This window comes from Anabrus simplex, chromosome 11 (genome assembly GCF_040414725.1).
Source record: "Anabrus simplex isolate iqAnaSimp1 chromosome 11, ASM4041472v1, whole genome shotgun sequence".
NCBI lineage: Eukaryota > Metazoa > Arthropoda > Insecta > Orthoptera > Tettigoniidae > Anabrus > Anabrus simplex.
Window position 1 is genome coordinate 29,174,740 of NC_090275.1, and position 144,179 is coordinate 29,318,918.

The following is a 144,179-nucleotide window of genomic DNA, read 5'->3' on the forward strand; positions in this document are numbered from 1 at the left end:
GGTGTATTTAACTGGTTTTAGGGTATATTTAGCTAGTTTTAGGGCATATACAGCTGGTTTTAAGGCATATTTAACTGGTTTTTAGCGCATATTTACTATTTTAGAGCATATTTATCTAGCTTTTAGGGCATATTTATCTAGCTTTTAGGGCATATCGAAGTAGTTTTTAGGACATAGCTAGTTTTTAGGGCATATTTAACTAGTTTTAGGACAACTTTAATCAGTTTATAGGGCATATTTATCTAGTTTTAAGGCATAATTAACTAGTTTTTAGGGCATATAAGCTAGTTTTTAGGATATATTTAACTAGTTCTAGGGCATATTTAGCAAGTTTTAAGGCATACCGTATTTAGCTAGTTTTAGGACATATTTAGCTAGTTTTAGGGCATATTCAATCAGTTTTTAGGGCATATTTAGCAAGTTTTAAGGCATATATAACTAGTTTAAGGGCATATTTAGCTAGTTATTAGGACATATTTAACTAGTTATAGGGCATATTTAGCAAGTTTTAAGGTGTATTTAACTGGTTTTAGGGCATATTTAGCTAGCTTTTTAGGGCATATACAACTGGTTTTAGGACATATTTAGCTAGCTTTTTAGGGCATATACTTCTGGTTTTAGGGCATATTTATCTAGCTTTTAGGGCATATTGAACTAGTTTTTAGGACATAGCTAGCTTTTAGGGCATAATTGACTTGTTTTAGGGCATATTTAACTGGTTTTAGGGCATAATTGCCTGCATATTTTGTACTTCTTTAGGTCATAACTCTACTAATTACTTAGCAAGGATGCAGAGCTACGTACCAAAAATTGCGAAGACTTTGAATTTTTGAAGTACTTTTCAAAGTTCGATAATTGTTTTTTAATAATCTAGTTGTATCTTCCATAGGATCTCCAGCTGGCAGAACACTCACCTTTGTCCCTTAACATCCTTGAAAGGCAAGAACGGCATGCGACTTTTGTCTTCTAGCGGCAGGTTGTTGGTAGTCGGGCCTTGGCCGCTAACTTTCCGCTAATTTGTTTTCCACAATAAACTTGCACACAGGTATGTTAAAAATCTCGCTTGCGCTAAAGAGGACTAACTTAAAAGACCTGCGTACTGCTTTAATTTCTAGGATACAATAGCGTGCTGCAAATTAATCCGGTCGAGATGCAAAAAAGTGTTCTCTTAACAAAAAGTCGTAAAAACTTCTGAAAATCAGTTCTTCAATTAATCAGTGTTGTATTTATATTTTTTCTTTTAGTGCAACATGCCCAATAATAATAGGTTATTCGTGGTTCATGTCCACTCTTGGTAGCTTCTTCTTACATCTTGTTTCGTTTCCTGACCGTAACACACGTGGGGCTGGATCAAGTTGTGCAATAGAAGCTCCAACCAACACAATGGATAAACATTAGTCCATTAGCACGTTAAGTAATATATTTCTCTTGGTTGACACGATCTCATCCATGGCTCTGAAGAATCGTTCCAATGCTGCTGTAGAGAATGGTAGTGTATCCTCTGTACTCATTAACATTTTCAGGCCATCTGTTTGCGAGCTGGTTTCCACAAATTCCCTAAAGCCATCTATCAATTTGCGTTTCTCTTGCAAGAACTCGTAAAGTCTGCTTGCACTTTTATCACCAAACGAAAGTTATGTCTCCTCTGGCGATCTTCAAATAAATTTGGGAATTAAAAAACCCTGCCTATTTCTTTTGAGATTTTAATCAAATAACTAACATAATTTGTTACTGGAACGGTAATATTGAACAACGGCATTCCCTTGTGTTCTCCCCTCGATTACCGTAATATTTGCTCTTAATGTCCCATAGAGCCGAAAGGGCATGGTACACTTCGATATACTCCAAAATAAACTTTTTCTCCTCCTGTTTGTTTGCCATCACGACACGTTCTCCCCCATTTGTTGATACCAACTGGCGGGAGGACGGGCTATTGCACAATATTGACAACACACGGCACAGTATTTTGCGATTTGTGCAATATATTTCGAACTTTTTTGATTTCATACAATATATTGCACAACCCTTCAATATTAATTATTTTGGCATTAATATCAATTATATTGCAAAACCCCGATATTGCGCAATAATATTGCACGTCTATGGGCCCCTTTAGACTAGCAGTGGGATACATTCTTAAAAAGAACAGAATCACGCAATAAACGATCATTTATATGGTAAAACTATTAACATGGTCATCTTCAACATAAGTTTTGCAATGTATTTACTACCATAACATAATTTGCAGAGGTTACGTTATGTTGCATACATGAATTGAATAACAATGATAACAATGTAACGGAAATTCATACCTTAATGCATAATAAGAATAAGAATAAGAATAAGAATAAGAATAAGAATAAGAATAAGAATAAGAATAAGAATAAGAATCGTATGGCCTCAGCTACCGTGTGCAGACATTTCAATTTGACGCCATCTAGCTGTCTGCTCGTCAATCTCGAAGTTCCGTTTTACTCTAGGCCTACTAGATGGCAGACCGAGTAAACCGAAACTCTCTTGGGCGTCTATGGCTGATATTTAATTAATTTTGTCGGGTAAACACCAAATGTGTCACCAGAGATCTTTTACATGCCGACATCGTACGACATGGAGTGTGGAATGGACTTTTTCCGCCCTTCAAAAATCCGACTACCTCTGCCGGGTTTGAACCCGCTATCTTGGGATCTGGAGGCCGACACTCTACCACAGAGGCAGCTACCTTAATACATGAAAACTTATTAAGAATTCCATAATAATATGCGAAGATCGTCATAAATCGATTATTGCTGACAATGTTTATTTATAAGTTACAGGACGGTAATAAACATAAAAGCTGCATCAAATAAAAGATGCATCAGATTGGAAAGCGCCTACCACCTATGTAACCTATGTAAGAGAGTGTACAAATACAGATTCCTCTCCCTCAACCTGAAAATGAGGTATTATAGAACTGTAGTGATTCCGTCAGTACTATACGCATCAGAATGCTTAAACATGGCAAGAAAAAAGGGCAACTCAGAAAACTGGAGCCGAAGGAAAGTAAGATCCTGAGAACAATCATGGGCCCTATTGAAGAAGAAGGCAAGTACAGAATCATGTACAATATTGACTTGTACCAACATTTAGAGAGCATTACAACATGTATGAGGAAGAGGAGATTGAACTTCTATGGTCATGAGAATGGACAATCAGAGGCTCACCTCCAGAATCTTCCACACCATCTCTAGAAGGAAAGCGGCCAATGCCAAGTGGGTAAGACTAGTCAGAAAAGATCTTCAAGAATTGGACATTGCTCCCAGTGAAATCTATGACAGGAATAGATACAGGACGTTGATCAAAACATCAAACTCTCTCCAGTCACTACCAGAACAAACAGTGCGTCCGGGAGAAGGTGTGAAATGGACTCAGGAGCGGAAAGACATTCACAGTATAAGAATGAAAGAGTACTGGTATAAGAAGAAAGCTGCTAGAGATAAGAACCACGTGGTCCAAAGCAGGCCCAAACGGATCTTAAAAAGAAGCTGACCACTTTATTGAGATGTTTCTCTTACAATCTCATACGCTACTGTTTTATCAATTTTACTATGGTACTCTATGGAGTCCACTGAATATAGACAGGGATGTTCCTTAGTAATTAATTATACACACACACACGCGCGCGCGCGCGCGCGGTCATGCGGGCGAAGCCATTTTCGTTGTTTTGATTCCCGTGCCGGCAATCCCAGCATGCCTAGCGGCCTAGCGCGCACCGTATATGGTCAATTCTATCATTATATTTATTAAACACACTATCTACAGGGTATTAATTAATTAAACGAAATTAGCATCATTTGTATAGTGTGACAAAGTCAAAGTCCTATCTTTGCACTCAATATAAGTGTTGCATGGTCCTCCACATATGGTGCATTGACATCTGTCGGTGTGGCTGTGGTATCCCTTTGTTGAACGTATTCAGTGATGTAGTCCGTAGGCTGCCACTCTCGTATATAAATGGCGCAGTTGGTAGTTGGCCTTTTTTTCCATTGCTTGTCGTCGCTGGGGTGGTGAGGAGTCCGGGATTGATGTCCCTCGCTTTCTGTCGCCTGTCTTCTAGGAATCTGGTGCTTTGTGCTGTTGGTATCACATTATGAGCTTTCATCAGGTATTCTATAAAGAAGGTTGTGTCTGCTAGGATATACGTTACTCTGTTTTGCATGTATTTTGAGACGCAGAGCATTCTTTTCAGGTAGGTTTTAATTCCCTCTAATCGCTTCAGATTTGAGTATGTGAGGTGGTTCCATATAAGCTGTGTGCCGTATGAGGAAATGTGAGCAATATTTATGTTGCATAGTCTCAGGGCTATTGTGATGGATAGTAGATTCAGTTTCTTTATCTCAAAAGTAGCATTTATTGCTCTTACAGCTCTGTCTTAAATGCGTTTGGAAAAGGCATGTCCTGTCATTGCAGTGTGAGTCCTAGGTATTTGTAGTTTTTGACTATTTCTAGTACTTCTTCCCGCAAGTGAATCTATCGGTGTTCGCCAGGTTTCCTCCTTTTCTGAATTTCATTATGTTTGTCTTTTCCCTATTTATAACTTGGTCATTTTCTTGGGACCACTCTTCCAATTTGTTTATGGCTTCTTGCGCGGGCTCTCTTCTTTCTGAGAGCAGGATCATGTGTCGTCGGCGTACAACCACATTCTCTATCAAAGACTTGGCAATTCTTCGGTCGATTAGAACACGTTATAATTCGTTTTCAAGACTTTTGAAGACTTCTCAAGTATTGCAAGCGATTTGACTCGTGAAGTATTGAACATTCTTGTGAAGTCTTTTGAAGTCTTAAATATGAAAAAGAAAAAAAAAAAAGATCGTATAAAACAGGCTTTATAAATGCACGGCTACTGTACATTTGAGTCATTGATGTGGCAGAAAGACATTTGGCAACAACGCTTGTCTTGAATACGTCCACCTATAAATCAGCCACAGGGTAGGGAATGATTTGGTTTCAAAAACCTTTCGTTCGCTTGAATGTCAGCTGAGGATCCAATAGACGTAGTAACTATATACGAACTTATCTCCATGACACTTTGCGACTGCTAATACAGTGTGTAATTATATCAGTACTTTGTGTTCTAGATTCTAGGAGTACTTTTGGAAACATGGTACCTGACCAATTTGTTTTCAAGAGAACCTGCGAAAAAAGAGGAACCTTCGAAAGAAGACGAAGGAAGAAAAAGAGTACTTGTGGATGAGGAGGAAGAAGAACAATACGAAGAAAAATTTGCGGGAGAAGAACGAAGACAAAAACCATTGAGAAGAGAGAAAGGAGAAGAAGATAAAAAAGATAAGGAGGAAAAAGAAAAAAAGGAAAAAGAAGATCAAGGTAAGTACAAAACAGATGCAAAGTTTTTGAATCCCCCGATCGAGATATTCTTGATGACCTAAACGAATTGTACACAAGATAATACAGGGAGTATATTTTAAGACTTCATCGCGGAGTACCGAGGCATAGGAGCACAGAGAAGCTTTTCTTTCTTTTGCTAGGGGCTTTACGTCGCACCGACACAGATAGATTTTATGACGACAATGGGATAGGAAGGGCCTAGGAGTTGGAAGGAAGCGGCCGTGGCCTTAATTAAGGTACAACCCCAGCATTTGCCTGGTGTGAAAATTGGAAACCACGGAAAACCATTTTCAGGGCTGCCGATAGTGGGATTCGAACCTACTATCTCCCGGATGCGCGCCTCTACACGCACGGCGAACTTGCCCGGTGCACAGAGAAGCGGTGACATCTAGCGGACGTAATCGTTTCAAATAAGGGGCATGATTTCGCTTATAGAAACTAAACGGAATTGAACTCACCAGCTATATACAGTACATGCTCAGGATAAATAAATGAGATTAACTAGTAAATGAAATTGAGTTCATCAGTATTTACAGAAGATGTTGAAAGGGATCTCCCTGAGCTGCGATGCAAGCTATACATCTTGTAACGAGATATCGAAACACACTTCGCAGTTCATGGACGCTGATGGAAGGCACAGTGTTCCTAATTTTTGTTTTTAATTTCTTGCAGTTCGAAGATTATTTCTGTAAACTTTTCCTTTGAGATTTACCTGTAGATAAAAGTCATAGGTGCTTAAATCAGGCGAAGGAAGGACTCATAAGCCTTTACTGATGATCCGATCGTGTCGTGCCATTTCGTCCAGGTGCCATTTCATCCAAGTGCCATTTCGTCCAAATTCTACGAACAGAGGCAGGTAGTTAACTCTGTACCGGACCACTAGTGCTATTTCGTCCAAACATCTATGACTGACAGTTTGACAGGTCTACAATAACTGTTTCATTTCATTGCGTTCCTTGTTAGAACGCTCGTTTGCCACCAGTCAACTATATTTTACAATGAACTGCTTATAATGTAAACAACATAGTGAGAATAAAAACAAATATTTTCAGAAATCAGTAAGTAAGTAAGGGTTATTCTGCTCGAAGGCAGGTCCGAACCTCCGCAGAGGTGTTCCTGAGCCGGAGTTCACGTGCAGTAGGGTGGCCAGTTCCTTTCCGCTGCTCCATTCCCTTACCCCCCACCAACAGCGCGTGGCAACCCATCCAACTCCTTACCACGCCCAATGTTGCTTAACTTCGGAGATCTCACGGGATCCGGTGTTTCAACACGGCTACGGCCGTTGGCTTTCACAAATCAGGTGATAATTAAAATATATCCAAAGTTGCATTACTAAAACATCTGTTTAAATAAATATCTTATCCTATATCAACCAGGAATATTTGTTTATTTCATTATAATTACATAGGGACTTTGAAGGGCTTTTAGGAGGGAGCCGTAAGGGAATTTAGGAAAATCATGTCATTTTGAAACATCTAGGGAAAGTTCCCTTTATTTTGACACCTCAAACATCAAAATCGGACTTATAATAAAAAAGTAGTTCACTGGACAAAAAATTCCTAAGGGAATTAAATATAAGTGGTGTAGTGGTTAGTGTGATAAGCTGCCACCCCCGGAGGCCCGGGTTCAATTCCCGGCTCTGCCACGAAATTTGAAAAGTGGTACAAGGGATAGAACGGGGTCCGCTCAGCCTCGGGACGTCAACTGAGTAGAGGTGGATTCGATTCCCACCTCAACCATCCTGGAAGTGGTTTTCCGTGGTTTGCCACTTCTCCTCCAGGCAAATGACGGAATGGTACCTAACATAAGGCCACGGCCGCTTCCTTCCCTCTTCCAAGTCTAACCCTTCCAATCTTCCCATCCCCCCGCAAGGCCCCTGTTCTGCGTAACAGGTGAGGCCGCCTGGGCGAGGTATTGGTCATCCTCCCCAGTTGTATCCCCAGGCCCAGAGTCGGAAGTTCCAGGACACTGCCCTTTGAGGCGGTAGAGGTGGGATCCCTCGCTGAGTCCGAGGGAAAAACCGACCCTGGAGGGTAAACAGATTAAGAAGAAAACATTAAATACAAGATAAGTTAATATAGTCACTATTAACTGCGTTCCTCGAGACTGCTATGAAGTCACGTTCAGTCAATTTTCACATTACTACAAAGGTTTGATTAAAAACACAAACCAAATCTGGCAATGGAAGAAGCGACCATTCAGCCTTGTCAAGTTTTGTGTCTATTTAGAAATATATACAGTATGTACAATGTATGCAGCAGTTAATGCGTTGTCCGATGACGCAAATCAGTGACTTTTTTGTTCCTCTTAATCCATTTTAATTATGCAGGAGACGTTCCTCAAAAACTTTTAAATGTTTCGTGACTTCTCCAATTTTTCAATTGCTCTTTCTATTCTGTTGTCCATTACAATGTACTTGTTTCTCCTCTTTAGACCTTCTAGATTTAGGTAAATCCTGATGATTTTCGTGTCAGAATAATCTGCTTCTTTCTTTAGTGCCATAATTAGGTGTTTTATAAATTCAGCACACTTCTTCTCATTCTTAACCGTATACCGATACCCGTTAAGTAATAAACTAGGTTGACCCCTTGTGGTGGTTGAAAACTCCATAATTCATAGAGATCATTCGAACGAATGAAGTCTCTGTTCATAAACAAATGTGGGGGGTGGGGGTGGGGAGAGGAATGGAATTTCACAGCAGGGCTGAGTGAGAAATCCCACAACCTGTGGTTGTGCACGTAAGCGTTAACTTGCACTGCCTCAACCCTTGTCAACATTTCGTCTGGACGAGGTGGCACTCATTAAGTTGTGTAATAATTTGTAAAACCGAGCTGGACGAAATGGCACGTTTTTCAAGGAAATTTGTTGCTGGACGAAATGGCAGTAAACCGATCTGATCATCATCGAACACTTCCTGCAACCGTCGCAAAGAACTACGCGCCGTATGTCGCGTTGCACCATCCTGCTGGAAATAGCCGTACCTCTTTTCTTCTTGAATCAGTACAGCAAAAAATGGTTCGAGAATGTAGTGAATATAACGGTAGGTCCTGAAACATATAGGACCGATACATTCGTCGGGCACTAATAGCGTGCTATACAACCACTTTCACGTCGCGCAGAGGTCTTGGGTGTAAAATGTGCGGGTTCTCTGTATCCCACATCCTCTTGTTCTGTGAAGTGACATTCACTCAAAGGAAACCATGCTTCGTCACTCATAAAAGGAAAGTTCGGATCCACGATACCATCGTTGACACCATTCATTAGCCAACTGCAAAATCTTATTCTTGCAACGAAATCTGTAGACTGTATGTTATGGACTGAATGAGTCCCGAAACGTAAATATTGTGTTGCATTACCTGTTGGTGAAAGTGAAATTCCCATTTCCTGAGCTAATCTCCGAAGCGACTTATATGGATTGATTTGCAGTTTTCCTTATATATTTTCTAACCTCTCTTGTATGAGAACTGTTCTCTTCTCTGTTTTTCTTATTAGTTATGGAATCGGTACTACGCCACTTGTGAACGAGTTGATGCACGTAACGTCTTGATGGTATTGTACTATCGGGAAACTATCTACGGAATTTTCGAAGGCCCCTTTTAACTGGTTTCTTCTTTTTGTGCAAATACCACTCGATCAAAAATTCTCTCTGCGCTGTATTGTACTTCACTATCGCAATAATAACCTTACAACACACCTTGTTGTTACTAGCGAACTGAGTGACAAAGCTAAACATCCCGCTACTTCAGCTATCGACACTTGTTATCACGCCAGGCTTGACATAATCCATATGGCATCCGCTGGGGGATTCCCACGGCCTGTGAACAGAAGGGGGAAGTCTTAAGCTATACTCCCTGTATCGGAGTGTAAATGATTAGTGTGGCTATATAAATTGTCTGATTTTTGCACCGGCTGAAAGAACAACTGTAAAAGTTTATTTTGTACTCACCAATTATTTTCCATCCAGTTGATAGAGAGCACCTCATTTAAGGTCATTATTATTATTGTTCTTATTATCTATATAAATAAAGTTGTAGGGGGTTCCGCTGTCTGTAATTTCGTTTGTTTTGCCAATTTTCCAAATATTTATTACTGCTGCGTCCCGAGTAAAATATTGGCGGAAAGTAGCCGGGGAGTCAGAATACTTTGCACAATCTACAGTATAAGATTGTCCCGTCAGCGACGGGAACTGCAGCTAGTTTGTCATAAATTATGTCCGCTATTGAGCAGAAACAAAGAAAGAAGCCTAATATCACTTTACAAAAGAGTGAATTGTTCTTGAATTTGGTAGCAGGAAGCATTAACATCATAGAGAGTGGGTGTATTCTGCCGGAAGGCAGGTCCGAACCTCCTCAGAGGTGTGCCTGGAGTTTACGTACGGTAGAGTGGCCAGTTCCTTTTCGCTCCTCCATTCCCTTACCCCCACCAACAGCGCGTGGCAACCCATCCAAATCTTGACGACGCCCAATGTTGCGTAACTTCGGAGATCTCACGGGATCCGGTGTTTCAACACTGCTACGGCCGTTGGCCGTAGAGAGCAAGAAAACAAATTATAGCCTACACCAGGGGCATAGCCAGGGGGGAGGGGTTACTGGGGGTTAGAATCCCCCCCCCCTACCGATGGAAATTTTACAAGAAGAAAATGAACAGAAACTGACAATAAACATGCAGACATAATTGTAGAACCAAGAGTTCTGTAATTTACTTGTGTCAGTGTCCTTAAAATGACAAGTCATGCATGCACCTTCATTGTACAGTCAACTATAAAATCCCCACCCCCTATCGGCCAATCCTGGCTACGCTACTGGCCTACACCTAGTATGTTTCACTCAAGAAATAAGGCATTATTCCTTAATTCTTCATTTAAAAGTCACCCAGTCGTGCACCGTACAAGATATACAGTAATCGAGAATTCATCTTAGGCCTACCTATGTGTTGAGAATTCTAGGTTATGTTCTTCCACGGATGACACTGTCAGTGTCGAAGCTTTAGATAACCTAAGGTGCGTTTCAAAATCAGTGTACCTCAGTGGGTGGGGGACGCAAACGAAGAATACACCCACGGCATCCCCTGCCTGTCGTAAGAGGCGACCAAGGGATGATTGTATTAGAACCATGAAACTACTTGTGATTAGTACCATCACACGAGGGACACCATGGGTTGCCTTTCCTTGCGAGTAGTACCACTATGTTAGGTACTCAATAGTCTTGTGATTAGTAGCAACAGAAGGGGAGTCTGTATGGGTCTTCCAGTGCCCGTGATAGGTACCATTGTGAGAAGCACCACGGGTCTGGGCGTTGTCTGTGATTAGTACCCATTATGTGAGGAACATCACGGGAATACTGGCGCCCGTGATTAGTACACCTAGGTGAGGAACACCATGGGTTTGCGGTGCCTATGAGTAGCGCCACTATTTGACAAACACCATAGGTTTGCGTTACCTGTGCGAAGTACAATACTTGTGATTAGTACCATAATGTGTGAAACACCGTGAGTCTACGCTACTCTTGATTAGTACCGCAACATAACAAATACCATGGTTCTATTTACTAGCGACCGAGCTCGATAGCTGCAGTCGCTTAAGTGCGGCCAGTATCCAGTAAACGGGAGATAGTGGGTTCGAGCCCCACTGTCGGCAGCCCTGAAGATGGTTTTCCGTGGTTTCCCATTTTCACACCAGGCAAATGCCGGGGCTGTACCATAATTAAGGCCACGGCCGCTTCCTTCCACTTTCCTATCCCATCGTCGCCATAAGACATGTATGTGTCGGTGCGACGTAAAAAAATATTACTAGCGCTAAGTACCATTATGAGGGGCCGTTGACCTGGATTTTTGACCCCTTTAGACAAGAAGCATCCTCGATTCAGGATTGTGCTTTAGAAGCAGTCCCTTGGTCAGGAATACTATTGTTTATCATAGTTTCAGGGTCGGATCCACTGAATGTTTTAAATTCATGTGTATCCATTCATTCTTGATCATCGAGTTTTTTTATTCTGGTCAGTGGATGATTTTGAATTTTTGAATTTTCATTACATTTGGTCTCATTTCGTTCCATTAGGAGCCGATGACCTAGATGTTAGGCCCCTTTAAACAACAAGCATCATCATCATCATCATCATCAAATCAGTGTCATCGTAGTCTTCAAAGTATGTAGCGTGTTCTTTTTCCTCACCTAGGATGTTTTATTGCATGATCTTGGTTATATTCCTCGTCGTTGTAATTTTCTTTTTCAGTTAAATATTCTAGCCGTCTATGAGCTGCCATCTTGGAAGGTTATTGTCTTAGATTTCCCATTGTACCGGTCACCCAATCTCTGGTAACATTTTTAAACGAGATAATTCTCGTTATCCGAGATAATGTTGTTGGTGAATACAAATGTAACTGTTATCTTGGTTTTCGTAACTTTTAACCAAGGCAAAAGCTTTTACTCGTGTTGGGGAATACGGCCCAAAGTGACAGTACGCTACTCCAGGCTACTCTACGTAAGTCAGTGGGGGGCCGTCTTTCGTCGTAACGCTTCCCCTCAACGGACACCTTCCTACTTTTAGGCCACTGTAATTCCTAGTTTTTTTAAAAGATTCCATTACCACCGGGCGAGTTGGCCATGTGGTTTGTGCGCGAGCTGTGAGTTTGCATTCGGAAGATAGTGGGTTCGAACCCCTCTGTCGGCAGCCCTGAAGATGGTTTTCCGTGATTTTCCATTTTCACACCAGGTAAATGCTGGAGCTGCACCTTAATTATGACCACGACATCTTTCTTCCCGCTCCTCGGCATTTCCTATCCCATCGTCGCCTGTCTGTGTCAGTGCGACGTAAAGCAAAATTGAAAAGAAAAACAAAATAAGATTCTGTTACTTAGCAAGTGGCTGCGCGGTTTGGGTTATGCAGCTATCAGCTTGCATTCGGGAAGATAGTGGGTTCGAGTCGCACTGTCGGCAGCCCTGAAGATGGTTTTCTGTGGTTTTCCCATTTTTACGCTAGGCTGCATTTTAATCAAAGCCAGGGTCGATTCTCTCCCACGCCTAGCCTTTTCCTGTCCCATCGTCGCCATGAGACCTGTCTTTGTTGGGGCGACGTAAAGCCAAAAAAAAAAAAAAAAAATGAAAAAGATTATCTCCATCATTGCATAACTAAGAGTTGCATATCTCTGTTTGCAGGTTGTGTGAGGCAGGGACGCAGACATTTGGCCTATGGAGTGACGTACATCTTCTTAGGCATACTGATCATAGTAGGAGTCAAGGAGGTAGGTAGCTACATACACCGGTGTCTGAAAATAAATGATCGAAATTTTAAGAGTACGTAAAGCTTTGACCCGGAAATCGACCTCCTGCATTTTCAGTTCCTCCGAGCGAATGACATACAAATACGCTTTTCAGTATGTCGTAACAATAAGCACACTATAACACGCCTCAGAAACTTTTTAAGTTCTATTATCTGTGTTGACACTGGGAAAAAATTGGCTTCCTTCTTAACAAGTCCGAACGGAAGCTCACCGGAAAGTCAACCAAGAGATGAAAGTTCAATTGTGAGAAACTTGTGCATCTCCCTGTACAGCGTGTGGCCGGCCGAGTTGTCTTGCTTGGTAACATTGGGCGGTGCGCTGCCGTAGCACACTGACATGTTGCTCGCTCGCATGTGACATTGCCAGCAGAGGCAGGCCTCATGAGGTGGCACCATCAGTGTAATAAAGAAAGAATATGAGTTTGTTTTCCTATTTTTATATTGCACATACATTTCAAGAAATTGTGTGCATATGTATTCTGCGCCAACGGCCGTAGCCGTGTTGAAACACTGGATCCCGTAGGATCTCCGAAGTTAAGCAACATTGGGCGTGGTCAGGAGTTGGATGGGTTGCCACGCGCTGTTGGTGGGGGTAAGGGAATGGAGGAGCGGAAAGGAACTGGCCACCCTACCGCACGTAAACTCCGGCTCAGGAACACCTCTGCGGAGGTTCGGACCTGCCTTCGGGCAGAATAATCCTTACCATGTATTCTGCCTTCATTTCAACGAGCACGCAAACTGACATGTCCTCTGGCGGCGGTTGTCTGAGTATGTGAGCCAGATTTCATGGGCACCACCTACGAACAGACACCGTACAAAAGACTGATTGGCTTGGGTTTGTGGGTTTTATATGTGTTGTTAAGGTATGCATGCCTTTGCTGGCGGGACCTAGTGGTTACAGTGCACTATGTCTTCTGGTATGGGCTAGAGTATTTTTGTTACTTTCATTGATCTGTCTCAGCTTTATCCTTGGCTTTGACAAAATGAAAGTGACTGAGGTATGAGTGATGCTAGTAATGCCATTCCTTCTGCAGCCAGTCCCTGCTATGAATGGTGTGAAGATATTGCTCATAGGGTTGGTTGGTGCATGCATTTCAGTGGGCTTGGCAGACTGATATGTAATAGCAGCTTCTGGCACGGTGAGGAAAGCAACGGGAAACTACCTCACTCCTCATTTCCCTAGTACGCCTCTTCAGTGATGCCTAGGCCATCTATGACAGCTGATGGCAGAGCTGTTGAGGATCCAACCAGCCTTCGGGCTGAGGACTAAACATACGTTAAGGTATGCGAGTGTGCTAGTGTCCGCGTAACGCAACGTTGCAGTAGAGTGCAGCATCTAACAAACACTACAAGACTCCTTTATATTTCAACCACTAGGTAACTATGGTCGTAATACTGAAAGATGCAATCTGACATTTCTTAGAGAAAGGGCTGTTTACTGCCTGCCTGGGTGGGAAGAGGGAGTAGGAGATATGGTTGCCATAGAAACGTGAACGGGACTACTGCGGTTGCCATGAAGATAAGCCTGCTGGTTGGTTCGTGTTGCTTGGAGTTGCCAGAACTTCTCACTTCTGAACGGTCTGAACAAACGAACAAGTGATATAGAAGCGAGACGAAGGAGAAATGAATGCAGGAATATGGAAACAACGTGCAGTGGCATAAGCGATGCTTCTCCCTCCAGCCCTAGCTGCCAGAATGCTTTTTTTCAATATTACGGGTATAGAGAGCAGCATATGGCAAGTGCACCGTAGGTAAAACCCAATGTAACCAATGAGGCGATTTTTTTCGTTGTATCTAATGGCTAATATATCTTTTAACGACAAGATTTAACTCGTTGTCTCGTAGTAAAAGAGACACCTAGCGAGTTATTTTTAAAATTTGTATTAGAGACAGGAGCCTCCGTAGCTCAGGCGAAAGCGTGCCGGCCTTTCACCTCTGGGTTCCATGGTTCAAATCCCGGTCACTCCATGTGAGATTCGTGCTGAAAAAAGTGGAGGCGAGACAGGTTTTTCTTCGGGTACTCCTTGTCATCTTTCATTCCAGGAACACTCTCCAATATCATTTCATCTATCAATCATTAAGTCATGAGCTTGGTATTATTCGATAGGTAGTGGGGATTATTGTTTTAAGAGGAAGTACAACTAGGAAACCATCCCCTATTACCACTAATTGGGGAGAGAAAACGGAAGGGATCCGACACTTCGAAAAATGAAGGTATTAGCCAAAGAAAGACAACCGCCACGAAGGGGGTGAAAGTGAAAGACTTCCTAGGCCTCGGGAACCTAATATCATCGGGGTCGGAAAAGAACAAGAGTTGACCAAAGTAGGTTGGATAGGATAGATCAAAGTGAGGGGCCTCGCATAAGCAAGTGGAAGCAATGCCAGGACTCCGCTCAGGGCCCCGTGATTGCCTACCCACAATCAGTAGGCTATATGCCGACATGGGATTTCATCGTCTCTCTACCTCATCATCTCACACTCGAACGCGCAGGTTGCCCATGGGAGTCAGAACAGGAGGATGCTCCCGGCACTAAAATCCATACACTAAATACACTGTCTGACAAAAAAAATGAATTACCCTGACATAAAACTTCACGTGTTGTGTGGGTATGTGATGTATTTCAGTGATTACAAAATCGAGTCAATTTTACAAGGAACTTGACGTTGCACCCCATCTAGCTTGAATAATTGCACTAAAATGATTGCGAAGGGTGTCATAAAGCCGTTGTATCCTCTCCTGAGGAAGGCTGGACCACAAATGTAAATACTGGTCCTTGATATTCTGGATACTGACACTGGGACGGTGTTGACGTCCGAGCTGGTCCCACACATCTTCTATCGAGGACAGATCTGGGGATCTTGCTGTCCACGGGAGTACCTCATCATCACGCAAACGGTTCATAGAGACACTTGCCGTGTGTCTACTAGCATCGTTCTGTTGAAAAACGGCACCACGATATTGTCGCATGAGAGTTCCCTTAATCACTACCAGCTGTGACCTGATGGCTGCCTACACCGTGATCCAAAGCATTGGAAGAATGGGGCATCAGGACCTCTCCGCTTTACTCGCAGACGGTGGTCATCCGGGATAGTGCAGAACCGCGATTCATCGCTGAACACAATGCGACGCCATTCATCAGCAGTCCATACTTCTTGGTCATAGCACCACCCTAAACGCAGCCGTTTATGTTGTGGTGTTCACGGCAGCCTAGTCCTGCTGCTGCTTGTCTCCGATTAATGGTGCGGAATGACTAAGAATGTTGCAGAGAGTCCATTACTTGTTCTCGGGTGGCAGGCGAAGATGTGATCCTCCCTTGTGGTGGTCAGACGTAGACGACCGGAACCTTTGACGATGGGTATGCCTGCCCTCACATTCCCATACAATCCAACATCGGACCACTGCCAGACCTTTTCAAATTCTGTCATGTGGTGAAAACGCTGTCTCACACGAGTACGCGGCGTCTCCGTGTTCTTCACAGTGATCACTCAACATCTGATGTTTTTCGTTGGGGGGCGGGGAGAAGCCCACTACTCCCGCGTGGCAATGAGCGAAATCTACATTGCCTCCGACATGCTATTAATTTCTAAGAAGAAAAGAGATAGCAGGGAAGAGCGGGAAGTGATACAAGGAGTACGTGCCGGTTTCCGAGTTAGACTCGCTACCACGGCGAGAGCTTGTGTTGGTAAGATGGTGTTAAGGTGTGGTATTTAGGGTCAGGGAAAACCACACAGGCAGACAAGAGATAGAGCCTACATGTAAAACCTGACAAATTTTGATAGCACATGCAAGGATCATCATCATCATCATCATCATTATCTAAAGGCTTCGCCTTGTCGCTGCAACCATTGATCTCTTCTCTCTGCGATCCTTTTCATCTCTCCATAACCTTGGCATCCCATCATCTCAACTACCTCTTCAATGATCTTCTTCCGTGGTTTCCCTCTGTCTTTCTTTCCCATCACCTTGCCTTCGAACAAGTTCTTTATGAAGTTATTATGCCGGAGAATGTGACCGAAAACTGACGCTTTTCTCCTTTTTATCGTTGTTATTAAATGTATCTGGGTGTTTATTTCCAGAGGTTACGTTAGTTAGGAATATGTGTCATGCAATCATAACTATGTCCTTGCCATTGTCAGTTATTATGGGGATCAGTCCTTCTTGTCACTGCCGGATCGGCTCGGGTCCACTAGCGTCTGGGCTTTGGGCCACAGGTTCGTCCCATTGTTCAGCAGCCAGTGGTCCCTGGTGCCAAGTCCCCGTTTGGATAAGGGGATTATGAACCAAGCCTTACGTGGTGTAAAGGGGCTATATGAACATCTGGCGCTGTTCACGCCCTTTATATAGCCCACCCTCCCAGGTCTGGTAACAACACTAAAGAAGAACAACACTAGTGCACTCTGGTGGCTGTTCTACCTGTCACAGAGAATTGCAACTCTAATAATTTAAATACCGGGGCCGATGACCTTAGATGTTAGGCCCCTTTAAACAACAATCATCATCATTATTTTCATACCCGCCGATCGTAAGTACGTGTACGAAGTTACATTGACATTCGACCATTCCTTCTGGGTTCTTCAATTTTTTTTCCAGTCAGTGTATGTGCTTATTTAAAAGCCCGAATGTCGAATGTTGTGAAAAGTAATAGGCGTGGAGGTTCACATGTTTATTGGAGTAAAAGACAATAGAATTAGTTTAATTTTGGTTAAGACATTCCGTGCTGAAGCTGTTTGTGATCAACTACGATAGGGATGCATCCACCTGAAGTGTACAGATAGATTTTCAGGATAAGCAAAAGGAGGGGAAAACAACTACCAGCACACAGAAGATTACGCCATACTATTAAAATGTCTCTGGCTTGGTTCTAAAAGGGCCAGTGTTACTCTTTAAAATCAAAATTGAGACAGTAACAGATACAAACACGTTTTATCGTGGACTGCAACATAAGGTCACCGGACAAAATATTAGTCAACCTAGTGCGCAGGCACAGATATCGTTAAGCCTGTGCAGATGGCGCAGGGACGGAGTCCCATGGTAAACCACATGCGTACTGCCTTTCCGCGAGCATGATACAGCAGCTATCAGCAAATACAGTAGAGACAATACGCGACACTAAGCGAGATATCGAGGGACAGCTATTGGAGCTCACTCTAGCGGATAGACCTGAACGGTACTGATTCTGTCATAAGAGCACGTGTATTTTTGTGTGAATTTTTTGGTGTTATTTATGCGTTTTCAGTGAGTTGGCATAATTAAATAGTAGCGTGTGTCATTCCTTGATATCTCCTCTCAACATGAGGGGAAAGGTATGTGCTGTGTTTGGCTGCAGTAATTACGAAGTAGAGAAAAATGCGCGGTCGTTCTTCAGGTTCCCTCGTGACAAGAACATGTAAGTAATATTGTGTTTGCATATATATTCTTCCAGTGACAGAGATGTTTATAGTACTTCATAATCTTCTGACCTGCTCGACCCATGTTTTAACGGGCTTAAAATATAATACGCATATTTTATTGTATAGTGCAGCAGTTAAGCTTCAATACCGATGTGTTGTTGTAGGTGTGATCTGTGGGTTTTGAAATGTCACAGAAGCGATTTGGATAAAGTGTACAAGAAAGAAGGGACGTTACGCTTGTATAGGAATTATAAGATCTGTTCAGATCATTTCCAGGCCAGCGACTTTAAAAATCCTCGACTATACAGCCAAGGGTATGTTACATTTTTACTCTAATTGTACGTAAATATTCCTCAAAGCATCACTATCGACAACATTTTCAAACTTTTCTTTCTTTTATCCCTCCTCTCAGATTAAAGCCGGGATTTTATAGATTTTCTTTCTGTTAGTAGGCTTCATGTTAAGAGAAAAATTGTCCAGCTATTAAATGTTAATTCATTGCATCATATGTGTAAGGAATGTGCCGATATTTTTATTGACAAATGTCTTAATGTGATGATACAATGTTTTTAAATGAGGAAAAAAGACAAATCCAACCGTAAGATTTCAGGCAGGTATGCTAAAGCTAAAAAAGTAATGCATAAATGAAAAATCAAGCCATTTCACAGCAGTCCATTTCACACCTTGTTTATATGTCTAATCTCAGTCTTTGAATAATAACCTTTTAAAAAATTCTTCATTCATTTATCCAGAATTGCTTTAGCAACTTCGAAGTTAATATCTCAATACCACTTTCTTTCTAGACGCAATTTATTTATCCATTTCCGTATATATTTGATATTGATATTGATTTGATATTGATATTTGAATTTAGCGCGACTTGTTCAGGTCAAGTCACTAGGAGCGCCACCGTCGAATTGTCTCCCATTTTAGCAAGGCGAAATCCGTAAGTGTCGTGTATTGACTCTACTGTATTTGCTATCAGTGAGACTTCGGTGTTTCAAGCGGACATTGTACGTCAACGAGGGTAGACGTTAGGATGTGACAGAGTGGCAAAAAGGGGCAATCGTGTTTGGCTGTGCCCATGATCACACAGTGCGTGAAGTTTCTGGATTTGTTGGTGTTTCGTAGTGGACTGTTCAGCGTATCTACAAGTAGTGATGTACTACATTTGGCCATGAAACACGACGTCAGAATTGTGATCGGAAAAGATCCTGACTGAGGACTGGAGACGCGTTTCACGACTTGTGAATCAAAAGGAAATTGTTGCAGTCAGTGAATGAAGGTAGCGAGAGAACATTGTTACGGGAATTGCATGCAATAAACATTTGGAGTCGGTCACCTCGGAAAAGGCCATTGCTCACAGAGGCACATAAAGATGCGCGTCTTCAATGTGCTAGAAATCATCGAACGTGGACAGTAGCTGGCTGACGGAACGTAACGTGGTCTGAAGAATCACATTTTTGCCTGTATTCCAATGACGCACGTCGTCGAGTGCACCGAAGGCGAAATGAAACATTTCATCCTGGATGTGTGCAAGGTCAGGTTCAAGCTAGAGGTGGGTCTGTGATATTTTGGGGCTGTTTTTCGTATCATGGACTGGGTCCGCTCACTGATGTGACTACTAACATGAACCAGCAGGTTTATTTAAACATTCTGGATGATCAGGTGTTGCCTTTCGGTCAACATATCCATAATGAGTGTACTAGTGATATCCCGATTTCTTTTTAATGACACCAGCAAAGTTCACCGGATTGGACGCGTATGTGACTGGCTTTATGAACACTCCACCACCCTATACATGTCGACTGGCCTGCAAAATCACTTGACTTGAACTCCATTGAAAATCTGTGGGACATGTTGGAACAGCGGGTAAAACGCCGACATGAGCATCCCCGCAATTTGGTGGAACTGGGCGATCAAATCCTCAGAGAGTGGCTTAACCTGGATGCGACGCACAACCTTATGGACTCGCTTCCCAACCAAATCCAGGCGGTTATTAAGTCCAGAGGCGGAGTTGCACGGCACTAAAGGATGCTTGTTATGATTTCTCTAGGGGTGAATCATTTTTTTGTCCGGTGAACTTATTAAAAGGCTCATCGTCTCTGAGGGCACGTTTAATTAAATAAGCCCTTCTGATAATGTTAAATTACTGTTAGATTAGAGAGCTGGAAGTTTAAGATAAGTAGTATAGAAACATTGAATATTTAATCAGTTGATTTCAACGGAGAGAGTGTAAACTTATTCAAAATTATTTGCTGAAAAACTTTTGTAAATTTATAAGCAAAATTTCAAATGTTCATAGCTTCAAAACAGCTTTTTTCTCATGGGCACTTTTAGAACGAAACCGCAGATTTATGTTTAAAATAAAAGCGTGTGGGCTCCATAGAGGCCAGGTGCAGTTCTTTCGAGTTGACGTCTTGTAAGCGACCTGGGCGTCTGTGAGGATTGGGGCCTACCAAAGGTGAATCCTAATGCTGAAGACGACAAAAACACCCGGCCCCCGAGCCAGAGGACTTAACGAATGAAAGTTAAAATCCCTGACTCAGCTGGGAATCGAACTCGGAACCCCTTGGGTGTACTAACCATTTAGCCTTGGAGTCGGACTATGTGAGTATGTATGTATGTTCAGTGCTCAGCACGGAGGCTGGTTTGGACTTCAACAGCTCTGCCGTTAGGTGGCCGAGGGTCACTGAAGCTGCGTACTAGGGAAATGAAGAGTGAGGTAGTTTCCCGTAGCTTTCCTCACGGAGCCAGAAATTTCTATTACATCTCAGTCTGCCAAGCCCAAGGAAATACCCGCAACAACGGACTCTATGAGCAACATTTTCAGACCACTCATAACAAGGACTAGCTACATAAGCAATGGGATTACTATTATCACTCACTGTCATACTGTCAAAGCCAGGGATAAGACAGAGACAGATCAATGAAAGTCAAAAAAGTGTTCTAGTCTACATCACAAGACACTGTAAACACGGCTTTGGTTAAATATATGAACTTAGAAAAGAAAAAGATAACACGTTTGCGAGTAAATTCGAAGAAACTAGACCTGTGAATGTACCAGCTAGGGATATTTGAATGGATGCACGCAAAAACGAGCTAACCATCAAATTTGTGTACATTGAGTTAGATGCTGCCACCTATTGTTAATAATATGAACAACATTTTGCTGAAATGGGCCGTCATCACGGAATTACCTGTAAAAACAAAAAGGTTGGAAGTTATTGGGATATCTAAATCATCTTGACAGAATTTATTGCAGATTGATGATTGCACCGCAGTATCGACAGGGTAGCAAACATTGCGGAATTTGGTAGTTCATGAAACATGTCCGTTTTGGTACGATTTTAATTCAAAATGGAATAAAAAATGCAGATATTATGTTCATTTTTATATTGCATTGCTTAGAAGAGTATTCAATGCAATAAATTTTAAGGTAAATTATGAAGTGTTATACGGACATTTATTGTCTGGTTATAAACCAAGTAAAGATGGCTTCTGCTTTTCAAGGTGGTGATGATTTATGTGAACAAAATCAGAACTGTACCAGTGGAGGCTACAGAAAACGTAAAAGGAATGTCGGAAACTGCGAAAGGGAAATGTTTGGTGGTGATTCTTATATTGCATACAGAGATGAACTGAGGGAAACGAAAGGTTTGGGCGGAGACAGTAAATGTGCTCGAAAGTTAATACTGTCGCTGAAAAAAGGTAAACACTTTTTGGGTTTTCGAATTCTGGTCCAGTATTTTGTGTTCCATTCACCTCCAAGGCTGAGCGTCTTTTCTCCTCTGTACAAGAGTACTGAGGAGCTGCGACGTTCGAATATCCTGCGTTCGAATCCCTGCGCTGAGTGTGGTTTTACGCTGGGTTTTTACGCATTCCCTCCAGACAAATGGCGGGGTAGTACCTTATTTCAAGTGCTCCGACACCTACTCCATATCGACAACCAGCTATCATTTCAGGGATCTTTTTTCAATGGGCTGGATTATGATTAAGTGACTGCATCTGAACATAATTTGTCCCACCATTCTTTTTAAAGTGATTTGCCAATGTTAAAAATAAAGCTATTTCTTTTGGATGAAACAACAACTACGAAGGTCGATCAAATATAAACGGGATTTTTGTTCCTGAACATCAACAGTTGGTAGGACTGGCCCCGCGCTTCTGCTGTGCTTAGGCGGGGCCATTATGAATGGGGAGAGCGTGCTGTTATATATTTCCCGCAGTTTTCTCAGGAACGCTCACGATGTCAGAGTAACAGGTGCACCCCTCCTCTACGCAACGCATAATTATAAAATGTCTTGCTCGTGAATGGGTTACAGCGGCGGAAATTTGCCAGAATGACTGCACTATTCGGTGATCAAACATTGTCAAGGATGCGTTTGTGTAAGGAGTGGCGGAGGAAAGGGGAGGCAGCACTAGTGAAAGCCAAGACTCGACTGTCAGCTGGCAAGGTTCTTACAAACGTTTCTTTCGATCGGCGAGGCATTTTGCAGATTGATTTTTTGCATGAGCGACGCACATTCAATGTTGCTTACTACTGCAAGCTGTTGAACATGGCGAGGGTTGCATATCACAGCAAAAGACGAAACCAACCGATTCGACAATGCGCGGCCCCACACTGCAACTTTAACTGTCTCCAAGCTACAGGAAATCGACTGGACTTCACTTGATCGTCCTCCTTACAGCCCGGACTTATCACCCTGCGATTTCCATTTGTTCGGACCGCTTAGAAAAACTCTAAGAGGGCAACGATTTGAAGATGACGAGAGTGTGTGCAACTGGCTGGTGACACGACCCTGTACTTTTTACGATGAGGGCATCAAAAAGTTGCCCATACGCTGGGACAAATGCATTTCCCAAGCAGGAAACTATGTGAAAAATAAATTGTAATTGCCTTGTGTTTTTCAATAAATTAATTTAAATAAAAAATAAAATCCCGTTTTATTTGATCCCCCATCGTATGTTAATTTTAACTTCAAAAAATTTACTTTTTCCATCATTGAGAAAGTATCTTTCTCTCCAATTTAAGAAGAGATGATTTTGCGTGCATCCATTCATTTGTTCTTAGCTACATCATACCATTTTGGCATCCTGGGAATCGGAGTGGCTACTATCCGAAACCCCAATAAGCTGAGAGTAAATAAGAAGAGAGATACCGTATGACGGTCCTCTTTCCAGCCTTCTCTGAGAGAGGCCTTAGTTTTGTGTAGGCCGAGGATAGGTCATGGAAGATGTGCGCATTCTTACCTCCTAAAGAGTGTGTTCTTGTGGTGCCGACTTCTCTGGCCTAAGACGGAATCTCGGGCTGCAGAAAACACACTCGAACTCCCCGATGGCGCGAATACAGCTGATTTCATCCTTCGCTATATGTGTTAGAGTGGATTCATTACTGGCAAATAAATTATCACGTGTTCAAGAAGAGATGATTAGCCCAAAAGCCTATACAGTATCAAGTCTCTTAAGTACGGGCCGTGAAAGCATTAATGACAATATCAAGTGTTCTGTTACTCAGGGAACTTGGGTTCCTTTTGATGCGTTTGTGACATTTTCGGCTTAATACAGTAATGGAGTGCCGTCGAACAAAGTCAGGTGATACAGGAAATGTTAGATAAGGAAATGAAGTGTTAAAAGAAGTAAATGAATATTGTTACTTGAGTAGCAAAATAACTAACGATGGCAGAAGTAAGGAGGACATAAAATGCAGACTAGCACAAGCAAGGAAGACCTTTCTTAAGACAAGAAATCTGTTCACCCAGAACATTGATATAGGAATGAGAAAGATGTGTTTCAAGACCTTCGTATGGAGCGTGGCATTGTATGGAAGTGAAACATGGACGATAACTAGCTCAGAAAGAAAGAGAATAGAAGCTCTTTGAAATGCGGTCCTGCAGAAGAATATTGAAGGTGAGATGAGATGAAGAGATACTGAATCGAATGAATGAGAAGAGATCGATTCGGCTGAATTTGTCGAGAAGAAGAGATGGAATGATAGGACACATCTTGAGATACGGTAGGGGTAGACCAAAGTACGAATATAACATGCAGATTAGAGCAGATGTCGGGCGTAGTAGTAATATAGAAATGAAAAATTAGCACAGGATACGGTGTTATGGAGAGCTGCATCAAACCAGGCTATGGACTGATGACTCAAGAAACAACAATAATTTTTGTTTTATTTTTGAAATTCATTTTTATAATCGTCCGTTGAATATATACATTTACTTTATTTTAATTTTTATCTGCATTTAATTTGTTCTGTGAGGATGATTACTTAGTTGTACCTTCTCTTAAACATTAATCACTGGGCGAGTTGGCCGTGCGGTTAGGATCGCGCAGCTGTGTGCTTGCATCCGGGAGATAGTAGGTTCGAATCCCACTGTCGGCAGCCCTGAAGATGGTTTTCCGTGGTTTCCCATTTTCACACCAGGCAAATGCGGAGGCTGTGTCTTTATTAAGGCCACGGACGTTTCCTCCCACTCCTAGGTCTTTCCTATCCCATCGTCGCTGTAAGACCTTTCTGTGTCGGTGTGACGTAAAGTAAATAGCAAAAAAAAAAAAAAAAAAACCACCACCACCACCACTTCTTCTTGCTCGCTCAGTGTTATGTTTGTTCCGCAGGAAGCACACTGGATGATCCTGATGTTCACGTGGATAGTCCTCAGCCTCGGCATCTTCATCTTCAGTGTGAGCCTCTCCTACTTGTTCAAGGATGCCTCCTGTGCAGGAATAACAGATATCTTTTGGGGCATCGTCGCCTTAGGTACGTACTAAAGTTGATACGGTAGATGATTTCTTTTAAGTGGCAAAGTTAGAAACAGGTGTCCTTATCTTACACTTAACCAGTGAATATTATTATGCCTTTATTTATGAGGGTCATTCAAAGAGAAAAGAGCCGGAGGCTATAAAATGAAAACCCGTACCGTTATTTTATGAGTATTGCCCAGCACTGTTGAGGCACTTGTCCTACTGTGGCACAAGGTGGTCAATGGCGGTCTCGTAATATTCCTGGGGCTGAGTTGTGAACCAGTACTGCTTGACGTCGTCATCCGAGTAAATCGTTTGCCTCTTAGAGCCTTCTTTAGCTCACCTTGTATTTTTTGGGTGGCGACTACCCTGCATGGTTCCACTGGAAACTTTGTCGCTTTGACTCGGGTTTGTAGTGATGACACCATCTCCCGCCTCCAGCGACCACTCGTGACGGGAACTCATTTCCTTCCTTGGCACAGCGCAGCACATGTTCAACAGAGATGTCCATTCGACATGCTTCCGGTGCTGGTTGAATAATGTGAGGCATCCATTGGGCGCACTTTTAGCGAAATTTCAGTCTATCCTTATTGATGGATGAACATTTTCGACGCTCACTCCGACCTCTGCGGCAATGGCTGCTACCGTAACTCGCCCGTCTTACATAATGAGGGCATCCACCTTCTGGACAATGGCATCTGTAATGCGGTGTGGCGTTCCAGACCGTGCATCATCGGCCAACGACATGGGTGCTTCCCTGAATCGCTTGTTCAATGCCCCGACCCTTGCAACGGACATGCAGTGTTCTCCTACACTTGTGCCATTCTTCGATGCATTTTCGTTCCCCTCACTTCTTCTTCTTCTTATTATTATTCTTCTGCTGCTGCTGCTGCCGGGAAACGCTCTACAACCCTTTGCTCCGCCTTTGAAGCCTCCATTTCATTGTTTTCAGCACGACTACAGTAGGCACAGTGGACGATCAACGCGTACGCGTGCTCCATCTGACGCCACGTGGTGTGCACCCGTATCCCTCCAGCGGCGAGTTTAGGACCTCAACGCTCTTATAGGGAGCGCAACTTCTTCCGCAGACAATTGCATTACGATCCTTTCAGCGGTTTTCATTTCATAACCTCCGGCTCATTTCTTTTTGAATGACCCTCATATGTGGCATGACTCAGGCAGTAAAGCCTGCTATTCTGCCAAACTATGTCTTGTAATGTACATACAGTTTAACATATATTCCACATAAATTATTACACACACAAACTATAATACTAAACTTTACACACACCAGGTGGATGCAAAAGTTTTTGCCAGCTTTCGTGGTAAAGAAAACACGTAATTTTCAAGGAAAATTCATTTTTTATTTGTTCAAAGTATTGGTCATCGGCTTCTACACACTTCGCCCAGCTTTGAGGTAAGTTATGAATACCATGCAAGAAAAACTGCTTGTCTTTTGCGGCAAACCGTTCGTCAAGCCATTTTCGAACTTCCTCGAAATTGCTGAAGTGCTGCTCTGCGAGCCCATTTTTGCGAAAAGGTGATGGTCAGATGGCGCCAGGTCGGGGCAGTACGGCGGGTGCGGAAGGATGTCCCATCCAAGCGATTTCAAAGTGTCTTTCACTGGCTTTGCTGTGTGAGACGGCGCATTGTCGTATAACAAAATCACTTTGCTATGTCTTCTGGGCCATTCCGGTCGTCTTTCGATCAATGCGTGATTTCAATTAATCATCTGTTGGCGATAGCGTTGAGATTGAGTTGGGTCATCATCCAGTAACGCCTGGAATTGCTCGTCTTCGCTCCTTTGTGGTCTACCAGAGCGCACTGTCTTTCACATTGAAATCACCACGTTTAAATTGCCGAAATCAGGGCTATTAAATAATGTCATGGAAGGTACTACAACCAGAGCAATGGTGAGAACAGAGACAAACAACTTTGAAACTCATGGTTGTCTAGAGGAGATTATTTCAAGAAACTGAGGAATTCAACCAGGCGATAAAGATAAAGTGATCTCAACAAAGAGTTATAGGAAACACATCCTTAAAGATCCTACTACTAAGAATGGCGAGTGCAGGAAATGCAACAGCAGCCCAGAAACCACTGAGCACATCATCAGCAACTGCAGATTACTAGCGCCAACATCGTAAACTGACGAACATAATGATGCAGCCAAAGTTATACACGCGAGGTTTCCCATTTTCACAACAGGCAACAGTCCGGTAATAAATGCTGTATATAGGAGGATGGGAACATGCCGCCATGTTTTATGAAGTCCCTTTCTTGCTAGGAGGTTCATGGCCGTAGCTGTATATAGGAGGATGGGAACACGCCGCCATGTTTTATGAAGTCCCTTTCTTGCTAGGAGGTTCATGACCGTAGCTGTATATAGGAGGATGGGAACACGCCGCCATGTTTTATGAAGTTCCTTTCTTGCTAGGAGGTTCATGACCGTGACTGTATAGAGGAGTATGGGAACATGCCGCCATGTTTTATGAAGTTCCTTTCTTGCTAGGAGGTTCATGACCGTGACTGTATAGAGGAGTATGGGAACATGCCGCCATGTTTTATGAAGTTCCTTTCTTGCTAGGAGGTTCATGACCGTGACTGTATAGAGGAGGATGGGAACACGCCGCCATGTTTTATGAAGTTCCTTTCTTGCTAGGAGGTTCATGACCGTGACTGTATATAGGAGGATGGGAACACGCCGCCATGTTTTATGAAGTACCTTTCTTGCTAGGAGGTTCATGGCCGTGGCTTATTATAGGAGGATGGGAATACGCCGCCTCAGTGTTTTATGAAGTACCTTTCCACATCTCTTAAACCACTGGAGCAATTTAAACCAAATTTCGTACATTTGTGACTTACTGGCACATGTACACGTTCTTCGCACGGGAAATGGTAATCCATTTCATTATTCCGTAAAGAATTTATGCGACGTTACATGCCTGTATTCAAACATATAATACGGATGTTAAACTGATGTGTTTGTGCGAAAGCACGTAGCAATAACGTGAAGGACGATAAAGCTGAACAAAGTAGAGACAGAATCGGGCAGATCACAGAGTTTATTGAACGGTACAGTTCCTGGTTCGAAGTTGTGCCTATTTCTTCCTGTTCCTTGGTTACATATTGTTGTTCATCTGAAAACGTCTGCTCAAGCTGGACTGTAAAACGCTCTGTTAATGATAACTCCCTTATTAATCCCCGTATCCAAACTTTGCACATGTGAAAAAAAATAAAGGTTTATAAATTGATTTCCATTAAGGCAGGTAGATTTCGCCAAATGTACAGGCAATGTGCAGACACACCGTCGTTACGATTTTATTTGTATAGACTATCTGGAGGCAAACACTGTGGAGGAAAGCCAACCCTAGCACCCCTCGGCGTAGGAGTGGGAAGGGGTGGCGTATTAAAATAATCGAAAATAGTGTAGAATCCATTTCCTTTAAATTGTTCAGAGAGGATGAATACCTATTTGTACTTCCTTTTAAACAAAAATCATCACCACTACAAAATAAAGAAATATTTAAAAATCATTTCAAAAAGTTAATACAAATCCTAAAATTAAACATCCAATGAAAGCGTCCAAGCAGAGCTGGTTACTAGAGCTGGAGTATGTTATAGTATCCACATCTGACTTACAATCGATGTGTTTTTTACTTTCAGTTTGCGGCATCGTCTTCTCAATCATATCACTCAGTTACTTCCGTGAAGTGAAGGAAGCGACCGAACACCACCTGGATGATCTCTTGCCTCCTGGAGTGCTGCCGGAGGAGGCGGAAGATTATCGCAGATCCCAACGAGAGTCTAAACGACGATCCAATGCCTGATAAACAAGTGCAGTAGCTTGTTCTGGGTCAGGTCCCAGGGTTGTCAACTTCCCTCTAAATCCGAAGGGATTTTATCATACGCTGTCGACCGAGAGAGAAAAAAGGATAATAATAATATAGCAGAAACATCTTTGCGGTGTACTTTTAAATGCGTTCCTCAGTCATGTATATGAACACGAAGCATACTACTTATTGACAATTAAATAAAATTTAACATATCTGACTTGTGAGAGAATGGTAGAAATTATTTGTAGTATATTGAGACAACCTGGAGTTTGAATTGTATTTATTTTGACAGTTTCTCAAACTGAGTTATATGGTAGTGGTATTGGAGATTAGCTCAGTCCAATCAGCACCTCCTAGAGAACAAGGCCTGGCAATACAATTCGTGACGTAACGCGACTGGGCCCAGCGCGAGTGGATAGTAGATGAAGCTAATTCCTTACGACGATTGAAAAATACGCTGGTTAACCTACATTCTACGAATATTCTTTCACGTAGGCGCGCATATCGGAAGCGAAATTAGTAATATACCGTAATAATTAGGAAGAACAATTAAAAAGACAAAAAAGAATAGAATTCTTTTTTTTTAAGAGTCTTAATACTAAACAACTGTAATAATGTGCCTATATTACACTTTCTTTCGTATATTTAACAGTCAAAAATGATTAGTTCCTTTTACAAAACTCGCCATAAGAGCTCTATGTGTCGGTGCGACTTAAAGCCACTAGCAAAAACAAACCTTCCTGATGAAAGATAAAAGATCAAACACAATATGTAAGTACAGCAAAAGCTATTAAATAAATATAACATATAAACTACCTTACTTACAGTATATTAGTAGCAGTCCAGGAAAATACAAGGTGTAATGCTCGGTGTTGTCGGTTAAGAAAACAGGTAAACTTTTTTTTTACAATAGAAATCTAACATAAATTAAGGGGGGTGATGAGCTCATAAAATTTGGCTGTTATGCAAAGGGAATGATTACAGTACATTCCAACAATAGTTTGTTCATCAAGTCATCAAAATTATATTCGCATTCCCTAGTGTATATAAATGTACTTATATGATTTTGGACCCTGATTCAAATAACCAAAACAGGGGAAAAATTTAAATTAAACTGGAAATAAAACAATTTATTAAGATATATGAACTTAAATTTGAAAAGTAGCATGCCAATTCTGATAACATTTGAACTGACCTTCACCCAGACATTTTCTGAAATTGTTTTCAATTTAACTTCACCAGGTTGCTTAAAACTGAAATGGACATGAGGTGAACATGATATAAGAAAATATAAAATGAAATCTATATGAACATTAATTGTTAAAATCCTAAGAAACCATATTAAGAACTTGCATCCCTGCCATTACATTAATAAAAACGTAGCAGAACACACATTGAACTACTCATTTCATGCTTATGAACCAGCTGCATTGTATAGATATGACATACATGATATCAATTAAGTAATTAATCCCCAATTTTTCACAGATGCATGTTACATTCATTACATGTGTTAACAAAAGTTGAAAGGAGTTTTTTCTCCAAAAGAAAATTCATAACCAAAGTGTGAATAGGCTATAATGCTGGAAGAGGAAATTCATAATTGAATTCACAATTACTCAAACAGGAATGTTTACTACTGAAGGAACTTACAGTGATTAACCCTGAATTCAGAGTTTACACATTCCCTTTCGATGGAATTCAAAGAGGTTCATCAACGCAGTAATTAATAATAGTAATGTACTAAAAAAATGAGTGTTCAGCCATAGTGCCACTCCCGGTTTCAGAGGAAATACAGTATGTAACCGAGAAGTATGGAAAATTACGCACAACTTCGCACCACGAACTGTATCGTTCAATACACTCTGTGATCTACCCCATTCTGTATGCACTTTGTTCAGCTTTATCGTGCTTCACGTTACTGCCACCTGCTTTCGTAGAAGAATATCACTTTAACATGCCGTATTAAACGTTTGAATACAGGCATGTAACTTCGCACAAATACAGTAGAGACAATACACGACACTTACGGGTTTCGCCTTGCTAAAATGGGAGACAATTCGATGGTGGCGCTCCTAGTGACTTGACCTGAACTAATCGCGCTAAATTCAAATATCAATGGAAATGTATATACGGAAATGGATAAATAAATTACGTCTAGAAAGAAAGTGGTGTTGAGATATTAACTTCGAAGTTGCTAAAGCAATTCTGGATAAATGAATGAAGAATTATTTAAAAGGTTATTATTCAAAGACTGAAATTAGACATATAAAAAAGGTGTGAAATGGACTGCTGTGAAATGGCTTGATCTTTCATTTATGCATTAATTTTTTAGCTTTAGCATACCTGCCTGAAATCTTACGGTTGGATTTATCTTTTTTCCTCATTTAAAAACATTGTATCATCACATTAAGACATTTGTCAATAAAAATATCGGCACATTCCTTACACATATGATGCAATGAATTAACATTTAATAGCTGGACAATTTTCCTCTTAACATGAAGCCTACTAACAGAAAGAAAATCTATAAAATCCCGGCTTTAATCTGAGAAGAAAGATAAAAGAAAGAAAAGTTTGAAAATGTTGTTGATAGTGATGCTTTGAGGAATATTTACGTACAATTAGAGTAAAAATGTAACATACCCTTGGCTGTATAGTCGAGGATTTTTAAAGTCGCTGGCCTGGAAATGATCTGAACAGATCTTATAATTCTTATACAAGCGTAACGTCCCTTCTTTCTTGTACACTTTATCCAAGTCGCTTCTGTGACATTTCAAAACCCACAGATCACACCTACAACAACACATCGGTATTGAAGGTTAACTGCTGCACTATACAATAAAATATGCGTATTATATTTTAAGCCCGTTAAAACATGGGTCGAGCAGGTCAGAAGATTATGAAGTACTATAAAAATTTCTGTCACTGGAAGAATATATATGCAAACACAATATTACTTACATGTTCTTGTCACGAGGGAACCTGAAGAACGACCGCGCATTTTTCTCTACTTCGTAATTACTGCAGCCAAACACAGCACATACCTTTCCCCTCATGTTGAGAGGAGATATCAAGGAATGACACACGCTACTATTTAATTATGTAAACTCACTGAAAACGCATAAATAACACCAAAAACTTCACACAAAAATACACGTGCTCTTATGACAGAATCAGTAACGTTCAGGTCTATCCGCTAGAGTGAGCTCCAATAGCTGTCCCTCGATATCTCGCTCAGTGTCGTGTATTGTCTCTACTGTATTTGCTTCGCATAAATTCATGAAGGAATCGTGAAATAGATCACCAATTCCCGTGTGAAGAACGGGTACGTATGCTAGTTAATAAATGAGGGTGGAAAATTGTCGATCTTAATTCTGTAATCCAGATATTGCGGAGCATCAAAATTTCAATGGGATGGGTCTGCCTTCATGGCGTGACGCAGTTTTCTGATGCGTCGTAGTCCAGATAAAAGTTTCAAGCGAAGCGTGGCTCCATATAAATATACAGTATTTACCTTGTTTATTTTCACATTTCAATTTTTCTTCATTTTTTTGCCTGAAGGCTGCTCGTGTACCCCACTAAAAGTCAGGGGTACGCGTGCCATAGTTTCAGAACCGCTGTTGTAATGCAAGCAATGTTAACATTGTTATTGGAAATGCTGCTTGTCCAAGAACACTTAAAAATAATTGTAAGACAGTCTTCCTGTAATTTGACTGATAAGTGTAACCGGGGCCGAATTTAACTATTGCAACGCTCCCGTTCCTTAACTTGATAAGAAAAAATTGCAATTACAATTATTTTAATATAATTAATAAAGTATTACAGTATGATGCCTCCAAGGTAAAATATCGCACATTAGTACCTTTAAGTAATAATAATAATAATAATAATAATAATAATTGTTACGGACTTATCCGTGGTAGTTAGAGGTGAAAGAAGGTGCGGGCGGGAATAAGTCTCAACTACAAAATTAAAGTTAATTTAAAACTTTAACAAAGGTTATATCTTCTTTTCAAAATCAACAAATAACAACAACAGAGAAACAGGTACCAAGTACCAGGAAAACAAGTTAATAAATTACATTTGCTGGGGTTCAAGCCCCGGGTGAATAATTAACGAGCTCCAAGCTCCACTTTACCAATATTCAACCAGACCACCTGGGGTAGAATTCCCCTGAAATCAAAGAGCACTTGCTCTCACCAAATACATTGCGGCCTTCAAGAGGCACTCAAAACCTAATTTGAAACGAGCGAACCGGCTCCCAGTTACTCACGCCCATTTAAGGCATCCTCGACTTTTACAATCGCTTGCCTGCAGGCACAACTTACAAATTTACACAGGGGTATTATGTACCCAACCTACTGGGCTTACTCAGAAAAGAAACAGGTTAATTACACGGCCCAAAATACCAAATTGACTGGAGGCGTAGTTTGCACTCCTAATACACTTTTTAAAACCTAAGTGGCTCTAGGCCGATATACAGGGGCTAATCCCAAGCTAGGGAGGTGACACGTATGAGAAAACTTTAATGCATAAGGAAGAGAAGAAACGGTTATGAAAACGTAGTCACCTCAATTTCAAAATGAAGGGGAGTTCGAGAGGGTGAAGCACTCTCTATCCCCGCTTTACAGTAAAAGAGATATGAAGTTTTTTGCATACACAGAAAGTTAATTTACATTTTAAAGGAATTGGTTACATATTAAAGGTCTCGAACTCTCCCCGAGAGTAGACTGCTGAGCTAGCAAGAAATGAAGATGTTAACAGGCCATTACCTTGTAGATGAGCTGCTGCTTGAAGAAAGAGGCGCTTCCCGCCCCCTGCTATATATTCACACACTGAGAAAGATGTTACTGAAGTGGCACCGAGACAAGAGAATCAGCAGTTTATATACCCTCGTGGAACATTCGAGACCTTTCATGAATGACAACAACCCGCCCACAAACTTTTATTGGCCGACAGCAAAAACTAATACACAAGACGATGAAGAAACACCTCATTGGTGGGAAATTAATTACAGAAATTTATGATCGGTTAATTTCAAAACTGGCGGAGGGAAAGGATTTATATTGCCAACCCAAAAACCACAGAACAAAATTTAGTAAAAATAAAACTTAGGAATACAATATTTCTTCAAGAAAGTTCACTCCATTGCACCAGGGTGTGTTACCATAGGTTTGGGTAACGACATCTGTTAGAGAATGTTCAAACTTCTTGATACGGAACAAACAAACACAAATCAAAATAGACACAGTTCAGAACGCTTCAAGATTACCAAATTTACAGTAGTGACATCTTCCGAGAAACCGTTGAGTTAATACAGTTTGTTGAAGTTCAGGCTTTCTCCTGTAGAGAGGTTTCAACTGGCGCAATATTTGAATTCGAGGCGTGGAGGTGTACCGCCCGGTACAACAATAACAATAATAATAATAATAATAATAATAATAATAATAATAATAATAATAATAATAATAATAATAGTAATAATAATAATAATAATAATAATAATAATAATAATAATAATTCAAATGAGAGAGCAGACGGCTGTCAACTCTGCACAGTTCACTCTCCTGTATTTTAAACATTAACACATAATCACGATGAGAGCTGAGCTTAATTAAGGCCACGGCCGCTTCCTTCCCACTCCTAACCCTTTCCTGTCCCATCGTCACGATAAGACCTATCTGTGTCGATCCGACATAAAGAAAATTGTATAAAAATAAATAAATCTGTTATGAAAAAGTGAAAATCCTCAGCTTGTTTCCAGTCATTCGACCAGATCAGGGGTGGAATGAATGGAGCCCCATCTAGCGGCGAGGATAGGAATTGTGCCGGCTGCCGAAGCCTGTCGCACTCCTCTTAATGATTGGCGGATGACATAAGAATATTGGAGAGTGTTACAGGAATAAAGGTGACGGGGAATACCTGAGTACCCGGAGAAAAACCCATGGCTCCGCTTTGTCCAGAACAAATCTCATATGGAGTGACCGGGATTTGAACCATTGAACCCAGCCGTGAGAGGCCGCCGCACTGCTCCTGTGTGTAAAAGAAAGGGCGATAGACATAAAGCTGAAAATTACAGACCAGTCAGTTTGAAATGCTTTGTATGTAAGTTTGGGAAAGCATTCTTTCTGATTATATTAGACATGTTTGCGAAATTGATAACTGGTTCGATAGAAGGGAGTTCGGGTTTAGGAAAGGTTATTCCACTGACGCTCAACTTGTAGGATTCCAGCAAGATATAGCAGATATCTTTGATTCAGGAGATCAAATGCACTGTATCGCGGATTGACCTATCTAAGGCATTTGATGGGGTAGATCATGGGAGACTACTGGCAATGATGAGTGCAATTGGACTAGACAAAAGAGTGACTGAATGGGTGGCTATATTTCTAGAAAATAGAACTCAGAGAATTAGAGTAAGTGAAGCTTTATCTAATCCTGTAATGCTGCATCCGGGAGATAGTAGGTTCGAACCCCACTGTCGGCAGTCATTTCCGTGTTTTCTTATTTTTACACCAGGCAAATGTTGGGGCTGTACCTTAACTAAGGCCATGGCCGCTTCCTTCACACTCCTAGGCCTTTCCGATCCCATCGTCGCTATAAGATTTATCTGTGTCGGTGCAACGTAAAGCCAATTGTTAAAAAAATAAATCTGTAATTCCTTATGCAGCCAGTCCCCCTTATGACTGGTATGAAAATGTCGCTCATAGGGCCGGTTAGTGTGAACATTTCAGTGGGCTTGGCAGACTGAGATGTAATAATAATAATAATAATAATAATAATAATAATAATAATAATAATAATAATAATAATAATAATAATAATAATAATTTCTGGCTTGGCGAAGAAAACAACGGGAAACTACATTTTCCTTGTACACCTTTCGAGAGATGCCTAGGCCATCTATGGCAGCTGATGGCGGAGCTGTTGAGGACCAAACCGACCTTCGGGTTGACTGCTCAATAGATGATCTGACAGTACAATTCAGACTAAGCTCAGACTTTGGCAATCACCGCGATACCAATGTGCTGACACTTTCCAACTGAACTAGGTCACTGAGATGCAGGCTGTCCATTGATAAACCCGACTCTCTCACGTGATAGCAGTTAGCTCTTGTGAAACAGCTGAGTTTCGCTGTCTGCTCACTCGACGTCTCGCGTCATGCCGAGCTGGGGGCTCATCGGACTACTGCTGCTGCTTTTAGTCAAGGACGCTGCATTCTCAGGTAAGACTTCACTATTGATATAATACTAGTAAGACTTTGAACTTCCGCACGATACAATTCACAGAAAAAAAAAATGTATAAATAAATAAATAAATAAATAAATAAATAAATAAATAAATAAATAAATAAATAAATAAATAAATAAATAAATAAATAAATAAATAAATAAATAAATAGCTGTGTATATGTAAAAATAAAATGACGTCTATCTCTCTATATTCCGAAACGATATCACATTGTTATTTCATTGGGGTAATCACATACTGGAAATGGGGTTGTAAATAAAGGGTACAGATCTCTGCACATAGTTACGAGGGTATTTAGGGGTTGTAGTAATGATGTAAAGGAGATGGCGTATATGTCTCTGATAAGACCCCAACTAGAGCATGGTTCCAGAGTATGGGACCCTCACCAGGATTACTTGATTCAAGAACTGGAAAAAAAAAAAAAAAAAAAAAAAATCCAAAGAAAAGCAGCTCGATTTGTTCTGGGTGATTTCCGACAAAAGAGTAGCGTTACAAATATGTTGCAAAGTTTGGGCTGGGAAGACTTGGGAGAAAGGAGACGAGCTGCTCGACTAAGTGGTATGTTCCGAGCTGTCAGTGGGGAGATGGCGTGGAATGACATTAGTAGACGAATAAGTTTGAGTGGCGTCTTTAAAAGTAGGAAAGATCACAATATGAAGATAATGTAATTCAAGAGGACAAATAGGGGCAAATATTCATTTGTAGGATGGGGAGTCAGGGATTGGAATATTTGACTGATATTTTCATGAAACCGTTACTTGTGTCTCAGTTACAAAAAATAACGATTATAAATAATAGTTAAACATAACGTCCCACCGTTCATACACTTCTTACGTTGTTGTAAGTTATATAACGAACGTTTGTTACAAGTGATAACGAAATACCTTGAACTCTGTTATAAACGTTTTATAGTAAAGTTATCAATACTGAATTGCTTTGTATTATTATTATTATTATTATTATTATTATTATTATTATTATTATTATTATTATTATTATTATTATTATTATTATTATTATTATTATTTGTTCCTCCGTTAGGGTCTTCTAGGGACCATGTGCCAATTTCAATGAATCATTGTATGTTGTTCTTTCTTCTTCCTCCAATACCCCTTCATCTTCTCACTGCGTCTCTTTTTCCTCAGACCATTTTGAGCCGGTATTCTTCCACTCGCAACCTTAGAATCCTTCCATTTAAAACGTTTTTTTAAGTCTCTCTCTCTCTCTCTCTCTCTCTCTCTCTTGCTTTTCATTCTACTAAATTGTTTATTTTCAAATATTCCTTAACTTCATGGATCCAGGTTGTTACTGACTTCTTGTTCCAAAGATATTTATTTGAAGATGTACTTGCTTAATCTGTTGTAATCCAGTCTGTAAAAATCTCCAAAGCTACCAATGGCTTCTGCTAAATTTTTCCTGTTATACTTTCTGTGTTCCAACAGATTTTGTCATTACTTCTTGGTTTATGCCTTTGCTGGCAGGACCTAGTGTTTGCAGTGCACTATGCCTTCTGCTATAGGCTAGAGCAATTTTGTTACTTTCATAGATCTTTCTCAGTCTTATCCTTGGCTTTGACAATATGAAAGTGACTGAGGTATGAGCGTTGCTAGTAATGCCAGTCCTAATGCAGCCAGTCCCTGCTATGAATGGTGTGAAAATGTTGCTCATAGGGTTAGTTGGTGTATGCATTTCAGTGGACTTGGCAGACTGATATGTAATAGCAACTGTGGCTTGGTGAGGAAAGCAACGGGAAACTACCTCACTCCTCATTTCCCTAGTACTCTTCTTCAGTGATACCTAGGCCATCTATGACAGCTGATGGCAGAGCTGTTGAGGATCCCATCAGCGTTAGTGCTGACGGACTGATCATACATATTTCTAGGTTTCAAGAATTCTGTAGCCTTAGAGGAGCGAGTAGTTTCCGTATATCTCCTTTCCAGTAGGCCTATTTCTAATTTATTCAGCTTGTAATTCAGTACTAGACATTTACTCACGTATAGGCAATCCGGTTTGACTACTGTGTTGTAGTGTTGTATTTTGAGGTTTCAAGATAAATACCTTTTGTTGTAGATATTCCTAGTTTTACCGTATGCTCTTTCCACCTTGTGCATTCTTTCTTCTATAGCAGATTTTTCTAAACCGGTTTCTTGAATTGTTCTCGCAAATCATAGATTTTTTTTTTTTTTTAACCTTCCTTCTTCGACCAACTTACGTTAATATAAATTCTCTTTCTTCTTCTTCTTTTCGGTTTACCTTCCAAGGTCGGTTTTCCCTCGGATTCAGTGAGGGATCCTACCTCTACCTCCAAGGGCAGTGTCCTGGAGCTTCAGACTCTGGGTCGGGGGATACAACTGGTGAGGATGACCAGTACCTCGCCCAGGCGGCCTCACCTGCTATGCTGAACAGGGGCCTTGCGGGAAAAGGGAATATTGGAAGGGATAGACAAGGAAGAGGGAAGGAAGCGGCCGTGGCCTTAAATTAGGTACCATTCCGGCATTTGCCTGGGGGAGAAGTGGGAAACCACGGAAAACCACTTCGGTGATGGCTGAGGTGGGAATCGAACCCACCTCTACTCAGTTGACGTCCCGAGACCTCTGCTGTTCCACAGATACCCCGGAACAATAATAATAATAATAATAATAATAATAATAATAATAATAATAATAATAATAATAATAATAATAATAATAATAATAATAATAATATCTTTTCCTAGCGCTTTTCCCCACACCTGTGGATTCGTGGGTGCAAACTGCGTCGCACATGCGGATTTGTACCTGCCCTTCTTGGCGTCAACCATACATGGAGGGATCCCTAATCAATATTGCGTGTTTCTGCGGTAGTTGGTAGTGTGGTATGTTGTTTGAATAATAATAATAATAATAATAATAATAATAATAATACTAATAATAATAATAATAATAATAATAATAATAATAATAATAATAATAATAATCGTACAGTCTTAGCTACTGTGTGCTGGATTTTGATTTGGCGTCAAGTAGGTTGTTTGCGTATCAATTTAGAAGTTCCCTTTTGCTTTACCAGATGACAGAGAAACGGATCGTTTTGGGAGATTTATAAGTAACTTTTAATTAAAATTGTTGGTTGATGTGTTATCGGACATCTTTTACATGCTGACATGTAGTGCAGGTTAGATTTTCTCAGCCCTTCGAATATCCGACTATCTCCGTTACGTTTGAACTCGCTGTCTTAGTACGTGGAGGCCGTCACCCTGCCACTGATCCACGGAAGCTATTCGTAAACAAATATTGAATGCGTTGTGTACACATGGTATTAAGTAACACTGAGGATCGCTGGTTGCTAAAGATGTTTTTCAACACAATCATTCCAACATTAAGTCGTATTGCTAAATACATTCTTCGTCAATTCTTAATGCGCTATACGCAACATAATCTGCCTTGATGTCAACAAGGCTCTAAAATGAAATCTTAAGTTAATGAACGTAGGTTTTCGTGGCTTATTGTCGTTCGTTAAAATAAAACATCCACAGTTGTAGCCCTTCAGCCAAGGAACTCAATGTTGAAAACAACCTCGGGATATGAGCTACGAATTTTAGGTAAATAACATAGAATAAAATATGAGAATATATTCTTTATTTGTTCCTAAACATTACAATTCTTTATTTAATTCTCTTTGTCCGATCGATCAGATTAGCAGTTTGCATTTTTCTATCACTACGAGCGCTAATGTGAGTCAATGCAGAGTTTCACGTAAGCCTTTATAAGTACATTCGGCGTGGACATTTTTCAACAAATCAAAAAAGCCTCAGGGTACTGACCAAGGAAAATATTATATAAATAATTATGTAAATAAGTTAATTTGGCTCGGATTTGAATAAAAAAGAAGACGAGTAAACAAACAAACAATTTTAGGCTGTTTTTCCGGAACTGCATTTAGGCCGAAAGTGATTATCGAAATTTGTTTCTTTTTTTAGTTTTATAGAGCTATCCAACACTTACAATTTGAAATCTTTCCCGTCCCTTTAGCCCTTCAAATTTCTGTACAATTGAGGAAATTGCTTAATTTTCGGTTTTTCGTAGTATGGGGACCTTTACTTCATCAGCGCAAAGCGCATGAAGGTGTGAAAGTAAAGTGGAAGTTACGACTACACCATCCTCGGCTCCCTACTAACTGTGCTATGGCACTGCTGCTCATGTATTTCTGGAGTAAAGGTCTCCATGTATTTGATATCTTGAAGCCGTCTTCCCTGTTGAAGTTATTTTACCCCCTGTGGGTGGGGGACGCAGACGAAGAATACACCCACGATATCCCCTGCCCGTCGTAAGAGGCGACTAAAAGACGCGACCAAGAGATGATGAAATTAGAACCATGAGACTACTTGTGATTATTACCATTACGTGAGGAACACCACGGATCTGCGTTACCTAGTACTAGTACCCTTATGTGAGGAACAGCATGGACCTGCGTTACCTAGTACTAGTACCCTTATGTGAGGAACAGCATGGATCTACGTTACCTAGTGCTAGTACCCTTATGTGAGGAACAGCACGGGTCTGCGTTACCTTGTACTATGTACTAGTACCCTTATGTGAGGAACAGCATGGATCTACGTTACCTAGTACTAGTACCCTTATGTGAGGAACAGCATGGATCTACGTTACCTAGTGCTAGTACCCTTATGTGAGGAACAGCATGGATCTACGTTACCTAGTGCTAGTAGCCTTATGTGAGGAACAGCATGGATCTACGTTACCTAGTGCTAGTACCCTTATGTGAGGAACAGCATGGATCTACGTTACCTAGTGCTAGTAGCCTTATGTGAGGAACAGCATGGATCTACGTTACCTAGTGCTAGTAGCCTTATGTGAGGAACAGCATGGATCTACGTTACCTAGTGCTAGTAGCCTTATGTGAGGAACAGCATGGATCTGCGTTACCTAGTGCTAGTACCCTTATGTGAGGAACAGCATGGATCTGCGTTACCTAGTGCTAGTACCCTTATGTGAGGAACAGCACGGAACTGCGCTACCTTGTACTAGTACCCTTATGTGAGGAACAGCATGGATCTGCGTTACCTAGTGCTAGTACCCTTATGTGAGGAACAGCACGGGTCTGCGTTACCTTGTACTATGTACTAGTACCCTTATGTGAGGAACAGCACGGGTCTGCGTTACCTTGTACTATGTACTAGTACCCTTATGTGAGGAACAGCACGGAACTGCGCTACCTTGTACTAGTACCCTTATGTGAGGAACAGCATGGATCTGCGTTACCTAGTGCTAGTACCCTTATGTGAGGAACAGCATGGATCTGCGTTACCTAGTGCTAGTAGCCTTATGTGAGGAACAGCATGGATCTGCGTTACCTAGTGCTAGTAGCCTTATGTGAGGAACAGCATGGATCTGCGTTACCTAGTGCTAGTACCCTTATGTGAGGAACAGCATGGATCTGCGTTACCTAGTGCTAGTACCCTTATGTGAGGAACAGTATGGATCTACGTTACCTAGTGCTAGTACCCTTATGTGAGGAACAGCATGGATCTACGTTACCTAGTGCTAGTAGCCTTATGTGAGGAACAGCATGGATCTACGTTACCTAGTGCTAGTACCCTTATGTGAGGAACAGCATGGATCTGCGTTACCTAGTGCTAGTACCCTTATGTGAGGAACAGCATGGATCTGCGTTACCTAGTGCTAGTACCCTTATGTGAGGAACAGCATGGATCTACGTTACCTAGTGCTAGTAGCCTTATGTGAGGAACAGCATGGATCTACGTTACCTAGTGCTAGTACCCTTATGTGAGGAACAGCATGGATCTGCGTTACCTAGTGCTAGTACCCTTATGTGAGGAACAGCATGGATCTGCGTTACCTAGTGCTAGTAGCCTTATGTGAGGAACAGCATGGATCTGCGTTACCTGGTGCTAGTACCCTTATGTGAGGAACAGCATGGATCTGCGTTACCTAGTGCTAGTACCCTTATGTGAGGAACAGCATGGATCTACGTTACCTAGTACTAGTAGCCTTATGTGAGGAACAGCATGGATCTACGTTACCTAGTGCTAGTAGCCTTATGTGAGGAACAGCATGGATCTACGTTACCTAGTACTAGTACCCTTATGTGAGAAACAATACGGATCTACGTTACCTAGTGCTAGTAGCCTTATGTGAGGAACAGCATGGATCTACGTTACCTAGTGCTAGTAGCCTTATGTGAGGAACAGTATGGATCTACGTTACCTAGTGCTAGTAGCCTTATGTGAGGAACAGTATGGATCTACGTTACCTAGTGCTAGTAGCCTTATGTGAGAAACAGCATGGATCTACGTTACCTAGTACTAGTACCCTTATGTGAGGAACACCACGGATCTGGGCGTTGCCTGTGGTTACTACCATCGTGTGTATCCCACCGTGGGCGGGGGTGGGAGGGTGAACTCGGTTTCGCGGACTAATATCATCATTCGTTTTATATTTTAGTCAGTGGATACATTTTGAAGTTTTAATTATCGTTTCATTTCTTTGCGCCTTTTACCATTAGGGAAGGATGACCTACCTGTTAGAGCTCTTTAAATAATAATAATAATAATAATAATAATAATAATAATAATAATAATAATAATAATAATAATAATAATAATAATAATAATAATAATAATATTTTTTGCGAGGGAGTGTGGAAAATCTTTCATAAGACGCTTGTGAGGGTCCGCACTCAACAAGTGTGTGGAGATTCTTGCCCACTAAAAACCACACTCCCTTTTTCCACGACGTTTATTTCCGCCCCGGAAACCGCTCTCGCATTACTTCAGGACGGATGTCGTGCTTAATGCATCTTGTGCTTCATCTTTCTTCTTCTGCTTTATTGTCTGTCGTAATCGTCCAGGTCCTTCTTCTTCTGACGCAGAATATTTTCTACGTAAACTGCCAGCTGGTCCCAAGATTCTTGACTTCGTAGCATTACTGACACGATCCCTCCTGGCGTCAATTCTCCCTGCATAACTTCTAAGCATCTTCTTTGTGGCAGCCAATGAACACACACAAATAAAATATGTAATACGTCTTCGATATAACCGCAGTATATGCACACCGGGCTGGTTGCTAGCCCTAGCCTATGAAGAAATTTTCGGAAATTCTCGGACAGAAGATGGATATAGACTGAGGTTACGCAGAGAGACAGAAGAGCATTCCAACATTGCAGCAGACATCCGTAAAAGACGTCTGAAATTCTATGGGTACGCCCACAGATTGCCGGCAAGTAGACTGACACACAAGATTCTCACCTACATAGAACATCTAAAAAATATCCCATGGGTACTGGAAGTGAAGAAGGATCTGGAAAAAGCCCAGATAAACCCAAATGACACCGCGGACAGAAACCTTTATAGGAAAAAAATTAATGGATGGAAAGTGCAACCAGAGAACGAAGTGAAAAAGAAGACTGGAGCAAAGTGGACAGAAGAACGAAAAAGGATCCACGGAGAAAGGATGAGAGCTGTTTGGCAACTCAGAAAACAGAATCGTTAGAGCTTTGCGTGATCCATTGGGTCCATACGCACATAGTAATAATAATAATAATAATAATAATAATAATAATAATAATAATAATAATAATAATAATAATAATAATAATAATAATTGGGCGCAGCTCTATCTCTGTGGCTTTCCTCACAAGTCAAGCATTCCACAGAAAATGGTACAAGCCAGTCTGCCATAACAGACACTTCTACAGTACAGACCATGAAATCTTCTTTGACCAGGCGAGGGTCATCGCGCCTGTAAAAGACTTCTATGCTCGACTAATGAGTGAGCTAGTCACGTGAGATGGTTGTATATGCCATTTTTGATAGTAGGGCCTATGTTTCAACTGGCTTAGCTTATACCTACTGTTAATATTTCGCCTTCCCTTGTGTGAGGTTTTTCGGACCGATTGCAGAAACGGAATTTAGACGATTAAACAATGTTTAAGTATGGCTACCGCATTGCAAAGATGTTATTTTTTTCACTTAGACACTTTCTAAAACCGATGTCCAACCGGCCATGTTTAAACTGCCGAGAACACTGTTTAACCTCAAATTTTAGGAGTAATTTTAGGAGTGAATCACAATCAGAGATTATGTACTATGAAGTTTTTGACACAAGGGACAGTCCGGTAACTATCAGTTTGGCTACAATTCTTGTCAACCAATATGTTTTATTATATTTAGGATAAGTTATCTGCAATTATAGGTCACTTGACTACATCCATATCAGAATAACTTGTCCCGATCGCCAGAGGTCTGTCACATGCATCGACGGGGAGGGATTCAGTTACATTTACTGCTAAGTAAGTACACACGGGGCGAGTTGGCCGTGCGGTTAGGAGCGCGCAGCTGTGAGTGACACTACAAAGTAGGTCGTGTGTGTTTTATTTCTCTCGGTAACTATGAGATAGGAAAAGGCAAGGACTGGGAAGGAAGAATCGTGGCCATAATAACAGCCCCAGTATTTGCCTGCTGTACAAATGGGGAGACTACGGGAACAAATCTTCAGGGCTGCCGATGGTGTGTTTCGAACTTATGATCTCCAGAATGCGAGAGACATCTATATGGTCGTACAACTCATTCGGTTACACTGTAGTATAATTTCATCTTCCCTTCGCCCTATTTACCTCACACTCACCGTAATGACACTATAATCAAAGCTACACTTTCTCGTACGGTGACGAGTCGCTTTAGTGTCGATAATAGGCCTATTATAAGTTTTCATTTGCACCGAAAGCGATATTATTATCTGTGGACAAGGCATGCTCATGCTTAAACCACTGAGCTCGATAGCTGCAGTCGCTTAAGTGCTGCCAGTATCCCGTATTCGGGAAATAGTAGGTTCGAACCCCACTGTCGGCAGTCCTGAAAATGGTTTTCCGTGGTTTCCTATTTTCACACCAGGCAAATGCTGGGGCTGTACCTTAATTAAGGCCACGGCCGCTTCCTTCCCACTCCTAGCCCTTTCCTGTCCCATCGTCGCCGTAAGACCTATCTGTGTCGGTGCAACGTAAAACAACTAGCATGCTTAGCCATATTTGAGTAATGTGTAGTAAGACGACAGCTGACTAACGTTTGACGAACTTCACTGGTTGCCACAAGCAAAGAGTTGCGTGGACGATACATACTTCTGTTTCCATTTTCGAACCAGTATTGAAACTTTAAACGACGTCTAGCTAAAAACCGACTGAACATTGTTTATGCAATGGAACATCGTACGTAACTTCGATGTTGTTTAGGTAGACGTTGTCTAAGGCTTAAAACTACTCATCGTTTCTGCAATCGGTCCGAGTCGTCTCTAGTTCTATATTTAGTACTTATTTCAACACTATTCACTACACTCTTGTAAGTTTTCTGTGTGTAAAACTATTTCATAACACTTATTTTACCAGTATTCATATTTTTTCCTTTCGCTTTGCACATTTTACTTCAACCATTGTCTTTCCATCCCTTTCCAGTCAGTTCTGGATCGTGCTGTTCTGGCCGAGTGTGGTCCTAGTGGCTGTTTGCCCATCTTCTCTTGCCTGTGTTGTCCTCTGTGCTCATCTGTCCTGATGTAGCCTCGCTATGTGCGCTGGCCATTTCCACTTTGCTCTTGCGGCCAGTTGCGTGACGTTCTCTGAAGATGTAATTTCTTGGATTCTCTTGTTTGGATTTCTGTGTCTGAATAATATGCCCACTATTCTCCTTTGGCATAATTTTATTGCTCTCTTTTTCTTGGTTATTAAGTCTGACAAGCGTAACTCAATACGGGAATGATGCATGAGTTGAGTGCCTCTAGTCTGTTTAATGATTTATGAATTTCAGCCCCCAAAAGGCCTTCCAAGCCTGAGTTATTCTTCTCTTCACTTCCTTGGTCATTTTTTGTGTTAGCGAAATCAGTTGGCCTAGATAAACGTATAAACGTGGTAGTTGAAGGTGCTCAAATACCGGCACGCAAAAGAACTTCGGCGGAACAAAATTCCGGCACCTCGGCGTCCTCGAAAACTGTAAAAGTAGTTGGTCGGATGTAAAATCAATAATATTCTTATTATTGGACAAGAAACGCGACTATGTTGAATAGTAATGTGTATCAGTGATTTAGTATTGTGTATCCTTATATCTGCCTGTATCGGGTGCATGATGGGATTTAAAAGAAAGTAAAGGACCGGATGAGTTGGCCGTGCGATTATGGCGCGCAGCTGTGAGCTTGCATCCGGGAGATAGTGGGTTTGAACCCGACTGTTGGCAGCCCTGAAGATGGTTTTCCGTTGTTTTCCATTTTCACACCAGGCAAATGCTGGGCCTGTCCGGCTCCATGGCTAAATGGTTAGCGTGCTGGCCTTCGGCCACAGGGGTTCAGGGTTCGATTCCCGGCAAGGTCGGGAATTTTAACCATCATTGGTTAATTTCACCGGCACAGAGGATGGGTGTATGTGTTGTCTTCATCATCATTTCATTCTCATCACGACGCGGGTGCCAAATCGAAAGATCTGCACCTGGCGAGCCGAACATGTCCTCGGACACTCCCGGCACTAAAATGCTGGGGCTATACCTTAATTAGGGCCACGGCCGCTTCCTTCCCACTCCTAGACCTTCCCTGTCCCATCATCGCCATACCATCTATCTGTGTCGGTGCGACATACTATAAAGCAAATTGAAAAAAAAAAAAAAAAAAAAAAGCTCAAATACATCAGCGTCATGTCGGTACATATACCGGCAAGTAAAGGAACTCCTGCGGGACATAATTCCGGCACATGGGCGTCTCCAAAAAGTCGGATGTAAAATTATTATTATTATGATTATTATTATTATTATTATTATTATTATTATTATTAGTATTATTAGTATTATTATTATTACACTGGCCGGCAAAAAATGGATCACTTTGAAAAAAAATGTTTCAATGGATATAATGTTAGTCCAGTGTCCTAAATAAATAATAATACTGATAATACTAATCAAACATTATGTTACCTTCACGTTTAACACTAAATTCACTTTCAAAATTTATCTGACATTCACTTTATTATGACATTTTATCGTTTCTGTAATTCCTGTAATTTTTACTCATTTTCGTGTCTTTCACTGTATTTAAGTTAACTCCAATTTTAACACTTTCACTGATTTACACTGTCAGAAAATGTTTTAGCAAACCACTAGAGACATTAAAATCTGGTGTTTCGGCCTCTGGCAGTGATGACCTCCTGGAGGCGTTGTGGTACACTGCGCACTAGATTCCTAATTGTTTCCTGAGGAATACTGTTCCATTCTGTCACCAATCGTGCCCTCAGTTCAGCCAGAGTCTCGATATTCTGAGACCGAAGTCTTCTCCCAATCATATCCCATACGTGCTCTATGGGATTTAGGTCAGGACTTCTTGCTGGCCAGTCTAGAGTTTGAATTCCAACTTCTTCTAGGTAACGGGTGACGATACGGGCGACGTGCGGGCGAGCATTGTCGTGCATTAAAATGAAATTGTCGCCCGTAAATTGTGCAAATTGGACAACATGATCCTGCATAACTTCTTCCACATAGCGGTGAGCAGTGAGAGAACCGCCATCAAGAATCACAAGCTCGGTACGGGATTCAAAGTTTATGCCACCCCACACCATCAGAGAGCCTTCCCCAAATGGTGTCCTTTGGGAGAGAGTTACGGGTGAGAATCGCTTTCCAGGCCTCCTCCACACTCTTTCTCATCCATCTGGAGATCTCAGACAGAAGCGGCTCTCATCTGTAAAAAGCACCATGCTCCAGTCCTGAATGATCCAGTTTCGATGCTGCATCGCGAACTCGAGTCGTCTTCTCCGATGCTGCCCCGTTAATAGTGGCCCTGTAGCGGGCCTTCTTGAAGTAAGGTTAGCCTCCTGGAGTCTCACTCACACGGACATTTCTTGTAGCCTCTAGACGATTTCTCGCCTGAACCGCTGTTGTTCTTCGGTCTCTCAAGACTTGGAGGACAAGAAATCGTTCATCCCTGGCGTTCGTAATTCGTCGACGTCCAGATCCCGGTCTCCTTTCGCATGTTCCACGTTCACGATAACGTTGCACGGCCCGTTGTACACTTCCATAAGATGCTCCTACAGCATGGGCCGCATACCGAAGGCTGCGACCGTCTTCAACCAAGGCGATTACGCGTGCAACATTTTCTCTACTTAGAGGCATCTTGACTCATCAAGGATCGAACAAAAACTGATTTGGAACTCCCCAGAGTTTTTACAAAGAACATCTTATCACTGCAAATGTTTACAGTAACTTTAACGCTTGATTAGGGGGCGAGGAACCACGTTAAAAGGGACCGTCATAAAACCATAAAAGTTAAAAGGGATCGTCATAAAAGGTAATGGCATGGAAAATTATCTCTAATAGTCGATCAATTCGGACCATATGCACCACACACTTACCAGAGAGTGCTGAAAACATTTATTTATAAAGAGGAACATCACAAAATGAAATATGTCCTTAAAAATTTGTTTTAGCGAACAGAAAATCAACATTTCCAAAGTGATCCACTTTTTTTGCCGGCCAGTGTATTATTATACACACGTCGCCACAGGAAATATGGGTAGTAACGGGGGACGGGATGCACCAAGTTCCTTACAATAATTAAAGTACTTATACATTATAACACAAATACAGGTATATACAAAACTGTAGATCACGGGATCTTCATTCTTGCCAGAGGAACGATCGCACAAAGTTGCATGTTGACAGCAGGACACAATGTTGCATAATTTTGTAGATGTTCGGTGGAAGACCCAGTTCTCGCAGACTCTTGTGAAGTGTGTGTGGAATGAGGCCGTTGACTGACAGAATCACAGGGACTGTCCGTACCAGTTTAATCTTCCAGATCCTCTTGATCTCTTCTGCAAGTACTTTGTACTTGTAGATTTTTTCATAGTACTTTCTGTCAATGTTGGTGTCATTGGGGATAGCGATGTCAATAACGAAAGTTGTCCCAGTTTTCTTGTTTACCAGTATGATGTCTGGTCTGTTATGGTTGACTGTTTTTATTATTATTATTATTATTATTATTGGACAGGAATAGCAACTATGTAGAATGGTAATGTGTATCACTGATCTGGTATTGTGTATGCTTATATCTGCCTGTATCTGGTGGATGATGGGAATTTACAAAAATAACGGATGGATTGGGAAAAGGATGTCATAAAATGCCTTCTCTATGGTGAAAATAGGGAAGAATTTCACTTACCGAGCTCGAAAGCTGCAGTCGCTTAATTGCTGCCAGTATGCAGTATTCGGAAGATAGTGGGTTCGAACCCCACTGTTGACAGCCCTCAAGATGGTTTTCCGTGGTTTCCCATTTTTACACCGGGCAAATGTTGGGACTGCACCTTAATTAAGGCCACGGCCGCTCCTTCCTCGTTCCTAGTCCTTTTCTGTCCCATCTCTATCTGTGTCGGTGCGACGTAAAGCAGAATGAAAAAAAAAAGAGAGAGAAAAAGAAAAAGAAAAGAAAGAAAAAGAAATATACACACAAGAAAACTGCAAGATTACGCATTACAGGCAGGGTGGACTTCGGCTAGATAGCTAAGTTTGAGCCATAAATATGTTATTACAAGAAATAACTGATTAATAGCGATAATTAGAATAGGCTATTGATTATTAGTATTATTGTTGTACTATCGTTATTGTTGTTATTATTGTTCCTTAATATAATTAATTGTTAAACTCCATGTGAAATTTTTAGGTTCCAATAGATGGAATGTTTCATCCTCAGCTGCTGGAGTTCCCGTAGCTGTAGACTGAGAACATTCATTCATTCATTCATTCAATAACGAATGCTCTCTCCCCATTTTATTTATTTTAGCAATGGTTAAGTTAGGGCTCGTGGCCCTCTCTTACACTTAACCATATAATTACAATATAATTTTAAAAAATCTTATAATTGAATTCGATAAGTAAACAAGATAATGTTAGAAAATACATAATAAGTAATGTTAGCACTGCGCATCAAACAATGTCTCGGAGAGTCGTGATGATTACTGTTTTAAGACTATAAGACCAATCAGAGAGAAAAAAATGGAAGGGATCCAACAGTTCGAAAAATGAAGGTATCGGCCAAAGAAAGACATAGGCCACGAAGGGCGTGCAAAATGAAAGACTCCCTAGCCCTCGGAACCTAATGGCGTCGGGGTCGGAAAAAACAAGTGTTGACCAAGGAAGGTCGTATAGGATAGATGAAGGTAGTGAGCCTGGCTCAAGTAAGTGGATATAATGCCAGGACTTGGCTAAAGGCCTCGTGGTGGCCAGCCCACGATCCCCAAGATAAGAGCTCCTGGGGCCTCTTTAGTCGCCTCTTACGAGATCAGGTGATACCGTGGCTGTCACTCTACCAACCCCACCCAAAGGGGTTTGACTGGGAGAGAAGAGTTTTTATTCATTCGTACATGCATTCATTAAATAAATAAATTCATTCATTCATAATGTCTGGTGTAACTGGAGGATAACTGTGTACAGACTTTTGACATAACTGTATCTTCCAGTAAAGTAAATTTTCTCTGTGCGAGCTTTTGTATGAGATAAAGTGAGATTTAATGCGAAGTGTTAACACATTCTTCTTCTATTCCAGATGACTGTGGAGCTCTCTGGGTCTCTCTGACAGTGTCTCCACTGGTTACTACTAATCCTCCACGGTCCCTGCATGTTTCCTGGGGTAACGCTGACCCCCTTCCTGGCGACTGGGTGGGGCTGCTTAATGACAGGTAAGCTTAGACATTGCTTTAGAACAGAGGTGCTCAGCTGGACGCCCGTTGAGGCTAGCCCAGTGCGGCCGGGCTGGTCTGACGTAAATGCGGACAGCTTACGTAGCAAGCATACCTCACAGTAAAGCGAGAGAGCGAACACGCTTTGTAAAGGAGTGGAGCAGTGGTGTCCGATTGTGACTATGAAGCTTTCCTCCACAGCTCAGCGAAATGTAGTTTGGGGTATAGTATGTTTTTCAAAAAGGCGCTATAATCACTGGAGCTAATACGCAACCATCACCACCACCGTGTAAGACGTCGATCGCTCAATCCACGAGACAGTGTGGATGGAAATTGCACGAGGTGGTTCTTTGCATCACTACCGATGACTCTAATCGGAGAGCTGCCATCATAGCCATCATCAGAAAGGTCAGTAAAGCAATGTTTCGTGCTTGCCTTACCTACCAGCAAAAACACCTATCGATCGGTGGATTATCAGAGGCGTGTTATACGGAGCAGGAGGCGCCTGCCTATTGAGACATCGACCTTACTACAAAATTTGAAAGTTGCATTCTGCGAAATAGAAAAAAATAGTAATACAGATACTGAGGGACTCTACAAATCACTCATTTTCGTCTATACCTGAGAACGTGATTACATCTTTTTAAAATTTTATAACTCCATTGAAATTGTAGCGTGAATGTATTCGGGATCTGAACGGTCACTCTCATTACAGGACGGACGATGTATTTATTTAATAAATCTCTCTATTTATTTTATACATTCAATGAAGACTGATAAGTTATATTTTTCGTGTTACAATTGACAAAGGTACAGCGTTCAAGCTTACAAGCTACGATTTACAATTACTGGGGAATGACACTAATTCCATTTAAAAAATGTAAAATTCCTGTTATTCATTCAGCGGAACATTATGTATTTACATAATTCAACAAGTTTACTGCTTGATTTTGCACAGTGTTGTAGTGTTATGTAACTTTCCCTATTCACTGAATTTCTGAAAATAGAATATACAACTTATCAGGTGTCCGATGATAATAGAGCCTCTAAATGGTGAGGGAGTTTCATTACGAGTGAGGACGTAGATATTTACTATCGAGAATTGGAGTACAACAATGTAAAAGTATCTACCAAATAGATATACAGCATGTCTCCAAATAAATGACGTAACTGATGGTATTCGCGGTAAGCGTGATTGAATTGTTGGTGAATCTATCAGATAATTTAAACCTACACAACCGCAAACTACAGCTTATCCAACTGAACTCCGTATTCTATTAGAAATATTTCTAAAGCACCTCTTAAAATACTGTAATTCATTACAGAAATATTTTAGGTTGTAGGCCTAAGTTGTAATAAGTTGATGACTACTGATAATGAAATCATGAATAAAAATATATAAATAAAATTACTCAAAAACTTAATAAAATTAATAAGCATAATTAATCGAAATGTCCGTAGTATGGGCGCCAGAGTTCACCAGAATGGATCCCTCGAATTTAGATAAGAGCATGATAGACTTTATATCCCAGGGCGTGTACATAATGCTGCGTACTGGTACATCTGCTGCAGGCCTTACCTAACCTCCTGAAAACGACTAATTAGGTAGGAACTGCACCTAGGTTTATCAATAACACTGATTCTAAATTAGCTAACTATATTCTGAACAAATTCCGTGCATGAGCACCTCATCAACATACAACATTATACATATAATACACACATAAAATATTGCTGGAAGACTCCATATTTACAACAACAACAACAACAACAATAATAATGAAAATCGTGGGAAAACGAAAGCGAGAACTAAGCTACCATTTGTAGATAGTCCGATGAACACTGTACATGTATGACGATAAATACCCTTCACTGTCTCTATATCAATTCGATTTACCGATTCTCATAATCAGCAGTTATCACATCACACAGATACTGTACCTTGTACTACTGTGTTCACATATTTTAACACTTGTTGTAAAGATAGATACACACGTCTGTCGATCCTCAACATATAAATTTATGGAAAGTCTGAGATAGCTTTCACCAACATATAATGCTAGGCCGCCACAAGTGCTACAATACTTAATGCGCAAGCACTCTCCACAATCAACCACTTTCCACAAACATAACACGACTACGCTCCACGAACGTTTGAAGTCCAGTCCATTGCAGCCATGTCAATCCAGTACCGTGTCTCAGCACCACTTCCTTCCCGTACAGTGCGTCAGTTGTAGTTGTAGTTGTAGTTATCTTCCTTCTCGTTCCTTTACAATCACCTCTACAATCACCCTTACAATGTTTCTCATACCATCTCCCATACAATGTTTCTTACAATCTCCTATACAATCATCTGGTTGCCGCCGTATGACCAACCTTTATAGACATCAACATCCCCCTCCTGTCAGATGATACGTCTGGATTGGTGCTTGCCAGCCAATCATGAGTGAACCTCAAATCAAGACCAAGCCCTGAACTACTTCTTCCTCCCAAGACAATAACAAACTCTGGGGAGTTTTCATGAATCACCAAACTTTCCCTGGTACAACAACAAGCTTATCTCATCAGGCTGGGATATATACATGAGTAAATGGAATTTCCTGACACAAGTACATCACAACAGACACTGGGGTAGCCAGATGACTCATTCAAATTACCAGAGTTATTACAGCAATGTTTTCCCACTGGTGCAAAACAAATTACTCATACCTACATATGTGGATATCTTCCAGCTTACCAATATAAATGGCAAAATATACAAATGAAATAATAATAATAATAATAATAATAATAATAATACAAATCGAATACTGACAATAATATCTCTAACTTCTACATATAATTCGGGGGTGTGATATATGTACTATCACATAACGCCCCCTTGGTGAATCGATGATATCATATATTATGATTCACCATAAAACAGAACTTCATAAATTATATAACTGAACTCTTAATTTACTGTAATAATGATATATACATTGCGTCTACTGCATTGTATTCGCACACACGAAATACAATTTGTCCAAACAATAATAATAATAATAATATGGCTATATACACACAACTCTGATTGTTTCACATACCATTGAATACAATCCCTTCTTACTACTGTACACATAACTCAAAATTGATAATATATACATCCAAGGTGCAGATCCTATCTCTATATCTACAAAGACCTTGTTGTCAGTGGTTAGGAGCCTATAAGCACACTTGCCTATTCTACTGTCCACAGTATACGGACCCTGATATAAATGAATAAAAACTATACATAAACTTAACATTGGCATCGATAAGCGAGGAATGCGTACCGCAATAAAAACTAACAACGTCTAGAATACACTCTATCTCACACACAAAGATTCGTACCATCCAGTCACACAAGAATCATACAAACTTTCATTCATAACATTCATGACAAGAAAATCCCTCTTTCTGAAATGCGCGGGAATCTCACAATATTTACTCTTCCACAAACTCATAATTAATGCAAGCAAACAGATCACATACTTTTTCACACATTCCACATCGATATCACACAGCACGTCATTCAAATCATTCACACAATTCTCAGCCTTAAATAAAACATTACGCACTCGCTTGTCAAACATACTCACTTCATTCTCACTCACGCTCACTCTATTACTGAAATTCTTACCATAATACACTTTGAAATTGCTGTCATTACTACTTAATGACCCAACAATTAATCCATCGTCACCACCTTCCATATCAGCTCCTACTTGCACCAGTTTCATGCCAACAACACTGCTACTTTCGACTCTCTTATCAGAAGTTTCATTAATCTCAAAGTCACCATTTTCACACATAATGGACCTAACTTTACTCTTCTCACGTACACTTAAATCAACAAAAACATCCTCATGATGTATACTCCGTGAACACTCTTCACTTACTAAACAACCTTCATCAACTTCACAAAAAACTTCACTTTCAATTTCAGAAACTTCCACAAGATTATCGATCGCAACACCGCTATTACCATCACCACTAGCACAAAGTAAGTCATCCGACACATCTTTCTTACCTTCATCACGCCCCCTATACACAAAATCTCCCTGATCACAAAACACATGGTCATACAATGATTCCTCTTTCACGTCTACCTCGTAACTTACCTGTTTCATCGCGTGAATAGGAATTTCGGTATCGGACTGCCTATCTGACCCAACTAAGAAGTCCGATTCCGGTTTAAATTACTTGACATGGACTGTTCACTATTATCATGTCTCGGCACTTGATCTGAAGGTCTTTGATCCGTACGCCCCCTACTTTCTGATTCCCCTTGATTAGGTCTTCTGCCATAATATTCCTGGTGATTACCTCCTTGGTTAGAGTGTCTGTTTCCCCTTCCGGAATTACCACCCTGATTCCCTTGCCTAGAATGACTGAAATTCTGATTATTCCTATCTCCCGCTACCTGATTACCTTGTCTCCCATTATCTCCGTAATTCCTACCTTCACTTTGCCTAGTCCTCCCCTGCCCTTCCAAAGCATCAAACCTCTCTAACAGCTGCTCTAATTCTTTAATCGTAACAATATTCTGCATACATGCAGCTAATCCGACCTTCTCAGGAAAATGCCTCAACATCTGGCGGACTGTATCTCTTTCCGATGCTAGACCTTCAATATTCTGGCTGATCAGAACATGCGCCAAGAAATACTCCGTCATAGATACACCTTCCTGAGGTTTATACTTGCCAAATAGCACGCGATCTCTTTCCCTTCCCTGAATAGCTTCACTCCAAAATTTAGAACTAAATTTCTCCCTAAATTCCTCCAAACTCGAAATACCCTGTCTGTAAACTTGAAACCAGGATCTCGCTTCACCAACAAATGCAATATCCAACATCTCATCAACCATACTCCAATCAATCAAACCATCGTCAAGATTCTTGGAAAACCGTTTCTCCACTGTTTTCAAGAATTCCATCGGATTAAACTGCCGACCATTAAACTTGGGTAATTCAGAGTCCTTCGTACAAGATACGTACCTATTACATATGCTGCTACCTACTTGGATTTGACTGATCTCCTGCCTTAACTTTACATGACATGCTTTAATTCCTTCTTCAACTACCATTCTGGCATTTCCTTCTACTGACTTGAGGTCTTTCTCCAATTTCTCAGTCTTTTCATCTATTCGCTTCGCTAAAACATTCTGGCTGGTTTTAATTCTATCTATTTCTTCGACTTTATCTTCCACTATTTTTATTCTTTTATCACATTCCTTGCTGTTTTCAACAAATTCCTTCCTAACTACATTAAATCGGCATTCGATTTTCTCAGTCAATTCCAAGCGTTGAGATTCTACCTTATTATTGACTTCCTGAATTTCCCTGCTTTGATGGTCAAACTTCTGGTTCAATTCATCTATTCTACCATTCACAGCACTACTTAAACTATCAATTTTACTAGACAATTCAACACTCACTAAATTTAACTCCTTACTTTGATTCTCAATCTTACTGGACAATTCCGTACTAACTGAATTTAATTCACTATTAATACTGTATATTTCATTACTTAAAAAACTCAATTCACTCTTCAACTCTTTACTCTGACTATCAATTTTACTGGACAATTCAACATTATTATTATCGATTTTACTGTTAATACTGCATATTTCATTACTTAAGGAATTCAATTCACTCTTCAACTCTTTACTCTGACTATCAAGTAGCGATTTAAGCATACTGAGCATTGAAGCCTCCCCTTGATCCCCTACATTCTGAGTTTGAGACGGGTTACTCTGTTCCTCACCCATCGTTGCCAATAGATCCTTCCCACTATCAGCCATTTTGCTACTCTTACTTAAATTAGATAAACTCAATGTGGTGGAATTCTTTTGCCTTCTCTTCTCCTGATTCTTAGTACCAGCAACTTTAAAAACCTCTCTACTTCTCAATTTTATAATACTGGGCTCGCTACAACATTTCTTCATACTCCAAAATACACATGAAACATATAAAACACTTCACTGACATAGTTTGCAGAATTCCAACCACACCTGACAAGTGCACCTACGCTTATAAGCCTAACAGATGTACCAATCATTCAGCCACACGTTGGGAAGCCAATTGTAATAAGTTGATGACTACTGATAATGAAATCATGAATAAAAATATATAAATAAAATTACTCAAAAACTTAATAAAATTAATAAGCATAATTAATCGAAATGTCCGTAGTATGGGCGCCAGAGTTCACCAGAATGGATCCCTCGAATTTAGATAAGAGCATGATAGACTTTATATCCCAGGGCGTGTACATAATGCTGCGTACTGGTACATCTGCTGCAGGCCTTACCTAACCTCCTGAAAACGACTAATTAGGTAGGAACTGCACCTAGGTTTATCAATAACACTGATTCTAAATTAGCTAACTATATTCTGAACAAATTCCGTGCATGAGCACCTCATCAACATACAACATTATACATATAATACACACATAAAATATTGCTGGAAGACTCCATATTTACAACAACAACAACAACAACAATAATAATGAAAATCGTGGGAAAACGAAAGCGAGAACTAAGCTACCATTTGTAGATAGTCCGATGAACACTGTACATGTATGACGATAAACACCCTTCACTGTCTCTATATCAATTCGATTTACCGATTCTCATAATCAGCAGTTATCACATCACACAGATACTGTACCTTGTACTACTGTGTTCACATATTTTAACACTTGTTGTAAAGATAGATACACACGTCTGTCGATCCTCAACATATAAATTTATGGAAAGTCTGAGATAGCTTTCACCAACATATAATGCTAGGCCGCCACAAGTGCTACAATACTTAATGCGCAAGCACTCTCCACAATCAACCACTTTCCACAAACATAACACGACTACGCTCCACGAACGTTTGAAGTCCAGTCCATTGCAGCCATGTCAATCCAGTACCGTGTCTCAGCACCACTTCCTTCCCGTACAGTGCGTCAGTTGTAGTTGTAGTTGTAGTTATCTTCCTTCTCGTTCCTTTACAATCACCTCTACAATCACCCTTACAATGTTTCTCATACCATCTCCCATACAATGTTTCTTACAATCTCCTATACAATCATCTGGTTGCCGCCGTATGACCAACCTTTATAGACATCAACATCCCCCTCCTGTCAGATGATACGTCTGGATTGGTGCTTGCCAGCCAATCATGAGTGAACCTCAAATCAAGACCAAGCCCTGAACTACTTCTTCCTCCCAAGACAATAACAAACTCTGGGGAGTTTTCATGAATCACCAAACTTTCCCTGGTACAACAACAAGCTTATCTCATCAGGCTGGGATATATACATGAGTAAATGGAATTTCCTGACACAAGTACATCACAACAGACACTGGGGTAGCCAGATGACTCATTCAAATTACCAGAGTTATTACAGCAATGTTTTCCCACTGGTGCAAAACAAATTACTCATACCTACATATGTGGATATCTTCCAGCTTACCAATATAAATGGCAAAATATACAAATGAAATAATAATAATAATAATAATAATAATAATACAAATCGAATACTGACAATAATATCTCTAACTTCTACATATAATTCGGGGGTGTGATATATGTACTATCACAAAGTGTTTATTGTATCCGGTCAAAATACGTAAACTGCAATGAACAAAACTAACTTATTTCTAACAACGTAAATTGAAAATCACGTGGATCTGCCCTCTTTCTTTCATTATTATCTGTCTCGGGTATCGCCACAGTGATCGAGAGTGACTGGGAGAACTTTGCCCAGTCTTCACGTCCTGTGACGTAACCACAACGTCACTGTTGCTGAATAACATGCGCTGCGCTCATCGCCTGCCGGTCCGCACGCTTACAGTACTGTGTGCCCGCGGGACGACATGCTCAGCGTGAGCACCTCTGCTTCAGAACGCGGTTGCTACCTATACTGAGAGTGGTGATGGTAATCCCCCTCTTAGCACTGACTAAAAAGAGAAGAGGAAGACGTTTGATCCTCCAGTGAATGTGTAACTTTTTGATGATAATAATAAATAAAATCATGAATAAAAATATATAAATAACATTACTCAAAAACTTAATAAAATTAATAAGCATAATTAACCGAAATGTCCGTAGTATGGGCGCCAGATTTCATAAGAATGGATCCCTCGAATTTAGATAAGAGCATGATAAACTGTATATCCCAGGGCGTGTGCATAATGCTGCGTACTGGTACATCTGCTGCAGGCCTTACCTAACCTCCTGAAAACGACTAATTAGGTAGGAACTGCACCTAGGTTCATCAATAACACTGATTCTAAAATAGCTAACTATATTCTGAACAAATTCCGTGCATGAGCACCTCATCAACATACAACATTATACATATAATACACACATAAAATATTGCTGGAAGACTCCATATTTACAACAACAACAATAATGAAAATCGTGGGAAAACGAAAGCGAGAACTAAGCTACCATTTGTAGATGGTCCGATGAACAATGTACATGTATGAAGATAAATACCCTTCACTGTCTCTATATCAATTCGACTTACCGATTCTCATAATCGGCAGTTATCACATCACTCAGATACTGTACCTTGCACTACTGTGTTCACATATTTTAACACTTGTTGTAAAGATATATACACACGTCTGTCGATCCTCAACATAAATTATGGAAAGTCTGAGATAGCTTTCACCAACATATAATGCTAGGCCGCCACAAGTGCTACAATACTTAATGCGCAAGCACTCTCCACAATCAGTCACTTTCCACGAACATAACAAGACTACGCTCCACGAACGTTTGAAGTCCAGTCCATTGCAGCCGTGCCACTCCCGTACCGTGTATCAGCACCACTTCCTTCCCGTACAGTGTCAGTTGTCGTTCCTTCATACAGTGTTACTGCTTGTAGTTGTAGTAGTTACATTACAATGTCCCTGGTTGCCGCCGTATGATCAACCTTTATAGACATCAACATCCCCCTCCTCTCAGATGATACGTCTGGATTGGTGCTTACCCGCCAATCATGAGTGATCTCTATTGGTCAATACCATGCCCTCAACTCATACTAGGTTCCAAGACAATAACAAACACTCGGGTTTATTAAATGACTCACCGAACTTCCCTAGTACAACAACATCAACAAACACATCTCATCGGACACTGGGATATTTACATGACTCATGGAATATCCCGACACAAGTACATCACAACAAACACTGGGGTAGTCACATGACTCAACCAAATTACCAGAGTTATTAAAGCAATGTTTTCTCACTCGTGCAAAACAAATTACTCATACTTACATATGTGGATATCTTCCAGCTTACCAATATAAATGGCAAAACATACAAATGAAATACAGATAATGATGATGATAATAATAATAATAATAATAAATCGAATATTGACAATAATATCTCTAACTTCTACATATAATTCGGGGGTGTGATATATGTACTATCACAAATGATGTACAGACCATACAAGAAGACTCAAGATGGATATAAAAATAATTAAAACTCTGAAGAAGAAAACAACAACTGAATATCTGTGACACCTAATGAAACTTCCTGAGAAGTTTGGACTCCTTCAGTAAATAAATTAACTAGTGGACCTGTGCTGTTCAGCAGCATTCGTTGTAAATAGGTCAGATAACTCGCCTTGATCCCTGTCGTAGTCATATTGTATTGCTTGCCCTTTTCAGTAGTTTTATGAACATTTTAAACCGGTACATAATTATTGAGTCATTCGTAATCTAGTTTATAACACTTCCTTCCGCGTGATTCGACCATTCGGGCGTATCTGGAACTTATCACTTTTAAACGATCTTGCCCGAGAACATAGATCTCAGAGAATTAGAGCAGCCGAAGCTTTATCTGACCCTGCGATAATTAAGAGGGGAATTCCTCAAGGCATTATTATTGGACCTTTATGTTTTCTTATATATAAAAATGATGTGAGTAAACAACTGGAATCAGAGGTAAGGCTTTTTGCAGATGATGTTAGTCTCTATAGTAGGGCCTCTCAGGGTGCATGCGCGTAGTGCATACACTCTGCACGGTGCAAGAGACGACTTGGCTTGGCTGAACGGAGTGCAGACCCCCCCACTCCTCGATTTGGAGCAATAGCGCTTACTCTCTCTTTCCTCACGCCTGTCTCCCTCTGCCCCACTTGCGCCGTAGCGCCCCAAATCCAGGCTGACTTGAGCCGAGCATAGGCGAGCTGAGCCGAGCTTAGCCGAGTAGCCCAGAGACGAAGCGTTGATCCGAGCCGTGCCGAGCGACAGCGATGCACAGTGCACGGAGCTCTTGCGCCTCTATCTGCACGCATGACATTTTGGGCGTTTGAGAGGCCCTGCTCTATAGAGTAATAAATAAGTTACAAGATTGTGAGCAACTGCAACGTGACCTCGATAATGTTGTGAGATGGACAGCAGGCAATGGTATGTTCATAAACGGGGTTAAAAGTCAGGTTGTGAGTTTCACAAATAGTAAAAGTCCTCTGAGTTTTAATTACTCCGTTGATGGGGTGAAAGTTCCTTTTGGGGATCATTATAAGTGCCTAGGTGTTAATATAAGGAAAGATCTTCATTGGGGTAATCACATAAATGGGATTGTAAATAAAGGACACAGATCTCTGCTCGTGGTTATAAGGGTATTTAGGGGGTGTAATAAGGATGTAAAGGAGAGGGCATTTAAGTCTCTGGTAAGACCCCATCTAGAGTATGGTTCCAGTTTATGGGACCCTCACCAGGATTACTTGATTCAAGAACTGGAAACAAATCCAAAGAAAAGCAGCTCGATTTGTTCTGGATGATTTCCGACAAAAGAGTAGCGTTACAAAAATGTTGCAAAGTTTGGGCTGGGACGACTTGGGAGAAAGGAGACGAGCTGCTCGACTAAGTGGTATGTTCCGAGCTGTCAGTGGAAAGATGACGTGGAATGACATTAGTAGACGAATAAGTTTGAGTGGTGTCTTTAAAAGTAGGAAAGATCACAATATGAAGATAAAGTTGGAATTGAAGAGGTCAAATTGGGGCAAATATTAGTTCATGGGAAGGTGAGTTAGGGATTGGAATAACTTACCAAGGGCGAAGTTAAATAAATTTCCAATTTCTTAGAAATCATTTAATAAAATGTTAGGAAAACAAGAGATAGGGAATCTGCCACCGGGGCGACTGCCCTAAATGCAGATCAGTATTGATTGATTGATTGATTGATTGATTGATTGATTGATTGATTGATTGATTGATTGATTGATTGATTGAGGTAGTGAACAGACAATTGGCCGTAACTGAATAATAGTTCGGATAAGTAGACACCCACTTTTCCAAGAGTTTTCCCCTGGGTTTTATTAATGGTCATACAGAAGGCTATCGACTTGATACCTTCCTATATCTACGTACGTCGATGTTTTCTATTAGCAGCGTGTACGTTATTTGGAAAGTTCTGGCATCTGTTGAGCATATTTAAAACCTGGGGAAGGTCAGAGAATCAACGAGTATATAGCACAGAATAATTTTCTGCCATGATCAGTGGAAGTGTGCACTCTCTGCCTTGACAGGTAGTAATCAAACATGGCTGCATGTTATGACATTACTAAGAATGAAAATCACGTATCAGAATATCAATGAAAGTGTTAGTCGCTTAGCAACCTGCTAAGTACAGAATTTATTCTGGGCTAATGAAAGCCTTCACTTCCAATTATTAGAGTGGTCATTTAGCAATTTGATTTTGGGGTTACTCAAAGTTGACTGAAGTTAGAGACCTATCAATGTCCAATAATTCACTGGCAGGTAATTTCGCAGAGAATAGTAGAATGGCCGGACGGACTGCACAAAGCTGTTTATAGTATTTTGTTTTAAGTATATAGATAGTAGCTGGCAATCGTGAGCGAGGACGACTTTGGATGATCTGGCTAAAACAGTTGGAGATTTGGTTCAATAATTCTTCGACAAAACTACTTCAAACTGCAGTCAACTGCACCGCCAACATCCGATAACGGATCTGCACAGAAAGTGGAAGAAGAAGAAGAAGAAGAAGAAGAAGAAGACAAAGTCAAAATGTTTTCGAGAAGTAAAAGTTGATTTGACCAAGTCTAGGGCGAGAAAAAAAAAAGACTAAGCGATATATATATAAATAGCAAATCAACGAGTTCAGGGGTTTCCATGAGACAGAGGAAGAGCCAGAAGAGAATAAAAGATCCTATAGTCGTAATACTGAAAGGTGCGTTCTGACAGTTCTTAGAGGGAGGTCCGTTGACTGCCTGCCTGGCTGGTGAGAAGGGAGTAGGGTGTATGGTTGCTATGAAAACATGGGCGGATCCACTGTGGTTGCCATGGAGATAAGCCTGCTGTCCGCCTGGAGTTACTTGGAGTTACCAAACCTCTCACTTCTGAGTTACTTACAACAGAACACAGCGCTGTGAACGAACGAGTAAGTGAGCCGGAAGCGAAGAGAAGGAGAAAGGAATGTGTCAACACCGTGCGATGCTCCTCCTTCCAGCACTATCTATTCTGTCAAAACATCTATTTTAATATTACGTGTATTCGCAGAAGAACAGAAGAAACAAATAGGAGAAAGGATGGAAAGATTCAGACAGAAAGTGAAGGCGGATGCTGCGAAACATAAAGACTGTTAATTGTGGTGCGTTGATGGTCTAAATTAAAGAAGAAGAAGAAGAAGAAGAAGAAGAAGAAGAAGTAGAAGAAGAAGAAGAAGAAGAAGGGGAATTGAGGCTACACGTATTGGAAATTCTAGATGTATATTTAAAACTACCATCACTCCAGAAATTCCTTGAAATATTCTCTCAACGTGTCTCTTTTCTTTTTCCTGAGCAAATTTCATTAAGCTGATTTGTCATCCGGTCTACCCATCTCAACTGATGCATTCTCTTGTAACAGCTCACTTCAGAGATATCTTAGTGTTTTTATCTGTCGTTACATGTTCATGTTTCACTTCCGCACAATTCCTCGCTCAACACAAATTTGACTTTATCTACTTTTGACATGAGTTCGTATTTCTTCTTGTTAGCGATTGTCTACGTTCTATATCCTCTTACCACGGCTTAAAAATATTAATTTCACTAATTTTTAAGCCGTGGGACTCTGAGGTATTTGCTCTTAAAAGAAATTAAAAGGAGTGAGAAAAGGAGAATGCTGGACACTATGCAAGTATTTTGACGATGTTTGCATTGAAGTAATGAAGACCAACTTATCACGTTAGTAGATACGGAACATTAACTTGGCCTGTCTTTCACATCGTCACAAGTATTCATCATGATTGTGTTGTCTGTTTTAGTGCAGTATGAATCAAGAGAGCATCATTTACTATATCTTGGTTAAGCATGCTCCTTTTTTCACTAATAAAGTTGCTCGCTGAACTGAAATTCCTTTCACTAGTCGCGTTGGAGGCTGGAATAGACAATTATTTTTTTTTCGCTAGCAGATGAGTCTTGGATATTCTGTGCTGTTATTTCTCCACTATGCAAGGGAACCGTCATCAGAACGGCGATCTTTTAATAAATAAATTCGGTTAGGGCCGCGCAGCTGTGAGCTCGCATCCGCGAGTTAGTGGATTCGAACCCCACTGTCGGCAGCCCTGAAGAGGGGTTTCCGTGTTTTCCCATTTTCAGACCAGGCAAATGCTGGTTGTCCTATCATCTCCGTAAGACCTATCTGTGTCGGTGCGACGTAAAGCAAAGAGCAAAAATAAATAAATAAATAAATAAATAAATAAATAAATAAATAAATAAATAAATAAATAAATAAATAAATAAATAAATAAATAAATAAATAAATAAATAAATAAATAAATAAATAAATTCTTATCGTAAGAATATCGGCAACGTTTATTCGTCCATAGTGTGCGCCAACACTAATTCGTTTTTTTATATAGATCTAGGAATCCATTCCCGAAACAACCGTAAATGGATGGAGATCTGTTGTACACATTTTGAAGCACTTCTGTGTGATGTTTTGTTTGATATCATGTGGTACTGTACTTGATGGCCACACTTTACACATACGTGCTTCCAAATAGTTGAAAATGAAAACCTACAATCTGTTTTCCAGTCATTGACCGGGTCAGGGATGTAATGAATGAAGCAGATACAGGCTGTTAGTACGATGGGGTCGCCGCTCCCAAAGTGATTTATTAATGAATGATAGATGCTATGAAATGGGAATGGAGACTGTTGCTGGAATGAAAGATGACAGGGAAAACCGAAGTACCCGGAGAAAAACCTGCCCCGCCTCCGCTTTGTCCAGCACCAGTCTCACATGGAGTGACGGGGATTTGAACCATGGTATCCAGCGGTGAGAGGCCGACGCACTGCCGTCTGATCCACATAGGCTCAAAGTGGTAGTTGCACACGTAAATTAGAAAGTACAACATTTACAAGGCGCATATCCTGTGTGTTGACCATTCGCAGTTCTTACTAGTAAGAAGTATGCCTACCCTTCACTCTTCATCCTTTCTTAATTTAGTAATCCTTATTGCTTCCTCTCAAGTTTTGCCGTCACGCTGTCTTAGGACTCCCGTTGCATGTTCGCAACGAATGTCTTAGTAACTGTGAATGTGGATCAGTTGGATCTAATGTGCAGACTGTCGAGCACCAAGGTCACTAACGGAGCAGGACTTAACTACAAGACTGCCTTCGTTTAATCGACCGTAAACGGAGAAACACTTGAAACACAGTTGTTTTCAAGGACTATTCAAAGACTATTTCATTCAAGATAAAGAGCTGTGTGCATTATAAATTTATTAAATCTATAACGGGCGATGAAAATGTTTCCGTTCGACGGCCGTACAGTCCTCAATCGGGATGCCAATCAGGTAAAATCGCCGCGAGCACTGAGGCATTCATCCCACCAACGCACCAGGTTGAAGATCCCTGTGTGGTAAAATATCGTGTCCTGCTGCGTGAACCGTCTGCTGCACATCCTCCTCCGACAAGAAGCGTCGTCCCTTCAAGACCTTTATTGAGGGGTCCGAAGGCGTGATAATCGAATGGGGAAGATCAGGACTCTAGCCCTCATCCGCCGCCCGCTTGTTGTTGTCCGTAATGGATGAGGATGGCCTCCAAGATCGACCGGCGCCTTGTGTCGAAACGCGACCCGCACGGAACTTGGTGCACCATAACAGAACGGTGGTTTTCGACAGATATTCTGCCCCATGAACAGTCTTCATTCTCCGATGGATGTTCATCGGTGTTTTTCCTTCGGCAGCCTAGAACAGAATAACAGCACGTTGGTCCTGTTTGGACGTCACCATAGTTCACGTGGCCGCATTTAACGCACGCACCTCAGCACGACACGACTGTTACACTAATCCATTTTCCTACATGTCCGTGCTTATACACCCGCATCGGAGTCGCGCTGCGTTGCATGCCCGCTGCAACAACGCCTTCAAACGGAAACTTTTTGATCACGCCTTATATGTTGGGTCAATTATACCTGTGAGTCGTCTCAGAAATATACAGTTCGTCCTAAATTTTAATATTGTTTTTAACTATTCATTTTCAAGTTTATCATTTAGCATATGTTGAGAATCTATTAACTGATGTCTATAAATTTCAACGGTTTCTAAGATATTATTAATTTTATTCCTTTTGGATGTGCGTGGAATATGGTGAGAGAATTTTATATATTCGAGACTTCAATGGCCTGTGTCCTGCAGATGTGTAGCAAATGCTGAGGTTTCATGCTTATGTATCCAATGTGCCTCCAGGTGTTCTTCAAAATCTGATGTCAAATTGTCTTCATGTTTGTCCAACGTAAAAAAAATTCACAAATTTTACAGGTAATTTCATATACATCGTCATCATCATCATCATCATCATCATCATCATCATCATCATCATCATCAGGGGGGACACGAGAGAAACCTCCCAGTAGGGTGTATTTGCATGTGATATTGTTATACATCCGGGTGTCTCCTGGGCAACGGACTAGGACTCTTCCTAGACGGCTGATTCTCTCACACCAGAAGCAGAACTAATCAGTCTTAGAATGTATTTTAAGAAACGGCTCTTTTCAGAGCAATCAACGAAAATAATATCCATAAATATTGAGGGCCTGTCAGCTGCCAAAGAGGAACTCTTGCAAAAACTATGCCAAGATCAGAAATGTGACGTCTTGTGCATTCAGGAAACGCATAGGGATGAACATCAGAAACGTCCAAAGATTTCAGGAATGATTTTAGTTGCAGAAAGGCCTCATGCGAAATGTGGTAGTACTGTATTTGTAAAGCCAGACCTTCAGATCAGCAGTACTCATCATACTGAAGATAACGACATCGAAATAATCACCGTGGAGCTAAGCAACATGACCATTACATCTGTGTACAAGCCTCCAAATGAAAGTTCTCTTTCTCACCACGTGCAAATTTTGGTAATCAAACAAAGTCAATAGTAATCGGTGACTTTAACAGCCGTAGTCACGTCTGGGGATATGCTCAAGAAGATGAGAGATCGTCATTGCTTGGGCTGAAACTCAAGAGCTTTCCCTTATTCACGACAGTAAGCTTCCCTCCTCCTTCGACAGTGGAAGATGCACCGAGAGTATAACCCAGATCTTCTTTTTGTGAGCAACTGCTTTGTGCAGCAATGTTCTAAAGAAATGGGTTCACCAATCCCAAGAACACAACACCGGCCACTAATATGTCACCTCTCTTCATCTATAAGACCACACGAAGTTCGGTTCAGACGGAGATATAACTTTCGAAAGGCTGACTGGAAAAGGTTTTCCAGTATGTTGGATGAGAGGATAAAAACTGCCTCTCCTATACCCCAAGATTATGACAAATTCATTGATATCGTGAAATTCTGTTCACGGGCATCAATTCCCAGAGACTGCAGGACACACTACCTTCAAGGTATAACTCGTGAAACAACTGCTCTGCTGCATGATTACTACAGGCTTCACGAAGAAGACCCATTTAGTGAGCAAACGATTCAAGCAACACAAAGTGTTCTTTGCTCTATCTCCCAGGCAAAGAAGGAGACATGAAGTTGATGTCTGAAGTCGATATGGGTAGGAGCAGTCAAGAAGCTTGGAGACTTTTAAAACGCTTGAACAATGATCCTACGCAAGGTAACACACATGCCAATGTGAGTGCAGATCAAATAGCACACCAACTTTTGCTTAATGGAAAACCAAAGCTTTCCATGAAAGTAGGGAAGAATCCTATAGTCAGACAACCAGACGAGAGCAATGAGTTATCTAAGCATTTCACACTAACTGAACTGGAATTAGCTCTCAGTAAGTGTAAGATTGGGAAGTCAGCAGGACTCGATGACCTTCGAATGGAACAAATTAAGAACTTTGGTCCTACTGCGAAGTGCTGGTTGCTAGAACTCATGAGTAACTGCGTTCAGTCTTCCATTATACCTAAAATATGGAGGAAGGCTAGGGTCATAGCCATTCTAAAACCAGGCAGAGATAAAAATGACCCTAGGAGCTACAGACCAATCTCCTTATTATGCCATTTTTTTAAGATTCTGGAGAGACTAATCCTCAATAGGTTGACTGATAAAATCGAGCCACTTCTGATTCCACAGCAGGCTGGATTCAGGAGAGGGAAAAGCTGCACATCGCAGGTGTTGAAATTAAGTCAACACATAGAAGATGGCTTTGAAAGCCGGAAAATCACAGGAGCTGCATTTATAGATCTCTCGGCAGCATATGATACTGTTAATCACCGAATTCTCCTTGGAAAGGTATACAGTATGACAAAGGACTTCCATCTGACTTGTGCCATTAGAAACCTACTTCAAAATCGAAGTTTCTTCGTTGAGTTCCAGGGAAAAGGAAGCAGGTGGAGGATACTGAAGAACGGACTACCTCAGGGAAGCTTGTTGGCACCAATGCTTTTCAATATTTACACAAATAATCAGCCTCTTCCTGCGGGGACGAATAGTTTCATCAATGCTGATGATTGTGTCATCACTTCTCAGGGGGATAACTTCAAGGCGATTGAAGAAACATTGTCCACAGCTCTAGACACTCTTGCTGGCTGTTACAAGAAGAATCAACTAACACCAAAGCCAACTAAGACGCAAACCTGTGTTTTCCATCTAAACAACAGAGAAGCTTCCCGAACTCTGAGGGTCACTTGGCAAGGCATAGCATTACAACACAATCCTACCCCGAAGTACCTCGGAGTCACTCTGGATCGTGCCTTAACCTACAGAAAACATTGTTTGAACATCAAGCAGAAAGTGGCTGATAGAAACAATATTGTGTGGAAGCTAACTGGAACATCTTGCGGAGCACAACCAGACACAGTGAGGACATCTGCCCTTTCGCTCTGCTATTCCGCAGCTGAATACGCATGCCCGGTGTGGTACAAATCTTACCATACCAAAGCAGTTGATGTAGCACTCAACGAAACCTGCCGCATTATTACTGGATGTTTGAGACCTACATCTTTGGAAAAAGTGTATTGCCTTGCAGGGATAGCACCTCCCAATATCTGCCGTGAAGTGGCAGCCAAGAAAGAAAAGAGAAAGGTGTTGACATCGGAAACCCACCCTTTGTTTGGATATGAGCCACCACGCCAGCGGCTTAAGTCTAGGAAAAGCTTCTTGAGAGTAACCGAAACACTTGCAGGAACAGCGCAGCAAGCAAGAATTCAAGAATGGCGCATCAGGAGTCAACATACGAGGATCAGTCAATGGATGACCCCAAAAGAGGAACTCCCTCCTGGCCATGTCACAGATTGGGTGAATTGGAGAGCACTGAACAGACTGCGCTATGGTGTTACGCGGTGCAGGGTAAACCAGAAGAAATGGGGTTTCGAAGTGGACGGTACCTTGTGTGTATGTGGAGAAGAGCAGACCACAGCCCATTTGCTGCAATGCAGTTCATGCCCATTCAGCTGCACAACAGAAGACCTGGTTAAAGCGAAGCCAAATGCACTAGATGTTGCAAGCTTTTGGGCTCACATAGTTTAATGTGGCTCTTCGGCATTGGAGTATTTATATTATGTTTTATGTTTTTTCCTTATCTTTAATTTTAAACTTATGTATGCTTCTGACACGATATAAATAAAATCATCATCAGTGTCTAAAGGCTCAGATCCTCGTTTCATTTCATAATAAGAACGATAATGAAGACTCTGTGCTAAGTCTTGAAGGAATTTTTTCCTCGATCATCCTCGACCTTTCTTCTCTGTGATTTTTCCTTCCATCAGATTGGTAAGAAAGGTGTTTTGTCACAAGATGTGGCCAGTGAATTTAGCTCTTCTTCTTTGTATCATTAGCATCAGTTCTCTCTTCCCTTGAATTTCTTGCAGAACGCTTTGTTTGTTCTCTTTTCAATCCATTACATCCTGAGCATTCGTCTCCAGACCCACATCTCAAACGCTTCCAGTCGTTTCCAATCCTGATCTCTGATTGTCCAAGATTCCCTGCTATACAACAGCACACTCTATACAAAAAAATCACAAATTTCTTCCTAATACCAACATCTAAATTTGCACTGATTAAAAGATTTCTCTTATTACTAAACGCCTGCTTGGTAAGTGGTACTCAACTTTTGATCTCTTTCCTGAACCTGTTGTCACTGGTGAGCAGGCTTCCTAGATAAAGGAAACTGTTGACATGTTCCACTATCTTGTCATTAAACTTAATGTTGTTGTGAATTCATTCAGGATGTTTATTCACAACTTATGTCTTGATCTTCTTGACATTAATGTTTAAGCGGGAATCTGACATTGCTGATGACAATACATTCAGCAACTTAGACAACTCTTTCTCGGAGTCTGATACAATTTCTATGTCATCTGCAAATCGAATAGATTGGATATGGTGTCCATGTACGTTTACTTCTTTGGTATTTGCCTTAAACTTCTTTATGGCTTTTTCAATGAATACATTAAAAAGGTATGGTGAGAGACAGCAGCCCTGCCTTACGCCTTTCCCGATTTTTGCTGTCTGGATTCTTCCTCCGATATGTACCATCGTGGGCTGTCCGTCATAGACTCGCAATATCAGCCTCCTGTCCTTCCAGTATAAACCTGTAGATTTAAGAATTTTGAACAGTTTGTCCCAACTCACGTTATCCAAAGCCTTTTCAATATCTATAAACGCTAGAAAGATGCTCCTATTCATCTCCAACATCCTGTTTAATATTGTTTACTTACACCAGTGTGTTTGAATTTATCTGGTGTATTGACATAGTGTGGGTAGGATCTGATCCAGTTTGTTCATGGTTGAGAATCTAACGAGTGTATTTTGCTTCATGAGAGCTCTGGGTACTGGGTACGTTCCTCTTCCAATGAATGGTATGTTCTGATAAAGCACGTCTTGTTTTTGTGCTCATTTTCTTGCATTTATTTTTCTTCTGTTTTCTTCCTGATGTTTCTAAGCATTCTATTTATCATGTTGTTGTTGTTTGAGTCATCAGTACATAAAGTGGTTTGATGCAGCTCTCCATGCCACCCTATCCTGTGCTACTACATCCTACCGTTTTCACCGCCTACATTTTCCTCAAACACCAACCAAACAAGTCGTGGGTGTCTTAATATATGTCCAATCTTTCTATCTCTTCTTCTCGTCAAATTTAGCAAAATCTATCTCCTCTCACCAATTCGAATCATTATCTCTTCATTCATGATTCGATCTACCTATCTCACCGTCAGCATTCTTCTGTGACACCGCATTTCAAAAGCTTCTATTCTATTCTTTTTTTCCGAGTTAGTTATCGTCTGTTTCACTTCTATACAATGCCACGCTCCATACAAAAATCTTCAAAAACACCTTTCTAATTCCTGTAACACTGTTTGAAGTGAGCACATTTCTTTTCTTAACACGTTCAGTACCTGCTTCTGAGCGGGACACTTGAATGCCTGGACCGGCCATTTTCATGCCCGGCCCTCTAGACGTGCATCACTTAATACAATTTACAATTACTCCTAAACTACAAATGTTAGAAAAATGATACTTTGTGCTTACCTGTAGTAAATATTTAAGGTGTGATATCTGGTGTGACAGGTTTCAAATTACGTCTAATTTTATACAGCCTATCTGTATTTTCGGCATAACGATTACTGTCACCGAAGTGAAGAAATGAAAGAATATGAAGGAAGCGTATTCGGAACATTGTTTTAGAAAATATCGTAGTATGAATAACAGGGTCTTCGGTCCAGTACATTTTTATATCAGGATTTTGGACTAATCGGTTTCCACGATTGCATGATCGAATTCATTGTGAAATGCCGGGGCGCCGCACTTATCACTTGACTCGCGTATAGATTGGTCTGCTCACACACATACTGATAAAATTCGTCATTCATGAAAATACGTACGGTAACTCAAAATATCCTGCTTATTTTCTATTTGAACGTTTATATCTGAATTCTCTGTAAATTGTGGAACGGGTGGACAATAACTAGAATGATATGTATCAGGCACTTCACTTTTCTCTATAGGCCTATAGGATTCGGGAATCGCAATTTCCTCGTCACTCTCACTTTCACTATCTGAGTCTATTTCAGGAATAAGTTCATCACCAGAATAATCATTGTGAACAATATCTATTTAATCTTCCTTAAGAAACTTTGTATTATAAGACATTATACTACATTCGGTAAGGACGACACGCACTGCACTGGAATCTCAAGTACCGACTTGACGCGCGAGGAAGTTATGAGATTTTCCAGTTAATACTGCTGAGATAAATATGAGCCCACTCAACGCGAGGGTTATCTCAAAAAGATCAACCAACTTCCTGCTACAACCAGTAACGCTGACTAAGGTGAAAGAATGCATAGATGACGAATATAAACAGCATTGCTTCGCGCGAAACATTAAACGTCTTACGCCGTCCACGGTCCGCAATGAGTTAAGAAAGACCTTCCTTGCTTGTGTAGTCTGCATTTCTTGTCTGCCTTACTCCTGCCATCATTAGTTACTTTGCTACCCAAGTAATAATATTCACGTACTTCCTTTAAGACTTCATTTCCTAATCTAATATTTCCTGCATCACCTGACCTCGTTCGACTGCAGTCTCAGACAAAATAACATATGTGGATTGTATCCGTTTTCGTGGCCATTTGCTTTATGCATTACGTTTTTTAGACATACATTTTGCAGGTAATGTTAGCTTTAATGCTCTATGAAGCAGAACTCGAAATGTCTTTTTTTTGTGAGGTTGGGTGACATGTGGAGTTTGTGCGGTTGTAGCGGTTGCTGTTGCTTTTCTGTAAACTTTGAATATGTGCTTCTCAGATTCAATCATTCATTAATAATATGTATTTAGAGCTTTCGCCCTGGAGGCCGATTGCCTATCACTTGATTACCTAGCTCTTTCCTGAACGTTACCAAGGATTTTGGAAATTTAAAAAAAATATTTCCCTCGGCGATGTATTCCAGTCCCTTTCTCATCGTCCTGTAAATGAATAGTTGTCCCAATTTGTCCTTGAATTATAACTTCACTTCATATTGTGATCTTTCCTACTTTTAAAAGTTCAGTTCAAGCTTATTCGTCTACTGATGTCATTTTACTCAATCTCTCCAATGACAGCTCGAGATATACCACTTAGTCAAGTATCTCGTCTCCTTACTCCCAAGCCTTCCCAGCCCAAAGTGTGCAACATTTTCGTAACACTCGTCCTTTGTTGGAAATCACTCAGAACAAATCGTGCTGCTTTCCTTTTGATCTTTTTCCAGTTCTCGCATCAAGTAGTCCTGGTGTGGGGTCCCCTACACTGGAACCATACTCTAGTTGGGGTCCTGGCAGAGACTTACACGCCCTTTCGTTTACATCCTTGCTACAACCCTTAAATAATGTCATAACCATGTGAAGAGATCTGCAACCTTTCTTAACAACCTTGTTAACATAATTACCCCAGTGAAGATAATTTCTTATATTAACAACTAAGTACTTAAGAGTGTTCCACATGAGGTGCTATCACCCCATCTTCTTCTTTTTATTCTTTCTTTACGACCTCTCTAGTACCATAGGCAGCTTTGTCATGGTTTGTTTTTTTTTCTTCTCCTCCCAGAACCTCTTCATCTTTTCTCTCCTTCTCTCCCGTTCTTCAGCTGATATTTTCACTATCCTTTTCTCTTGTCTTCCCTATTGGTGCTTCTCTATCCTATATCCTGTACCGTTCTCTGTTATTGAGCTCTGGCATATTGGTTCACGTATTTTTATTTCTTCAGTTCTCTGTCCCTCACTCAATCCAGACAAACCCACTTAGTTCATGTCTTTCCTCTCCTGTTACTCGTTGTCTTCCATACTCTCCATGTCCATGTCCGTCCTGATCACATGTCAAGAAAATATTATTTCTTCTGTGATCGTCCTCATGTTTGGTACAGTTCGTCCCTTGATCTTCTTGCCCACTTTTCACCTCCTCTTTTTGGTCCCAGTATCTTTCTCAGAATTTTTATTTCTTCTTTCTCCAGTTGCTCTGCCCCGTGCCTTCCTAGACATCGGATTTTTAGGCATTAATACAGGGCCTCTCAGGGTGCATGCGCGTGGTGCATGCACTGTGCACGGTGCAAAGACGACTTCGCTTGGTTGACCAGAGTGCAGACTCCTCCACTCCTCTCTCCCCACACGTGTCTCACCCGTTCGGCCTGTCTCCGCGTTCCTCACCTTCACTGCTATTTCTCCCCCACTGCGAAATGTTTACGTGTGGTGAGCGGAGACGCACAGTTGTATGGGACAAGGTTACCAGTGTTATTAAAAAATTAAAAAAGTGAATTAGAAATACACATACATGTTTGAGAGGAATGTAAACATAATTTTTAAAAATGCAGAACCCGTAACCACAATGAAAATGCTACAGTACTGGAACAAACCTCATTTGTGGATATAGAATCTTCTTCTTCAAGATGTTTCAACTTCCTTAATTCTTTCTCTCTGACGTTTCCTATGATTTCACAATAATTTTCCGAATGTAGTCTGGTGTAGTGTCTTTCAGCAGACGATTTTCTTACGCACGTAATTATCGTCCCTATCGTCCCACAGATTAAGCATTTGGCGTTATCGTCACGACAGACAAAAAAAACCGAAAGTTCCCAGTTCGATTGAAATGGACTTTCGGAAGTCTTTGCTTTCTTCGAAACAGGTTGCTCCATTATTATGTTGTTGTCGTGCGCTTATCTATTTCACTGATAAACACGTCGTCTACCACCAAACGTTTCGTCGCTCTCAGCACACTACACCATCCGAGTCAAGCCGAGTTGAGGCGAAGCGTACCGATGCACAGTGCACAGAGCCTATGCACCTCGCTCTGCACGCGTGAGAGTTTGGGCGTTTGAGAGGCCCTGCATTAATATGTTAGAATGCAAACTACTTTGGTTTGTAGGAAGTGTCGTGCAACCCGTTCTTCCATAATGTAGCAAGAGTAACATAAATTCTAGGAGTTCTATAGGTCGTACCCCTAATGTCTATGCAAATCTCATAGCATACCAGTTGTTCAGGGTAGTATAAACATGGTTATTTAAAAAATAATTCAGTCGATCAAGTTTGCCCACAGCTCGGCGCTGCAGTCACCGCTGTCCTCCACAGAGGTTGTGGAGTCTTCAGGAGTGCTGGATACTCGTCTGCAAGCCCCTGTGCTGGATTCTTCATCACTGCCATTCACTCGACAATGTCTCGGCTATTGGGCGGTTTACGTCCGGAACAACTCCACGGTTCTCAACTCCACTTGTCTCGGCACGCAGCCTACCTGGATGGAAGAGATGAAAGATGAGATTTCCTCCAAGAAAATGTGGGAGCTGTTTCTCCCTGGAACTCACGACTCAGGCTCCTACAAACTGTACAGACCCAAGGCTACCGAGACACTCGTTGTGAAATACTCCATCAACCAGGTACTTGCACAAAGCATTGAGTATTTAGTTTTCACTAGCCACTTTCAGGTGGTTCAACAACAGAACGCTTTCCTTCTGAATCCTAGTTGATCATGTCGAAATCGGATCAGTTCGTTGGTATTTGAAAGTGCTCAAAGAAGCCGGTTTCATATCGGTAGATTTATTGGCATGAAAAAAGAACTTGTGCGGGAAAATATTAGAGCAGTCGGAGACTCTAAAATCCGTAAACGTAGCTCGTAGAATAACAATAATAATTATCGTATCAGAAATAAAATTTACTCAGTTCTATTATGCGTACTAAACTACATAACAAATTATAACACAGATAAAAGTCAAATAATAATAATGTTATTTGTTTTACGTCCCACTAACTGCTTTTTAAGGTCTTCGGAGACGCCGAGGTGCCGGAATTTAGTCCCGCAGGAGTTCTTTAACGTGCCAGTAAATCTACCGACACGGGGCTGTCGTATTTGAGCACCTTCAAATACCACCGGACTGAGCCAGGATCGAACCTGCCAAGTTGGGGTTAGAAGGCCAGCGCCTTAACCGTCTTAGCCAAGATAAAAGTCAAAGCACTTCACACCAATCTCTACCAGAACCTAGCAACATCAAATGCATTTCGTCTTTGCACGGAAAAGATCATCATCAGTGCAGGAAGATGGACAGAAAATGAACACTGGAGTATATGCTGCATAGTTTGTTCTTTACCACAGTCACATTTGATGTTGATAGCATCGATAAGCCACATCTTGCTAGATTGATATTGGATCTGCCCACTCCTGTCCCCAGTCTTTTCAAGGACTTCCAGACAGACCAGTCTTCATGATACCCAGCTGGAAAACGTTCTGCAACTGTCCTGGGATGACGGGGACCTGGGCTTTCCAAACCTGTACTCTTGCAGTGTCAGGTGAACCAGTTATTTCCTCAGACGTTCATAGGCGACTTCAGTTTCTGGGCTGGAGGTGTACGGCCATGCAAGGGATGAGTACTTTGTTGTTCCACTCTAGTTCTCTCCTTGTCTGCAGCTACTTTCCTCCGAATACAAGGTGGAGCAATCCCTGCAAGACAATAGAGTTTGTCAGCAGCCAGTCACTAGCCTGCATGTCTCATTGAGGGCCACATCCACCTGTCTGGCATGGGATGATGAATACCAAACAGGACATGAATTTCCTTCGACGCATAAACAAACTGCCTTTGCAGATGTACGGAGGATTTGCGGTTGACTACCCCACTGTGAACCTGCCAATTTACGAAGTAGGTTATTCCTTGCCTACACTTTCAGTTTGTAATTCATGCAGTGCTTCTTGAATGTGAGAGTTCTGTCACGCTTACGCCCATATATTTTGAAGTGTCACAGTTCTGTAATTTGAACCAGATCACATTATTTCGAGTTCACGATGAGCTGCTTTGGTGCTTCGGGTAGAAGGCACACATCTGAGTTTTTGTAGGGTTAGGTTTTAACTGGTTTTCATTGTAGTCGATTGACAGACATTCAAGGGAGTTAGACAGATTTAATAATAACAATCATAATAATAATCTACCTGTCAATCAGGGAAAAATAAAACAGGCAGAGAAATTAAAATACCTAAGTGAGTAGATAGAACCTAATATTTCTCAGAAAGAGGCATTAAAATCAAGAAGCAACAAGATGGAAATGGCCTACCAACTCACCACAGGTATCTATAACAAACGGTCAGTATCTTTCAAATCAAAGCTTAGACATTACTGTACAGAAATTCGACCAGAAGCTCTAAATGCAGCAGAATGCCTTTCAATGAATAAGAAAGGTCTGGTAGAACTACTAGAAGCCAAATAAAGTAAGATTCTTAGGAAGGTCTTGGGTCTGGTAAAGGAAAAAAGGAGAATATAGGAGAAAGGACAATCATAAAATGTATCTGCATGTGGAGAAAAATAACAGACACTATTAGGAAAATAAGGATTTCTTTATATGGTCACTTAACACGAGTGGAACAAGAAAGACGGTCAACTCGAATCTTTGCCTATTTTCTAAATAAGAAAACTAAAGGGGTCTGGTTGACCGAGGTGGAGAATGGTTTACAAGAATTGGGGATCTTACATGATGACATCTTGCAACGTGACCCTTTAAACAAGAAACGTGAATGGTCCACATACTTTTGGAACAAAATCTTAAATGAAGACAGGCAAGACGTGGACCGAAGAAGGACGCGGGAGTACTGGGCGAGTGTTAAAACTCAAGACAGAAACCTATTAAAATAGCGTGATCCAGCTCTCCGAAATGAAATAATAATAATGTTTGTTATGAAGTGTTTCTTCTCACATGAAGTCTGGAGGCCTGCCTTAGCCGCTTGCATCTGAAGTTGGCTTATTTGGTTTTTGGCTGTGTTAATTGAATCAGAAAAAATCGCCAGATCCTCCGCGAATGCTAAGCAATCAACTGTTGGGTTCTTGCTCTTACAACCTCGTCTGGCCCCATTCTCAACACCTTCATTACTCAGATTTTTGCAGCATTCTCGAATAACTTTCTCCAAAACACAGTTGATGAGCAGAGGAGAGAGTCCATCTCCTTGTCTCACTTCTGTCTTAATTTGAAAGCTGTCTCAAAATTCTCCTCTAAATTTCACTTTGGAGGTTGTGTTTAACAGGGTCTGTTGAATGATGATAATGATTATTATTACAGTATTATCACATTCTGCATGTCAGACCTAACAGGATATGTGTCTATTTTGTTCCAGGAAGATGATGTGTTAACCCAACTGGTTCTGGGAGTGCGGTATATCGACCTACGAGTTGGTTACTACTCCTCTACCGAGGAACTCTGGTGGGTCAACCATGGCGTGGCGAGGATGAGACCACTGAGCAAACTGCTGGACAGTGTTCGGGTCTTCCTCAACAACACACGGGAGATCGTTATCCTCGACGTGCAGGAGTTCCCTATAGGTACCTATAATAATAATAATAATAATAATAATAATAATAATAAAATAATAATAATAATAATAATAATAATAATAATAATAATAATAATAATAATAATAATCAAATTATCTCATTAAGGCCCAGTGTACTATTTTGTGAATAATTCTTTACTTCCATTCATATTCAGTATTGACTGCTATGTTTTTTTAGCCTCCGTAAATACATTGCAGTTTTCTTAACTGGGCAGACTGGGAAGATACCCAGGGGCGCACGAGGTTTAGGGACGCAAAGAAGGGACTGAACAGTCAGGTTATAAATTTCACAAAGTGGAAAATCCTCTCAGTTTTAATTACTGTGTTAATGGGATGACAGTAACTAAAGTACCTAGGTGTTAATATAAGGAAAGATCTTCATTGGGGTGATCACATGAATGGGATTGTAAATAAAAGTTACAGATCTTCTCACATGGTTATGAGGGTATTTAGGGGTTGTAGTAAGCTTGTTAATGAGAGGGCTTGTAACTCACTGGTAAGACCACAATTAGAGTATGGTTCCCGTATATGGGACCCTCACCAGGATTACTTGATACGAGAACTGGAACAAATCCAAAGGAGTGCAGGTGGTGATGGTGGTGATTATTGTTTTAAGAGGAAGTACAACTAGGCAACCATCCTCTATATAACACTAATCAGAAGGGAAAAATGGAAGGGATCCGACACTTCGGAAAATGAAGGTATCGGTCAAAGGAAGACAAGGGCCACGAAGGGCGTGAAAACGAAAGACTCCCTAGCCCTCGCAAACCTAATAGCTTCGGGGTCGGAAAAGAACAAGAGTTGACCAAGGGAGGTCGGACAGGATAGATTAAAGTGAGGAGCCTGGCACAAGTAAGTGGAAGGAATGCCAGGACTCAGCTGAGGGCCCCGTGGTCACCACCCCACGCTCCAAAGTTCAGAGCCCCTGGGGCCCCTTTTAGTCGCCTCTTACGACAGGCAGGGGATACCGTGGGTGTTATTCTACCGCCCCCACCCACAGGGGGACAAAGGAGTGCAGCACGACTTGTTGTGGGTGATTTCCGACCAAAGAGTAGCGTTACGAAAATGTTGCAAAGTTTGAATTGGGAAGGCTTGGAAGTAAGGAGATGAGCTGCTCGACTAAGCGATTTATTCTAAAGCGTCAGTGGAGAGATTGTATCGAATTACATTAGTAGACGAATAAAGTTTAGTGGCGTGTTTAACGGTAGGAAAGGTCATAATATGCAGATAAAGTTGGAATTCAAGAGGACAAATTGGGGAAAATGTGTTTGTTTATAGGAAGACGAATAAAGTATTGGAATGAGATATCAAGGGAGATGTTCAATAAATTTCCACTACTTTGAACTCATTTAAGAAAAGACTAGCTAAAGAATTGTTGCGGAATCTGCCATCTGAGAGACAGCCCTAAATACAGATCAATGGTGATTGATTCATTGATTCATTGATCGATTACCGAGTGAGATAGCCGTAAGCAGCTGTAAGCTTGCATTCGGGAGATAGTGGGTTCGAAGCCCACTGTCGGCAGTCCTGAAGATTTTTTCCGTGGTTTCTCATTTTCACATCAGGAAATTAAAGCCACGGACGCTTCCTTCCCACTGTTAGCCCTTTCCTATCACATCGTCGCCACAAGACCTATCTGTGTCGGTGCGACGTAAAGTAAAATGTAAAAATGATTGATTGATTAGAGCAATTTTAAATTAAAGCCTGTGGCAAGTTTAGTGAAATCATTCCTCAATTATCTGTCAATCAAATTCAGGAATATCGATCTTTTATAACATCGTTGTGAATACAGGCGTACTTACGTAGCTAATTCAGCTTTCCCATGGTAGTTGAAATATTAGAGTGCATTAAATGTACGAACCAGGATAACATTTACGAGTAGAGATGATTAATAATAATTACTAATATTATTTTCACGTAGTCCGACTCCGTGGCTGAATGGTCAGCATTGAGGTCTTCGGTTCAGAGGGCACCGAGTTCGATCCCAGTTCAGGCTAGGGATTTTAATCCCGTCTGATAAGTGTTTGTGTTTGTTCCAACACTTTCCTCTTCAAAATTAAGACAAGACACCACACTAGCAACCACTACAGAAACATCCAATGGTGATCAAATTCCTCCATATGGGGTTGGCGTCTGGAAGAGCATCCGGCTGTAGGACATGGCGGTTACGTGAACGAATCGTACCCGTGAAATTTCATTGTAAATCGTGTTCTAAATGGAGGATGATAATTGCTTTCACGCAAATCAAATACTAGAGAAATGTAGATACGCAAGTACGGCGACAATTTCGCTGTAAACACGGCTCTCCTCTGTGAGATTCCGCTTGACCGTACCCTCTTTTGTTTCCTCCTCGAGGTCCTGGACTAGCACCGACGAAAGGAAGTGCTATGTCTGTGAATTCCCAATATCTTTGTCCACCATAACTAACGCAGGCAGTTCAAACGGGAAAGTGGAGGTGAAAAATATATCGTAACACAGAAATGATTTTTGTTGAAAGAGAAATAGCATGATCCCTGGACCAGTAATTATATTGAAAACCTACAACCTGTTTTCCAGTCATTGACCGGGTCAGGTTTGAAAGGAATGAAACATATATAGGCTGTTATTACAATGGGGTCGCCACTCCCAAGGTGATTTAGTAATGAGTGATAAATGCTATGAAATGATAACGGAGAGTGTTGATGGAATGAAAGATGACAGGGAAAACCGGAGTACCCGGAGAAAAACCTGTCCCGCCTCCGCTTTGTCCAGCACAAATCTCATATGGAGTGACCGGGATTTGAACCACGGTATCCAGCGGTGAGAGGCCGACGCGCTGCCGTCTGAGCCACGGAGGCTCAGTAATTATATTAATAAATGAATCATGGGCACACGTCATCAAAGTCATCAACTCGCCTCACCAAGTAACATAAAAAAAAGCAAAGCAAAGCAAAGCAAAGCAAAGCAAAGCAAAGCAAAGCAAAGCAAAACAAAGTGAGCAGAGACTTCACACACAAAAGTGTTACATGAACAGAAGACGTATAGAACCGCTGTGACGTAATATAATTCATAGACGTAATGTAACAAAGTATGTATGTATGTATGTATGTATGTATATATGTATGTATGTATATATTTCTTTAGGAATAATGGTATTTATTAATTTACCGCTAATTTTACTCTTAATTTGAGTAAAATCAATTATTATCTTCCATTTATGACCAATATTATCGTGAAATTTCATGGATACGATTTGTTTACGTACCCGACATGGCTATGTCCGCATGCGCGACGTAGTTCGTACCCGCGACTCGACAGGTGTGGGAGAAACGGTAGAAGAAGAAGATTAAGAGGAAAATTATTTTCAGCAACGGACGGAATTAGCTCAGCGGTTGGTCTGCGGACTAATAATCCAGACTCCGGAGATGAAAAATAAAAGGGCCGGGAGTGTCCGAGGACATGTTCGGCTCGCCACGTGCAGGTCTTTTGATTTGACTCCCGTAGGCGACCTGCGCGTCATGATGAACACGTACACCCATCCCCCGTGCCAGCGAAATTAACGAATGCTGGTTAAAACTCTCGACCCTGCCGGGAATGGATCCCGGAAACCCTGTGACCAAAGGCCAGCACGCTAACCTTTTAGCCATGAAGCCGGACACTCCGGAGGTGATATGGGTTCGAATCCCATCTTCCCCCGATTCGAAATGCTTTTCCGTGCCTTTTTATTTCAGTTTCAGGCGAATGCCGGAACGGTACATTCTTAAAAGACGACGGCCGCTCAAAGGCCTTTCTCGAAAGAGTCCTATGAGAGTGGTCGCCTCATACTGGGAAGTTCACGTCTGTAGCCGAGTGGTTAGGGTGCTGGCCTTCGGACTAGCACCTATATGGTTTTCAACCCTCTATGCACGGTGTACGTTTCGAATGTCAAACCGTACGCATTATACGCGGTTCTGCCAAATTTTTAAATGAACTTTTCCTATTATTGGAAATGTTCAGAATTTTTATAAAAAATTGTTTCTTTTTCTGTTTGTACATACGTCATTTCCTGGACATGAGTGTCGTATCCTCCATTTCTCCAGCGGACTCCCAAACTTTGAGCTGGTTTCAGATCAACCAATGAAGCGCCTGAATAGTCTGACACGTGGAATTTTTCTGTCCCACTCTGTGGCGGGATTACTCTACCTCGAACTCGTAGTCATATGTTTGTTCACCATGACACTCTTGAATCAGCCCTACACCGAACTCCGTCAATGAATTCTTGACCAGTGTGAAATTTGATGTAACATCAAACATGTAACAGTGCAGCGTTTAGTTCTATATCTTATAGATGATGTCATTTCATCCAACTTATGAATTATATTGTGATGTACTTACAAATTATTTTGCGTGACAGTACATTGCTTCAATTTCTTGTTGGTTAGCTTCCTATGCATTAATTAAGTATAAACTATTTTCCTTGGCGTTTGTTTTGAATGTTAAAGAAGTAAAGATTCTGTTAACTTCTGATTTACAAAAGAAAGCAGGTCCTTCGACACCCAAACAATAAAAACTTTCTCTTAAAACACCCAGAAGGAAACAAAAGTGCAGGCAGTTGCGGGAGAGACTGCGTCCTGATCCAACCTGTGAAGAAAGGGCAAAGTGTAGCCTATATGTTGCATTTTCTTACGTCTAGTAATACGTTTCAGTTAAGTATTCCTATTTGATATTATTGCTGCTTGCTATTATTGTACATATTCTGTTGAAGTTTAGTATATTTGGGTGAATAGTAGTACTGTACGGTTTTACGATAAGGAATACGGTTTATTTTGAATTTCTGTACGGTTTTTCAAATTTCGGAGGTTGGCAACGCTGTTTTGGACACAAGGGTCCCAGATTCAATTCGTTTATTTCGGCCACCTCAATGCCTTGAAGTTGACCATGAATTCAACAATGCGACAAACTCCTTTAATTCCATTTAAAATAATCAGAATCTCAACTAATTTATTTATTTCTGGTGATATAGACAATGATTCCCATAGAGAACCTGAAATATTTGTCCCGAATAACTACATTCATAATTGAAATGCATTTGGTTCGTTATTGTATATCGCTGTCCCCTCTTTTGTACATAATGTAATATTATTTACTTTTTACTGTACTACACCGTTACTTATGTGTTGTATCCGTATTTATCATAGTGTGCCTAGCTATAAGTTCTTCTCTTCGGTTTACGTTCAATCTTTAATTTTCCTCGTTGTTTCTTTTGCCTTCATGTTTTGTTATTAATTGGTATCTCTACAGTTATTTTCTTAGTTTTCCTCTATTTTTATCATTATATACTTTTTCCTCATTGTTCTTCCACTTATTCTTTATGTTGCCTTGTGCAACTCCATTGTAAATATTTTTTTTCATTGTGGAACTCTGTAATTCGGCTTCTCGCTGTTTTGGTTTCCCAGATAAATAAATAAATAAATAAATAAATAAATAAATAAATAAATAAATAAATAAATAAATAAATAAATAAATAAATAAATAAATAAATAAATAAATAAATAAATAAATAAATAAATAAATAAATAAATAAATAAATAAATAAATAAATAAATAAATAAATTTATTTTTCGTGGTATGCACTAGCCATGCGTCTTGGTACGTGTGCTGTTGACCAATTGATGGGCCCAAACTGGCACACTGGACCGGAACGCTGGCAACCAAGAATGAGTTAGCTGGAAAATTTGCAGTCTCCAGTAATTGACCAATTATGTTGGAATTATTTATTTCTGGATCATAGAAAAATGTAAGTGCATTATAATCTCAGCAGATATTTGTTTCAGGTTTTTCATCCTGGAACTTAACGCACTCAAAGTTGGTTCAGTATCTCCAGTCTCAGCTGGAATATCTACTGGCGTCGCCTGCCTTGGGTTGGAACGCGACCCTTGGAGAACTGTGGTCGCATGGCAATAGACTGATTCTCTCCTACGACGTAGAAGAAGTTGTGAAAAATACTTCCATCTTGTGGCAGTCAGTGCAGCAGAAATGGGGGGATCAGAGAAGCATGGACGGACTGTACACCTACCTGGATGGGGTATCCCTAACGTAAATATCCTGAAAAAGTATCCTGTCAGTTTTGTGTGAATTTCTATGTAATGGCGTTGCATTTGCAAGCCTTGTGCAATTGAAGCATAAATAAATAAATAAATAAATAAATAAATAAATAAATAAATAAATAAATAAATAAATAAATAAATAAATAAATAAATAAATAAATAAATAAATAAATAAATAAATAAATAAATAAATAAATAAATAAATAAATAAATAAATAAATAAATAAATAAATAAATAAATAAATAAATAAATAAATAAATAAATAAATAAATAAATAAATAAATAAATAAATAAATAAATAAATAAATAAATAAATAAATAAATAAATAAATAAATAAATAAATAAATAAATAAATAAATAAATAAATAAATAAATAAATAAATAAATAAATAAATAAATAAATAAATAAATAAATAAATAAATAAATAAATAAATAAATAAATAAATAAATAAATAAATAAATAAATAAATAAATAAATAAATAAATAAATAAATAAATAAATAAATAAATAAATAAATAAATAAATAAATAAATAAATAAATAAATAAATAAATAAATAAATAAATAAATAAATAAATAAATAAATAAATAAATAAATAAATAAATAAATAAATAAATAAATAAATAAATAAATAAATAAATAAATAAATAAATAAATAAATAAATAAATAAATAAATAAATAAATAAATAAATAAATAAATAAATAAATAAATAAATAAATAAATAAATAAATAAATAAATAAATAAATAAATAAATAAATAAATAAATAAATAAATAAATAAATAAATAAATAAATAAATAAATAAATAAATAAATACATACTTGAGCACGTACACACGAGTATTTCTCTGCCATTGTTGTCGACCACAAAATGTGGTTCATGTGTGGTCGGTTGTCGCCGCTTTGCCGTTACCATTTAATGCAAAGGGAAGAATACTTCCCCTTTTAAAGGAGCGTTTTCTCGACCACACGTGAACGACTGTTGCCAGATGTAGTCGATTCCGTCCACCGACCACAGCCCTACTGCAGAGCTTTCGTTCTCACAGGGTGACATTTCAGGTACATCGTGACGAGAAGTTCACGCTGGCATTAATCAATACGGACACGTTCAGTGCCGAAATAGACGACAAGTTCACGCTGGCATTAATCATGATGGAGCCACGTTCATTGCCGAAATACCACCTTCCTATTTGGCAACGTACGTCCGTTCTTCCCCCACGAATGACAGTCGCAGGCTCATTCCTCCTACTCTCACACGAACGTAGTTGAGCCAGAAATATGCTGTTGTTCAGTGCATTCGTTTTCTGACGTATCATCTTATCTCAGTTCTGTGGTGAACCCTGAGAGTCAGGATTCTGTAATTACTGACTTATGTCAGTGTAATTGAAGGCGAAAGATCAAAAGTGCACCTTGAAGTTATTGAGAGTCTTTCTTCTGTCGATATGACCTTCTAAATCACTGTATCTGTACTTGAAATAATTGGTCCAATTTCCTGTAGTAGTTCAATGAAAGAAATTTTAGACATTCTGAAGAACTGGAGAAACTTATGCCGATAATTGCAAAGTTTGTGATGTAACGAATGAAATTGCCCAAACTGTAGACGGACTTCTACAATTTTCCGCGTTTTCCTTTCTTTTCTGTGTCGTCGCATAAGCAAAAGAAGTACAGCCTTCTCTTCAGAATCCATACTGAGAATGACCGAAGTTCCATTTGCCTAATGGAATTACTCCGTACGTGGTGAGGCTGGCTGAACTATATTTAGACGCTGGTCTAGTCACAAAATGTGGTCATACTGACAAAGACAACCACGACAGGAAAACGCTTGTGTGTAAGGGGCCTTAAACACGACATGTATTGGACAATACACACTATACAGCATACTGATTATTACAGCGCGCGTGTTTTGGCAGTAATAGGTTAGAATGCAAACAAATTTGGCTAGTAGGAAGTGTCGTCTAGTCCAATCTTCCGTAATGTAGCGAGAGTAACATAACTGTTAGCGGTTCTAATAGGCCGGGCCCCTAATGGTTATGCAAATCTCATAGCAGAACTGTTGTCCGAACTGGAGTAACATAACTTCTAGGCGTTGTAGTAGGCCGGGCCCCTAATGATTATACAGATCTCAAAGCAGAACTGATGTTCGGGCTAGTGTATACTTGTTACTTGCTTCAAGCCGTATTCTAACCCATAAAAGCCTGAACATCCGGGCTCTACTATGATAATTTCAGAGATGATACAGTTAATCAACGCCTGTTAATTTCAGCTGGCAACAAGCCATAAGACATAGCCTGCACGGTTGCTATGTAACATTGTCTGACCATCCATCCATACCTTACATCACTGCCTGCCCGGTTGCTATGGTTACACTCCCGTCACACACTTTGTTGCGTCATCTTACACAACCCCCAACCATGAGACAGATATATGTCAAGAGTACAGCGAGAAATCAATGCAATTGATAATTATTTACGATGATCATGTTGCTCGTGGGACGTCATGAAGTTCCTGTACGCCGGCAAAAGCATCCATTATGCGAACAAGCAGTTCGTCTCTTGCATTAAATTTCCTTTTGTATACCTCACCCTTCATCCAATATCATAAAGAGTGTAAAGGGTTGTGATCTGGAGATTCGGGTAGCCAGTGAATCGTACTGCCGCGACCAATCCACCGACGAGAAAATGCGGTATTGATACACCCTCACCCAGTGCCAATTATGAGGATGGGTTCCATCATGCTGATGGTACATAATAAGTCATGTTAGGTTTATCAAAACAAGTCTGCCTAGACAACAGTTTGAATTTTTTGTTCATAAACACTATTACTACCCCCCCTCCGGCTATTGCATTTTTCTCCTGGGAATCTTAATAGGTAAGATGTTCAGTTTAAGAACTTCTCCCTAGTCTATGGAGTTGGTAGGTCATCTTCTTAAAAACATCTTATCTCGTTACAGCCCACCATCGGGTCGTCCTACAGCTGCCATGGCCCAGCTAACTCCTAACGCCTGGGGGGTCTTAACGGACCAGTTCGGAGGACTACGTGCCATGGCCGCCACCGTCAGCCACAACATTTCTCAGAACTATCGCAACGCCTGGGGGCGACATGCTAACGTGGTGGCAGTGGACTTCTTGCTCTCCACCAGCATCGTGGATGTGGCGCTGATGTGGAACAGGAGACGGACCAGAAATATTACCTGCACGTGACACAGTCACAAACAGCTGACAGGTAAGTAACACCTGTTTCAGGAGTCATTGCTGGCAGAGAGCTAAAGAAACATTCTTGTTGGGAGGTGGTGCTACAGGTTGATTGCTCTCTGGTGGCAAAATACCTTAGCTGGGCACAAAATGAGTTTCTTATGCGGGCGAGTCCATATACTGCAGCGTTAGTGAGAGGGGAGGAACGTTCACTTTGATCGTTGCTACGGAAGTGTTCACGTCGGCTCCTCATAATTGTAACTGTATTGCGGGTTAGGATCTCAAATGACCAACACAGCAGTAGTTAACCCCTCCACTACCTTCCTTCCCCTCATTTCCCCTCTAAACTTATGGCTTCGCGCAGGTTTGAGCCATCAGGAGTAATCTACATCTACGCTACGTTTTGGTATTCATTGTATACTTGGTTGCATAAAATTTTCACGGCTGAGTGTGGCATAGAGCTCAAGATTTGGAATTGCCACTTTTATAGCGGATGACCTAACACTGAAATATGTGAAGGCTCATTTTACCCCAACCTTTGGATTTAAAGCTAAAAAGTCAATCAAATATACTCTCATGAGATCAACTGAATACTTAAAAATAGGAAATAATATTAAAGAATGAAACAGTTCTCACTCAGGTTTCTAATGGGTACAAACATTAATAATTTTTCTGAACGAGCTATGAAATATTTTTCGTAAATTTTCTTCATATTTCTTACAGTTTTTCCAAAAAACTTTCTCAGGCCGCAAAATGTGATTGCCACTTGGAAACACCTGAACGCAATCTGTTCAATGTCTAGTGTACCTCTGCCGACGACTCACTGTGCTTTACTTACGGAAAGGTCCAACTCCATGGCTAGATGGTTACCGTGCTGGGCTTTGGTCCAAGTGGTACTGAGTTCGGTTCCCAGCCAGGTCGGGGATTTTAATCTTAATTAGACAATTCCTCTACGTAAAAGATTAAATAGTAGAGGAATATTATCGTAAAAAACACTCAGCACGAAGTTCAAGGAGCAGCCACCAACCCAAAGGCTCGGCTATGTGTGTCGGCTTTAGCAATAGAATTCATCATAGGTAGGGCCCCATTCTCACAGACATGCAAGTTGCCCATAGGCGTCAATTAAAAATCCCTGCACTAAGCCTCTCCGAAAGCTATACGCCATTATTATTACTTACCGTAATACTGTCAGTACTGGGTAGTTCTATCGAGTTGTAATTCACTTGAACAATAATAATAATGGTGTGTAGACTCCGAAGAAGCCTGGTGCGGGTCTTTCGAGTTGACGCCCTCTAGGTGACCTATGCGTCTGTGAGGATGAGGCCCTGCCTGTGATGAATTCCGATGCTGAAGACGGCGCACACACCCAGCCCCCCACCCCGAGCCATTGGAATTAACCAATGAAGATTAAAATTCCCGACCCGGCCGGGAATCGAACCCTGCATCCCCTGAACCAAACGTCAGCATGCTAACCATTTAGCCATAGGGACGGGCACTTGAACAATGAACACACTACCTCAAACATCGAGACAAGTTATACATTCTCAAGGTAGAAGAAATAAAATTGTTTATTCTTTCCTTGATTTAATATTTTTTGGTTCGTTTTCATGAATTTTGGCCTAAAATCAATGATCTTGAAAGAATAGAGTGTGTCAAGTTGCGTTTCTTAAAATGTGCCCTAAGAATTCGAAACATGGCCCATGCAAGATTAGTTTACGGGCTAGCGAAAGAATCCTTCCACATAGAGCACCTTAAATGAAATTTTCATTGCAATCTACAAGACCATCTGCACACCTATTAGAATGTAGACAAGCAAAGAGAAAAGAGATCGATCAAGACTTTCATATTACTAACGCGATGATGGTCAGAACGTGGATCAGTGAGAATCAACATCAAAGATAAATAATAACGAGACTCGCCATTCACGGTTGCCATCATATGTACAGTCAGAACTTTGTTCACTTATAAATCTCATATTTTGTCCCGTATTGGCTCAACACAACTAAGGTTATGTTACAAGGAGATTCCCATCTTCCAATACTTGTCAGTTTATTTAGAAAACATAATCTACCTTAATATCTGCGTATAGTACTAAATAGAATATGTTTCGTTCCAGTTATTGAATATCTTCGGCTAAAAGATTTAACAAAAATTGACAAGACAAATAAAACACTTGCGATGATTATGATGATGATGATGATGATCATAAGATAAAATGTAAGTCAGATGACGACACGGCGTAAGGGAGGACGCAAAACATAACACATTAGCTCTTTTTAATTCGGAAAAAATAAATCTCTATTCCAATTTTAATAAACCCTGATACAAGTATGAGACTTATTTCAACAGTCAAACTTTAAAATCAACTTCAACTACGCTTGTTTTCAAGAGTTCCCCGAAAATCACATTTTAAGAAAATCTTCTACATTATAAATTTTACTTTCAAGACTCATCAAGCATATACGTCTCTAGCCTTAAAAGAAGACCCCTTACGTCGATTTTATTCGTTAACTTGGACATTGACTTGGAAAATTTTAACCCAACATGAACGAATATTTTATCTTATGATCATAATCATCACAATCATCACAAGTGTTTTATTTGTCTTGTTAATTTTTGTTAAATATTTTAGCTGACAATGTTCCATAATTATTTTTTTTTTGCTAGGGGCTTTGCGTCGCACCGACACAGATAGGTCTTATGACGACGATGGGATAGGAAAGGCCTAGGAGTTGGAAGGAAGCGGCCGTGGCCTTAATTAAGGTACAGCCCCAGCATTTGCCTGGTGTGAAAATGGGAAACCACGGAAAACCATCTTCAGGGCTGCCGATAGTGGGATTCGAACCTACTATCTCCCGGATGCAAGCTCACAGCCACGCGCCTCTACGCGCACGGCCAATAATTCCATAATTGGAACGAAATATGTTCTATTTAGTATTATACGCAGAGATTAAGCTGGATTATGTTATGTAAATAATAAACTAGCTATAAGAAACTGACACGTATTGGAAGGTGGGAACTCCTTGCAACATAACCTTAGAACTTTCTTCACCCCCAGTGACAAATGTTATCAAAGGTGTACCAAGTATCATCTAACGACGTGCCGCAAGAGAATCTTTTAGTGAGTATGGTAAAAATGAATGCCCAGTCGGGCAACCCTTTCTCCTTAGTGTTTCATTAAAGAATGTATATTATTATTATTAACCCTCAAGCACACGCGCCAGATCTTAGGACGCAGACACACGCGTGGGGGTGCTTTCCACCCCACATATCATTGTATTGTAAAATATGAATTACTGTATTAATTGGAGATTTTAAGATAGTTAATGTAAGAATGACTCTTTCTGCGGAGATCCAGCCATAAAGGTACAAGAGCAGGGAGAGCACAGGAAAGTTGTTTGTACATTTCACTAGGAAATAAAATGACCTGGGGTGGATTCCACCCCATATGCGTGTGTTTGAAGGTTAAAGTCTTCCCTACTTTGCAGATCTGTAAGAACCTTGGTTTAGTGGTGTTTAGGGTGAAACTTACTGGTGAACCAGGTGAATACAGTACTTTCTTGTCTTAGCTGGCCTCCTTGCCCCACTTCTTCATGCATTGTCTTGCTATCTGGCAAACACAACACCAGTGACCTCTTATCGTGGGCCATGGAGCGGGTTATACTTACGTCACATATTTAGTGAATGAAAGAGAAGACGGGTGAGACATACAGGGTGTCCAAAAGGTATTTGTGCAGTGAGGTGCAGAGACAATTTAGGAATGGAAAGATGGTTTCATCTGTTCAGAATATATTAACAATCAAAATACATTCCTCAGAAGTTGAAGGAAATGACTCTAGACGATCAGAGTCTTAAGTCGGCAGCGTATTATTGGATCAATTTCTTCTTCCACAACAATATAAATGTAAAAATGTATTGCAGTGAAATTCTAAAACCTTTCTTGTTCCAACTCAATGAGCGCGAGATTCAAGACGACTGGTTCCAAGGCACGGGGCAAGTGTTCAACAATATGCAGACATATCGGCCATTTAATACTACAGCGTCATAACTCAAAAACAGCCTGTATTGAGTTACGTACACCAGTTAAAAGTGCATGCAAGAACCAATACAATGGCATACATAACTTAAAACAGGCTGGGTTTTTTTGTTATGACGCTGTTGTATTAAATGAACGATATCTTCAGGGCGCATCTCTAACATCTTCTGTAGCGAAAACTGCACTACATCAAATTTCAAATGAAAAATGTATACAGCATGTATGGTTTACACGCCGAACAATAAATTACTCAGAAATACATGTAGGTTTATGAATGGCGGCGGAGAAGGCATGGAGGAATAAAACAGAAGACGGGTGAGATGTATTACCTGCACGTGACCGGGACGAGAATTCGCGACAGCTTGTAGGTACGGCACGAGAAACACATCTACACTGTTAGCTACAAACATGATTAGTCGTGACAAACACTGAAAGCTCTCTGAATCAATGTATATCTCTCTATTAAAATGAGTTTACTATAAACATCTTGGCATCCGTTTTTCTGGACCGATTTACTTTATTTTTGTTTTATTCTCTTTGAAATATCCTGCCGATGAATCAATCATGGGACATTGATAGGTCTGTAAGTTAATCCAACTTTGAGTAATCAAAAATTAAATCATTAAATGATAACTCCAATAAAATAATAATAATAATAATCGTATTTCCTCAGCTACCGTGTGCAGACATTTAAATTTGACGCCATCTGGCTGTCTGCTCGTCAATTTCGACGTTCCGTTTTACTCTAGGCCACCACTAGATGGCAGACCGAGTAAACTGAAACTCTCTTGGGCGTCTATGGCTGAGATTTAATGAATTTTGTCGGGTAAACACCAAATGTGTCACCAGAGATTTTTTACATGCCGACATCGTACGACATGGAGTGTCGAATGGACTTTTTTCCGCCCTTCAAAAATCCGACTACCTCTGCCGGGTTTGAACCCGCTATCTTGGGATCCGGAGGCCGACACTCTACCGCTGATCCACAGAGGCAGCTATAACTCCAATAATTGCAGGCGAATGCTTACCCTAACCCGCAATACCTTCTGTACTTAGCAGGTTGCTAAGCGACTAGCATTTTCATTAATATTCTGATCTAATCTTGTGATTTTCATCCTTAGTAATGTCATTGCTTGCAGCCATGTTTGATTACTACCTGTCAAGCCAGATATTATACACTTCCTCTGATCACGGTAGAATACTATTCCTTGCTAGATACTCTTTGATTCTCTAACCTTTCCGAGCTTCCAAATATTTTCAACAGATGGCAGAGCGTTGCTGCTAAGAGAAAAAGTTTACGTACAAACAGACCGCATCATGACATACGCCTTAGACATTATCTGGGAACACCTATCGAACGATAACCTGCTACACTAGGAAGAGTGAAGGTCATGTATCTTTAAAAAAAAAGTTCTCTGCTTGACAAAAATCGGTTCTTCGATAACTTACGAGCTCACAAGACGAGCCACCGATTTTTTTAAATCAGGCCTTGAGACTTGAGATAGGCGCATGCGCGACATTCACGCGACTTCTCGTCAGACGACTCTAGTAGATACCAGTCAGTATCTTAGTACAAGAAACAGGAAGGACTCAAACTGGGCGGGACAGGTTGAAGTATGACTGTGCAGTAAAGCCAAGTAGTTCTCTCTCTAGTCATCCTCTGTTTTCAACCGAGCTTGGCACCGCTTTTAGCGGTATTTTCTGGATAAGGACAGGCATGAAACATGATCCTTCTACCCCAGGGCCTCTTAGGGTGCATGCACCGGTGCACTGCACGCCGCAAGGTGCAGGAGACGACTTCACTGTAGGTTGACCAGAGTGCAAACCCCCACTCCTCTTCCCCTACACCTCTGTCTCCGCTTTCTTCACCTTCCCCGCTGTTTCTCCCCTCACTGTGCGGTGAGCGGAGACACTCTGTTGTATGAGACAATGTTACCGGTGTTAAAACCCTCTTCTTTCAATTTGGTTTGAGCAGACAATTTATCTTCTCTAGCTCTTCTTTTTGTCTGGCCGCGCGGTGTAGGGGGCAACGCGTTCGCCTGTCACCCGGCGGCCCTGGGTTCGATTCCTGGCCGGGTCAGGGGTTTTTAATTGTAAATGATTAATATCCCTGGCCTGAGGACTGGGTGTTTGTGTCGTCTTTAACGTTCCTTTCCTCACATTCAACAATTTACACTTTCGCAATTTCCAAATACACGCAGGTTCCTAACATATGCTGCAAGAAGGGGCAAAAGATCTTTCTATGTCGATACCCTGAACAAATAGCATTTTAAAAAGAAAAACAAGAAAAACTCTTCTTTTCCTTTGTCTGTCCAATTATACCAATCATGATCATTAGTCCAGCCCGTGGACCGCTATTCACACAGACGCGTAACGACTGTCGTTTGTTTTCTCGCTCGCGGCCGCCTTGGAAAGGATGTTCTGCACCAGTGCTCAGTGCTGCCAACCTCTGTACTTAGGAACTATGCTTCAAATTGTATACGTTTAGGACAGGATCTAGGCAAGACGATTGGTCTGGACGGTTAGGATTCTTGCCGTGGACAAGACCATTGGTCTGGACGGTTAGAAGCCGCGAAGCGGCGTTAGGCCCCTAGTTTCGTATACGGTTAGGATAGGATCAAGGCAAGACCATTGGTCTGGACGGTTAGGATTCTTGCCGTGGACAAGACCATTGGTCTGGACGGTTAGGATTCTTGCCGTGGACAAGACCATTGGTCTGGACGGTTAGAAGCCGCGAAGCGGCGTTAGGCCCCTAGTTTCGTATACGGTTAGGATAGGATCAAGGCAAGACCATTGGTCTGGACGGTTAGGATTCTTGCCGTGGATAAGACCATTGATCTGGACGGTTAGGATTCTTGCCGTGGACAAGACCATTGGTCTGGGCGGTTAGAAGCGGCGTTGGGCCCCTAGTTTCGTATACGACTTGCGCTTTTATTGTGCTGCGGTTGGTAACGGATTATCATCAACATACTTGACGGGAAGGAGATCACGTGCCACTTTACATTGGCCAATTAGAATACAAGTACCTACTTCAGAAATGAGCATGGCGTGTAATAATCTTTATTAGGTTATAAAAGTAAATATACTTCTTGGGGCGGGATGGTGGGTTCCTGGACATCGCAAAGAACACACCTCTCCTCTGAGACGCTCAACAAGTAAGATTTCACTAATTCCACTCACTTGTAACATTAAAAATTACGCCGGTCTACGGGCTGTACTAATGCCCAATCATGTCTGGAACAAAGGATCGGCTGACAGCAATTCTGAGAGCGTTCTTGAAATTACAATCAGAAATACTCGCACGTAATCTAGTTTTCGTGCAAGTCAAAACAGAAGAATCTTTCACATATGCAAGTGGAACCAAACATAGAAATAATCCTAGCTGCTTCTCGATGCAGCTTGGGAAAATCTTCCTTCGTCAAATTCTCGTAGAATTCGAGCAAAGCCTTTGTATTCAATTATATACATTTTTGATGATCACATAATTATTGTCACACAGATTAAGCATTTGCTTTATCGTCACGACTGAGCGAAAAGTAAGTTACGAGTTCGATTGAAATAGACTTTTGAAAGTCGTTGCTTTCTTCCAAACAGGTTTATTATGTTGCCTTGCGCTTATCTATTTCACTCATAAACAAGCCGTCTATCAAGGAATGCTTCGTCGCTCTCAGCACACTATACCATCCGAGTCAAGCCGAGTTGAGCCGTGTCGGACGGATGCACAGTGCACGGAGCCTCTGCACCTTGGTTTGCACGCGTTGGATTTTGGGCGATTGATAGGCCCTGTTGTACCCCATTGTTTCATTATGTGGTTACCCCCCTCTGTTTGCCTTCAAGTCTTTCTTTTGTGTGCTTCAGGTAAACCAGTGAGAATCTCCAGAACTAATGCTGTTGGAACGAAGAGGGACTGGTGGACCACATCAACGGTTCCGGATCCGATAGCTTTACCAAAGAAACTGTCCGACGGCGGGTGCAGCGTCCTATTTGTTACGTTACGAGTACAAAGAGAGCGTGGTATTATAGTTTAAGATATATTTTATTTGTTTACATACAGAATGATTCTATAAACAGTCACCATAATTAATTTTAGCGCTAGAACAAGGCTGGAAATTTTTTTTTGCTAGGGGCTTTACGTCGCAGCGACGCAGATAGGTCTTATGGCGACGATGGAATAGCCTTAATTAAGGTACAGCCCCAGCATTTGCCTGGTGTGAAAATGGGAAACCACGGAAAACCATTTTCAGGGCTGCCGGTAGTGGGATTCGAACCTACTATCTCCCGGATGCAAGCTCACAGCCGCGCGCTTCTACGCGCACGGCCAACTCGCCCGGTGCTGGAATTTTAAATGGGTCAGTTTTGCCCAGGCACATTGCTCCGATTTTAAGAGGGCGCAAATTGGATCAAAACGTAATAATTTATTATTGATGTTCTATAAACGGAGAAGTGTTGTAATGTTAAATTATTTATATTTTAATTGAAATTAATTGGTTACTGAATTGCATAAACTATCGCTATTATTTCTGTTATATTGTCTAAACGTTATTACATGTTTTAAACTTATAATTTTTGAACACCGTTAAATTGGGTATCCAATGACTTGATAGATACAAACCTTATGATGCTGTCTATCAGTGGTTTACAAGTGGAAAAAACAACACACGCTCACGCTCAGATCATAGAAGATCTTTCCGAGTGCCGAGCACGTGGCTAGGTGACGTAGTTATCAGCTTGTATTCGGGAGATGGTGGGCTTGAACCCCACTATCGGCAGTCCTGAAGATGGTTTTCCGTGGTTTCCCATTTTCACACAAGGCAAATGCTGGGGCTGTACCTTAACTAATTAAGGCCACGGCCGATTCCTTCCAACTCCTAGGCCATTCCTATCCTAACGTCGCCATAAGACCTATCTGTGTCGGTGCGACGTAAAGCAAATTGTAAGAAAAAGAGAATAATAAAAACATCTTTCCAAGTCACAAAAATTTGTCTTAAAGAGAATGGCAAGGGACCTGGACATTTCCCCGCTAAAGCCAGGTTTCCGTTTAATGACGGTGTACTAGAAAATAGTGCGCATACTCTATTTATTTGCACTGGATTTTGAACACGTCAAACACTATCAGAATGCATAAAACTGATATGTTTTCTTACCGGTACAGTAACATACGTTCTCCAGCAGTTAAATAGAGTGTTCTTAATTGCCTGACTTCCCAGTAAAACTGTACCCCGAGAAATTACAACGAAAATATCCGAATTAATTCCGCCGTTGGACGAACTCCTGTAGCTCTGTAAAACTTCTGATGATATTTTGGTAAGTCTTCAATCTGCACTTACTCGTTTTTGCTGTTCTTCCTGCTTTTCCAGCAGTGAGAACTATTGAACTAATGAATGGCAGGTGGTGAATTCTAGAGGTGTAGCTATTTGTAGAGAACCGTACGCAAAGTACGTCCAATCATTCGAAGGAAATCAGCAAAATAAGGAGACTGGGAAGAAAGGAATGTGCTGTGTTTGGTTTTTTTTTTCTCATCAGAACCCGTCTAGAATGTATAGGATGGGGAACCACTAAGATGACTGAAAATTTCCAGTTTTAGGGCAAAATTTTGCTTCCATTTACACGTTTGACAGTTTCCGTGATTTGCATAATATTTTATGCCCAAATGCAGGAGTTGAGATAATTTTCCGTTAAAGGCAAGTTTCCGCTTAATAGAGTGTCCACCGAGCTCGATAGCTGCAATCGCTTAAGTGCGGCCAGTATCCAGTATTCGGGAGATAGTAGGTTCGAACCCCACTGTCGGCAGTCCTGAAAATGTTTTTCCGTGGTTTCCCATTTTCACACCAGGCAAATGCTGGGGCTGTACCTTAATTAAGGCCACGGCCGCTTCCTTCCCACTCCCAGCCCTTCCCTGTCCCATCGTCGCCATAAGACCTATCTGTGTCGGTGCGACGGAAAGAAAAAAAAAGTGTCCTTTTAAGACAGGTTTCACTGCATAGTCAATGGTTTTTACGTAGACTAATTATTACTGAAAATTAAAAAGAAAACATATTTCTAACGACTGACTTCGTAAGCTAATAATAATTGTCATTATTTTTTTTATTAATTTCCAGAAACCTACCGCTTAAAGATTTCTTTTGAAGTCCACTCAGGCGAAATATACCAAAATATAAGAATTGTTAACGTGGGTTGAGTACAACCCTAGAAATAAATATTACGTAATGTTAATGACGATGATGAATCCTTACTGGCAATAACGGATAGAGGAAGTTTTCTGTTATATTCTTTAGTGTTTCCTTGAGCTATCTCTGGAAGGAATGAAGGTAACAGTTCGTAGTTTCTTTGAACACACGCCTTCTCTCCTTGATGAAAAAATCCACAGTCTGTTTCCATTCGTTCGACCGGGTCCGAAATAGAATGAATCAGGCCGCATCTAGCGACGAGGATAGGATTTGTGCCGGCTGCCGAAGCTTGTCGCAGTCCTGTGGGGGCAATGATTAATGAATGACAGGTGAAATGAAATGATATTGGAGTGTGTTGCTGGAAAGAAACATGACAGGGAAAACCGGAGAACCCGGGAAACAAACCTGTCCCGCCTCCGCTTGGACCAGCACAAATCTCACATGGAGTGATCGGGATTTGAACTACGGAACACCTGAGCCACGGAGGCTCATTTCTCTCCTTGGTATGGTATAATTTTTCGTCCTTATTCTAAAAGTGACTGTCTACAGAATCATTCTGCATGTTGTTACAGTGCGGGCACTATTTTTCTAATGGCACATTTCTGTATTTATTTATACTGTTAAATTAAAAGTAAATGGAGTGTTTCAGATATTATTGTTGCCGTAATTTATCCAGCAATCGTATTACACTGTAAAGTCTCCGTGTACTGAAAACCAGTGTTATGAGTATCACGAGCCCGCCTGGTAGCCATGAGTATTAAGGAGTGAAGTCTATAGGATGGTGGGAAAGAACGTGAACCGGCTCTTGTCATTTTATCATCTGCTGAAGTTTACGAATTCAAACGGGTTTTGCGCAGCGGTGTTGATAAATCTGTACGTAGAAAGGAATCGTGCAATATGGAATAATCGAGCAATAAGGAATACCATAATATCTTGCATGTAAGGTACTGCTCTCAGGTGGAAACTGCTCCCATGATGCTTTGTATTCAGTTTCCACATGCTCGTGAGTGAGGTTAGTTTGTGACGCAAGAAAATTTTCTTTTCATCTTTAAAAAGTTTTTGAAGGTAATTGTTTTAAAGCCCGTATTAATTACCAAAACTAAGTTTAGTCCTTTGAAATTCATTGTTACATATTGTACAAGAGTTGCTTTACCAGTGTAACGTCCTTGTTGTCCAAAGTTTATGGCATGACGAATCCTTTAATTCAAATATGGCTTGTCGGTATATTCACCGATGTGAAGGTAATGTATTCCGTATTTCCCCACATAATTTTGGATTCATATGTAATTTTTTTCTATTGGCTTAACGTAGCAAGACAAAGATAGGTCTTATGGCGACGATGGGACAGGAAAGGGCTACGAATGGGAAGGAAGCGGCCGTGGCCTTAATTAAGGTACAGCCCCAGCATTTGCCTGGAGTGAAAATGGGAAACACCGGGCGAGTTAGCCGTGCGGTCAGTGGCACGCGGCTGTGAGCTTGCATCCGGGAGACAGTGGGTTCGAATCCCACTGTCGGCAGCCCTGAAGATGGTTTTCCGTGGTTTCCCATTTTCACACCAGGCAAATGCTGGGGCTGCACCCTATTTAAGGCCACGGCCGCTTCCTTCCAACTCGTAGGCCTTTCCTATCCCATCGTCGCCATAAGACCTATCTGTGTCGGTGAGACGTAATGCAACTAGCAAAAAATGGGCAACCACGGAAAACCATATTCAGGGCTGACGACAGTGGGGATCGAACCAACTATATCCCAAATATTGGATACTGGCCGCACTTAAGCGACTGGAGCAATCGAGCTCGGTGATTCGTAAGTCAAATTAAAATTATAATTTATAATGGGTTTCATATAAATGAGAAATTGGTGAGCATACTTTATTTGAGTGGCAGATGTTACGTGACCGGTGATTTTGTTTCAAATTAAAATTGAAAATTTAAATTTAAAGTTAATTAAAATTGAAAATTAATTGCATTAAGGCTAGTGTATAACAAGCTGCCTCTGTGGATCAGTGGTAGAGTGTCGGCCTCGGGATCTCAAGATAGCGGGTTCAAACCCGGCAGAGGTAGTCGGATTTTTGAAGGGTGGAAAAATGTCAGTTCGACACTCCATGTCGTACGATGTCGGGATGTAAAAGATCCCTGGTGACACATTTGGTGTTTACCCGACAAAATTAATTAAATCTCAGCCATAGACACCCAAGAGAGTTTCTGCCATCTAGTGGGCCTAGAGTAAAACGGAACGTCGAAGTTGACGAGCAGACAGCCAGATGGCGTCAAATTGAAATGTCTGCACACGGTAGCTGAGGCTATACGATTATTATTAATGTATAACATTTAATTGTAGAGCTCATTTTCTGCACCTGTGTCTTTTGTCGCTGAATGAACAAGTGACTGTAAAAAAAGATAACTCTTTTAAATAATTAGTGTATATAGATTATAATTTAAGTTAATTACAATTTTATTCTTTCGATTTTTTGAAAAATCTGTACGTCCACTTGTAAGAATGTCCACTTGCAGATGTGCCAATGCCCTCTTTCTTTATAAGTGTCTGATGAATAGAGTGGATTGCTCAACATTACTGGAGCTGATTCCATTACATGCTCCTAATCGCAATACTAGGCAAAGATACATTTTTCATCTGCCTAAAGTGAGAACTGTGGCTCGGGATCACTCATGGCTTGTGAGGGTACTAACATCACTGAATGAGGTGGGTAAATCAGTGGACCTTTTTCAGTCACCCGCGTCTAAAATCAGACGTGCCCTAATGACCTCATGAATGTAAGGCCCTATCTGTAAAATACGTACTGGTAAATATCTAAATGTTACTAGATGTAGTTTAATAATATCAATTATTTAAGGAGATTTAGTTTTATTTATTTATTTTTTAAATATATTTTTTAAGGTGTTGTAAATATGCATATATATAGGTCTCTAGATTTAGTTTGAACTCGGTTATTATTTAGGAAATTAGTGTTATTTATTTAAGGTGTATTTGTTGTGGTCCGCCTCTGTGATGTAATGATTAGTGTGATTAGCTACCCCCCCCGGAGGTCCGGGTTCGATTCCCGGCTCTGCCACGAAATTGGAAAGGTGGTACGAGGGCTGGAACGGGGTCCACTCAGCCTCGGGAGGTCAAATGAGTAGAGGTAGGTTCGATTCCCACTTCACCCATCCTGGAATTGGGTTTCCGTGGTTTCCCACTTCTCCTCCAGGCAAATGCCGGGATGGTATCTAACTTCAGGTCTCGGCCGCTTCCTTTCCTCTTCCTTGCCTATCCTTTCCAATCTTCCCATCCCCCACCAAGGCCCCTGTTGAGCATAGCAGGTGAGCCCGCCTGGGAGAGATACTGGTCATTCTCCCCAGTTGTATCCCCAACCCAATATCTCACGCTCTAGGACACTGCCCTTGAGGCGGTAGAGGTGGGATCCCTCGCTGAGTCCGAGGGAAAAACCAACCGTGGAGGGTAAACATATTAAGAAGAAGAAGAAGAAGAAGAAGAAGAAGACGTATTTGTTGTATGTTATGTTTTGTTGAATCATCTTTAATTGGGAAAATAACCTGTTGATGATAAATAAATTTATCTATCTATCTTAAATGTAACGGAAAGAAGTTCTTGAAGTTGCATTTTCTTCTTCTTGCGTTCCGGCCTTCTAAGGACCACGTTACAATTTCAATTGTTCCTCCTTAGTTCTTTCCTTTTCTTCCAGTATTCTTTCATTGTTTCACTGTGTTTCTTTTTCCTGTCTTCAGTCCACTTTGTGCCTGTTTTCTTTTCCTTCCTCCCTTGAAATCCTTCCATTTGTAAGACTTTCTTCCTAAAAATCTTTCTTTCCAATAATTCTTCTTCTCGTATGTTGTTCCTTTCCAGGTCATTCTTGACTTCTTGAATCCAGGTGGTAGTTGATTTCTTTTCCCAAAGGTACTTGAAGATTCGTTTAGTTAGTCTATTGTCATCCATTCTGTAAATGTGTCCAAGAAATAGCAATCTCCTTTTTCTTATTGTTTCTGATATGTTTTCTACGTTCTGGTAAATTTCATTGTTACTTCTTAATTTCCAAAACTCTGCAATTCTTGGAGGACCTAATATTTTCCTTATAATTCTTCTTTCTAATATTTCTAATTTATCAAGCTTGTAGTTCAGTGCTAGACATTCGCTGGCATAAAGGCATTCTGGTTTCACTACTGTGTTGTAGTGCTTTATTTTAAGTTTCCTTGATAAGCACTTTTTGTTGTAAGTATTCTTAGTTATACCGTATGCTCTTTCCATCTTTTGTACCCTCTCCTCTATAGCAGATTTTTCTAAACCATTTTCTTGAATTGCCTCACCCAAATATTTGAATTTCTTTACCTTTTCTATTCGACCAATATCCGTTGCTAAAAACTTTGGGGCACTTTTTATATTCGTGAAAAATTTTGTTTTCTCGGCAGAGATTCTCAAGCCTGTCATGTTGGCTGTCTTTTCAAGGAGATTGACTTGCATTGCTGCATCTGTAAGGCTTTCTGAAAGTATGGCAAAGTCATCTGCAAATGCTAGGCAATTTATTGCAACACCTTTGCTCTTCTTCCGCAGCATGAGTGGCAATATTTTAGATTCTTTCAGTTTTTCATTCCAAATTCTTACAATTTTCTCCATGACACAATTGAAAAGGAGTGGAGATAGACCATCGCCCTGCCTGACACCTGTATTTATTTTGAAAGGTCGAGATACTTCACCCATAAATTTTACTTTCGAGATAGTGTCTGTAAGTGTTTCACGAATTAGGTTTGCCAATTTAGTTTTAACTCCAAATTCACGGATTACTTTATCTAGGGTTTCCCTATCAACAGAGTCAAAGGCTTTTTTAAAGTCAATAAATGTTACAACTATGTCTTTGGAGTTTATTAATCTGTGTCGAATTATAGATTTCAGGTTGAAAATCTGTTCGGAGCAAGATCTTCCTTCTCTAAATCCACCTTGATATTCACCCAATTGACTGTCCAGTGTCGATTTTACTCTATTTAGTATTATTGTTGAGAATATCTTGTAAGCAGCTGGCAAGAGAGATATACCTCTGTAGTTGTTGACATCCTGCTTGTTACCCTTCTTGTGTAATGGGTGTATTAGATCCACTTTCCAATCCTCTGGGATCTTTTCTGTTTCCCAAATTTCTTCAAAGATTATTTGTAGATCTTCTATAATTTTTGGTTCAGCCCATTTTAAAAGTTCAGCTGTTATGGAGTCTTCCCCACTAGCTTTGTTATTTTTAAGATTTTTTATTGCTTCCTTTATTTCTTCCGCTGTTGGAGGTGAATCAGCTTCTAGATTTTCCTGAATTTCTGAAAATTCTAATTTATGATTTGGCTCAGGGCAGTTCAGCAGGTGTTCGAAGTGTTTTGCCAGAATCTCACAATTCTCGGCATTGTTAAGGCCAATATTACCATTTGCATTTCTGAAGCAAATGCTCCGGGATTGATAACCTTTCAGGTTATTCTTAAAGGTCTGATAGAAATTTCGGGAGTTATTTTTTACAAAATTATTCTCAATTTCTACTAGCTGCGATTTTTCAAAAGATCTTTTAACCTGCCTTATTATTCTTGTTGTTTCCTTTCTTTGTTGTTTAAATAGCTCATAGTGTTCATTCTTTCCGGAACATTTCCATTTTTTCCACTTTTTCACTCTTTCCATAAGTGCTTCCTCACATACGTTATTCCACCATACTTTCTTTTTAGTTTTAACTGATCCAAATACTTTCTTCGCTGCACTATTAATCTGTTTAGATAATTCTGGCCATTTGCCATGCTGAGTTATTTTAATTTCTTCCTGAAAGTTTTCTATAGTTGCTTGTGTAATGTTGAGCCTATCTATGTTGTATTTCATTAGTTTTCTCGGCCTTCTTTGATTCCTGCGAGGTAGAAGCTTTAGCTTAATTTTAGAGAGGTAATGATCGGAGTCAAACTCCCCACTTCTTATTACTTTAACATTCATAATTTCCTTAATACTTTCTTGAGAAATAGCTACATGGTCCAACTGAAACTCACCTAACATCGGATTTGGGGACACCCATGTTTTAGCCTTTCTTGGAAGTTTCTTGAAGAAGGTCGACATTAATTTTAGGTGAAAGGTTTTACAGAGATTAATTAGTCTCATGCCATTTTTGTTTGTTCTTTTGTGTGCCGGATATGCCCCTACTGTTTTGCTGAAAACTTTTTCTTTGCCTATCTGTGCATTAAAATCACCGAGTAGAATAATAACATTTGATTTTGGAATTTTTGACATTTCATCATCTAGAAGACTCCAGAATTCTTCAGTTTTACTTGGGTTCTTGCTATTATCTTCATTTATTGGTGCATGACAGTTAACAAATGTATACTTTTTGTTCTTGCATTTAAGTGTGAGAAGAGATAACCTTTCTGAACTAGATTTAAATTCCATAACATTATCAACTATTGCTTTATGGACATAAAAGGCGGTACCTAGTAGTGGCATTCCTTTCATAATTTTGATTGCTGGTTTACCTTTAAAGATTCTATAATTTTTGGTTTCTGTTACATTCTCATCCATAAACCGTGTCTCTTGAGCTGCTAAGATCTGGATTTCATGTCTATCTAAGAAAATTTCCAGTTCTTTCTGTTTGCCGGTTTTTAGCAAGGAATTTACATTAAGAGTGCCTGCAAAGAATTTCCTCTTAAATTTAAGTCTGAAAGGATTCCAAGGATGCTCCGACTCACCCTTATTGCAGATGTTGGGACTCCCCAGAACCCTAGGTCCCGATGCATTGCATAACGCAATGGTGGATTTCTCTTCCGAGCTACCACCTGGGGTAGTGCTTTCATTCAGCGGACTTTCCATTCTGCAATTGAAATTGTACATTGTACAAGGTAGGAAATTAATTCCAAGATAAGATCGGATTGTTAGTCCGAAATGATTTTTTATTCGTGCTTTACTCCACTAGGTTCTTCCGCTCTCTCCACCGTTGGGACATTAAATTCCTCATCCGCCTTCGAGACCGTTGACCAGGTTTCACCTGTAACCCTAGGCAGGGGCCCTTACAGGGTGCTACCATCCGGAGCCAGATGGACCCAGGTTTTTTTACGAGGTTGTTACTCCTCCCCCTCCTCCTTCCCCATCACTTGCAAGATGGGGCCCCGGGCTTGGGACCGGCAATGGCGGAGTTGAAGTTGCATTTTATTTTACATATTATTTACGCTACTATTAAGTATTACCCGCCAAGTGCAACTTCTTGAAAGAAATAATTTTCACGTGAAGACATTAACAACTTATAATTTGAAAATATAGAGAAACTCGGCTAATTATTTGAACTTTCAAAGCCTATTTATTTATATCTCATAACTGATTTCGGTAACAAGTTATACTGCCATATAAAGTAAATGGTATTCCATGTTGTACGACTTCCCTCTAGCTTAAGACCAGCTTGAGCGCACCAGTCGTAGAATAAAATTTTGCCAGAGGAGGGGCTTGAATCCAAACGTCCCAGTTCACAGGATCGCTCAGCGGTGACACTGGCTGATGCTGATTTCTCAGCACGGCTCTCAATCCGGCCATAAGTCACGTGCAGGTTTAGCGACACCACCTCGCAAAGCCATCTGAATTCGCCCGCGAAGCGATTTGATTGGCTAACTTCAGTAGCTGATAAATCGACAATGGTGAAAGATATAGAATTATTTCTTTCAGATTATTTATCAGTATGACCAACCTTCCAACGCTCATATACCCGGTTCACGTGTTTTCGACCACCCTGTATACGGTTTGACACCATGGTTATCACGTTCGTGTCCCATTGGACGAAAAAATATTCACCACTAGAATGTTGGCGGTCAGGGTAGGAGAGGTGGTGGTGTACAGTTTCTAATCACTAGATTGCGTGCCTAATGCCAGGTTTCAAATCCAAACCTCTCTGCTCTGTTCATATGGAGTTAGGGCTTATGACGCTATTGCTGATGATTCGTCCGTCCGATAGGGAACGTAAAGCCTTGATGATCCCTTGATGATCCCTTGATGCTACTCGACAGGAGTAGGCTTACATGTCGGCACCGGGTTTCACCCTCTCCCTTCGTCTCTCGTCTTTCAAGCCCAAAAACATATCGAGGATTCTATACTTTCCCCCGTAGCGGACAAAATGTACCAGTGGAAAGTTATTATTGTTACTTTTTGGTTCGTTTTGGCCCACTAGCGACCAGGGGGCTCGCATTAACTCTTAGCTATGGTCTTCTGTTTCTCCTTGGCTCAGTTCGCTTTCGTTTCCTGGCTGTGTGGCTGCTTCCTTCCATCCGTTCACTTAGGACTGGTGGTCCCAAAACTTTCTTTGCTTGCGAGGGACAGTGGAAAGACTCCCTGTAGGATGGCCTCTCAGTACAGAGATCGGTTCTTTGTGGTCTCTAATGGGATCTATAATTTTTCTAACTCTGATTTTCCTGAGGTGATCCACTTGGTCTTGGAAACCTTTCTCCCTACTTGTCACTGTGAGGATTCTGTTGGTGAGGCTGCAGGCTTTCAGACGGGTAATTTGCCCGTAGAAAGTCAGTCACCTTTTCCTCATGCATGTGACTATGTCTTCTTGATGTTCGTAGAGCTCGCTGTCGTGCCATCTTCCTGTCTTATGGGTTCTAGCATCCGGCTCCATGGCTTAAATGGTTACCATGCTGGCCTTTGGTCACAGGGGTCCCGGGTTCGATTCCCGGCAGGGTCTGGAATTTTAACCATAATTGGTTAATTCCCCTAGCACGAAGGCTGGGTGTATGCGTCGTCTTCATCGTTATTTCATCCTCATCATGACGCGCAGATAGCCTATGGGCGTCAAAATCGAAAGACCTGCATCTCGCGAGCCAACTTGTCCCTCCCAGCACTAAAAGCCATACGCCATTTCATTTTTTCATGGGTTATAGTCTCCTCCTCAAGATCTTTCTCTCTTAAGTTCTAGTTTCCTGAGTGCGCATTTCGATTCATCAAAAGGCACTGAGAGGCGTAGGCTACAGGGGCTCTTACTACTGAGTTGCAGTGCTTATCATCATCATCATCATCATCATCATCATCATCATCATCATCATCATCATCATCACATGCATTCAATATTTGTCGAGAATAATGATGTCTGAGAGTGCATCAATGAGGCCGAATGTGTGCTGATAAATTGCTGAAGAAACCAATAATTATTCTGGAACATCATTTCTACGATCTCTTGTATTGTAGTATTGACATTGTCACTGCTGTTCAAAGTATTGTGGGTCCTCGGCACATCTTATGATGTAATTATTTAAAGCATCATTCTCCGTTTTAGTGGTGAATACAACACAATAGCAAAATTTATTGCAAAAATTAATGACTCATTTATTCCGCTGATTGCATTCCTAACATGTCAATGGTTTGTTTGCAAAATCCGAAGTCATTTACCGGTTATGTGCGCACACAGATGATCCCTGTCACATTGGAAAGTAAATGCTCAATAGTTAAGTGAAAATAAGCGTGAAAAGCGGCTGTTTTGCCTTACATAGCTCCGTGGTGTAAGCGTTGTGTGTCTATCTCTTCCCCTAGGAACCACGGATTCGATTTCACTCAACATCATGAGACAATCCGACACGAAATTCCTCAGTCTTCCGGATTATCGCCTTCACCGTTTATTATTATTATTATTATTATTATTATTATTATTATTATTATATTCATTCAGTCACAAGTCATAAGCTCTCAATGCCACCCTATCCTGTGGTAACCTTTTCATTTCTACGTAACTAGATCCTACATCTGCTCTAATCTGCTTGTCATATTCATACCTTGGTCTACTCTTACAGTTCTTATAGCTTACACTTATCTCGAAAATCAACTGAATAAGTCCTGTATGTCTTAAGAGATGTCCTATTATTCTCTCCTTTCTTCTCGTCAAACTTAGCCACAGCGTTCTCGTCTCACCAATTCGATTCAGCATCTCCTCATTCGCGTATCAATTTAGCCATCTTCTGTAACACCACATTTCAAAAGCTTCTATTCTCTTTCTTTCTGGGCTAGTTGTCGTCCATGTTTCACTCTCATAAAGTGCCACACTCCAGACCAAAGTCTGCAAAAATATCTTTCTAATTCCTATATCAATGTTCGAAGTGTGCAAGTTTCCCCTCTTAAAAAGGCCTTCCTTGCTTGTGCTAGTTTGCATTTTATGCCCTCCTTCGTTGGTTATTTTACTACCCGAGTAACTACATTCATGTACTTCCCTTAAGACTTCATTTCCTAATCAAATATTTCCTGCATCATCGGACTTCCTTCGACTGCACTCCAAGTCAATTTATTTCTCTTGTACTCCTTTTCCAAGACCCAGATTGATCTTCAGTGTCGAACTCAAGAACGGAGCAATCGGCTGGTGCAATAGGGCCTGCGCCTAAATAAAAAAGAAGACTGAATATATGACCAGAATCAATCGGAACCATTGAGGTGAGCACCTGCAGCGAGTGACAATATTCAAGTATCTTGGCTCCACGATCACTGATGATGGTCGACTTGTCGAAGAGGTCAATGCAGGGATATCCGCAGCTTGGATCAAATGGAGAACAACAACTGGCGTCACTTGCGACCGGAGGATGAAAGATAATCTCAAATCAAAAATCTATCGTACTGTCATCTGATCTATTGCACTGTGTGGTTGCGAATGTTGGCCGACTACGACAGGGACAGAGCGTTGACTGGGCGTCATGGCGACTGAGATGCTGAGATGGACAGCTGGCGTCACTAAACTGGATCGCATCTCCAATGAATCCATCAGGAAGATATTTGGCGTTACACTGATTCAAGAAAAAATACGCGAGAGTCGTCTACGATGTTTTGGACGTCGACATTATTGAGAAGACGCGTTACTTGTCAGAAATCGCCGATAGGAGACAAAAAGGACGACCAAAACCGCGATGTGCCGACACTCTTCACAAAGATCTGAAGAGCGTCAATCCCCGTCCTGACATGGCCCAGGACAGAACTAAATGGAGGGAGCGAATCCATGTAGCGGACCCCGCCAGCAGAAGGGACAACTCCTTTCCCAAGACTCTGTCCATACCATTAAGCATTTTCTCCAGATCTTCTGCAGACCCAGATAAAATAATATCATCGGCAGAATTCAGAGTTTTGATTTCCTCCCCTTGGATTGTGATTCCATTTCCAGATTCCCCATTGATTTCCTTTACCGCCTGCTCTAAATAAACGGGGATTATTTAAGCTAAGAAGACATAATAGAATTCGAATTGTAGCGATGTGTAAGGGTAAGTCTTCAATCCGCACGTTGGCTGGATCCTCAAATAGCGATGATGCCAAGCTGTAGGAAAAAAAAAAATGAGGAGTGGTGTAGTTTCCCTTTGCCTTCCTCACTGGGCAGAAAGTATTATTGCAACTCGACTGACCCTGTGAGCAGCATCCTTCGTAACACCCAGACACACTAATTGAGCTCTGAATGTCACTACTCAGCACTATCCATACCCCAGCCGCTTCCATATTGTCACGGCCAGAAACGAAACCAAGACTTGCGTGGAAGCTGTATTTTAGTCTGGAGGGTGCCAAGAGACAGATGAAAAAAGAGCAAAAACACAACTTTTGCCTTTCCGAAAATCAGATGATCATAAATATGTCTCCCTGTTATGGGCAACCATTAACGGCTGCTTATTTAAGATAGCCACCAGCCAAACCACACAGCCTGCACGGTTGCTAGTAAAATTTTCTACCACTACTAAAATATTTTCATTCCTCTCCTAAAGGGGCGAGGTGGGCCTCTTAGACTACGGCGCCGTCTCTCAGATCAGGGAGATTTTCGGTGAAGGTGAGTGGATTGGCGGCCGTGGCCTATATTAGATACTGTCCCAGCATTCAACTTAATGCAGAGGAATGAAGCACCCCGGAAAAACATACTTAGCCGATGGTGGGAACCAGGGTCGGCTGTCCTGAGAATGGTTTTCCATGGTTTCCCATTGTCTTGCACTAAGGCGAATGCCATGACAGTTCCTGTGTAGGCCACGGCCGCCAACCGTCTAACCTTCTCGGATACAAATCTCCTGGCCTGAGAGACGGTGTCATTCTCTATGAGGCTCGCCTCTCCCCTTAGGGGAGGAATGAAGAAGTTTTAGTAGTAGTATTAAATCATCTGGCACAAATTGTCGTGCTTTCCTGGAAATCTTTTCCAGTTCTCCTATCAAGAAATCCTGGTGTTGGGTCCCATACACTGGAACCCTTCTCAAATTGGGTCTTACCAGAGACTTAGATGCCCTCTCCTTTACATCCTTACTACAACCCCTAAAGACCGCCATAACCATGTGGAGAAATCTGTATCCTTTGTTCACAATCCCGTTAAGATCTTTTCTAATAAGTACTTACAGTGTTCTCCATGAGGTATTTTCACCCAATGTCCGGCTCCACGGCTCAATGGTTAGCGTGCTGGCCTTTGGTCACAGGGGGTCCTGGGTTCGATTCTCGGCAGGGTTGGGAATTTTAACTATCATTGGTTAATTTCGCTGGCACGGGGGCTGGGTGTATGCGTCGTCTTCATCATAATTTCACCCTCATCATAACGCGCAGGTCGCCTACGGGTGTCATATCAAAAGACATGCACCTGGCGAGCCGAATATGTCCTCGGACACTCCCGGCACCAAAAGCCATACGCCATTTACTTATTTATTTATTTTACCCCACAAAGACAATAATTAAAACTGAGAGGCCTTTCTCTCTTGGTGTGAACTTACAACTTGCATCTGGAAGATAATGGGTTCGAGCCCCACTTTCGGCAGCCCTGAAGATAGTTCTCCGTGGTTTCCCATTTTCACACCAGGCAAATGCTGGGGATGTACCTTAATTATAGCCATGGTCACTTCTTTTCCTATCGCATCGTTGCCACAAGAGCTACTGTATATGTGCCTATTGTAAAATGCAACTTGATTGTTCATCCCGTTTACTAACTTCAGGACTCTGATGATATCCCGTTCAGCTGTGATGGTTCGGTGTTTCTAATCGGAGAATGCATAATCAGCAGTTGGAATATTGTACTATACTCAATAAAGGAAATGTCATTTCAATTACTATAAAGTTCCTTTCACAGTGTGAGCTCTTCTGTTGATGCGAGTGTCTCGTTTCCTCTTCATCACGTTGAGGAACTTGTAACTTTCTAATGTCCGTAGCAAACACCGCCAATTCGCTACACTTTCATATCTTGGTATTTTATCTGCATGTTCGTATTAAATATCCTTAATTACTGTGTTCCTTTCTCAAAATTTCATGCTACATTGTGCACATTAATCCAAGTTATTTCCTTAGGGAAACCTGTAAAAGTCGTGTCAACATTAGTCTGTTAAGGAGATGAAGGAAAATTGAAGAATTATAATTATTTAGTACAGTACTTGCTGTCCCGAGGTGCTGTATCTCTTTTCAGGCACACCCACAATGGAGGTGAGATGCACGTAACATTTTTAACCACATACCAGCCCAGAAGTGAGGAGGACATAAAATGCAGACTAGCAAAGGCACGGAAGGCTTTTCTTAAAAAAAGAAATTTTTCTTACTTCGAACACTGATATAAGAATTAGAACGATGTTTTTGAAGATTTTTCTTATGGAGTGTGGCATTGTATGGAAGTGCAACATGGACGATAACTAGCTCAGAAAGGAAGTGAATAGAAGCTCTTGAAATGTGGTATTACAGAAGAATACTGAAGGTGAGATGGGTAGATAGAATAACGAATGACGGAATACTGAATCGAATTAGTGAGATGAGATTGATTGCGCTAAATTTGACGAGAAGAAGAGACAAGATGACCGAGTGAGTTGTCCGTACCATTAGGGGTGCGCAACTGCGAACTTGCATCCGGGAGATAGTGGGTTCGAACCCCACTGTCGGCATCCCTGAATATGGTTTTCCGTGGTTTCTCATTTTCACATCAGGCAGCTGTACCTTAAAGCGACGCCGCTTCCTTCCCACTCCTAGTCCTTTCCTGCCCCATCGTAGTCATAAGACCTATCTGTGTCGGTGCGACATAAAGCAAATTAAAAAAGAGAGATAGGACACTTCTTAAAACACCTAGCAATTGCGCAGCTGGTTTTGGAGGGAAGTGTAAGTGGTAAGAACGATAGGGGTAGACCAAGGTATGAATATGACAAGCCGATTATAGCACATGTATGATGTTTTAGTTATGTACAATAAAAAGATTAGCACAGGATAGGGTGACATGGAGGGTTTCATCAGACCAGTCTATGAACTGACGACTCAAACAACAGCATCAACTCTCTTGCGAATCTTAAATTTCTGGCACTACCAAGAATCGGACCCGGGCCTCCACGGACGGCAGTTAATAAGCACTAACCGTGACGCTATGCAGGCGGACTCAAATACAAGTGCTACTGACTGGCATAACAACTGAGTATTTTTTGAAGAGTTACACCGTTTTTTCATCATTGACTATTATAACTTTCAGCGTTCAGTCTGCAAGCCCATTTAAATAAATTAATCGCTTCTCAAATATTGTATTTGTTACTATCTCTGTGGTCCGCCTCTGTGGTGTAGTGGTTAGCGTGATTAGCTGCTACCCCCGGAGGCCCGGGTTCGATTCCCGGCTCTGCGACGAAATTTGAAAAGTGGTATGAGGGCTGGAACGGGGTCCACTCAGCCTCGGGAGGTCAACTGAGTAGAGGTGGGTTCGATTCCCACCTCAGCCATCCTGGAAGTGGTTTTCCGTGGTGTCCCACTTCTCTTCCAGGCGAATGCCGGGATGGTACCTAACATAAGGCCACGGCCGCTTCCTTACCTCTTCCTTCCTATCCCTTCCAATCTTCCCATCCCTTCCAATCTTCCCATCCCTCCACAAGGCCCCTGTTCAGCATAGCAGGTGAGGCCGCCTGGGCGAGGTACTGGTCATTCTCCCCAGTTGTATCCCCGACCAAGAGTCTGAAGCTCCGGGACACTGCCCTTGAGGCGGTAGAGGTGGGATCCCTCGCTGTGTCCGAGGGAAAAGCCGACCCTGGAGGGTAAACAGATGATGATGATGATGATGGCTATCTCTGTGGCCTCGTTTAGATCCATACCTACACTCATCTTGTTCTCCCTCTGCTTCTCTTGCCCTCGACGGCCGAGTCCATAATTGTCTTCCACTCGCCTTACATGACACCACGTAAGCTGGTTTATATGTACAGCTTCATCCATCCAGTTATCTTCTATATTAGACTTGATCTACCTATTCGGCACCCTCTTGTCATTTGTCCCACCTGTTTGTACCCTGAATCATTCTCAATCCATTCTCACTACCTTCATGTCCATGAGTTAGAACTTATGATATATACATGCTGAATCCACTCAGAGTTAACCCTCGTGCAGCAAACGTTTTCTTTGCACAGACCGGGGTAAAGATAATTTCATTTGAGAACTCGAACCTCATGTTTGGACTCCGGATCTTTAGGCATTGATAGGTTAGAACGCAAACTAATTGGTTGTTAGGAAGTGTCGACTAGCCCGTTCTTCCTTTATGTAGCAAGAGTAACATACATTCTAGGGGTTCTGATGGACCGTACCCCTAATATTTATGCAAGACTCATAACATAGCCGTTGTGCAGGGTAGACTATTCTTGTTACCTGCTTCAGTTGGTTTGCATTCTCACGTATTACTGCCTAAAAATCCGGATGCAACTCAGTGTGTTGCTGAGATTCTGAGACAATTAGGTACACAGCCTCGCCTGTCAGCAGCTTGTTGTGACGTACTCGTTCCCCGGCTCTGTGCAGTTTAATCTATTTTACGTTCATCTTTTCATTCTGGTATACATACCAAGTAGGTAAGGTAAGGGTTATTCTGCCGGAAGGCAGGTCCGAACCTCCGCAGAGATGAGCCGGAGTTTACATGCGGTAGAGTGGCCGGTTCCTTTCTGCTCCTCCATTCCCTTACCCCCCACCAACAGCGCGTGGCAACCCATCCAACTCCTGACCACGCCCACTGTTGCTTAACTTCGGAGATCTCACGGGATCCGGTGTTTCAACACGGCTACGGCCGTTGGCAAATACCAAGTATCAGGTTGATATCCAAAAAGTGCAGAGAGGACAACGCATTTTAAACCTTGCCGGTACGATCTCCACGACAACTCTAGTACATTTATTTATTAGATTTTGGACTTCAACTTCTACACGACTGCCAGCGACATTTCCCTTAGTTTTCATTGTGTACTGAAGAAAGCATAGAATAGAAATGTTTATAAACTAATCTAAATTGGAACTGAACATTTAGATTAATGAATTGGTCTCGGTAGGTTATTTTAGGTATTTTTAAGATTAGTTGCATGAGGGTGAGAAAGGCAGAGGAAGACGTAGGAATCAATGGTTTGTCTTAATATCTATTGACTACAAGTAAACTTCTACAACAGAAGAGTCTGTCATATAATTACATACAATGTACAATACATATTATAATATTAAAATACTCTGTTATTAAAGTGGCACTAACTGAAGTTCGTGTGAAAAATATAACAATTTTCTGTATGCAACTGTATCACACCTAGGCTGATTTTAATTAATAATTTCGTTTAATTTTACTGCAAAACCATAAAGGATGTGGGAATTATTGTTGAAATTTTGCACATTTATTTTTGATTACCATTTAGCACAACTTCTATTTTCAGAAGAATAAGGTGTATGAGGTCAAGAATTCCTGATTTTTATTTATACGTAGTAGAGTCATTATTTTTGTGGACTGGCCGTTTAGTGTCGCTGTGGTGCACTGCAGCGGAGAGTTCGCACCACAGGATGTTTCCGTTACAGTTCTTCGCTAGTCCCAGCAAGAGGCAGTTGCGTGCAGAACTACGGTCTCTGTTGTGAAGGGTAGTTGAATGTCAGCTGCGGAACTTGAGAATGTCGTAGTTTGAGCAACAGGCAAATTTTAAGTTCTGCGAAACACTTGAGATGATAAGTCGAACTCAGCCGGGTCATTACGACAGGAAAAAGGACGCGAGAAGGCAGGTCAAAAGACTGTAATTCTTGAACAGTTAGTGCCAGTCCACCAACGTATCGGCTATAGTACCTACATAGGTGTACAGTGTGTTGCCTGCATTATAGGCGACAATTCAAGAAGTTATTAACTGTAGTGCATGAGTGCACGCCGTGTTGCCTACACTCTAGGCGTCATTCCACGAACTTAATTACTGGAGCAGTGGAATATTGTGCAACAATATGATGATAAATAATAGTTTTGGTCTTCATGGAAATTGAGGAAACGATACCTTTTTCTTAATATTTTTAAATCCGAGGGAAACGAGGAATAGTAGTCCAAGAATGTTTCCTTGATGCATGTATTCTTCTCTGTGTGAGCATGATTTCAAATATCCTACTTCAAGGGCTAGGTCATAAATAATAATTTTCCTTTAAAATCATCACGAAACCCCTCATGTGACTTCACTTAGGTATTAGAGGCCTGGAGCAGGTCTTTGGACCTGACTCCTTTTAGACCACCTGCGTGTCTGGTAGGATGCGGACTTACCTAAGATGAATTCTAATACTGAAGAAAGCACACACACCCAGCTCCCGGGCCATCGGAATTAGGTTAAAATCCCCGACTCGGCCGGAAATCTAACCCAGGACCCCTTGGACCAAAGGCGAGCACGCTAACCATTTAGCCATGGAGTCGGAAATCCCATGAATTTACTTTCTATAGTATTTATACTGTTGTCAGCAGTGTGGTACACTTTGTTTGAGGTTCTTAAACATTCTGTCTTGTGAAGTGACATCGATTATTCGAGTATACATCACGATAGAATCAGAGATTCTGCTGGTGGGTGCATAATATTGGAATGGGAGTATCCTTATATGTAGGTCAGTTAGTGCCACCTTAATAAGTAATACGTCAGTTCTTGACACAATACTCCACAATTTTCAAGCTAGATAATTTATAAAATACATAAAACTCACAAACTTTTGTAACACTATTCAGTTCCTGTTGAACACCCATTGCAGTACACTCTGGAAGATAGAATGCCACAATTAACTTCCACACATACACAGAAGAAGTGTCACAACATATCAGATTTTGTATCTGAACAGCAGTCGGCACGATTTACGAATCCTGTCATGTAGTCAATGTGTTTATTATTCCTCCTTTTGTATTACTTCATGCCCTTTAGGTTTTGGTATTTTGGTTCCTACGATGACTTTTTTTTTGTAAGTTATGCCAACTGTGTTACATCTTCCCACAAAGCTGGAGCTCGTTGTGTGTTTGAAGATCTCTGGAATGTGATTTTAAGGTTGGTAAGTTGCCTTAGTGCTTCCTCAAGCATGTACATAGTTATTCCTGTAAGTGAAAACCGCCTATCACAGGGATGGAAAAACTTTAAGGTCTTGTTTATTATTTTTTGCTGTCTAGTGTGCCACCGGTTATTTTCATTTAAAATCATAATGAAACATCCTCATTTGACTTCATTAGATATTAGATTGCATTACATATAAATATATTCCACTGAATGTTTCCTGATCTTATTTTGCAAACATCGCTGAAAATTACATTTTGAAAAACAAGTAAATTTTAAGAATACAATATTTTTTCCTTCAACCAAATAAAATTTGTGAAATAATGTGCACATAGAATTAATTGGCGCATACTTCTTTTTTTACAGCATAATCTTAGATTATGCTATGTTGCTAAATTTTCGCCCTATTTATTACATGTTAACAGCATTAAAGTATGTTAGTGTGTTGTGGGCGCGCCACCCAGTGGCACGCGTGGCATAGGTTCATCACCCTGCATACGATGTCCTACATGTTAGGAAGTTATAAGATGTTGGCCATGACTTATCGAACGACCTCCCTACATGGTAACGACATTAAAGCACGGCTGTGCTTTAGGAAAACTGAAAGAGATAAGGCACACGCTATCACATTTGAACGTCGTAAAGGAGAAATAATTTACTTCAAATTATACTAAGTTCCTACAGACGCAAAGTTAGTTGGGTTCTGCATTCCAAGCTACTGATTACTGAGAAGGATGATTCGTCTTCTGTGTGGCTGAACAAACTCAGCCGTTTCACTTTCACAGCACAGTTGAAAATGTCTTCTTGTTCACATTCCCGAACGCACTGACACAGTGGCATGTCATCTGATGTAACCTGACTGGCCATTCATTCCCGCAACTTGATCGGCGCTGATCGTGTGATATCCATTGTTTCCTACGTCATCTGAGGGACCATAACTCTGTTGTGCTCCACTTCCTAAGAACGAACTTGGATCAAAATCAAGTTGTTCATTATTTCCTATTATATCATTCGGACCACTGGCTTGAACAGAAGCTTCTAGCTCTTCTACAGCGCTTATAGCCTTTCCTATCGCGTCAGCGCTTACAAGGCCACTTCCTGAAGAATGTCCTCCACCAAATCCTCCACCTCCATTAAATCCTCCAGGTCCACTTGGACCACTTACGCCACCATCTCCTCCATAGCTGCTTTCCCTGGGACTGACGCCTCCTCCAACTGGTGCTCCGTATTCCTGTGTAGGAGGACTAGAAGGAGCTCCTCCACCGTGGCTTCTCTCGTTCTGGAGTGAGACAAAGTTCTCGATACCGCCTGGATGACCACCACTGGACTGTGGTCCATAACCCGGTACCATGACCGGCACGGGATATGGTTTGGGCACTTCCACAGGTATGTGTATCTCTTGTCTCACCGGAACTGGAACATGTACAGGCATGTGAACAGTCTTGGTGATCTTGATGGTCTTGATCGGAAGCTCCACCGTGTATAAGTCCGTGGTGATCTGGCCAAGGTTGATGATTTGTTCACTTGGTTCCATAGAGAACGGATTTGGAGGAAATTTTGGTCCAAGATCCAAGATCTGAAGATCACCTAACTGGGGTGCTTCTGGGAAAGAATCAGGGACTTGAAACTGGCTGAAATCGGGATGTTCACCTCCTTCTCCTCCATCAGCGAAGTCTCCACCACCTGTGGTACCATATTCATCACCTCCTCCTCCTGTAGTGATATCACCTCCAGCGCTCTCTATAGTATTGTAACCACCATTTCCTCCTCCATAGCTGCCGCCTCCAACGTCTCCTCCTCCTCCTATGGTGTTATAACCTCCGCCGTTGCCGTAACCATTGCTTCCTCCAGAAAAGTCACTTCCTCCACCTCCGTGACCAAATCCACCACTTCCGCCGGAGAACGCGCCACTTCCTCCACCTCCGTGACCAAATCCACCATTTCCGCCGGAGAACCCACCACCTCCTCCACCTCCGTGACCAAATCCACCATTTCCGCCGGAGAAAGCGCCACCTCCCCCACCTCCGTGACCAAATCCACCATTTCCGCCGGAGAACGCACCACCTCCTCCACCTCCATTACCAAATCCACCATTTCCACCGGAGAACGCACCACCCCCTTCATAACTGTAGCCTCCATCTCCGTCTCCACCTTCGTCGTATCCGCCACCACTGTCACCGCCTCCTGTTGGATGCTCGTCGCCTCCGAAGCCACCGATGATAAGTTCTCCCTTGTACAACTTTGCAGAGCACCCAGTGATTGCCAGAGTCACCAGAAGTAGGACTACACAGCTGGTCTGAAACAAAATAATACATATTTCTGTATACATGCTTGGGTCGGTCAGTGATGTGCCATACCGCATGCGGCAAAACAATCGACACTGAACAGTTATTTAAATGCACTGGCACGGTATAAGTTCAAAATGTGTACTACCACGTGAGACAAATTCAGGTTTCTGAAGATTATTGGTGATCAAAGGTTGGTGTAAGGACAGAAAAGAATAGGGAGAAGAATAATACTCTTCACATTGCGATAATAAAATGATCATGAATATGTCTCTCCGTCATGGCGTACATCAATGGCTCTTAATTCCAGATGGCAGCCAGCCATCAGACATAGCCTGCGCGGTTGCTAGGTAACATTGTCCGACCTCATACCTTAAATTACAGCCAGCACGGTTGCTATGGTTACACTTCCCTCACGTATTTTGTCGTGTCACGTTACACAAGATATGTACAAATTTCTGCGCTACGCGGAAAGGTATAGAATTATGGATATATTTTATTGTTGAAAACATTTCTTAGCAGACAAAGTACGGGTCCCCATACTACAAAAAACGAATAATTAAGGAATTTCCTCAAATGTGCTGAAATTTGAAGGGCTAAAGGGCCGGGAAAGGTTTCAAATTGTGTCTTGGACGAGTCCATCAAAATAAAAAATAACGGAGCTGCGGGAAGCATTAGGTGTGCATGCCATGCCCTATAGAACAGTGGCGAGGTGGGTGGAGACGTTCAAACGGGATAGAGTATCAACTGTCGATTTGCCTCGCCTAGGCCGTCCACTGTCCATGGACAAAAATGTGCCACTGGCAACGCACAGTGGAAACGTTGGGTGATTATTTCGAAGATCTGTAACCAGTGGAGACCTTCCCTTTGTACGTAGTCTTGTGTATTTGCTATCTATACCATAATAAAATAGTGTTTACCAATGGCCTGTGTTCTGCCACTTTCTTACGAGAACCTCCTGAAATCAGAATTTGTCTTCAGGCACTATGCATAAGTAAATGCTCTATATTTCCAAATGCATAACTTAGATTTTACCGTGCTGCCTCCTGTTCGCGAGAAAAAAATAGTTGCCATGACTTATGACTCGACCCTCGTAAAAATACAAAAGAATATCTGTATAAATGTATACCTGAAGTAGAATGTAAATAATGTATATATGAATATTTCAATAAACGGAGGATTGCCGGGGAAGACTCTTATGGAAGGGGGTGTGGGCGGTGAGGTGCGGGTCTCTCCTGGGGGCGTCCCTCGGGAGTGCACTGATCTCTGCGCCAGAAATAAAACAAATAACAAAACTTTGATATGTTCTAATATACATATCTAATCAATCAACTTCATTAACTTCTACTCTAAAACCCAAGAGTTACCCGTTTAGCTGACGGCCCGCCTGCCCCTATAGGAGTAGGAATAGAAATAACGCCGTTGATTGATTGACTGATTGATTGATTGATTGATTGATTGATTGATTGATTGACTGACTGATTGATTGATTGATTGATTCGTCGGCAGTTGCAGAATGGGTCTTGGGCTACAAATGACCACGGCTGGTCTACGGTCCAACAGCTCTGCACTCCGATCGGCCAACCGAGCAGAGGAGGGATGAGTACGGTTCTACCGTGGCTCTACGCCTCTATATTCGAGAGACGGAGAGGGGCTGGTCCCCACTGTCGGCCGTCCTGGGAATGGTTTTCCGTGATTTTCTTTTCTCCTGCACTAAGAGGAATGCCGAGACAGTTGCTAGTGTAGGCCACGACGGCCAACCCCTCACCTTCTCCGAGCATTTCCTTCACAGATACAAACCTCCTGGCCTGCGAGACGGCGTCACCGTTTAAGACGCCCGCCTCCCCCTTCAGGGGATGAATGAAAACATTCTATAATTACATCATGGTGAAATATCATGTGAACATCGTCACCGCTTATGGATTGTTGGTGGGTGCAAAAGGTACAATAACGGAGATGATGGCCGAGTTGTAGAAGGGGTTTTCCCACAAGGAAAGCCACCTAGCCACGATTGCAGAGACGGCTGTGCGTGGGTTTTTGCTGCTTTTAAGGAATCATTTACATTAAAAACATAAAAATTTTACAATACTGTGTCTTATTGCAAACCCGTTGAAGGACATGGGATTAAAAATAAAGGGTACAGATCTCTGCACTTAGTTATGAGGGTATTTCGGAGTTGTAGTAAGGATGGAAAGGAGAGGGTATATTCGTCTCTGGTAAGACGCCAACTAGAGTATGGCATTCTCACCAGGATTACTTAATTCGAGACCTGGAATAATCGAAAACAAAGCAGTTCGATTTGTTTTGGGTGATGGTCGACAGAAGGGTAGCGTTACGAAAGTTTAGGCTGGGAAACTTGGGAGAAATGAGACGAGCTGTTCAACTAAGTGGTATATTCCGAGCTGGCAGTGAAAAGATGTCGTTGAATGTCATTAGTAGACGAATACGTTTGAGTAATGATTTTAAAAGTAGGAAAGGTTACAATATGAAGATAATGTCGGAACTTAGGATGAAAAATTGGGGCAAATATTCATTTATAGGAAGAGGTGTTAGGGATTGGAATAATTTACCAAGGGAGATGTTCAATAAATTTCCAAATTCTTTGCTGTTATTTAAGAAAATTGTAGGTAAACAGCAGATAGGGAATCTGTCACGTGGGCGACTGACCTAAATACAGATCAGTGGTGATCAGTTGAGTGATCGATCGATTGTTTGATTGATTCATTGATTGTATCTTAATATAAAAGAAGTAATGGCAAGAGTCATATATCTTTGGTCATGTTTTCCATTTTTGAGTTATGTTTAGATATTTTAAATCCTATTTGGACGATTTTTAGGTCTTAAACATCCCAACGCTACTTATCATAATTTATTCTTCATATTTTGAAGCTATAAAATGTGGAGTCCGGCTCCATGGCTAAATGGTTAGCGTGCTGGCCTTTGGTCACAGGGGTCCCGGGTTCGATTCCCGGCAGGGTCGGGAATTTTAACCTTAATTGGTTAATTTAGCTGGCCCGGGGGCTGGGTGTATGTGTTGTCTTCATCATCATTTCATCCTCATCATGACGCGCAGGTCGCCTACGGGAGTCAAATCAAGAGACCTGCATCTGGCGAGCCGAACTTGTCCCGGCACTAAAAGCCATACGCCATTTCATTTTTTATGAAATGTGGAGGGTTCTCCTATGGATCCACATTTTGTAAGGCAATATAAATTCTCTCTTTCAACCCCACCTCTTGAAATTCTAAGTATGTCTTTGAGTAAGTACAGAGATTTCAACAAGGTACCTCATTCAACTCTAAGTGCGTGTAATACTCTCCTACCATTCAATTTGATGAGTTTCGAAAGTAAGAGTTTTGTGAGAGTCGTTTAACCTAGGTATAAAGTGCTGAATGAGCAGAATCTAACAAGTGTTAGCAATTAGAAAGTGCTCCTCTCTGGATGATTACACTTTCACTCTCTTGGGAGCAATACAGTATCTACACAGCCAAGAGAGTTAATTCACGCTCAGAGATTGGACTGGATTTGCGTTTTCCACATGCTCCTTTACGATTAGCGTAAATGATCGCTATGATCAGAATCGAGGACTATGAAAATAAGTCGTAACTATCCAGAAAGGAATGAGATAGAACTGGAGTCTGTCTCATGTATTTTCAATGTTTACGTAGAATAAGCCTAAAGAAAATCAGACAGGAATATGTAAAATGAAACACAGTTCAAGGAGAGGATATAAAAATTCTGATATTTGGCAATTATATTGTTATTAAATTTAAGTCTGCAGAAGATGTGGAAAGAATTCTTAATAGTAGGGACAGGGTCTTCTAGAATGAGAAACAGGGTGCGAAATCGCGGGGGGGAGGGAGGGTTTCCACCTCACGCCGACGATTTTATCTCAAAGATTCTTCCCCACTAAAATTGCCCGAGGGGATTATTCCATTATAAAATAGTGAGGAAAATGTAGAACAAGTATATTACTGAAATTAATGTCTTTTACTGTGCATATTTTCATTAAAACATGATGGTTGCCTAGTTGTACTTCCTCTTAAAACAATAATCACCACCATCACTCAGCAATAATAATAAAGCGATAAGAGGTATGTTCTGAGCTGACAATGGAGAGATGGCGTGGAATATCAGTAGACGAGTAAGTTTCAGTGATAATGTCATAAAAAATAAATGGACTGAATTAAAGCCACTATATATTTATTTAATAATAAAGCCGAGCTTTCAGCCAAATTGTATTGACCTTCATCAGGGCGCGAGAAATTCTGCATCCGACAGTGAGCAAAGACATTCTTCTAAGGAACGTGAAAGTCATGCCCATACTGTCCACGGCCTACCCCCACTAACTGGACTCAAGGATCTATATATATATATATTGGCTTTAATCCACTTAATATATTTCTTTATGTTAATAGAATGAGCCACTAAAACCTACGTTCATTAAGTTTGAATGGTGTCTTTAAAAGTAGGAAAGATCACAATATGAAGATAAAGCTGGAATTCAAGAGGACAAATTGGGGCAAAAATTCGTTTATAGGAAGGGGAGTTAGGGATTGGAATAACTTACCAAGGGAAATGTTCAATAAATTTCCAATTTCTTTGCAATCATTTCAGAAATGGCTTGGAAAACAACAGATAGGGAATCTGCCACCTCTTTGTTCGTGTTTCACTCTGGCAAGTCCATCTGAAACCCGGGAATAACTTTCCAATGTTTATCATTCTTCTTATAACAACAGAATTCAAACAAACAGATTTAACATTTACATTTTTTGGGGGGGAGGGGTAATTACTTACAGGGGAATTGTATACCAGCCAGGCGCTGCCTGAAAGAGACACTAATAGTTAAGCCCTACGATCTTTCTCCCCCGCCTCCGCCATTTCTTTCTGATTTCTCACCCATATGAGAGCAAGATGAGAATAAATAAATCCAGAGCAAATATAATGCAATGCTAGCGAAAGAAGTCACGTGACGCAGAAAATCTGTACGAATACAGTATATAAAGAGAGACTGTCAGTTTGTTTATATGTAAGGGGTAATCTCAGAAATTGCTGGACCGATTTTGAAATGTCTTTCACTATTTGAAAGATAATATCAATCCGGTGAATATAGTCTATGTATCATCCCGGAATATGTAAGGGTTCCCACTAAAAACTTGATTGAAGAAAAAATGGCAGTTCGCTTGTCTGTATTTTGTGCGTGAGTTAGCGAATACGGTTCCTCCAGGTGATTATGACATGGCTCTTCACTTAAAAAAGTAATCGTTTCTGTCCTATCTCGTTTGGTCAACGTGTGTTCTCTTCCGATCCAGACTGTGTTAGCTATGCGAGGCCCAGGGAGGCTTTCATTTTCCACGCCCTTCGTCACCTTTCTCTGTCTTTTGCCGATACCTTCATTCTTCGAAATGTTGGACCTCTTACTGGCATGTAAAAACTCCTGCGGGACAAAATTCTGGCACCACCGAATGCCATCAAAAATATAGTTAGTGGGACGTAGGAACAATAACATTATTGTTAGTATTCATAAAGAAAGGTTAAGTTGTACTTTCTCTTAAACAATAATCACCACCACCACCACGCCCTTGATGGGCTGTTGTTGTTGTTTGTTTGTTTGTTTTGTTTGTTTGTTTGTTTTGTTTGTTTGTTTCTTGCTTTAATCTTCTTGTTACACTTTTATAAATCATTCAGTATTGATCTGCATTTAGGGCAGTCGCCCAGGTGGCAGATTTCCTAACACTTCTTTACATATACTTTTCTTAAATGATGTCAAAGAAGTTGGAAATTTATCAAACATCCTCCATGATAAATTATTCCAATTCCCAATTTTTCCTTTTGAGTCCAAAGTTTATCTTCATTTTATTATCCTTGCTACTCTTAAAAACCCCACTCAAGCTCTTCGTCTACGAATGTCATTCCACGTCATCTCTCCACTGACAGGGTCGGAACACCCCCCTTACCCGAGCAGCTCGTCTCCTTACTTCGTAGCCGAAAGTTTGCAACATTCGTAACACCACTCTTTTGTCCGAAATCACGCAGAACAAATCATGTTGCTTTCCTCTGGATCTTTTCCAGTTCTCGTTTCAATCATAAAGTCTTTCAGACCGCGGCAATTGTCTGTTACTCCAAAATCTGCCCTTCTTAGTCAATAAGGACTCGTTCAACCACGTAATCATTCAGTGCAAGAATCCAAATAATCTGCCCTTTGAAACACAACAGTCACCTGTATGGTTACGAGGTACAACTTGTTTAACATCTACGTACATCTTACAGCCCAGACCTAGGTGTTATGAAGTGCTTCCAATTTTCAAGAAAGAATCGTGTAATGCAAGTAATAATGTTTATTTTGTTTATAGAAATGTACTCAAATTTCACGTAGTCATAAAGGAAGGTTCGAATGTAATGCAAGTGCGTAGCTTGAACACAAGCGCACACATCTATACATTTGGTAATTGATTTTACGTGATGTTGCATATTAAATATTTTTACTTAATCCTTTTGATCCTTTGCTTTGTCCATGTGATGGTGCATTGAAATAAATCCTACTCGTCAATAAATCGTGAAGATGAAAATATTGAACCCTTGGAGGTCATGGGTTCAATATACAGGGTGTTAGGTGTATACGTGCAGATATTTCTTGTAGCAATAGAGAACGATGTGACGAACCACTGTATATCAAACTTTTAGTAATCCGCGGAAGTTATTTTCGAGATCAAAGGGATACGATGTTTTTAGAATAGGTAGTATGCCGTGTTCTGTGAATGAATAGCTTTCCGTTGATAACAGGCAAGTCACGCGCCATCCGTGCCAAACCGGTTTCTGTTTATGTTTCAGAGCAAATATATACTACTGTAACAGCTGAACGCTAATGCAATGCCACGAGATGTTACGTAATATACTTGCCAAACTGGTTTTATGTTTACGAGCAACTGAACTACGATAACAGCTGAAGGCTGCTACCGGTGTACGTACCTACATTTCGTGCTTCCTGTCGGGCTGTATGGCTCAGACGGTTGAGGTGCTGGCCTTTTGACTCGAACCTCGCAGGTTCGAACCTGGCCCAGTCCGGTGGTATTTAAATGTGCTCAAATACGTCACACTCATGCCGGTAGATTTAGTGACACGTAAATAGAACCCCTGCGGGGCTAAATTCCGGCACCTCATCGTCTCCGAAAACCGTAAACGTAACGCAAATACCATTATTATTATTATTATTATTATTATTATTATTATTATTATTATTATTATTATTATTATTATTATTGACTACTCGCCAATAATGTCTGCCCAGAAAATACTTCTCATCGTTTATAACTATGGATCTCGTCAGTTGTATAATGTCCTAAATATGATGATTTTCAAAATTGGCTTTACGTCGCACCGTCACAGATAGGTCTTATGGTGACGATGGGACAGAAAAGGTGTAGACGTGAGAAGGAAGCGTTCGTGGCCTTAATAAGGGTTCAGCTCCAGCATTTTCCTGATGTGAAAATGGGAAACCACGGAGAACCATCTTCAGGGCTCTCGACAGTGGAGTTCGAACCCAGTATCTCCCCAATGATAGTTCACAATTTCGCGCCCCTAAACGCACGACCAACGTATTCCAAGCTCTAATGCCGGGCTGAGTACCTCGGACGATAGGGCGCTGGTATTCTGATCCCATCTTGGCAGGTTCGATGGAGGCTCAATTCAGGGGTATTTGAAGGTGCTGAAATACGCCAGTTTCGTGTCTGTAGATTTACTTGCATTAAAAAAAGTCCTGCGGTACAACATTCCGGCGCCTCGGCATCTCCAAAACCCGTCAAAGTAGTTACTAGGACGTAAAAAATTACATTATTATTTCGTGCTTACAAACGAAAAGCATATGTGTAATGGTAAAATAAAGCATAACTTACTGCTTCCTTTGCAGTGCTTAATAAATTTATCAAAATAAAAGTGGCCAGTCTGAGTTGCTCAGACGGTTAGAGCACTGGTTTCTTGGTTCCAACTTAGCAGGATCGATCTTGGGTCAATCCGGTGGTATTCGAAGGTGCTCAAATACGTCAGCCTCGTGTTGGTAGATTTACAGGCACGTAAAAAGAACTCGTGCGGGACTAAATTACAGCGCCTCCAGAAACAGTAAGAATAGTTAGAGGGACGTAAAGCAAATAACATTACCGGTATTATTATTAATTTTCAGTCTTATTTTTATTGCTACTACTCATATTGAACTTCTTCTTATTACTCTCTTTCCTCGTCTGATTATTATTATTATTATTATTATTATTATTATTATTATTATTATTATTATTATTATTATTATTATTCACCTGTTCATATTTTCGTCTTATTCCTCTTTTTACTCTCCTTTTAAGTCGTATACGTGTTATTCATATTTGATATTTTGTTATTAATATTACTGTTATTTTTATATTATTATTGTTATTTTTACTATTTAGATTTAGTTTATTTCGTTCATTTATAACTTCTCTTTAGCTTCAAGTGACACAATACTTTTTCCGTCTTTAATTCACCTGTTGTGTCGTGTGCAGGTGTACATCTACGTTTCTGTTCTGTGCTTCAAGACAGTGCTGCACGGTCTGTGTTTGTTTCCCCAGCCCGGGTTGCGTTTCGTTTCTCATCTGTCACAGTTACATCTTACGTTCTGTTACATGTTTAAGTTTGACCTTGTGATACATCGCCTTTAATCTGCTCTGTAGCCTTTTAGCATGGTCAATGACCTCAGTGCTTATTTTGTTCACATATCTGGACTAAGAACTCGTCTCACTTGGCCCAGCAAGTTCAAGGCCAACTACTTCTCTCTGTTTGTTTGTTTATTTACCCATGTATGTATGTCAACATTGTACTATGTCAACATCGTACCATGAACATTTACTCAATAAACGGAGTGTTTGGGGGGATCTCTGTCCTGGGTGGGGTGCTCTGCGGGCCTCCTCTGGGGTCCGTGTTGTTGCTGCGGTTATCTCTCTGCGCGGTCAGGTATTTACTAACAGGGCCGATGACCTCGATGTTAGGCCCCTTTAAACAACAAGCATATTTACTAACATATTCAACTCAATTTATTGTATGTACAAGACATACGTCCAACTTGAATTATTTCATCCCCACAACTCTACTTCCTTACTACATGGCCCAAGAGCTACACGTATAGCTGATGGCCCACCCACTCCTCCACGAGGTGTGGGAATGAAATAACTAATTTGATTGAATTTTTTCCTATTTCAGTAATGATGAATATAACACAAGCATTTTATTGAATTTTTATACGTGTTAATGATGATGATGATGGTGATGATGATGATTGCTGTTTTAAGGTCATCGGCCCTTAAAAGCGCGTGTCTTTTGTTTTAACTCGTAGTGAATAAGAAACAAAATATAAATTGCTCGAACACACGTAAAAAACCAAAACCACATGCAGGGTAGAATTGAGGAACTGCCAAAATGCGTTCAAGGTCAATGTCTAGCGTTTTAACAAGCACGTCTTCCCTGTGTTGTGTTCAGCTTTCGGCACGTACAAGTCACTCGCGCACTGAAACTCTCGATTTATAATTTTTGTTACCGGTACTTCAATTTCCCTGCTCGGATTTATGAGAATATCGAACTATCGAGACTCAAAATACTATATCGATACTGTACTGTACTCCCAAGCCATTACGGTGCAGAAATGGCGTAACATCTGACATACCAAAGCGAAACTCGTAGCAATTGTTCACAGTGACCACCCTGGGCTTCTCTGCAGGCTTCACTTCTCCGAATCCAGTTGCGACACATTCGAGACAAGGAACCTGTGTTGTTCAGAATATCCTCTGGTGCCTAAAAAATACGTTTACGGAGGTCATCCGAAGTGGTTACTTCAGTTCAGTATACTTTGTGTTTCATGTCCCGCCAGACATAACAATCCACTGGAATAAGGGCTGGCCAATTGATAGTTTCAAATCGTCCTGTCTACCGTTGAGGAAATGTCTGCACCATCGTGTAAAATCCACGTGGTTCGGCGTAGTCGAAGCGACAGATCCTCTGAAAGCTCCAGTAACGTACTGTATCTACAGGAGCAAGATAACATTAATAAAAAGATGTAACCGACCTCCAACTACACCCATCCAGATGTTAATTAGAACCGGTGCTGGAAATCGCCCTGTCCTATTGAATGGGGATGTTCCACAGCTCATGAGTGGGGTATAGTGGGTTCGAACCCCTCTGTTGGCAGCCCTAAAGATGGTTTTCCGTGGTTTGCCATATTCACAACAGGCAAATGCTGGGGCTGTAACGTCAAGAAGGCCAAAGTCGCTTCCTTTCCGACACTAGCCCTTTCCCATCCCATCGTCACCATAAGGAAAGCTACAACGATCAAATTTATGCAAGCAAGGTGATTGGTACCGGTCTGAGTGTCTGAGACGGTTGAAGTCCTGACCTTCCGACCTCCAACTTGGCAGGTTCAATCTTGGCTCACTCTGATGGTATTTGATGGGGCACACATACATCAGCCTCGTGTCGTAGAAATACTGGCACGTAAATGAACTCCTGCGATATTCAATTTCGGCACCTCAGCGTCTCAGAAAACGGTAAAAATCGTCATTGGGACGTAAAGCAAAATAACTCAAATAAAAATACGATTGGTTAAAGAAACAGACCTCCCACTGCATCCATCTACATATTCATTGAGAGCCGGTGCTAGAAGTTGCCTTGGTATACTGAGAGGGGATGTTCCACAGCCCATGAGTGAGTTATGTAAATATTAAAAACTCCTTGTGTAACAATTGACTCATGTGTCACTAATACACCTGACAGAAATTCTGGATTGCGTGCTTGATCAATTAACCAGCGGCAGAAATCCACTCTTAAATCATCACCGAGCTTGATAGTAGCAGTCGCTAAAGTTCGACCAGTATCCAGTATTCGGGATATAGTGGCTTCGAACCCCTTTGTCGGCAGCCTTAAAGATGGTCTTCCGTGGTTTTTCATGTTCACACCACTCAAATGCTGGGGCTGTACCTTAATTAAGACTACGGTTGCTTCCTTTCCCGATCCTAGCCCTTAGGTATATCTGTCGCCGTAAGACCTATCTATGTCGTGGCGATGTACATCAACTTGTAACAAAAAATTGGTAATCAGCTGGTGAAAGACACTGCACTCGATGAATGTGGTCAGGGTGCATTCGCTCTTCATGCAGTGTCCTACGTATGGTCCAAATTGGTATACCAACGGCACGTGTTATACTACGCGTACTGCGCCCGGGATCATCGTTTACCATTGTGAGGATGTCTCCTTCCGCGTCGAATAAATTAATGTTATTTGCTTTATGTCCCACTAACTACCTTTACGGTTTCCGGAGACGCAGAGGTGCCTTAATTTAGTCCCATAGGAGTTCTTTTACGTGCCAGTAAATCTACCGACACGAGGCTGACGTTTTTGAGCACCTTCAAATACCACCGGACTGAGCCAGGATAGAACCTGCCAAGTTGCGGTCAGAAGGCCAGCGCCTCAACCGTCTGAGTCACTCAGCCCGGCCTTTCCGCGTCTAGGATTAGACGTGGCCGTGCAGACCTTGGCTTTTCATAGCATGATATAACCCAGCCTATACCGCACACATGTTGCACTACAGCAAGTATCGTTGCTGGATTAGGCACCCGTATGTTGGAAAACCTTTCCCAATAGGTTCGTTGCGCGCGTATTCGTGATTTTCATACCCTGGCATTATTCAAATACTACTACTACTACGACTATTACCACTACTACTACTACTACTACTACTACTACGTAACTCGTGAACGACTAGTACGGACAATAATTCGCCGCTCTGACAGCTGTTATTCATGTGAAAGTCAGGCAGGCTGCTCATACGTCTAGTCCGGTGTCACGTAGGGGGCGGGGACCCGTCTAACCACATCCCTCTCGCTAGGAACAGGACAACCGGACCAGCACGTGACACGTATAGTGCTTTCTTCGAACTGCTTACGTTGGATGTTCTCCCACAATGTGATTTCATTATTATGGATTCTTGGGAGAACTATTAGCAGTATGCAGAAACACCCCGGACTTCATTTCTTATTTTATTATAATGCACAACAAAGCGCAAACACAAAGCCTATAGGACGTCCGATTAGTCTGGTAGACATCTCTAAATACCACAAGGTAAACATTTTTATCGCTAAACCACACACATTTTACTATACGATTTGTGTGTGTTTTAAGTCTCTATTCTAGCTCAGTCCGGTGGTATTTAAAGCTCCTAAAATACGCCCCGCTTCTGGTCCGTAGATTTACAGGCACGTTAAAGAATACCCGCGGGCAAAATTCGAACACATCGCATCTATAATAATGTTATATGCTTTACGTACCACTAACTACTTTTCCGCTTTTCGGAGTCGCCGAGGTGCCGGAATTTAGTCCCTTATGAGTTCTTTTACGTGCCAGTCAATCTAACGACAAGAGGCCGACGTATTTGACCACCTTAAAATATCATCGGACTGACCAAGATCGAACGTCCCAAACTGGGGTCAGAAGGTGAGTGCCACCTCGAGTCTCCAATGGGACGTAAACAACATTATTATTATTATTATTATTATTATTATTATTATTATTATTATTATTATTATTATTATTATTATTGTATTAGTCTATTACTACTATTATTATTCAAATAACAATTCAAACTTCGTAGCTCTTCATCTGTCGGAAAACACTAAGGAAAGTAGTGAACTGACAACAAGTCCGAATTATTAATCTTGAAATTCCGGACATGTCTCCGAGATTAGTGGAACATGTACTTACAAACTGTTTTTCGTCGCACCGACACAGACAGGTTTTATGGCGTCGATGGGAGAGGAAAGGGCAGGAGTGGGAAGGAAGCGGCCGTGGCCTTAAGTTAGGTACCATCCCGGCATTTGCCTGAAGGAGAAGTGGGAAACCACGGAAAACCACTTCCAGGATGGCTGAGGTGGGAATTGAACCCCCTCTACTCAGTTGACCTCCCAAGGCTGAGTGGACCCCGTTTCATCCCTCGTACCACTTTTCAAATTTTGTGGTTGAGCGGGAATCGAACCCGAGCTTCCGTGGGTGGCAGCTAATCGCACGAACCACTACACCACAGAGGCTGGCGAACATGTACTTGAACGTCCAAAGTTACAGTTCTATTCTTTTATAAGAAATGCTCGAAATGCCTTCCGTTAGCTCGACGACAAGCTTCCATGCGGTGACACCACGAAGCTCTCACCCGCCTCCACACATCCACGTCAGCTCTCACAGTTGCGACGGCATCCCAGATTCGTTGTCGTAGAGTTGCTTCATCGGCGATTTCCACTTGGTACACCAAGTCTTTGAGGTGCCCCCAGAAATAAAAGTCCAGTGGATTTAAATCGGGGGACCGCGATGGCCAGCTGATGGGACCATACCGACCAACCCACCGATTCGGGAAACAGCGATCTAGAAATCGACGAACGTCCATACTGACATGAGGAGGTGCCCCGTCGTGCATGAACCACATCCGCTGACGTATCTGTAGTGGAACGTCGTACAGAAGCTCTGGCAGAGAAGACTGCAGAAAATGGAGGTAACTAGAGCCAGTTAGTCGTGCAGGCAGTTCCAATGGTCCAAGAAGCTGATCTCCCAATATCCCGGCCCAAAGATTTATAGAAAACCTGTGCTGGAAATGACCTTGGTGAATGGCACGAGGGTTTTCCTCTGCCCATGTATGGGCGTTGTGAAAATTAATGATACCCTCACGAGTAAAAGATGCCTTATCTGTAACCAACACATCGTGCGGAAAGTCTGCATTACCTTCACATTGTTGCAAGAACCAGGTACAGAATTCAACTCTTGGTAGGTAATCCGCTTCTTGGAGATGCTGAACCCTCTGGTAGTGGTACGGGTACAATAGCTGTTCACGCAATGTACGGTGAACAGTCCAGTTAGATGTACCTACTTGCCTTGCCAAGCTCCTTGTGCTTATTGATGGTGTCTCTTCGACAAGTCGTAAAATTTCTTCTTCCCGCCGAAGCTCCGCAGGATCACGATGCGGTCCACGACCCTCGAACCGAGGAAGAAGCGAGCCTGGGTCCCGGAGCCTTTGATGCACAGCGACGAACGTTCGGCTGTTGGGAATACGGCGGTTTGGAAATCGTTGTCTGTACAGCTCCCTCGCTGCATGTGCCGATTCTCCTGCTGCACCGTAAACGAGGTGAATATCAGCTAATTCTGAAAACGTAAATGTTTCCATTATCTGATCAATTGGATACAGTGATGTTAGGTCTACAACTGATCCACGCCTTGGGGACAGCAAGCGACAATGTGCCCGCAATGAAGATGGGGCAGTGGGTGGAGCCTACGTCCAGTGCCACATTCACTTGTTCACGCGCCACCGCTGAATGTGCAACAGCTGCGTCAAACCGTTTCCTCATGTGATTAGTTTACGTAGAGTTAACAGTGTGTTGAGGCTAAAAGGGTACATTTAAAGTAAAAAATAAGAATACATTTTGGAATAAATCAGTGGAGCGAAGGCATATGTAATAATACTAATAATAACAATAATAATAATAATAATAATAATACTAATAATAATAATAATAATAATAATAATAATAATAATAATAATAATAATAATAACAATTTTTTCCTAGTTGTTTTACGTCGTACCGACACAGATAGGTCTTATGGCGACGATGGGATAGGAAAGGCCTAGGAGTTGGAAGGAAGCGGCCGTGGCCTTAATTAAGGTACAGCTCCAGCATTTGCCTGCTGTGAAAATGGGAAACCACGGAAAACCATCTTCAGGGCTACCGACAGTGGAGTTCGAACCCACTATCTCCCGAATCCAAGTTCACAATTGTGCGCCCATAACCGCACGACCAACTTACTGCAAGCTCTAACGCCGGGCTGAGTAGCTCGGACGATAGAGCGCTGGTCTTCTGATCCCAACTTGGCAGGTTGGATGGAGGCTCAGTTCGGTGGTATTTGAAGGTGCTAAAAAACGCCTGTCTCGTATCTGTAGGTTTATTTCCATTAAAAAAGTACCGCGGTAAAAAAATCTGGTATTTCAGCGTCTCCGAAAACCGTGAAAATTAGTTAGTACAACGTAAAAACATTATTGTTATGATGATGTTGATGATTATTATTATTATTAGTAGTAGTAGTAGTACCGGGCGAGTTGGCCGTGCGCGTAGAGGCGCGCGGCTGTGAGCTTGCATCCGGGAGATAGTAGGTTCGAATCCCACTATCGGCAGCCCTGAAGATGGTTTTCCGTGGTTTCCCATTTTCACACCAGGCAAATGCTGGGGCTGTACCTTAATTAAGGCCACGGCCGCTTCCTTCCAACTCCTAGGCCTTCCCTATCCCATCGTCGCCATAAGACCTATCTGTGTCGGTGCGACGTAAAGCCCCTAGCAAAAAAAAAAAAAGTAGTAGTAGTAATATTATTATTACGGGAGGTCTAATTAAACGGGTCCATTACAGTCATCATTTTACCTGTCGGCACTTACTGTCCAGTACTAAGCCTTCTGTCCGCCTCTGTGGTGTAGTGGTTAGTGTGATTAGCTGCCACCCCCGAAGGCTCGGGTTCGATTTCCAGCTCTGACACGAAATTTGAAAAGTGGTACGAGGGCTGGAAGAGGGTCCACTAAACCTCGGGAGCTCAAATGAGTAGAGGTGGTTCGATTCCCACCTCAGCCATCATCCTAAAAGTGGTGTCCCGTAGTTTCCCACTTCTCCAGGCAAATGCCGGGATGGTACCTAACTTAAGGCCACTTCCGCTTCCTTCCCTCTTCCTTGTCTATCCCTTCCAATCTTCCCATCCCCCGCAAGGCCCCTGTTCAGCATAGCAGATGAGGCCGTCTGTGTGAGGTACTGGTCATTCTCTCCAGTTGTATCCCCGACCCAATCTCTCACGCTCCAGGACACTGCCCTTGAGGCGGTAGAGGTGAGGTCCCTTGCTAAGTCCCATGAAAAACCAACCCTGGAGGGCAAACAGATTAGGAAAAAGAAGAATAAGACTTCTATTACAAATGCCCGGCGGCAATTCCACAGTAGGTCTTTTTCCTTCTAGTAATGTTCACGCATGGATGCAACTACGGTTTATGAAATGTGTCTCTTTAATAATAATTTCACTGAATATGTATAGCCTTTTCTTTCAGTGTCCATCGTCCTTTCATTGACATAAAATATTTATGAATAAGCATAGACAACCCGCATGGTCTATCGTCAGAAATTCATCGCAGACTGTCGCAATAACAGCACAGAAATGTTACGCCCATTTTTCATTTACTTATTAACTATTTCCTTTCATTTTGTCAGCTTGGGTCACTGATTAATGCCACTGACGTCTTATAAATCGCACACAACTACACAACACTTGATTTGCATGCATGTGCTGGTACGGATCTTCGACGTCAACGTAAGGATTCTGTGTACTTTTCACACAGGCTACCCTAGACCGGTTTTCGAGTACAGCAAGTGGCCTGGCAGGTGAGTCAACCTCTCCTACTTGCCAAGCCTTTAGGGGAAGTGCACAACATGTGTTGGCCTGCGATAAGAAACAGGTTCAACAAACTCTATACTCTGCTACTGTACTTGGACTACGCGTGGACAGAATGACATCACCGGCGTATCCAGCTACGGCCGTTCAAAACACATTGGGTCCTGAAATATTTGGTTCAGTTATGGGCAAACTAATAGGACAAGGTAAAAAAAACATAGCATATATTGTGAGATGTCTTTTTCTTTGTCGACTAGCTTAATATCTGCACGTATACCCCTAACACCCTGTATATTATCGTTTCCAACAAAATCTGTTACACAATTGCGGATATACTCAGAACACGCGAATTTGAAGCTTGTTGCGCGTATCCACAGAAAGGAAGAAATGTAGAATTATTTGCTCGATTTCCTTCAGCTATTTCTTGGGTTACCAAAAGGGATGGTTTAACTTGTTCGAAACGGAAGGAGATGTTGAAGATAACCGCGATGGTTGCACCAGTGCGTACTCTGCCGAGACTTTCTACCAGCACAAGCTGCAGTGTCTGCAGTGAGTATGAAACCTTACCACATGTTCCGGCGAGTTGCCCTCAAGAACAACTGTTCAGAATCAAACATCATAATATCATCAGAAACCTGATTGCTAATACTCTTCGTCTCAAAAATCTTGAGCGTACAAAGAAGTCCACTGCATCGCCGACGGAGGCAGCTCTAGCAGGATTGATATTATAGCGATTGATAGACGGAGGAACGAAGCAGAAATTATTGATCCGAAGGTACGCTTTGAATCTTCAGCTTACCAGCCGACTGATATGGACAATGAGAAAAATAACATTTATAATCCAACCATCCCTTTCTTTCCTGAATCTCATAACCTTCGAAAAATTACTGTTACTGGACTTTTCTTTGGCACGAGGGGAACAATTCCCAAATCTTTCATAACATGGTGACAAAAAATATCAACTGTCGATAAATCTTCAATTAAGGCCTATATTATTTTAAAAATTAACCTGATTTATCATCTTTCATCAAAATGTTTACTCTTTATTATTCTGTGTCATTTGGCAAACCTAGAATTCTTGGGTCACATGAAATAAATAAATAAATAAATAAATAAATAAATAAATAAATAAATAAATAAATAAATAAATAAATAAATAAATAAATAAATAAATAAATAAATAAATAAATTTAGTTCTCCCAGACCACATCTGGGTGTTAATATCCTTATGATGGTAGTTGAGTAGTTAAGCAACTTCTCCGCTGAAGCATCCCAGCACTACATTCAAACAGCAGAAAACATCTGGGAAAGTTCACACCAGGCGAGCAGCTTCTTTTCTTTTTTTCGGGAAATTAATATTGAGATTTAAACATGAAGTGTGTTACTCACTGGTTTAATCACAATACCATATGAACTTCAAATATTCACTTTTGATATCTCAGTTATGTTAATGTTTTGTAGATCTAGAGAAGGAATATGACAAAGTACCGAAGGAAAAGATGTTCGTTGTACTGCGGGATTATGGGATTTAGGCTAGATTATAAAAAAATCAATCAAAGGCATTGATATTGACAAGTGGGCTACAGTGAGGCACTTACAGAGGTTAGACAAGGCTGTAATCTTTCACCCTTGTTCTTCATAGTTTACATGTTTCATTTGCTGGAAGGTATTACGTGGCAGTTAGGTGAAATGTAGTAAGCAGTATGGCCTATGCTGACGACTTGGTCTTAATGGCAGATTGTGCCGAAAGCCTGGAACTTGAAAATATGTGCAATGAGTATGATAAAAATAAATTAGCTTTTCCAGGACTGAAGTGATATCAGTAGATTAGAACTGAATTGAATGTCAGATTGGGGATACAAACTGGGACAGATAAATAATTTCACGTATTTAGGATGTATGTTCTCCCGCGATGATATGGTAAGTGAGAGTGAATCAAGGAGGAGTAAAGCTAATGTAGTGAGCCCGCTGTTGCGATCAGCAGTATTCTGTAAGAAGGAAGTCAGCGCCCGGACGAAACTATCTGTACATCGGTCTATTTTTAGACCAACTTTGCTTTACGCCAATGAAAGCTGGGTGGACTCAGTATATCTTATTCATAAGTTAGAAGTAACAGACATGAAAGTAGCGAGAATGATTGCTGGTACAAACAGGTGCGAACATTGGCAGGAAAGTACTCGAAATGAGGAAATAAAAGCTATGTTAGGATGAAGCTGTACGCATAAATCGGCTTCGGTGGTTGAGTCTTGTGAGGCGAATGGAGGAAAGTAGGTTACCTAGGAGAATAATGGACTCTGTTATGGAGGGTAATAGGGGTAGAGGAGGACCAAGACGATGGTTACTCAATTTCTAACGATTTATAGATAAGAGGTACAGAACTAAACAAGGCCACAGAACTGGTTACAAATATAGGATTGTGGCAGCGATTAGTAAACTCACAGAGGCTTGCAGACTGAATACTGAAAGGGGATGATGATGCTTGTTATTTAACCCCTTGAGTCCCATGAAAAGAAGTTAAAGTTGAAAATTTATTTTATTCACAAGATGACTATACAAGAGCTACACAGAATCATAAAGCACACTCAGTTTGTTCATCACAAATATAGGGTGTCCATACCAGGCGTGGTTTCATCAGGAAACCGCTGGGAAGATAATGCACTTTTTCACTTCTTGTGATACTCGCCAAAGCAGTTTCTTTCATTGTTCAGGCACAAACCTACATCACATACAAGACATGCCCATTTGGTTCGGTGGGGATTTGATGTAGTACCGCAATGAGCACAGTTGGCATGTGGTTAGTTTTATCAAATCGCATTTCTGGTGCCACGTACTTCTTGAATTTGTTCTCCACCTGTGGGGTTTTCTTGCCTCTAGTTGGAGTTGACCCGGCCCCAATCATTCCCGCAACCACTGACATTCGGAAATTTTTCAGAGTTAGTGTGCCACCACCTTTACTTCTCTCCTTGAACAGGATGTAAGCATTCACAATGCATACATCAACGAAGTGCCAGAATATGCGCAACATCCATCTCTTACCTTAACGGTTTACTTCATATACCGACTTCAGCATATCAGCCTTGTCCACAAACCCCATGTTCGAGTTATAATCTGAAACCATCACCGGACAATTGACAGTAACTGTTGTTCCATCTTTCATTTTTCGTGAAACGGTAGTTTGCTGCGACGGGTCATGAAAGTTTGAAAGAAAAAGGATTCCTTTCTTGTCCTTCCAAATAAGTGTCACAATGCCACTACTAGTATATCTAAAATCAGAAGCACCACGTTCCACTTTTTTTCGTTTACTAAATCTTTTGGCATTTGTACTTTCCCTTCCTCACCGTACCACAAACATAAACTTTTTTCCTTGCAGAGTTTGTATTAGTACTACGCAGGTGAAATAATTGTCAAAGTAGACCTGGTGGTTACGTCCCTCGAGCTTGACAGTGACCCACTGGTTTCAGGTTGAAACCACGTATATTTCACATAGAAATAGAAAATATTTCTATAATTATAAACAGAAATACACACAAACTTGTTAATTAGGATTTTAGTAACAAGAAAATGAACAAATACTTACGGTTCACTAGCACACAAGTTGTTATTTATAATCGTAATGAAGAGCAAGTAGGCAAGATGCCGTTACATGAATACCTCCATGAACTAAACACTGTGCGCCAACTGCAAAAAAACTTCAGCTCCCTTAGATACGTGAAACAGACAGCAGATGGCTCCAGTTAACAGAGAGGCAACCCAGTTTCTTATGAAAACCAGCAGGAAGCCAGGCAAGTGAACTTCTAAACATGGTTTCACTACGAAACCACTAGTACAGAAAGGGTTAAAGGGGCCTAGGATCTGAGGTCATCGGCCCAATGCTGAAAGGCATAACAGTCTATAATAAAGATGTATGTATCAAAGAGTATAGCTGATTTGACCGTATAGGCTACCTCTCTCGTAAATGAAGACATTGACCTCAGGACCACGAGGGAAAGAGATTTAACTCCTTTTATTTCCTAACTTTCACCAGATGAGACTGCAACCTCACGCATTTCTGGTTTAATCCTGTAATTTGAAGTTCCGGCTAATAACATGCCATATAAATCGTGATGCCTTTCACATTTATAGAATCCGTCATCTAGACTATGTGTACTATATCCTCACGAATTGCATGTAAATCTATGAAGAGCTTTGTAGCCGTTCTTTATCCCAAGGGGCTTTTAACTTGGGAGCGTGCGTTGACGACCACGGGGTCCTTTGCTGAGTCCTGGTATTGCTTCCACTTACTTGTACCATTCCTCAACAGCTGTAATGATAGCCTAGGCGTTACTGAAGAAGCATATTAGACAAACGAGGAGTAAGGTAGTTTCCCGTTGCTTTCCCCCACCGAGCCGGAAGGTGCTATTAAATATCAGTCTGCCAAGCCCACTGAAATGCATGCACCAACCGACCCCATTAGCGATATTTTCACACCAATCATAGCAGAGACTGACTGCAGAAGGAATGGTATTACTAGCATTGCTCATACCTCGGTCACTTTCATATTGTCAAAGACAAGGATGAGATTGAGACAGGTCAGTGAAGGTAACAAATTGCTCTAGCCCATACCAGAAGACATAGTGCACTGTAAATACTAGCTCCCGCCAGCAAAGGCATCATTTTTGATTATATTTGACATGTTTCCAAATTAATAACTGGTTCGATAGAAGGCAGTTCGGATTTAGGAAAGATGATTCCACTAAAGCTCAACTTGTAGTATTCCAGCAAGATATAGCAAATAGCTTAGATCCATGACGTCACATGGACTGTATCGCTATTGACCTATCTTAAACATTTGATGGGGTAGACCATGGGAGACTAGTGGCAAAAATGAGTGCAATTGGGCTAGATAAAAGAGTGAGTGAATGGGTGGCTGTATTTCTAGAAAACAGAACTCAGAGAATTAGAGTAGGTGAAGCTTTGTCTGATCCTGTAGTCATTAAGTGGGAATTCCTCAAGGCAGTGTTAATGACTTTTCGTCAAGAATGTTGGGATCAACAAAAGGACGTCTTCGCCTGTTTAATCGATTATGAAAAGGCGTTTGATACAGTAAAACATCAGACTACTGCAGCAAACTGGAATTGATGATAAAGATATAAGAATTATTGAAAACCTGCATTGGCATCAGAAGGGTGTGGTGAAGGTTGATGATGATACAACGGACTACATAGAAATCCGATGAGGAGTTCGTCAAGGCTGTGTTTTGTCTCCTGGACAAAATTAATATATTTGGAGAAGAGATGGGTCTAAACATCAACATCAAAGAAACAAAACTAATGGTTTTCAGCAGAGGAAGAAATAAAAACACTCTGAAACTTAAAGACCAACAAATTCAACAAGTAAATAAATGTAAATATCTTGATTGTTGGAAAACGGATGATTTGAACCCAGACCTAGAAATTAAGAGCCGAATAGAAATTGCAAGATTAAAATCAAGGAAGATGAAGCAGTTATTGTGTGATGGTGTATTAAATTTAAAACTTCGGCAGCGTATGGTGAAATGTTATATTTGGTCTACTCTCCTTTATGGGGTTGAAGCTTGGACGTTAAAAGAGGCCACCATCAAAAGACTGGAAGCCTTAGAACTTTGACTTCATAGAAGAATGCTCAGAGTCTCTTGGGTGGAGCATGGCACTAATGAACAAGTATTACAGAGAGCAAACTGCAAAAAAAAGAACTGGTAACCACCATCAAATGCAGAAAAACTACATACCTAGGGCATGTTTTTCGTGGTGAAAAATACGCATATTTACATCTAATTTTGAAAGGCAAAATTGAAGGGCGCCGAGGAGTAGGCAGGAGGAGAAGAATATTAAAGACTGGACAGGCATAAAAAGCACTGAAGAACTCTACCGTGTTGCTGAAGACAGAAAAGCACTCTCCACATTGATTGCCAACGTCCGGGAGAGTGGGCAGGGCACATAGAAGAAGTATTATTGTAGCTTTATGTCTTCTTGTATGTATGGTTGCCCAGGAGGAATGGTCAATATTCAGGGATATGACAGGACCGACCATTTGAGGCAAAAACTTCATCTGGTCATATACCCTATTCCGAATGGTGTCCAAGATAGAACACTTAAGTAATTTGTCCTTGGGCTAGTGGCGCGTACTTACGTGTCTTACCCCCGTATGTGTCGGATGAACTCGCTACGCGCTAATAGGCACGTGGACGGTCGAATGTCTACTGATAAGCCGAAACACATATTCGCTTATTTTGACCCCTGTTTCACTGAGCGAAGTTTTTGGCAAATCGGATTTTTACACTTTGGCGGGTTTCCCTCGTCAGTCAAAGTTGCGTCACGAAAAGGAAGAGAATGCTGGGATAAAGAGATTCAGAGCGAAGGAAAGATGCTGAGTAAGAAAACAACTAGTAGAGTGAAGGATGTTGAACAGACTCACTTAAGGTAGGCAATATACACTGAGTGGCCAAAACTCTCGGGAAGGGGTGTCCAATTAGTGTCGTGAAGATGGCAACAGGTCGCTAGTTAACCGACTATGAACGTGGGATGATCATTGGCGCACGGCGCATGCGTCATAGCATTCCGGGGATTACACGCGAATTCGGATTTCCGAGGTCAACAGTGTCGAGGGTTGATCTTTAAATCTCAGAGAGAATGTTACCACTCGCGCAAACCGCTTCACGGGAAGGCCACAGGTGTTTAACGAACGGACATCCCGTTGCCTCCTCAGAACCATACTTGGCGCTCGACATGGTTCTGTGAGTCAGATCACCTGCCAGTTGAATGCTGGGAGTCGCGAATCCATTTCTACCAGGACTGTAAGGAGGCAACTGCACCGCATAGGCTTCACCAGCCGACGACCAACTCGTTTCCCTTTGCTGACACCTCGACACAGAGCTCAACGACGTGCATGGGCCCGCGAACATCAGGAACGGACCATAGAACAGTGGCAGCATGTGGTATGGTCCGATTAATCCCAGTTCCAGCTGTATCGAGCTGATGGGCGCATGAGAGTGTGGCTTATGCCCCATGGAGCTATGGATCCTGCATGCCAACAAGGTTGTGTGCAGGTGGGAGTTGGCACGGTTCTGGTCTGGGTGGCGTTCTCATTGTCACAATTAGACCCCATTTTCCGGCTGCAGGGAGCTCTGACAGGTGCAGCTTATGTGGACATTCTTTCAGACCACATGCATCCCTTTCTGGCCCTAGAGTACTTTTATGGAAATGCCATGTTTCAACACGACAATGCGCCATGTCAGGTGGTTGGAGGAGCACTCCAGTGAAGTTACGACCATGGAACGGGCCCTCGCCGATCTTAGTCCAGTCGAGCATGAACCCCGCACCAACTACACAAGGCCAATCGTGGGTAGCAGTGCAAGATGTGTGGTTCTAGATCCCTCCAGAACGAATCCAAAACCTTGTAGAGTCGACGTTTTGCCGTATTGCTGCCGCTTTGAGAGTTCGCGGAAGAGCAACTCGTTAGGTATCATTACATTCAGTGTCTTCCCATGACTTTTGGCCACTCAGTGTAAAACAAAAACAGAAAGAGAGAAATAATTCCATACTATTGTAAAATTATTAAACAAAGGGTGGTTCGCACCGGGAAGGAGAGCAAATTATTTTTAACATATGCGGCAAAATATAATAAGAACATCAAAGAAATAAGCACTAATGTGCATAACTAAGGATAATTGTTACATTAATTTAAAATCCTTTTCGAAGCATGGAAGCCCATGAGATTTTCAATGTTAAGCATAGGCTGACCATATTTTGATTTCCCCAGGCCAGCTGTTCTCAAAATCATCAGTACTGGGGACCCCCTTTTCACGGATCTGTATTTTTGCCGACCTAGTCTAAGTAATAATGGATTAATTTTGTTTCGAAGTGAGTGTTAAGTGAATATGAGTAGTCACGGTTCTGTTATTTTTTACTAAATTCAATCTGTTTTATGCGTGAAGTGCTGAACTAAACTTAAATAATAACACTTCATACAAAGCAAGGGCTTACTTAACTCTTTCCCGAACCATTTATTTTTTTCGATAATACTTCCTGTTTGTTTAATTTCTCCACATTTCATTTTTGTTAAATCAACTTACTTACTATACTAGAATCCGAATGCCATTTTTAATATGCCTACGAAGTTCAGTAGATTTCGTACATTCGTTTGAGAGAATATCAGAACATATAAGACAGTGAACTTCGTCGCAACATTTCCTTGGTTTCATTTTGATTGGTACAGTTCAAGAAGCAACTGAACTAAAAGATGCACATACCCAAGAATGGTGGTGGTGATTATTGTTTTTAGAGGAAGAACAACTGGGCAACCGTGCTCTGTTAATACTAATCAGAGGAAAAAACTGAAGGGTCCGACGGTTTCAAAAATGAAGGCATCGGCTAAAGAAAGACAACGGTCAAGAATGGCGTGAAAGTGAAAGACTCCCTAGACCTCGAATGCTCTGAAAACGTTGGGATCGGGAAACAACAAGAGTTAACCAAGGGCGGTAGGATAGGATAGATGAAAGTGAGGAGCCTGTTACAAGTAAGTGTAACCAATACCAGGACACAGCTAAGGATTCAGTGGTAGCCAATCCACGCTCCCAAGTTGAGATTCCCTGGGATACCTTTCAGTTGCCTCTTACGACAGGTATGGGATACCGCGGGTGTCGTTCTACTGTCCCCACCCACACGGGGGCATATCCCAAGAGGTAATTAATGATTATCTTCACCCGTGTTATGATGACGTATAAGCCAACAATCATTAAAACAAATATTATAAAACGTTCGTGATTATTGAATTGAAATTTACATTCTTATGCTGATTGCTCATTTATGAAGGCGATCAACAATAATGTAAAGAATGCATCAATTGTACCAATAACAATCAGATAAATTACAAATGGTGTACTGACTTTATTGTCATATAAAATATTTCTGAGGGAAGAAAATACTTTCAGTAGAATGTTGGCTGAATAGTCAGCGGCCAGGCCTTCGGTTCATTGGGTCGCGAGTTCGATTCCCGGTTGGGTAGGAAATTTTAATCGCGATTATTCTGGCTCGGTGACTGGCTATTTCTGTTTGTTCCAACACTCTCCTCTTCATATTCAGACACCACACCACACCACCAGCCACCTCAGAAAGACGCAATAGTGATTACATCACTCCATATAGGGTTGGCATCAGGGAGGGCATCAGAACGTAAAACAGGCACAAATCCACATGCGCGGCACAGTTCGCACCCGCCACCCGGTAGGTGTGTGAAAAGCGGTAGAAGAAGAAAACGAAGAAAAGAAGAAGAATATTCGTTCAGAGACCGCTGGGGTCCGCACACCACAATTTGAAAACCATAGTTCTAGGCAATATTCGGGGTCCGTGTCACTAAACTCAATAACTTTATACAAGA

The 144,179-nt window shown here is 41.2% G+C and overlaps 1 protein-coding gene across 1 annotated transcript; it reads left to right on the forward strand.

Moving 5' to 3' along the window:
• Positions 1-35,749: 35,749 nt before the first annotated feature.
• LOC136883050 (PI-PLC X domain-containing protein 1) lies at positions 35,750-98,478 on the forward strand. The gene is made up of 7 exons (XM_067155191.2): positions 35,750-35,864; positions 50,467-50,599; positions 75,099-75,432; positions 78,147-78,351; positions 84,155-84,416; positions 87,383-87,654; positions 95,518-98,478. The coding sequence occupies exons 1-6, from the start codon at positions 35,801-35,803 to the stop codon at positions 87,630-87,632; spliced, it is 1,248 nt and encodes a 415-aa protein (XP_067011292.2). The 5' UTR covers positions 35,750-35,800; the 3' UTR covers positions 87,633-87,654; positions 95,518-98,478.
• Positions 98,479-144,179: the final 45,701 nt, after the last annotated feature.

Excerpts from the sequence above, each read along its gene's own strand:
- LOC136883050 (XM_067155191.2), top strand. The coding sequence starts at position 35,801 with ATGCCGAGCTGGGGGCTCATCGGACTACTGCTGCTGCTTTTAGTCAAG. Across the intron at positions 75,433-78,146 it reads TGAAATACTCCATCAACCAG|GAAGATGATGTGTTAACCCA; the intron begins GTACTTGCACAA and ends ATTTTGTTCCAG. Across the intron at positions 78,352-84,154 it reads CGTGCAGGAGTTCCCTATAG|GTTTTTCATCCTGGAACTTA; the intron begins GTACCTATAATA and ends TATTTGTTTCAG.